Source organism: Callorhinus ursinus, unplaced genomic scaffold (genome assembly GCF_003265705.2).
Source record: "Callorhinus ursinus isolate GAN/ISIS: 27379988/994484 unplaced genomic scaffold, GSC_fseal_2.0 scaffold41, whole genome shotgun sequence".
NCBI classification, from domain to species: domain Eukaryota; kingdom Metazoa; phylum Chordata; class Mammalia; order Carnivora; family Otariidae; genus Callorhinus; species Callorhinus ursinus.
In genome coordinates this window covers 8,621,610-8,740,602 of record NW_027397103.1, presented here as the reverse complement: position 1 = coordinate 8,740,602, position 118,993 = coordinate 8,621,610, and the positions used below count along the sequence as shown (strand labels likewise).

Sequence of the window (118,993 nt, the reverse complement as noted above, 5' to 3'; positions counted from 1 at the left end):
TTTATTTGAGAGAGAGAATGAGAGATAGAGAGCACGAGAGGGAAGAGGGTCAGAGGGAGAAGCAGACTCCCTGCTGAGCAGGGAGCCCAATGTGGGACTCGATCCCGGGACTCCAGGATCATGACCTGAGCCGAAGGCAGTTGCTTAACCAACTGAGCCACCCAGGCGCCCCTCCATTTCTATTTTTTGAAACAGCTTCAGAAGAATAGGTATTAATTCTTCTTTAAATTTAAATTTAAATGTATGGTAGATTTCCCCTGGGAAGCCATCTGGCCCTGGGATCTTGTTTGTGGGGAGATTTTGATTACAGCTTCAATTTTTTTTAAAGATTTTCTTTCTTTATTTGACAGAGAGAGACACAGCAAGAGAAGGAACACAAGCAGGGGGAGTGGGAGAGGGAGAAGCAGGCTTCCCGCCGAGCAGGGAGCCCGATGCGGGGCTCGATCCCAGGACCCTGGGATCATGACCTGAGCCGAAGGCAGATGTTTAGTGACTGAGCCACCCAGGCACCGATTACTGCTTCAATTTTCTTGCTGGTTATCAGTCTGTTCAGGTGTTCTATTTCTTCCTGTTACACTTTTGTTTTATACATCTCTAGGAATGCATCCATTTCTTTGAGACTGCCTAATTTGTTGGCGTATAGTTGCTCATAATATGCTCTTATAATTGTATTTCTTTGGTGTTGGTTGTGATCTCTCCTCTTTCATTCATGATTTTATTTGGGTCCTTCCTCTTTTTTTTTTTTTTAAGATTTTATTTATTTATTTGACAGAGAAAGACACAGCAAGAGAAGGAACACAAGCAGGGGGAGTGGGAGAAGGAGAAGCAGGCTTCCCGCGGAGCAGGGAGCCCGATGCGGGGCTTGATCCCAGGACCCTGGGATCATGACCTGAGCCGAAGGCAGATGCTTAACGACTGAGCCACCCAGGTGCCCCTTTTCTCCTTCTTTCTGAAAAAAAAAAAAAAAAATTAAATTGAAAGACTAAAGAATCATGGGGAAAATCCATGAATTCTATGTGCTGCCGTTTTGCAGTTCTCATTGATCAGTAAACTTGGTCTTGACTGGATGTTCTTGCTGATCTCTTGGGGGAGGGGCCTGTTGAGTTGATTCTCAAGTGTCTTTGCCCTGGGCAGAATTGTGCTGCCCTTGTGGGGGGGGCGGGGGGGTGGGGGGGGCAGGCTAAGTAATCTCCGGTTTGCTCTATGTGGCCCATGTTCCCTGAAGGCTTTCCACACAGCTTTAGAGGATGAGAATGAAAATGGCAGCCACCCAATCTCTGGCCCTGGAGCCAAAAGCTCGGGACCCCACTCCTCAGTGTGCCCTCAGAGAAAAGCAATCACTCCTGTCTTCCTGGTCTCTGTCTGCACTTCGTGCTCACCCAGCCTGTGATCCAGCATTTCTATCTCTGGCACACGACCTCGTTTGGAGTCTCCAAACCGAGCTGACTCCTGTGGCGTGCTCCTGCACCGCTCCCCCCAGGGGAGGATGGGGGGAGGTCTCGCCGGTTCTGCCACTTGTTGAGCCCCTGCTCGGAGAGCAGTCACCTGACTGTGCCATGGTTCACAGTTTATGACAACCCCGAGCTGGGAGCCCACTCCTGTGCTCATTGTTTGCAGCCAGCTTCCCTGCTCCGATACCTGGGAACTCTGCCGCACTCGGCACCCCTGGTCTTCCTGTGACCCCAGGGTCCTGCCCCCGCTTAGCAGCCTGAGTGATGTCTCTCACCAGAGCAGACTTTTGAAAGTTCTTTATGCTCCGCTACTATATCACTTGCCAGTAGCTGGCTTACAGAGGCTCTTAAGGTATGTGGCTGGCTAGGCGGGGGTCCCCTTCCTCCCTCACCGCTCCATGGGCATCCCTCCCAATGCTGCGCGCTCAGTCAAAGAGGACGACCTTCCCCTATAGAGGAGGGCCATTCTTTGGTCAAGGGTATACGAGTAGCTGCACTCCCAAGCTAAAACCTCTAACGAGCTCTCAAGGTACTCTTTTTAAAAAAATTTTACCTAATCTCTACACCCAAAGTGGGGCTTGAATTCACAACCCCAAGATCAAGGGTTGCATGCTCTACCAACTGAGCCAGCCAGGCACCCCCAAGCAATTCCACTTCTAATATACCAAACATAATTGAAAGCAGGAACCTGAATAAATACCCGTGTATCAATGGTCACAGCAGCTTTATTCACGGTTGCCAAAAGGGTTAAACAACCCAAACCTGCATCCATGGGTGAATGAGTTAACAAAATGTAATATATCCAAGCAATGGAATATGATTCAGCCATAAAAAGGAGTGAAGTACTGACACGTGCTACAACATGGATGAACCTTGAAGACATCATGTAAAGTGAAATAAGCCAGATAGAAATACTGTATGTGAGGTACATAAAATAGTCCAATTCTAGAGACCAAGTAGAATAGAATACCAGAGGCTAGGGCAGAGGGGGAATAGGGAGTCAGCCATTAAAGGGTACAGGGTTTCAGTTCGGAATGACAAAAAAGTTCTGGAGATGGATGGTGGTAATGGTTGCACAAAAGGAACTGCACACTTAAAAAGGTTTAAAATAGTACATATTGTTATATTTTATCACAAAACAATTATACAGGAAAAGTATATACTTTAACTGCTTAGCACATACTCAGAATCGTAGCATTTCCTATCATTATATTGATTATCTGAAAGGTAAATGAAAAAGCAGCAAAACCAGGATTCAAATCCAAGTCTTTTCAATTCCCAAAGCTTTAACATTAACCTCTACACTGTTTGCAATTGACCTGCACTTGATGGATATCTTTTGAATGAATTATTCCACACCCTTTTCCCAGAGAAATTCCAATCTTATATTTGCATAATATATGGGGTAATTCAGAACACTGTTGCCTTTCCTCACATTTTTTTTTTTAATTGCCCACGGCAGAGTAGCACCGAGCTCTGTTCAACACTTATTAGAGCCTCTAAAGTTGGGAATCAGGCCCTAGACCCTGGTCACGACAGCCTGGGAGGTGCCACAGGCTGAATAATGGCCCCAAATCATGTCCATGCTCCAGTCCCTGGCTCGCCGTGTATGTTACTTCATACGGCAAAAGGAATTTGGCCTGTGTGATTAAGCTAAAGATCTTGAGATGGGAAATGGGATGTAGCACAAAAATATATTTGGGGGCTCCTGGGTGGCTCAGATGGTTAAGCGTCTGCCTTTGGCTCAGGTCATGATCCCAGGGTGCTGGGATCGAGTCCCACATTGGGCTCCCGGCTAGGCGGGGAGCCTGCTTCTCCCTCTGCCTGTCTCTCATGAATAAACATTAAAAAATATATATAATATATATATATTTTTAAAGATTTTATTTATTTATTTGAGAGAGAGAGACACAGCAAGAGAGGGAACACAAGCAGGGGGAGTGGGAGAGGGAGAAGCAGGCTTCCCGCGGAGCGGGGAGCCCGATGCGGGGCTCGATTCCAGGACCCTGGGACCATGACCCGAGCCAAAGGCAGACGCTTAACGACTGAGCCACCCAGGCGCCCCTATATATATTTGGTCTTTGTCCCTGCTTCCTGGCAGAGCTCCTAAAACCCATGGAATTTCCCCAGTGATAGGGGTATCTTTTGTTACTGTTAAGCTCCTTTAGATAACTGAGTTTATGCTAATGCAGTGACATAGTATAGGACCCCAGCCTCAAGATGGCGCTGGTCACCAGAAAGTCCAACTGATAGGGTTGGAACTTTCAGCCCTCCCTAGACTTAAGGCAAGGCAGGGCAGGGTGGTGGGCCTGGGATTGGGGTGGAGAAGCAGCTGGAGATTAACCTCTGCAAAAACTCTTGGGGGAAAACAACAAAGAACTTGAGCAACAACGTTTGTTGCGCTTCCAGGTTGGTGAAGAGGTGCTGGGAGAGAGCCTTGCCTGGGGAGGACATGCAAAATCCATGCTTCCCCCACTATCCTTACCTTTGTGCTATAGAGCTCTTCCATTAGGCTGTTGTGAATTGTATCCTTTTTAATAACAAATGCAATCAGGTGTTTCCGAGTTCTGTTCAAGTCATCATAAACATTGAACTTGATGACGGTTGTAAGGTAACCAAGTCAGACAGAAGTGGGGTAACCTGGGGTATCTACTCCCTAATTGGTGTCTGAAGGGCAGAGAGGAAGAGTAGGCTTAAGAAATGGGCCGGAGGGCCTTGTGGCCAAAATGACCTTGGAAGTGAAAAAGAACCACTAAGAGACCACAGCCAGAAGTGGCATGTTTGGATTTGTTTCAAAAATGTTCCAGAGCACATGTTATATACCTAGTGGTGAGACTAGAATTAAGACAATCATGGGGATGAGGATGTAACATACAGCATGGGGACTACTGTTAATACTGTATCATTTGAAAGTTGCTAGATTTTATAAGTTGTTAGATTTTCTAACTACACATGGTGATGGATGTTAACTAGACTTATGGTAGTGACCATTACGTTATACCCCTGACCTGTACACCAACTGACAGTATTCAATTTTATCTCAATTATGAAAAATCATAAATACCAAGTTCTGAGAAGTGGAATAACAAACTGTCACACGTTGCAGGTGGAATGCAAAATGGGGAAGTCTGCCAGTTTCTTACAAAGTTGAACATGCATTGACCATATAATCCAGCAATCCTGCGTTTTCACCCACCGGAAATGAAAACATACCCACACAAAAACCTGTATGTGAATGTTGATAGTGGCTTTATTCATTATCTCCAGGAATCCTGAACAACCCAAATGTCTTTCACTGGGTGAACTTTAGGATAGTGATATAAGGATCTACTGGAGCAACAACAGACAAGAACTACTGAGCCATGGATATGAACAAATCTCAGGAACATTATGCTAGGAAGCACATTGTGGGACATTCTGAAAAAGCGAAACTATAGGAACAGAAGTTTGATCAGGGACTGCCTCGAGTGGGTGCGGACGTCATGGGCATGAGGGAACTTTCGTGGTGGTGATGCTTACCCAACTGCACAGGTGTCACACAACTACACACTCAAAATTATCTCACCTAATGTAAATTGTCAACAAAAGCAACTTCAAAACCCCACCAGGGCCATCTTCCACTCATCTACTGACAAAACCCTGAGTCTGATGACCTGTTTTTCAAGGGAGCCCGTGGAGAAACGGGACACTCTTGTATAGGAGCACAAACCACTAAAATTAAAATGCATAAATCCTTACTCAGCCAAAAACAATTCTTACCTGATACTTACCTGTGTGCACACTTGAATTTACTACTTTGTATACAATTAAAAAATGATGTAAACCCAAATATCCATATAATGGTACACTACCCTGGGCATCAGTGAAAACGGACTTTATGGAATGCCCAAAACAGATTATCTGGTTAACAGTATGTATAGCACATGAGGTTTTTGGCTTAAAAAAAAAAGGGGGGGGGATAGTAAATCATTATACTCATTTGCTGTGTATGCTTTTAAAAAACTAGATACACAAGACTAACAGCAATGATTAGGAGTTGGGCCGACGAGGAGAAATGGATAGTTGTCAAAGGAAGGAAAAGTCTGTGGCCTCAAAAGCAGAGTTGTTTCTTGTCCTCATGGTCCAGTACTGACCTGTTCAGTGATGCCCGGGGAAATGGTGCTATTTCGTACGGGTGGGTGCTGGATGACAAGCCAGACACTAAGGAAGCTTAAAATGCTGATCCAAAACAGAAGAGGAGGTCCCATTGTACTGGTACCACCCTCCCAAATCCCACTCCTCTGAGGAGATTCAGATCCCACAAGCTGGCTGAGTCAAACCACACCTCTAGGCAGATAAAAATTTTAAAAAAGACACAAAGGAAATGGATCAGTTATTTAATTACGTTCTTTGTAAGAAATTTAGAACACCAATTTGTGAGGGTAAACTCCATTTGTGAGAGAAAACACAGAGCGGAGGTAGCCCTGAAGCTGAGGAACAGCTTTGATTTTTGGCAGAATTTGCGAGTCCACAGCTTTCTGATCAACCTTGCGCTGCTCTGTAATCTCGTATTTCTAGGGGGAGAAAAAGAAAAGAAAAAATCATTTAAAAACAGGGCACAAGTACTCAATCCCAGGGATATTTTGATAATCCTTTCCTTGGAGGACTGTGAAGTAGTATAATCTTGTTTTTAATATAGTAAAACAGTAGCTCTTTCCCTTTTGTCTACTTTAATAGGTATCAAAGATAAACAAGGGTGGGAGCGCCTGGGTGGCTCAGTCAGGAAAGTGTCTGAGCCTTATTTTGGCTCAGGTCATCATCTCAGCGTTGTGAGATCAAGCCCCATGTGGGGCTCTGAGCTAGGCATGGAGCCTGCTTAAGGTTCTTTCCCTCCCCTTCCCAAAAAAAGGACAAACAAAGATATTGGGGGGAAGGCCCAATAGAACAGTAGAGTTAGGGGCGCCTGGGTGTCTCAGTCGGTTAAGCACCTGCCTTTGGCTCAGGCCATGATCCCAGGTTTCTGCGATGGAGCCCCGCATCGGGCTCCCTGCTTGGCAGGGAGCCTGCTTCTGCTGCTCCTTCTGCTTGTGCTCTGTCAAATAAAATCTTTTTTTTTTTTTTTTTAAGATTTTATTTATCTGACAGAGAGAGACAGAGCAAGAGCAGAACACAAGCAGGGGGAGTGATGTGGGGCTCGAACCCAGGACCCTGGGATCATGACCTGAGCAGAAGGCAGACGCTTAAGGACTGAGCCACCCAGGCGCCCCATCACCGTCAAATAAAATCTTAAAAAAGATTCTGAGCGAGCTTTCAGCTACCATTAAGAATCACTGAATGTAGCACCATCTGGAACGATATTATTCCCCAGATATTCCTCATTATTGACAACTTTTGTCAATTCTTTGTGAAAACTCTGTTTTCACTCCCACCCAGGGAAGCTGGAGCTATCAGAGGCCAAGACAGAAAGAGAAGCTTACCTCTTTCTCGGTGTCGAAGATCTCACCCTCCTGGTGTCTGGGCTTACGCAGCTTCTTCTTCTTGAAGTAAGCATCAGTGAGATGTTTGGGGATTTTCACACTGCTGATATCAATTTTGGTAGAAGTAGCAATGACGAATTTCTGGTGTGTTCTACGCAGAGGAACTCGATTGAGGGACAGAGGTCCTAAAGGGGGAAAAATCAATATATTGAGGGAAAGAGAAAGCAAAGATTTAAGAACAGACTTTGGATTTAAAGAAACCTGGTGTGTTGAATTTTCTGTTCAGCTGAAGAAATCTCAAACTGCCCTTTTTACAGCCAGGATCCAGACTTTTTCAAGATGTCAGTTTGTCCAAGGCTCCCCCTTCCTCAAATCTTAAGTCACCCAAGCTGGGAGACGGCATAGTCACTCATACACGTTGGCCAAAGCCACAGGTCCCTGACAAATTTCAACCAAGGACTGCTTTCCAGAGTGAACAGTTCACTTTTTAACTTGTTTGGCAAATGTACTCTGGTTCCAAGTGGCAGACCAATTACAAGTCTTATGCAGGATCATTCCTTGGGGTTAACAGCCAACCATTCTGCACTTTAGGTGGCAGTTACTTGGTGCTATGTGGCCACACAAAATTTAAATACCGGCTCTCTTAGAACTCAGGTATATGCAAGACAATAAAATGGGGCACATAATCTCACAACACTGGAACTTCCAGTGGTGGAAGCAAAAGTACATTTAAAAATGCCAAGTTTCAGGGGCACCTGGGTGGCTCAGTCGTTAAGCATCTGCCTTCGGCTCAGGTCATGATCCCAGGGTCCTGGGATCATCGAGCCCCGCATCGGGATCCCTGCTCCGTGGGAAGCCTGCTTCTCCCTCTCCCACTCCCCCTGCTTGTGTTCCCTCTCTCGCTGTGTCTCTGTCAAATAAATAAAATCTAAATAAATAAGTAAGCAAGCCAAGTTTCAGAGAATATAAAATCCAAGGATTTTCTTACCAGTCACAAGTAGCAAGCCACTGCTCAGTTGCTTCAGGAAAACTACCCTCTGTAAATTAAACAGACATGTCAGACATCCCTGTGATTAAAAAAAGACTTCTAAATGAATCAAATCATAGGCTTCTAAATTTGGTAAAGGAAATTTCTCAGTATGTATCTGCTCAGCAACTCTGGAATCAAATATACCAAACTACCAACAGGGGCAACCCTTGGATATGAGCAATATTTTTGTGTGCTTGTTTATAATGAGCAGCTATTACTTCTAACAATAAAAAAAATTAACATTCTTTAACTCAGTAGTTCTACCCTGCAAAACTATTCTAAGTAACTAAAAAATATAAATACTTTTGGGTAACAAGGACATCTAAATCATCTGTAGTAAGTATTCCCACCAGCAGGAAATGATAATTTATTGTACACTATGGACTAAACACATTATGCTAGTGACTGGGCAACTGGTTGTTACACCCCCCACCCCACCAGCCCCCCTGTGAACTACAGTTACCATAGGCAAATAAAGAAACTCTACCCAGAGTGTGAACACGTTATCATCAAGCACGTTAGGCACCTGAGCCGACGGGTCGGGTCTGCTGTGCTCACCTTGCCTCTGTGGCGCCCAGTGAGGATGATCAAAATGGTCCCGGGGGTGATACTAGCTCGCAGCTTTCTCACGTGCTGACTGAAAGGTTTTTTGCCGTGGCTCAACAGCTTTCGAGGCACATCTTCAGTAGGGTAATACCTAGGCTGTAAGGAATCCATAGGTCCCACTTATTTAAACAAGCTAATCAGATTAGCAGAGCTGGTTGTGACAGTGGGACACTTGCAACACCTATTTTAAATGATTTACACGGTTACATTTCATTTTCACTTCTCCCAAGTCAATAGTAAATTTGGAAAAGGTCAATGCTGCTTATCCCTTCCAATGCAAAACACAAGAGGGAATCCATTTAACTAAAGGAGCTGTGTGTTCAGGCACAGCAGAAAGCATAAAGCAGGGCGCCTGGGTGGCTCAGCTGGTTAAGCGTCTGCCTTTGGCTCAGGTCATGATCCCGGAGTCCTGGGATCGAGTTCCACATCGGGCTCCTGGCTCAGCCAGGAGCCTGCTTCTCCCTCTGACCCCCTCCCCCTCATGCTGTTTCTCTCTAATAAATAAAATCTAAAAAAAAAAAAAAAAGCATCAAGCAAGTTACGTTTGTAGACTTAGGATTAAACCAAACTTTGGAATTAAGACGACATGCTCTCATACACTGTCCTACCATCACACACTGTGGTATAGCAATGATTCTCAAGCTTTCCTGGGCTCCCTGACCTTAACCTAAACTGTACTTCTCCAGAAACACGTCTGACACATATTTGGGAGATTATGTGTGATATATGAAGGAGGTATGGCTTGTTTTTCCATTGTGTTCACATCCCCCACATTAAACTACATCACTACATTATGCACAAAGGAAAACAAAACAACACAGCTCGATCAGGACCACCAGTTCATTTATTGGAAAAACAGGACCCCACACAAAAACTATTAAGTGTATGACAAATAACTCACAATAACCTCCTGCTTTGACCACAAACATTAGTACCTAATAGAAAAACCAGCCCGGAAGCGCCACTTACCCTCCGGGGCAGTAATTTTCAACTGTGATGACCATAACATAACTGGGAATATTTTCGTAACAGAAATTAGAGCAAACGTTGAGGAAGTGTTGGGTCCTGTGCATGGTAGAGAAGCCAAGCAACAGTGCTGTGGTACATAGCTGTTCTACAGGCCTGGCAGCACCTGAGAATTCGTGCCCCTCTTAACTCTCACAACACTGTGAGACAGACCTTTATTCCTGCTCTACAGGCGAAGAAACAAAAGCACAGAAAAGCAACTCTACTTAAGATCAAACAACAAATATTTGGGTGCCTGGGTGGCTCAGTTGGTTAAGCGACTGCCTTCGGCTCAGGTCATGATCCTGGAGTCCCGGGATCGAGTCCCGCATCGGGCTCCCTGCTCAGCAGGAGCCTGCTTCTCCCTCTGACCCTCCCCCTCTCATGTACTCTCTCTCTCTCTCTCATTCTCACTCTCTCAAAATAAATAATAAATAAATCTTTAAAAAAAAAAAAAACAACAAATATTTACGAGGCCTGGTTGTAAACCCAGAATCCTCCATTAGTAATTCTCTGGCCAATACAAACTTCTAAAACCTTAGAACACAAAAAACCCCTCACGGTATTCTGTAACCAAGCTTCCCGTTTACAGTTTCTTCCGAATCTTACCATTTTGCGAAGTTTAACCACTCGGGTACCACCGTTCTTGTCACCACCAACTGGTTTTGTGACAGTAGCAAGAACTTTCTCCTTCTTTTTCTTTTCAACCTATCAGGACACAAATGCATCACAGTCAGAGGCAGACAAAATTTCTAAGGTGAAGATCTAAGTCGGTCAGCGATCCTTCTCATCCCTTACCCTAGACTTAGCTGCCGAATACTTCCTCTTGTACATGGCCTTTCTGGAATACATAGCGGATCGGGAATATCTGCCAATTCCTCTGACAAGTACAGGGTTTCGGCTGCAGTGGGGCTTCCCCTTCTTTGGCGTTTTAGCCTTGGGGTTACCCTTCTTAGCCTTGCCACCGGCATCAGCCTTCTTAGCTTCAGGTTTCTTCTCCTTAGTATCCGGCTTCTCAGCTTTTTCGCCCGCCATCTATCAGTACACATATTTTTAAAAAAAGAAACGTATTTCACCAATTATCCCATGACAAAACAATGTCTGAACAGTACACTGATAGGCTTCCGAGTCGACGAACCCTCACCCTCTCCCCCCAAGTAGCTCTAACATCCTTTCATCCCTCCCCTTAAGATCCCAAACCACACACATCTGCAGTAACCCTCAGAGTGACTAATTTGTAAGAATTTGAAGAGATCTTACATCTGTTTGCTAAATATTTAGTGGTCTAAAGTCCCTATTCCATTCGTTCACTATTCCGGTTTTGTGGGAATCTTAACAAATTGCCACAGCTATGAAGCAGCGAGGAGGGACCCTGAAACCGTTTGCTTCCAGGGCTTTTGCGCTTTTCAGACTGCTGTCTCATTCAAGAAATTCAGCGTAGGAGTCGAGAACACACTAACATCCAGCCCAAACTCAGGCCAGACTGAAAAGCGCAAAGCCAAGAGGCGACTTCCGGTCGCGGACGTGGGAAGAAGGCAAAGTAGCGTTTGGCCTCAGCCCCAAAGCTCAACGTGGCTCAAACAAACTCAGCGGTGTCCTTTGGAACCCGAACCCGGGATTCCGGAGCGCGCGCCGTCATCCTGGTCCCTGCGGCCCCACCATTCCGCTACAGATTCCCAGAAGGACCCTGTATCCCCAGCCCAAGAGGGTGGCACGCAGCCGGGAGCTCCCAAGCCCCTTCGGCATTCCACTTCACCCTCTTCGTGCCCCTGCGCAAACCCAGGCGAGATAAATGAAGCGTTTGGGAGGCCTCTCAGTTGATCCCGAGCATGTCCGACCCCTGCAGGTGTCCACTTGACACCCTCCTGATTCGGATGGCGAGGGATTGGGGATCCCGAAATCGAGTCTTCCACGGAGAACCGGCCATTCTTACCTTGCAAGATGTGAAAGAGAACTAAGGTCTCCGCTTCCGGTCTATAAGGAATCACGGGAGGTGTTGAGTCTCACTTCCTTCCGGATCTGGGGCATTATGGGAAATGTAGTTTCCCCTCCTTTGACAGACCCGTATGGAGAGCTATTTCTTCTAGGAGGCAAAAGCGAAAAACATTTTGAAAATGTTTCACTTTATAGAACAATAAAATTCTCAAAATACTTTTGGAAGCCGACATAAATTACAGCTTTTTATTTTGCTTACTAAGGACATTAGAAAGGACTAGCATTTTCAATGTAAGAAGGGAGAGAGAGATGAAAGACCAAATCTCCAAATAAAGTGAAATCTTTCCTATGAAAAGCTAGTTGGGAACCTTCCATGGACGTTTTCTCTGCAGTTAACTTAATGCCTGTATCCCAGACTATAGCCAGTGCTCAATGGCGAAGAGTCAGAAAAGATAGAATTAAAATAAGTAAAATAGAGGGGCGCCTGGGTGGCTCGGTGGTTAAGCGTCTGCCTTCGGCTCGGGTCACGATCCCAGGGTCCTGGGATCGAGCCCCGCATCAGGCTCCCTGCTCAGCGGGAAGCCTGCCTCTCTCTCTCCCACTCCCCCTGCTTGTGGTCCCCCTGCTTGTGGTCCCCCTGCTTGTGGTCCTCTCTCGCTGTCCCTCTCTCGCTCTCTGTCAAATAAATAAAAAGAAAAAAAAGAGGATGGTTGTTCATCCATTCTACAAGCATTTCTGGCTACTTTGTACTTCATTTCTTTTCTCTTGGAAGTTTTGTTTTACTTTATTTATCAAAGTATAGTTGACACACAATGTTGCATTAGTTTCAGGTGTTGTACTCCTTTCTTCATTTCTATTTTATTTTTAAGATTTAATTTAATTTAGGGGCGCCTGGGTGGCTCAGGTGGTTAAGGGTTTGCCTTCGGCTCAGGTCATGATCCCGGGGTCCTGGGATCGAAACCCGCATCGGGCTCACTGCTCCGCAGGAAGCCTGCTTCTCCTTCTCCCACTCCCCCTGCTGTGTTCCCTCTCTCACTGTGTCTCCGTCTGTCAAATAAATAAATAAAATCTTTAAAAAAATAAAAAATAAAAAAAGATTTAATTTAATTTATCTATTTGAGGGAGAGAGCATGAGCTGGGGGAGGAGCAAAGGGAGAGGGAGAAGCAGACTCCCCACTGAGCAGGAAGCCCCACATGGGCTCGATCCCATGACGCTGAGATCATGACCTAAGCTGAAATCAAAAGTCAGACGCTTAACCAACTGAGCCACCCAGGCACCCCCAGTTTCTTCATTTCTAAAATGAGGATAACAATATTACCTGCCGGGGCGCCTGGGTGGCTCATTCGGTTAAGCATCTGCCTTCGACTCAGGTCATGATCTCAGGGTCCTGGGATGGAGCTTTGTGTGGGGCTTCCTGCTCAGCCTGGAGTCTTCTTCTTCCTCTCCCTCTGCCTCTACCCGTGCTTGTGGGCACACGTGCTCACTGGTGTTTTTTCTCTCTCTCAAATAAATAAATAAAATCTTAAAAAAGAAAAAAACAGGGCGCCAGCGTGGCTCAGTAGTTAAATGATCCCAGGGTCCTGGGATCAAGTCCCTCATCAGGGTCCCTGCTTGGCAGGGAGGCTGCTTCTCCCTCTCCCACTCCCCCTACTTGTATTCCCTTTCTCACTGTCTCTCTCTCTGTCAAATAAATAAATAAAATCTTTAAAAAAGAAAAAGAAAAAACAATATTACCTGCCCCACAATGTTGTTGGGAAGATTAAATAAGTAACTATAGACAAAATCACGAAGAACAGTATTTGATGCATGGTAAGTGCTAGATAAATGTTAGTTCTTCTTATCATCACCTGCCCCCCAGCATGACACCAACCATCATCAACATCAACATCATAGTTGTTGGTGAGATCCTACTAGGTGCCAAATATTCTGCTAATGTTTGTGTACTGGGGATAATAAAAACAATATTGTATGCTATGTGGTTAGAACAGTGCTTTGTGCCTTGCTTTATTTCATTCAATCCTCTCAACAACCTATGAAGGATACTGTTATGAGGGATCTGGGGCTCAAAGAGGTCAAGTAACTTATTCATAACATGGATCTGATTTCAGAGATTGCACTTTTAACCATCCATATAAAAAGATTAAAAAGATGACAAATGAAGATGAATAAGAGAGTTCTTTGCTCATATTAGAATTAAGAAGAAGAATACTTATTACCTTTGCAAAATAGACAAAACACTATATCTTACAGTTTTTTACTGCATTCAAGCCCTTAAGGCAACGTGTCCACATATGTGACACCTTTTGGCTTGAATTTTCCATTCTCTTTCATTTGCTTGTTCCCGGTGGTGAGATCTTTTCACCTTGATTTTCTTCAGATCCAAATCACCTGCTTTGTGGCTGTGTTCCCTGCGAATCATGTAGCCTTTCCCCATTCTGGATGACTGAAGATACAAATATAGTGATCTCGGAAGGCCTCAGAGATTTCCGTGGATCCTTTCAGACTACAGTGAATGCAGACTGGCTATGCCTGCTGAAACATGTGGGTTCTAAGCGAGTCTGTCTTCCTTCCATACAAATTAAGGATGAGTGTGATCCTAATAGGCTGCATTTTATGCCAGTGTATGATTATTCACTGTCCAGGCCTGTAATATTCCCAAGGAAAAGCTTGGGCACTGCTCTTTTTTTTAAGAATGGAAGTGTCAGCAGCTTTACTTGTTCAGCCTCCTGAGCAAAACACCTCCTAGAAACAGCTACTTCAGAAAATGTATTGGAAAAAAGAAAAAAAAGAAAATGTATTGGAATGAAGTGCAGAGTTGCTCACTTAAGCCCCTAAAAAAATTAAAAATTTCATAAACTTTCACGTAGTAAATACACCAATATATTTGTTAAATGACCAGCCATTGAAATAAAAACATAAATGAACCCCCTCTTGTGTTTCGTTGTGGTACTGCAAAATTTACCCTTCATTACTTGGACAAAATATTGTCAACATATTTGTTATAAAGTAAACATTATTATCAAGCACCTAGTTTTGTCATATATAAAATGTTCTTAAATTTGCTCAGTGCTTCATTAATTGCAAAGCAGGCATTTTTGCAGACACTAAATCATTTTAAGCCTCAGGGCAACCTCACTGTGAAGTAGGAATTTTTTTTAAAGATTTTATTTATTTATTATTTTAGAGCGGGGGAGGGGCAGAGAGGAGGGGAGAGGGACCAGCAGACTCCATGCTGAGTGCAAAGCCCCACGTGGGGCTCTAAGCGGGGCTCCATCCCACAACCCGAGATCATGATCTGAGCCAAAATCAAGAGCCAGATCCTCGACCAACTGAGCCATTCAGGCGCCCTTGAAGTAGGAATTTAAGATGAAAGAACTGAAACTCATTTATAATAAATGATTTATCCAATGTCACACAGATACATTGAATCCTACCTCTTGGTACCATGGAAAGACAGAAAATCAGCAGACAGTTGTGCTGCAGAGAAGGTACAGACCTTGTAACCTGGCGTTCACTTGATATATGATCTTATGATAAACTTCTGCACATAAGGTTTCTTGTTTATAAAATGGGGATGGGGGCACCTGGGTGGCTCAGTCAGTTAAGTGTCTGCCTTCTGCTCAGGTCATGATCTTGGGATCCTGGGATCAAGCCCCACGTTGGGCTCCCTGCTCAGCGTGGAGTCGGCTTCTCCCTTGCCCTCTCCCACTCCTCCTGCTCATGCTCTCTCTCTCTCCCTCAAATAAATAAATAAAATCTTTAAAAAATATATATAAATGGAATGATATTGACAACATTGATAATACCTCCCTAAGTTAAGATCAACATATGATTCACTCATTCACTCAATTTTCTCAATAAAAAGTTCATGGGAGTGCTCCTGGGTGGCTCAGTTGGTTAAGCATCCGACTCTTGGTTTTGGCTCAGGTCATGATCTCATGGGTCACGAGATTGAGCCCTGTGTCGGGCTCTGCACTCAGCTGGGAGTCTGCTTGAAGATTCTCTTCCTCTGCCCCTAACCCAATCACTCTCTCTCCCTTGCTCTCTCTCAAATGAATAAATCTAAAAAAAAAAAAAAAAGAAAGAAATAAAAAAGAAAGAAAGGAGTGCCTGGCTCAGTCGGTTAAGCGTCTACCTTCCACTCAGGTCATGATCCCAGGGTCTTGGGATTGAGCCCCATGTCGGGCTCCCTGCTCAGCAGGGAGTCTGCTCCTCCCTCTCCCTCTGCCCCTCCACCAAATCGTTCTTTCTCTCTCTCTCTCTCAAATAAATAAATAAAATCTTTTAAAAAAATAAAAAGAAAGAAAGTTCATGAAGGGGTGCCTGGCTGGCTCAGTTGATAGAGCATGGGACTCTTGATCTTGGGGTTGTGAGTTTGAGCCCCATGTTGGGTGTAGAGATTACTTAAAAATAAAATCTTTTTTTAAAGAGTATTTATTTATTTATTTGACAGAGAGAGACACAGTGAGAGAAGGGACACAAGTGGGGGGAGTGGGAGAGGGAGAAGCAGGCTTCCTGCTGAGCAGGGAGCCCAATGCAAGTTTCAATCCCAGGACCCCAGGATCATGACCTGAGCCGAAGGCAGACACTTAATCGACTAAGCCACCCAGGTGCCCCAAAAATAAAATCTTAAAAAAAATAAAGAAGGGTGCCTGGGTGGCTCAGTCATTAGGTGTCTGCCTTCAGCTTGGGTCATGATCTCAGGGTCCTGGGATCAAGCCCCACATCGGGCTCCCTGCTCAGCCAGAAGCCTGCTTCTCCCTCTCTCACTCTTCCTGCTTGTGTTCCTTCTCCTGCTGTGTCTCTCTCTGTCAAATAAATAAAATCTTTAAAAAAAAGAGAGAGAGAGTTCATGGAAACACTACTTTCAGTACAACTCCCCACCCCCAAATCCTAGAAATAATTTGAATGTCCATTAACATAGAAATAGACTAAAAGATGTATATCCATTCTACAGAATATTATGCAGCTATGGGAAAGAATGACTTACATCTAAGTGTGCTTTCCAGTACAGTAGCATTAGCCAAATGTGGTTATGGAGCATTGGAAATGTAGCTACATCACATTAAGATGTGCTGTAAGGGTAAAATACACACTGGACTTTGAAGGCTTAATAAGAAAAAAAAGAATGTAAGATATCTCATTAATTTTAATTCTCAATAATTTTGATTATGTGTTGAATGATAGTATCTTGATATATAGGGGTAAACATATTTGCACTGATTTCACCTCTTTTTACTTTTTTAAGTGTGAATACTATAATCTTTAATACTACATATATGGCTCACATTATATTTGTATGGGACAAAAATGCTGGTCTAGGGATATTCACTACATATTAAGAGAAAAAATAAAGTCACAAGTATATATAATCTTTGTGATTATATATGCATATATATACACACAATATAACTATTATATTATAATAATGGATTCATATGTATTATGAATCTATAAATATAGGCACATATTACAGACTCATTTAAAAAACAGGATAGAAAAAAAATCCCAGAGGAGTTCAGGATGGCGGAGGAGTAGGAGACCTTAGTTTTGTCTGGTCCCAGGAATTCAGCTAGATAGCTATCAAATCACTCTGAACACCTGCAAACTCAACCAGAGATCTAAGAATTGCTGCAACTCTACAAATAGAAAAGCGAACACTTCCTGCAAATATGACAAGACAGAAAGACTCACCTCAAAAAAGAGAACAAGAGGCAATACTGACTGCGAGGGACCTAATCAGTATGGACGTAAGTAAAGATGTCAGACTAGAGCTCAGAATAACGATTATAAGGATACTAGCTGGGCTTGCAAAAAGCACAGAAGAGACTAGAGAATCCCTTTCTGGAGAAATAAAAGATTAAAATCTAATTAAAGATTAAAACCTAATTAAAATTAAAAAAATTAAAATCTAATCAAGTAGAAATAAAAAGGCCATTAATGAGATGCAATAAAAAATGGAGGCTCTAACTGGTAGGATAAATGAAACAGAAGAGAGAATTAGTGATATAGAAGACCGAATGATGGAGAATAAAGAAGCTGAGAAAAAGATAGATAAACAACTGAGGGATCATGAGGGGAGAATTCGAGAGATAAATGATACCATTAAACAAAACAATATTAGAATACCTGGGATCCCAGCAGAAGAGGAAAGATAGAGGGAGAAAGAGGGGCAGAAGGTATATTGGAGCAAATTACAGTGGAGAATTTCCCTAATGTGGGGAAGGAAACAGGCATTCAAGTCCAGGAGGCACAGAGAAACCCCCTCAAAATCAATAAAAATAGATTAACACCCTGCCATATAATTGTGAAACTTGCAGGTCTCAGAGATAAAGAGAAAATCCTGAAAGCAGCTGGAGACAAGAGGTCTGTAACCTACAAGGGTAGAAACATTAGACTGGCAGCAGACCTATCCACAGAGATCTGGCAGGCCAGAAAGTACTGGCATGATATATTCAGAGTGCTAAATGAGAAAGTATGCAGCCAATAATACTTTATCCAGCTAAGATGTCAATCAAAATAGAAAGAGTGATAAAAAGCTTCCAGGACAAACAGAAATGAAAATAATTTGTGATCACCAAAAAACCAGCCCTACAAGAAATATTAAAAGGGATCCTTTAAGCTAAGAGAGAGCCCAAAAGTAACATAGACCAGAAACGAACAGAGACAATATACAGAAACAGTCACTTTACAGGTAATAAAAGGCACTAAATTCACATCTTTCAATAGATACTCTGAATGTAAATGGGCTAAATGCCCCAAAGGACATATGGTATCAGATTGGATAAAAAAGCAAGACCCATCGATATGCCTGTCTGCAAGAGACTCATTTTAGACCCAAAGACATCTTCAGTTTGAAAGTGAGGTGGTGGAAAGCCATTCATCATGCTAATGGACATCAAAAGAAAGCTGGGGTGGCAATCCTTCTATCAGACAAATTAGTTTTAAAACCAAAGACTGTAATAAGAGACGAGGAAGGACACTATATCATAATGAAAAGGTCTATCCAACAAGAAGTTCTAACAACTGTAAATATTTATGCCCCTAACATGGGAGCAGCCAATTATATAAGCCAATTAATAACAAAATTAAAGAAACACATCAATAATGGTACAATTATAGTAGGGGACTTTAACACTTTCCCCACCCCCTCACTGCAATGGACAGATCATCTAGGCAGGTCAACAAGGAAACAAGGTCTTTGTTTTTTTTTTTTTTTTTTTTTAAAGCATTTGGTAGAACTGAATATCCATTTTATTTTTTATTTTTTATTTTCTTATTTTGTTAAGATTTTATTTATTTATTTGACAGAGAGAGCACAAGTAGGCAGAGTGACAGGCAGATGGAGAGGGAGAAGCAGGCTCTCTGCTGAGCAGGGAGCCAGACGTGGGGCTTGATCCCAAGACCACAAGATCATGACCTGAGCCGAAGGCAGCCGCTTAACTGACTAAGCCACCCAGGCGCCCAGGAAACAAGGTCTTTGAATGACACACTGGACCAGATGGACTTCACAAATATATTGAGAACATTCCATCCTAAAGCAACAGAATATACATTCTTCTCAAGTGCACATGGAACATTCTCCAGAATAGATCACATACTGGGTCACAAATCAGGTCTCAAATGGTACCAAGAATTGGGATCATTTCCGGCATATTTTCAGACCACAATGCTTTGAAAGTGGAACTCAATTACAAGAGGAAATTTGGAAAGAATTCAAATACATGGAGACTAAAGAGCATCCTACTAAAGAATGAATGGGTCAACCAGGAAATTAAAGAAGAATTAAAAAATTCATGGAAACAAATGAAAATGAAAACATAACTGTTCAAAACCTTTGGAGTGCACCAAAGACAGTCCTAAGAGGGAAGTGCATAGCAATACAAGCCTTTCTCTAGAAACAAGAAAAATCTCAAATGCACAACCTAAACTTACACCTAAAGGAGCTGGAGAAAAAAGAGCAAATAAAGCCTAAACCCAGCAGGAGAAAAGAATTAATAAAGATTAGAGCAGAAATCAATGAAATAGAAACCAAAGGAAGAGTAAAACAGATCAATGAAACTAAGAGCTGGTTCTTTGAAAGATGAATAAGATTGATAAATGCCTTTTCAAAAAGAAAAGAGAAAGGACCCAAATAAACAAAATCATGAATGACAGAGGAGAGATCACAACCAACACCAAAGAAATACAGACAAGTATAAGAACATATCATGATCAACCATATGCCAACAAGTTAGGCAATCTGGAAGAAAGGGATGCATTTCTAGAGTTGTATAAACTACCAAAACTGAAACAGGAAGAAATAGAAAACCTGAACAGATCCATAACCAGCAAGGAAATTGAAGCAGTAATCAAAAATCTCTCCACAAACAAGAGCCCAGGGCTGGATAGCTTCACAGGGTAATTCTACCAAACATTTAAAGAGCTAATACCTGGGTGCCTGGGTGGCTCAGATGGTTAAGCGTCTGCCTTCGGCTCAGGTCATGATCCCAGGGTCCTGGGATCGAGTCCTGCATCGGGCTCCCTGCTCAGTAGGGATCCTGCTTCTCCCTCTGCCTCTCTCTCTCTGTCTCTTATGAATAAATAAATAAAATCTAAAAAAAAACCTAATACCTATTCTTCTGAAGCTGTTTCAAAAAATAGGAATGGAAGGAAAACTTCCAAATTCTTTCTATGAGGCCGGCATTACCTTGATTCCAAAACCAGACCAATACTCCACCAAAAAGGAGAATTATAAACAAATATCCCTGTTGAACATGGATATAAAAATTCTCACCAAAATACTAGCCAAGAGGATCCAACAGTCCATTAAAAGGATTATTCACCACGACCAAATGGGATTTATTCCTGGGCTGCAAGGGTGGGTCAACATGCACAAATCTACACCACATTAATAAGAGAAAGGAAAAGAACCATATGATCCTCTCAATAGATGCAGAAAAAGCATTTGACAAAGTACAGCATTCTTTCTTGGTTAAAACTCTTCACAGTGTAGGGATAGAGGGAGCATACCTCAATATCATAAAAGCCATATACAAAAGCCCACAGCGAATATCATCCTCAGTCGGGAAAATCTGAGAGCTTTTCCCTACCATCAGGAACACAGCAGGGATGTCCACTATCACCACTGTTGTTAACATAGTACTAGAAGGCCTCGCCTCAGCAATCATACAACAAAAAGAAATATAAGGCATCTGAATCAGCAAAGAAGAAGTCAAACTCTCACTCTTTGCAGATGACTCAATACTCTATGTGGAAAACCCCAAAGATTCCAACCCAAAATTGCTAGAACTCGTACAGGAATTCAGCAAAATGGCAGGATATAAAATCAATGCACAGAAATCAGTTGCATTTCTATACACTAACAATGAGACAGAAGAAAGAGAAATTAAGGAGTTGATCCCATTTACAATGGCACCCAAAACCATAAAGTACCTAGGATTAAACCTAACCAAAGAGGCAAAGGATCTGTACTCAGAAAACTATAGAACACTCATGAAAGAAATTGAGAAGACACAAAGAAATGGAAAAATGTTCTATGCTCATGAATTGGAAGAACAAATATTGCTAAAATGTCTATGCTACCTACAGCAATCTACACATTCAATGCAATCCCTATCAAAATACCATCAGTATTTTTCACAGAGCTGGAACAAACAATCCTAAAATTTATTTTTTTTAAGATTTTATTTATTTATTTGAGAGAGAGAGAATGAGAGATAGCATGAGAGGGAAGAGGGTCAGAGGGAGAAGCAGACTCCCTGCTGAGCAGGGAGCCCGATGTGGGACTCGATCCCGGGACTCCAGGATCATGACCTGAGCCGAAGGCAGTCCCTTAACCAACTGAGCCACCCAGGTGCCCCAATCCTAAAATTTGTATGGAATCAGAAAAGACCCCAAATAGCCAGAGGAATTTTGAAAAAGAAAACCAAAGCTGGTGGCATCACAATTCCAGACTTCAAGCTCTATTACAAAGCTGTAATCATCAAGACAGTATGGCACCGGCACAAAAACAGACACATAGATCAATGCAACAGAATAGAGAACCCAGAAATGGACCCTCAACTCTATGGTCAGCTAATCTTCGACTAAGCAGGAAAGAACAGCCAATGGAAAAAAGACAGTCTCTTCAACAAAAGGTGTTGGGAAAATTGGACAGCCACATGCCAAAGAATGGATCTGGACCATTTCCTTACACCACACACAAAAATAGACTCAAAATGAATGAAAGACTTCAATGTGAGACAGGAATCCATCAAAATCCTAGAGGGGAACAGAGACAGCAACCTCTGTGACCTTGGCCGCAGCAACTTCTTGCTAAACATGTCTCCAAAGGCAAGAGAAACAAAGGCAAACACGAACTATTGGGACTTCGTCAAGATAAAAAGCTTTTGCACAGCAAAGGAAACAGTCGACAAAACCAAAAGACAGCCGACAGGATGGGAGAAGATATTTGCAAATGACATATCAGAGAAAGGATTAGTACCCAAAATCTATGAAGAACTTATCAAACTCAACACCTAAAGAACAAATAATCCAATCAAGAAATGAGAAGACATGAACAGACATTTCTCCAAAGAAGACATCCAAATGGCCAACAGACACATGAAAAAAATGCTCAACATCACTCGGCATCAGAGAAATACAAATCAAAACCACAATGAGATACCACTTCACACTAGTCAGAATGGCTAAAATTAAGAAGTCAGGAAAGGACAGATGTTGGGGAGGGTGCAGAGAAAGGAGAACTCTCTTACACTGTTGGTGGGAATGCAAGCTGGTGCAGCTACTCTGGAAAACAGTATGGAGGTTCCTCAAAAAGTTGAAAATAGAGCTACCCTCCGACCCAGCAATTGCACTACTAGGTATTTACCACAAAGATACAAATGTAATGATCCGAAGGGGCACCTGAACCCCAATGTTTATAGCAGCAATGTCCACAATAGTCAAACTATGGAAAGAGCCCAGATGTCCATCAACAGATGAATGGATAAAGAAGATGTGGTATAAGGGTGCCTGGGTGGCTCAGATGGTTAAGCATCTGCCTTCGGCTCAAGTCATGATCCCAGGGTCCTGGGATCGAGTCCCGCATCAGGCTCCCTGCTAGGCGGGGAGCCTGCTTCTCCCTCTGCCTCTGCCTCTCTCTCTCTCTCTGACTTTCATGAATAAATAAACAAAATACTAAAAAAAAAAGGTGTGGTATATATATATGTGTATATATATATATGTACATATATATATACAATGGAATACTACTCAGCTATCAATAAAATGAAATCTTGCCATGTGCAAATACGTGGATGGAACTAGAGGGTATTATGCTAAGCGAAATAAGTCAATCAGAGAAAGACAATTATCATATGATCTCACTGATATGTGGAATTTAAGAAACAAAACAGAGGATCATAGGGCAAGAGAGGGAAAAATAAAACATGATGAAACCAGAGAGGGAGAGAAACCATAAGAGACTCTTAATCATAGGAAGCTAACTGAGGATTGCTAGAGGGGAGGTGGGTGGGTGATGGGGTAACTGGGTGATGGACATTAAGGCGGGCATGTAATGAGCAATACGTATTATATAAGACTGATGAATCACTGACCTCCACCTCTGAAACCAATAATACATTATATTAATTAATTGAATTTAAATAAACAAAGAAAAAATCTGTATATATGTTATTTATGTGAGTGTGCATGTGAGATATATGTGTGTATTTGTATAGGCATAGAGAAAAGTGGAAGAATACATACCAAATCATTAACACTGGTGGAGGTTTGAGTTGGGAATATGTGTCCATGAGGAGCAGGGAAAATTATTCTCTTTATTATGTTTGTTGCAAGGAATTTGTATTGCTTTTGTGGTTGAAAAAGAAATCAACTTGTGTTCTCTCTCACTATCTCTGTCTCTCTCAAATAAATAAATAAAATCTGAAAAAAATTTAAATGAATATTTCTTTTTTTCCCTAAATGAACATTTCATAAGCCTATTCTAAAGCAGGCACTGTACTAGACTCTGGGCATATATAAAGATGAAGAAGGCGGTGCTTGGCTGGCTCAATCAGCGGAACATGTGACTCTTGGTCTCAGGGTCGTGAGTTCAAGCCATAATACGTTGGGTGTGGAGCCTACTTAAAAAATTGGTATAAAATAAAGGTGAAGTAGCAAAGGAACTCATGATCTAGGGGAAGAGACAGAAGAATGAACCAACAATGATGTTAAACTGTGTTAGGGGCTTACAGAGGGATGAATAGGCAGCCCCCAAAACATAGGGGGGGCCTCTATTTTATTCTCAGGAAGTGTTTGAGGGGTGTGTGCAGAGACTTTTTCCTGGAGGAACTGATTTAGTTAGAGCTGAATCTTGCCTGATGCTTAGTTTCCCAGGTGGAGATAGGTTTGAAGGGTGTTCCAGACAGAAAGAACTAAATTTAGGAAGACAGGGACACAAGAAACAGCAAGTGGCCTTTGGAAACTGTGAGATCATGTAAGGGAAGTAAATGAAACTGAACAAGTAGGCATTGTTCATATTTAGAAGGGCCTGATGGGCTAATGCAAGGTTATCATTTAATGCTAAAAGTTTTTTTTTAAGATTTTATTTATTTAACAGAGAGAGAGACACAGCGAGAGAGCGAACACAAGCAGGGGGAGTGGCAGAGGGAGAAGCAGGTTCCCCGCGGAGCAGGGAACCCAATGCGGGGCTCGATCCCAGGACCCTGGGATCATGACCTGAGCTGAAGGTAGACACTTAATGGACTGAGTCACCCAGGCGCCCCCAAGAGCAAATCCTTCATGCTTTACCACCTACCCTATGTGGTGCTATGTTGATCCCTCCATTTTACAGACAAGGAAACTGAGATACAGAGAAGTCTTGGGACTTACCTCTGGACACCCAGGTAGGCAGGCTGAGCTTTGCAGAGCAAGAACTTAACTCCCATGTGGTACTGTGTCTTAGATCTATTGTGGACTGTGCTCAGTTCTAAGCTAGGATAGGTGTCTTGGGGACCATCTAACCTGGACTGGGAGAATCAGGTAAGTCTTCCTATCCCAGAGGAGGTGATTTCTAGTGTGAGATCTGAGGTATAGACCAGAGTTCATGAGGAAAGAGGCCAGATACTATACTTCATCTTAGCCAAAAGGCCGAGAAGCCTCCAGGGAGAAGGAGTAGATTGTGTAAAGACCCTGAGCTGCGAGAAAGCATGGTAGATTGAGGGGGAACTGAAGGTCATTCAGCATGGCTGGGTCATAGAGTCGTGGGCAGAGGGGCTGGCGAGGTAAGTGGGGACCAGACTGGGTTGTTAAAATTTTTTTGTGATTTCATCCTAAAAACAATGAGTAGCCATTGAAGTATTCAATGTAGGGAGTGAGTAGTTTTGCTTTTTAGATTACTGTGGCTATTATGTGAAGAATGGGTTGGAAAGGGCAAGCCTATAGGCCTAAGATCAGTTAGAGTGTTGTTTGACTCATCTAGATGGCTAGGACTTTTAGGGGGTCCGGAAAGAAACAGGGTGGGCAACTGCTTGTTGAAGGCCTATTACCTAAATTAAACTGACATATATTAAAGACAAATTTTGTAAGGATTTTTTTTTTTTTTGGTATCACCAAGGCTGAAGCAGTCAGCACACTATATCAGAGTTCTCTGTAATAGGAATGGGTGGGAAGCATTGGGAGGAAATAAAAATGAAGATTTTGGAGCTACATAGATGTGGGTTTGAATTCTGACTTTGCCACTTACTAGATCTGTGGCCTTTTTTTTTTTTTTTAAAGATTTTATTTATTTATTTGAGAGAGAGAATGAGAGATAGAGAGCACGAGAGGGAAGAGGGTCAGAGGGAGAAGCAGACTCCCTGCCGAGCAGGGAGCCCGATGCGGGACTCGACCCTGGGACTCCAGGATCATGACCTGAGCCGAAGGCAGTCGCTTAACCAACTGAGCCACCCAGGCGCCCCTAGATCTGTGACCTTTAATGAATCACAAGGACAGTCATCAGGTAAAGGCTCTACCTTCTCATTCTGGTCTGAGCCACCATCATCTCTAGCCTGGAATATTACAGTATTCTAGTATTCTGAACTAGTCTGTTTCCAGATTTGCCCCCTTGATCTGATTCTCCCAGAGTACCCTTACTTTTAATTTTTTTAAAAAAGATTTTATTTATTTATTTGACAGAGAGAGAGACAGCGAGAGAGGGAACACAAGCAGGGGGAGTGGCAGAGGGAGACGGAGAAGGATGCTTCCCGCAGAGCAGGGAGCTCAATGCGGGGCTCGATCCCAGGACCGTGGGATTGTGACCTGAGCTGAAGGCAGACGCTTAACCGACTGCGCCACTGAGGCGCCCTCCTTACTTTTCAATTTTAAAACACAGATTATATTCCTTCTTTGCTGAAAATTTTTCAATGGCTCTCCATTTTACTATTCATTTAAATAGCCTATAGGACCCTAGATCATCTCTATGCTTTTCTCACCTCATCTCCTGCTGGTCTCCCTTCACCCCTCCCACCGCCTTCTGCACTCCAGTCAGAGATCTCGTCACAGTTTCTGGAATACAGGAGGCAGCCTCCTGCCTCAGGGCTTTTGCACTTGCCTCTCCCTATTCACCAGAGTTATTTCCACTGATGCGAAATGCTATTTGCCAGAGTCATTCCCACTGACTACTCCAGGATCAGATCTGTACTCAGCTTGTCATCCTCAGTGAAGACTTACCTAACTACTCTATTTAAGATGAAATATAGGGGTGCCTGGATGGTGCAGTGGGTTAAGCTCCAACTCCTGGTTTAGGCTAGGGTTGGGAGATTGAGCCTCTGGTGGTGCCCATCACTCAGCATGGAGTCTGCTTGAGATTCTTTCTCCCTCGCCCTCTGCCCCTCCTGCTTGTGCTCTCTCTCTCAAATAAATAAATACATAAATAAATCTTTAGAAAAAATGATAAGGGATGCCTTGGTGACACAGTCAGTGGAGCATCCACTCTTGGTTGAGTGCCCAGCTCTTGGTTTCTGCTCAGGTCATCATCTCACGGTTGTGTGATAGAGCCCCTCCATGGGCTCAGTGAGGAGTCTACTTGGGATTCTAAAATAAATAAATAAAAAAAATCTTTTAAAAATGATAATATAAAGGGCTATAAAGAAAAGAAAGGAAGATGGAAATATAGTATTTTAGCAGGGATTTTTGTCTTCAGTTCACTACCCTATCCTCATAGTTGTTTTTTTTTTTTTTTTTGTATCCCCATAGTTTAAAACAGTGCCCACCAGATGTTTAATTATCATGATAATCCAGGTAAGAATTACAAAGCACATATTAAATAGGCCAGGCCTGGTTCTAAGCATTTTGCATATTTAATCCCCATAATAATCTTAGGAAGAGAATACAGTTACTATCTTCATTTTACAGAAATGAAATGGAGAACACTGAAGCTCAGAGACTCAACAACTGACACTCAGCAACTTTCCTAAGGTTACACAGCTAAAAAGTGGAGCGGCGATTTGTGGAATGAAATGAATGAAATTCGATTTGGCTGTCAGGGCAGGGATGGAAATTGACACGGTGGGAGAGAATGCGATCGATTCGTGGGAATGCGCACAGTAGTGAGGGCGCCGCGCGCGCGCCCTGCAGCCCAGGTCTAAAGGAGGGTGAGAGCGCTTTGCTAACTGCGTCGCGGCGGCTCCACGGAGTCACTGAACTGCTATTACCAGCCGCCGCCGCTCAGTCTCGGGAGGAGTGGGAGCAGGAAGTGGCGGTGGGCGTCGCGCGGGTGACGTCACGGCGGCGCCGGCGGGGATAGGCGGGGGAGGAGGAGGAGCGAACCGGGCTTGGGGGGCGGCTGCACAGTCTCCGGGATCCCCAGGCCTGGAGGGGGGTCTGCGCGCGGCCGGCTGGCTTTGCCCCCCTGTCCGGTCCCGAGCGGGCCTCCCTCGGGCCAGCCCGATGTGACCGGGCCCAGCAGAGCCTGAGCAAGGAGCGGGTCCGTCGCGGAGCCGGAGGGCGGGAGGAACATGACATCGCGGAGGTGAGGAGCCCCGAGGGCCCGGCCCGGGCCTCGGCCCGGCCCCCGCCGCGTTCGATCAGCCCCGCCCGGGAGGGGGCGCCCCGGCCGGGCTTCGGACTCTCGCCCGGGGTCGCGGGGGACAGGCTCCCTCCCAACTTCTCGTCCTCCCGGGGCCGGGGGCCCGGCGCCACCGCGCCCCCACCTCTCGGGTCCCCATTCATTTCCTGCCTCCCCGAGTTCCGGCTCCCGCAGTCCTGGGGATGCCCGTCAGGACGGGGGCAGGTAGAGCCGCCCGGGGAACCGCGGACGCCAGCGGCCCGGCTCTGCGCCGCATTCCTGACCCATTGCCTCATGAGAATTGCCTCATGGTGATTCCGAAATAACCCCGCTCACTTGGGGAGGCTTCTCGGGCCGGGACGCGGGAGGGGAGAGGAGGGAGTTGCGCGGGGTCGGGCCCCCGACGGTCGAGCCGCTCTGGGTCACTCTGCCTCTCTCGTGCGTTTGGGGGCTTCGTTCGGGAACTTGACCCCTTTATGTGGCTCTTTGCACCTCCTTCCCTCCCCTCACGTGCCAGAAATGGAAAAACTGACTGTATCTGCTGCTATTAGAAGTATTTCCTTCCTTCGCGGTCTTCGCTTTGGGAGATGGGAGGGAAGGGAGCTGTATCTCTAGTTAATCCTTAACCACAGCCTTCAAGGTCAGGTAACATTAATCGCCCCCGTTTTACGGATGTGGAAACTGAGGCTCGGAAGTTTCATGTTAGTAAATGACAGGATTTGCACCAAGAGTCAGAAGGAGGATTAGTGAATTAATGGGATCCCTTGGAAGTTCAGAGTAAAAATACTTATGATAGCTAATGTTTATTTAGCTCTTACTGTAAGCCAAACACGTTTAAACCTCACTATAACCCTATGAGAAGAGGAATTCTTCTTCTTCTTAGTATTATCCTGGTTCTAAAGATGAGTAAACTGATTTTCAGAAGTTAGGCAACTTGCCTGAAGTCACTCAACCAATAAGTGGTGGAGCCAGAATCCCCACTGTTTAATCACCATACTGCTATTATTATTTTATAACTATTAATCATTTGTAAGCCTTATTATGTTGTTGAACTGTAGTGTGACCTATTGTTTTCAGATAATGATTCTGTTATTTTGTATTGCCACTCTTTATAAAATACGATTCACACATAAGAGCCATTGTTTGGTCTTTTCCTTTATGATCTTGTTATGGTCACTGTTTTAGACATTTGAAAAACTGTTTCCAGCTGTTGGGGTTATTTGAGAGAATTTTCAAAATATTAAGAATGTCTTTTCAAAATACACCTGCCCATTATTTATTCGTGGAATGGAAAGAGGGCCAGAAAAGAAAACCAAAAACCCTTAGGAAGTGAGTGATTTGGACAGGTCTGTTGGCAAGTGCTTACAGATCTGGGTAATATATAACTGTATTTCAGCAGAACAGTGTATAGCCTCAAATGTTCTAATTCTTTAGGGAGCTTTTTAAATAAAACAGTTGTCTATTCTTTCATCTGTCAAATAGTCATTGAACCTTTTGTTCCTTGTGTCTGCTCTTCCAGACAAGTAAGGATCTGCTTCTTTAGGAGACAAAAAGACTGGGGGTTGGGAGTGGGGAAGGGGCTGGGTGGTAATAGACCCTACATTGTCCAGCTTGTTAGTGTAGAAGCAGAGAAGTGGGGGTATAGCCAAAGCTGCAAGTGGCAAAGATCATTCCTTTTCTCTGGCCCTCCTATGTTATCGAAAAGAAATGCGTGCCAGCTAAAAAGTCAGGTTGTGAACATAACACAGATAATTGGAAATTATTATATTTTCCAGATTGCAGGTCTTTTTTATTATTTTTAACCAGCTTTATTGAGGTATAAATGACACGCAATAGATTGCATATATTTAAGTGTACAGTTTGATGTTTTGACACATGCATATACTTGTGAAACCATCGTCATAGTCAAGAGAATGAACATATCCATTATCCCTTATGATGTTTCCTTGAGTATTTTTTAATCCTTTCCTTGTCAGGTGACCACTCTTCTGCTTTCTGTCACTACACCTTAGTTTGCAATTCTTAGAATTTTATATAAATGGAATTTTATGTCTGGTTTCTTATGCTCAGCATAATTATGTTGAGATTCATCATGTTGTATGTATCAAAAAGTTCATTTCTTTTTATTGTTTGGTAATATTCCATTGTATGGGTGTACTACCGTTTGTTTATCCATCCACCTGTTGATGGGAACATTTGGGATGTTCTGGAGTTTGTCTATCACAAACAAAACTGCTGTGAATGTTTGTGTACAAGAGGTATTTACCAAAATACCTCTTGGGGGAATGGCTGGGTCATACAGTCAATGTATATTTAACTTTTTCAGAAATTACCAAACTGTTTTCCAAAGTGGTAATACCATTTATATTCCCACTAGTAGTATGTAAGAGTTCTTGTTACTCCACATCTTTGCCAACATTTGGTATGGCCAATTTTTTAAAATTTTAGCCATTTTAGTGGGTGTGTCATGGTATCTCATTGTAGTTTGTTGTTGTTGTTTTTAAGATATTTGAGAGGGAGAGAGCGCAAGCACTTGTGTGTATGAGCGATGGGGGGAGGGGCAGAGGGAGAAGCAAACTCCCTGCTGAGCATGGAGCTAGACGCCAGGACCCTGAGATCATGACCTGAGCTGAAGGCAGACACTTAACTGACTGAGCCATACAGGCATCCTCATTGTAGTTTTTATTCTTTATTTTTTTAAAGATTTCATTTATTTATTTGACAGAGACAGAGATAGCGACAGAGAGCACAAGTGGGGAGGAGAGGGAGAAGCAGGCTCCCCCTGAGCAGGGAGCCCGACATGGGGCTCGATCCCAGGACCCTGGGATCATGACCTGAGCTGAAGGCAGATGCTTAACTGACTGAGTCACCCAGGCGCCCCCTCATTGTAGTTTTAATTCATGTTTTCCTTGGTGACTAATGATGTTGATCATTTTTTATGTGCTTATTTGCCATCTGTATATTTTCTTTGGTGACATGTCTATTTGATCAGATATTTCCCCCCCATTTTTATTTAGTTGTTTTTTTATTGAGATTCAAGAATTTTTTATTCCAGGGGTACCCAGGTGGCTCAGTTAAGTGTCTGCCTTCAGCTCAGGTCATGATCTCAGGGTCCTGGGATCTGAGCCCTTGGGTCAGGCTCTCTGCTCAGCAGGGAGCCTGCTTCTCCCTCTCCCTCTGTGCTCGCACTCTCTCTTGCTCTCTCTCAAATAAATAAAATCTTACAAGAAGACAATTCTTTATTCTGGAAACAAGTCCTTTATCAGAATTGCAAATATTTTCTCTTGGCCTGTGGCTTGTCTTTCATCTGTTTTTTTTAAGAGATTTTATTTATTTGAGAGAGAGAGAGAGAGCGCTTGCGCACAAACGGGGATGGGGTGGGGGGGGGAGAGGGAGAAGCAGACTCTTTCCTGAGCAGGGAACAGGACTCAGGGCTCCATCCCAGGACGCTGAAGTTACGACCTGAGGACCTGAGTCAGAGGCAGACAGACGGGTAACTGACTGAGCCACCCAGGTGCCCCTCCCTTTTTGAAATATTTATTTATTTATTTGAGAGTGTACACACACACACATATGCATGAGTGGGGGGAGGGGCAGAGGGAGAGGAAGAGAATCCTGAAGCAGATTCCCCAGATTCCCCTCTGAGTGCAGAGCCTGACACAGGGCTGGATCCCAGGATCCTGAGATCATGACCTGAGTTGAAACCATGAGTTGGATGCTTAACTGACTGAGCCCCATTATCTTTTCGTCTTTTTTAACAGTCTCTGTTGAAAGAAGAGAGGTTTTTAATTTTGATGAAGTCCAGTTTATTGATTTTTATTTTTATTAATTCATTAATTTTAAAAGATTTTATTTTTAAGTAATCTCTACACCCAACATGGGGCTTGAACTTACAATCCAGAGATCAAGGGTCGCATGCTATGTTGGCTGAGCCAGCCAGACGCCCCTCAATTTTTTTTTTTTTTTAATGAATCATGCTAAGGAATCTGCTTAACCCAAGGTCTCAAATGTTTTCTCAAAGGTTTTAGGTTTATGATCCACTTTGAGTTAATTTCTGTATATGGTGAGGTGTAGAGAGATATATATATATAAATGTATGTGCACATGTACACGTATATATTTTTGCATATAGATAACCAGTTTTAGCACGTTTGCTGAAAAGACTCTCTCTTTTGAATTTGTACCTTTGTAGAAAATCTATTGTCCATTTATATGTGGGTCTGTTTCTGGAATCCATTCTGTTTTATTGATCTGTTTATCTGTCCATATGCCAATACCACATGGTCTTGATTATTGTAGTTTTATTATAAGACTTGAGATCAGTGTTAGTCTTCCAGCTTTGTTTTTCTTTTTCAAATTATTTTTAACCTCAGTATTAATTCAATCAAATAGTTATTGAACCAGGCAGGATAGAGCAGTGAGATTGGCAAAGATGCCATTCTTTTGGTTGAGAGAGAGGGGAAAGAAAAATCTATGAATGAAGATTGCAATTTCAGGTAGTAATAACTGCTGGGAGAAAAAAAAAAATGGGGATAATGTTCGTTTGATGAGTTTAGGAATGATTTCTCTGAGGAGGTGAGCATAGGACTTGACTCCTGAGTGACCAATATTATTCTCAGTTTCGTTTTGCTTAATTTTCAACATAATTCTTTTTGGTGTGTTTAGGATTTAGATTTTGTATGCATTCAGTAATTAAAATGTCAGTATATTCAGTATACTGATATTTCTCAACGTCATAAGTAGGGAAATGAAGGCAGTGAACAATGAAATGACCCTCCCCTCCCACCCTCCCACAGGTGATTTAGCGGTGGTAGTACTGAATTTAGATTTTGAGGTTGCTTGTGTGCACCACTCAGCCTTGTTCAGCTGACAAAACTGCCTGTATCCTCCAAGCCCTCTTTTGGCATATGGCAGGTCCTTTACATTTGCCTTTTTTTTTTTTTTAAAGATTATTTATTTATTTGACAGAGAGAGAGAGTACAAGCAGGGGAAGCAGCAGAGGGAGAGAGAGAAGCAGGCTTCCCACTGAGCAGGGAGCTCGACATGGGGCTCGATCCCAGGACCCTGGGATCATGATCTGAGCCGAAGGCAGACGCTTAACTGAGCCACCCAGGCGCTCCTACATTTGTTTTTGTTCTTCTGAAAGATGATGTATGGTGACTTGAGCTGAGAGGAGCAGAAGATTTAGCTTGTTCGCAGACTCCAAGCTTTTGGTTTATCTTGCAGGTCAAGTACATTTTGTTCCAGGCCCTTCCTGGTGGCCATGTTGGTTTATCTCCTGTGGGAGTAAATAAACTTGCCTTGCTGAAAAATAACAGGCCTGTGCCTTTCCAGTTGGGACTGGGATGTCTTTATTAACGTTGTGTCCCAATGTAAGCTCAGAGTTTTGGCCAGAACTGCTCAAATGCAGGGGGCACTGCTAAGATGACTTACCCTTCTTATACATGGTCAGTGCAGAGACCGTTGGAGAGCACACAAGATCGTGAAGAAGCAGAGCCAACTCACGTTTGTGATTGTTACTGGTGGGCCTTGGTGTACTTTGTTAGGCAGCTATAGAACAATAGGATACTGTCCTTATTCATCTTTCCCTTTGGGAAACAGACAGCACTTGCCATCCGATGCTGATGTTTCTAAGGCAAGGCAGATACTGCCTTACCTTGAAGGCAAGGCAGATACTCACGCTCTGTGGGAGTTGTGGACTGCAGTCAAGGCTTTAAGACCCTGAACTGAATTCAAACTCCCTAAACTGGAGCTCAGTTCACTACTGAGTTTTGGAGGGTTGTGTGCATTTTGCAAACTTATATGTGCTGTGGTCCTTGACAACGTTGAAATGTGGAAGATACTAGTCATGGTTGCAAGGAGCAATGAATTCAGAGGGGGAGACAGACTTGTGTGCCAGCATCAAATGAGTTTGATAAAGCTAGTACCAAACTGAAATAGAAATTTATCAGGATAGGATATTCTGTTTAGAATACATATGTACATGTGTACTGATATATGCATATATACACTGTGTATGTCTGTCTATACACACATACATACATACAGACATACTGTATGTTTCTTGTAAAGATAATGGATTCTAGATCCAAGTCTTTATCCTCCCATGGAACCATTCTAATGAAACACTGATCCACTCACTCAAGAACTATTGTGGGATTACTGTGTTCCAGGCACTGTGCAGCCCTGGGTGTTCAGGTGTTGGGAAACAGCAAGTGTGGAAGTGCTGAGGTGGGGAAGCTCTTGGAGCACTTCAGGAGCCAAAGGGAGCACACTGGGGACACTGAGGAGGTGGGTGGGGACTGGACCACACAGGACCTTGTGAGGTCTTCGAGGGTCATGTGGACCACGGAGAGGAGTTTGGATTGTATTTGAAGAGCAGTGTAAAGCCATAGAAGGAAGGATGTGATCAGGGGAGTGGCATGAGCTGGTCAGTTTAAAAATATCCCTCTGGTTGCTGTGAAGGAAGGATTGTAGGAGACACGAGTGGACTTGGGGAGAGCAGACAAGTGAGAGAGAGGCTTTGAACTAAGGTAGAAGCCATTTGTGGAAAGAGTTTCGGAGGCAGTTTACTTTTATTGCCTTGTCATCAGAGTCATGATGCTGACCACTGAAACCCCACGGGAAGATACAAAGACAAAGCTATCCGCTACCATTAAAAAGCTGCCTTAACAACTTTTTTCTAGCTTCTGTTACTTAGACTGCTTGTCCCTATTGACTGCCCTTTCTTCATGACTTATCCTTTTCCTATAGGATATTAAAATTTAATTAGAAAAGAAGAATATTCTTATAATCTGCAGAAAGTACCAAACTATAAACTTTCTCCCCAAGGACAAAGATAATGATTTTTTTTGGAGCAGCTGGTAAGAAAGATATACCCAGTGTCACTTTATATTTAGTCAAGAAACCGAAATTAGACTTTGGATCCCTACTTTAAATTCTCTTCTTAGCATGGCAGCCTTGAATAAGAATAAGTTCCTGAAATTATTGGCCTGCTTGACTGTTTCCCCACACCACTGGGGGAAGAGGGTGCGTAGATAAAACAAAATATTCAGAATCATTGTATTTTCTTTTTGGTTTATCAGCATTTTTTTTTTTTTTTTTAAGACTCACTTGACATAAATAAGTTCCTAGCCTCAGAGAGCTAAGCCTTTGCAGAATCTGCATTCACTGACCGGGAGGGGTGGAGGTAGGGAGGTGTGGGTGGTTATTTAGATTTCTGGTGTGATTTCCCAGCAATTGTTTGGGTTTGTAAATTCCCCTGCAGGCAGGGATTCTGTCTTTTGTGTCTTCAAGCTCACTCAGGCTCATGTGTTTTAGGCATTTTGTTTTATACGTTGATTTGTGGCTCTTTCACAAGTGGCGGCGGCGGTGGTGGTGGGTGTGTGTGTGTGTGCATGTGTACACACACACACCTTCAACTCCTTTGAAGAGATGGGTGGCACATGCCACCCACCGAGACCCTTACTAAATAATGCCAGAAGATGGCCAGTTAGAAGGGGTTGTCAGGGGCCGGCAGGTTTGCCTATATTAAAATGAGCAAAAGGGGGACACTTTTCCATCCCTCTCCCTTCCTCATGTGGCTTTTTCTCCACTTCCCTCCTCCTGATGTCTTCTCCTACCTGTTTTTTTATCCTTCCCCTCCCCCCCAAATTCATTCAGTCAACAGCCATTCATCAAATGCCTGTTATGTACATGGGGGGACTGGAAATGTATCTGTTTCTTCTCATCTAATACCTTCTGGACCCACCGTATTAATCACTTTGTTGATAAACTCAAATGGAGTTCTGCTAATTTGCCTTTCCCCATCTTTTAAGATAACACAAATACATTTATGTTACTTTTTTGTTGTTGTTGTTAGACTAACCTCTGCTGTTTACATTCACACCAGGTGGGAGATGGGGTCAGCCTTCAAGATGTGTGGTCTCAGTACCTAATATTACAATTGTTCATAATCCTTGAGGCCAGCCCCATAATATTAATTGTATTAATTCTACTGTTTGTCTTTACCCTCACTAAGATCTAAGGGATGGAGTTCACTCCAACTTATTAGTGATAAGCATGCTGCACATCACAGAATTGTCAGTGATTGAACGCAAATATTAAATGTAAGTGGGAAAAAGTTTTTGTTGATTACCAGTGCTTTTTGAAAAAATAGCTAAGGAAGAAGAGTTTAAAATAAATCAAAGCTCAAGTAGATAGGTTATGGACTAGAACTTTTAATTTCTAATTATATGCTATTTGAAATAATGTAGGGATAGCCCCTGAACGCTGAAGTTAAGTTTATTAAAAGGCAGTGTGACATAAATGATACATATGTCAGAATGGCCTATGTGATACTGACATAATTATGCATGAGAAGAATCTTTCCTGCTCTTTTCCACTAGTAATAATAATGATAACAAAGGTGATAGCCAAAGTTTATTAAGCCCTTGCTCTGTCAGGTATTTGTGCTAAATGCTGGTTACTGTTTTCCTTGTAAACATCACCCTCCTCTGTTCATTCTTAATAACATGATAGGTATAATTGTAAGTTGTAAAGGAGATAATAGAGTTTATTTAATAAAGGGGTAAAGAGACAGCCATTGGCCTTATCTCCTGTTCCCAGTCTACCTGACTGGTAGGGTAGGGTTTACATATACCTTCAGCAGTGGAAGTCAATTTATAATGTCTTTTGCACCCTCAGCATTGGCAGGATACTCTATGTAAGCGTCATTTCTTTGAAACATGCAAAGGTGAGAACATGTGGTTACAATGTGTGGGTTTAGATCCTGCTTTAGAAACTTTTAGAAGTAAATAGCAGAATGTAATGGTTACATTGGCACATGGCATTCAGTAAATGTTGCAGTAATTTTAACCAGCCATAAAATATGATAGCCAATACTACGCTATTTTGTCCTTACTATCAGAACTGGTTCACAATTGCTGAAGAGAGACGTTTGTAATAAACATGGAGAGATCTCTTTATCTCATAATTTGTAAGTTCTTATTTAACTATATAATATTATTGGTAGTAAAACGATAAATCTGTCTTCTTTCTGTCCCCATACTCTCTCTCCATGTAAGTTTTCATCTCTGTCTTCTCCCTGTCATCCCTTTTTGGTATCTAGTACAGCCAGCTTCAGGGCTAAGGATGGGTAACTTACTGATGATGGGAATCAGAGCTGGTGAGTTGAACAAATGGATTTTTCAGAAAATTTTGAAATGATTTTTATCTTTTACTTGGGATTTGTTTCAAACTTTGAGAAAAGTTACAAGAATAAGAATAGTGCAAAGAATACACATATGAATGGAATACCATTTACCCAGACTCACTACTGTTAACTTTCCATCCCATTTGCTTTATATTCTGTGTGTGTGTGTGTGTATGTACACATATATAATATTTTATAATTTTTTTCTCCAAACATTTGAGGGTAAATTACATAGATCATAGCCCTTTGCTCCTAAATGCTTCAGTGTTTCTTTTATTTTTTTATAAAGATTTTTTTAAAAGATTTTATTTTTTATTTATTTGAGAGAGAGAGTGAGAGAGAGAGCACAAGAGGGGGTAGGGTCAGAGGGAGGAGCAGGGAGCCCGATGCGGGACTCAATCCTGGGACTCTGGGATCATGACCTGAGCCGAAGGCTGTCGCTTAACCAACTGAGCCACCCAGGCGCCCTCTTTTCTAAGAATAAAACTATCTTTTTTTTTTTTTTTTAGTGTTTTTATTTATTTATTTAACAGAGAGAGAGCGAGCGAGTGAGCAGCACACAAGTAGGGAGAGGGAGAAGCCACAGGGCTGGATCCCAACCTTGGGATCATGACCTGAGCTGAAGGCAGACGCTTAACCGACTGAGCCAACCCAGGCGCCCCTGTCTTTAAAAAATTTTAACTGGTAATTTTACCATCTGTAATAATCCTTTTGTCTAACCTGTTGTATTCCAGCTGTGCCAGTTGACCCAGTCATGTCTTTTATAGCTTTTTTTCCTCTTCTAGTATAGGATCCAGTTGTATTTAGTTGTTAGGTCTCTTTAATCTGGAATACTTCTACAACCTTTGTCTTTTATGCTAGTGATTTTTGGAAAAAATACATTTCCCCCTTCCCCTTTTAAAATGGAGTATTTCTCATTTTGAATTTGTCTAATGTTTCATCATTATTAGATTTCAGCCAGAGTACTATGTAGGTGATATTGTAACCTTCTTTGGGTATCATATCTGGAGGTACATGATGTCCACTGATGACGTTAATTATCATCAGTGACTACCTGGTGAAGGGTTTGTCCACTTTCACCTTTGTATAATATTCCCCCCCCTTTTTTTGTAAAGATTTCATTTATTTATTTGTCAGAGAGAGAGAGGGAGCGCATGCACAAGCAGGGGGAGCAGCAGGCAGAGGGAGAAGCAGCCTCCCCCCTGAGCAAGGAGCCCGATGCAGGACTCAATGCCAGGACCTTGGGATCACGACCTGAGCTGAAGGCCGACCAGTTGAGCCACCCAGGTGTCCCATATTTTCTCCCTTGTAACTAATCAGTGATTTTTTTTTTTTTAAGATTTTATTCATTTATTTGACAGAGACAGCGAGAGAGGGAACACAAGCAGGGGGAGGGGGTGGGAGAGGGAGAAGCAGGCTTTCCGCGGAGCAGGGAGCCGGATGTGGGGCTCGATTCCAGGACCCTGGGATCACAACCTGAGCCGCAGGCAGACGCAGGCAGACGCAGGCAGATGCTTAACGACTGAGCCACCCAGGCGCCCCGTAACTAATTAGTGATTGATGAAGACACAGTGTAAGACCACGCAGGTACCCTGCTCCTCCCACTCCACTTCTCCCCAGGTTTAGCACCCACTGATGATTCTTGCCATGTTCAGTCTTTACTGTGATGCTTGCTAATTGCATAGCACGCACATTTAAAGTTATACTTCAGCTTTATATAGCAGTAGCTTTTTATTTTTTATTTATTTTTTATTTTTATTTTTTAGAATTTATTTATTAGAGAGAGAGAGAGAGAGAATGAGAGATAGAGAGCACGAGAGGGAAGAGGGTCAGAGGGAGAAGCAGACTCCCCACCGAGCAGGGAGCCCGATGCGGGACTCGATCCTGGGACTCCAGGATCATGACCTGAGCCGAAGGCAGTTGCTTAACCAACTGAGCCACCCAGGCGCCCTAGCAGTAGCTTTTTAAAAACAGATTGGAAATATTTTTTTTTACACATTTTGAAATATTTCCAAATTAAATTGCAAGATGCAGGGGCGCCTGGGTGGCTCAGTTGGTTAAGCGGCTGCCTTCGGCTCGGGTCACGATCCCAGGGTCCTGGGATCGAGCCCTGCATCGGGCTCCCTGCTCCGTGGAGAGCTTGCTTCTCCCTCTCCCTCTGCCTGCCGCTCTGCCTACTTGTGCTATCTCTGTTAAATAAATAAATAAAAATCTTTAAAAACCTGCTTTAAAAAAAAAATTGCAAGATGCAAAAACATAAACCTGTGCCTTATCTTGACCTTTTTCAATCCAAATAATTAGGAAGGGAAAGAAAAATTTAGTATTTTACATTTTTTCATGCTGTGATATCTGGGCTTACTTAATGTTTAGAAAAATGCAACTCATGTTAGTAAATGAAAATACATATATTTCTTTTTCTTTTTTAAAGATTTTATTTATTTGACAGAGAGGGACACAGCAAGAGAGGGAACACAAGCAAGCATATATTTCTTTCAAATATGTATGCTTTCTGGCTTTACTGAGGGGAAAAACAAATCCAGAATATAGGTGTGATTTTTAAAAAAAATGCACCTAGGGGCGCGTGGGTGGCTCAGTCAGTTAAGCGGCTGCCTTCGACTCAGGTCATGATCCCGGAGTCCTGGGATCGAGCCCCACATCTGGCTCCCTGCTTGGCGTGGAGTCTGCTTCTCCCTCTCCCTCTGCCTGCCACTGTGCTTACTTGTGCTCTCTATCTCTCTGGCAAATAAATAAATAAAATCTTTAAAAAAATAAAAATAAAAAAATGCACCTAACAGAAAGAAAATTATATTTTATTCTGACTCATAAATTAAAGCCTAAAACTAAACAGTTTATATTCTATCTACCACAACCCTGGTAGAATGGTTGCCAAACTTTGTAGAGATGTTTATGACTTTGGTTCTTTTCCTCCAATGTCCCGATTAAATATAAAATTTCATTGCTTTAAATGGGGTCTGCTTATGGGGCTACACAATGTGGTCTACTTTATTTAGCTTGTCCTGTAGAAAGAACCCTGAGTAACTGTTTTACTTGTTTGTTTGTTTTTAGAGAGAGTGCAAGGTGGGGGAGGGGCAGAGAGAGAGGGAGAGAGAATCTTAAGCAGGTTCCACGCCCAGTGCAGAGCCCAGTGTGGGGCTTGATGTCACGACCCTAAGATCATGACCTGAGATGAAATCAGGAGTGAAATGCTTAACCGACCGAGCCACCCAGGCATCCCGTTTGTTTTTTAATATGTATTTGTTACCATGGTTATGAACACCTACACATTTACAGGTGAGGGGCACAGAACAAATTTGGGTGAAGTGCAAGAGTGGTAACAGACGAAGAGAAGTAGACCAAGAGTTCTTTCCCTAGTGGTATTAACTTAGTTAAAATATCAAATTTTAGTGTTTTCAAATCCATGAGGAGGCTTTGGGACAGGTTTTTGCCTTATGCACAAGGTGTCCTGGACCTGTGCATAAGGACTTTTTTTTTTTTTTAAGATTTTATTTATTTGAGATAGTGCACCTGCGTGCACAGGCAGGAGTTGGGGGAAGGGGCCGAGGGAGAGGGAGGAGCAGAGGGAGAGGGAGGAGCAGACTCCATGCTGAGCAGGGAGCCCAATATGGACTCAATCCCAAGACTCTGAGATCATGACCTGAGTTGAATGAAGGCAGACTATTCAACCGACTGAGCCACCCAGGTGTCCCCGCTTTGGAAATTCTTATTAAAATTGTAATAGCATACAGATAAGGGAATATAACCACCTTAGCTCTACAAATCAGATAAAAATTGACTGTGTACTAGAAATAATAATCTTTTTTTTTTCTTGAAAGAGCTGGTGGGGCAGGTCTGAGGAGAGCCTTTGCCAGCTGACACTTAGGTCTCTTCTGACAGCCTCTCGTGACACCACCTATGACCTATGTCAATGGGGAACTGTGGATGTGGAGGAGCAGTGACAGGCATCCCCACCCACCCCCAATGGCTCCTTTTGTCCTTCCCTTCTAGCCACAAATATTTAAGGAATCCTGTGTTAGCCCCTTTGTGTGGAGCTGGAGGTACACATTTGTATGGTAGCAGACAGGTTCTCTCCCTTGGGGGCTGCCAGTCCTGCGTGTGTCAGAGGAATGTGTGATTCAATTTCATGTTGATATCACCCAGGGGACGCTCAGGGTGCTGTGAAAAGGGGGGGTGGGGGTGTCTGCAGAACAGCATGTGCAAAGGCCACATGGGGCATATTTGAAGAAAACAGAGAAGTCACCCAAATAAGAGTCAGGGTGGGAGGCACTTGGGTGGCTCAGTCAGTTAAGCATCTGACTCTTGATTTTGGTTCAGATCATGATTTCGGGGTTGTGGCTATGTGCTCAGTAGGGAGTCTGCTGAAGATTCTCTCTCCCTCTCCCTCCGCCCCCCCTGCATGCTCTCTCTCTTTCATAAATCAATCTTAAAAATAAAAAAGAGAGAATCAGGTTGGGGCCACACCTTGCAGGGTCCTGTGAAAATCTGTCTTTATTGTAAGTTATTTTATTCTGACTAAAAACTAAATTCCTGGTTCCCAAGGTGAAACTCTAAGGGCTGGTTCTGTGCTAAGTATTTTATGTATTTTATATTTAATTTATTTCTGTCTCAACAGTGCTGTGAGTTAAGTTTTTCTAAGCATAGTGAGAAACCCAGAACTCATAAAGGAAAGATCTGATAAATTTAACCATGCCAAGATGAATTTCTGTGGAAAAAGAATACCGCAAACAGTGAAAAGTGCAAAAAGCTAAGATGAATATTTGCCACACATATAATAAAGGGTCATTTTCTGCGTATATCAAGAGCTGCTATAAATTAGTAAGAAGAAGAAAAAATGCAGGAGAAAGCGAACAGTGGCAAACTGACAACTCACAGAAAAGGAAGAAAAAGGGGCTTTGAAAACATAAAAAAGTACTTAGTGTCACACAGAAATGCAAACTAGAATGGTCCTTTTTTCCGTGAATCAGATTGACAAAGATGAAAAAATTTGGTAATATATGCAGTATTGGCAAAAGTGAGAGAAAACAGGGGCTTTCACATTCAATTTATGGGAGTTGAAACTGGTACCTTCTTTTGAGTGCAGCTGGGGAGATTTGTCAAAGTGAAAGGCAAACTCTTGCCAAAGCAATTTTCTGAAAATCTAATTTATGGATGTACTTGAAAAAGTGTATAATGATGATTGTAAACAATGTCTTGTGCTGTATTGTTTGTTTTTTTTTTTTTTGGATTTACAAATACAGTTTATTTTGCAGAAATTCAACATTATAAACAGCAGGCACCTTCCACCCCGCCCCACCCCCACCCCACCCGCCTGCCCCCACACCCCTCCCCGTCCCGCTGGGTGCACACCGTGCTATGCTGAGAATGAGCAGCGATGCAGCCCTGCTGCTTTGGAGGGAGATTCAGGAGTGATGGAACCTGCCTGCATCATGTCCTGTCCCTCGCCCCGGCCCCGGCCCGCTGCACAGGCCACATTGGACCAGTTACATGGATCCAGCCCAGTTCTCCAATTCTTTCATGTCACCCTCTTCCTCTTCCTTCTTCTTAGTGGGTTTTGGTGGTCAGTTATAGAGGGAACATTTGGTAGAGGGACTGTTTTGGGTCCCCTGATTTCCAGCAAATTCTCGTCTGGTTCCTCCTGTTCTAGTTCTTCTCATTCTAACATGAGCTCATCCTCATCAAACTCTTCTCCAAATCCTACAGGTTGTGAAATAGCTGTTGAAATCTCCTCTGCCTGTTCTTGCTGGTCAGCAAATGTCCTGCATTAACTCATCAACTTTATCGATGTCCATGTTGTTGTGGGCAGCCTTCATGGCCTTAGCAGCAGAGCCCGCGTTCTTTTTTTTTTTTTTTTTTTAAGATTTTTATTTATTTATTTAACAGAGAGAGAGAGCATAAGTAGGCAGAGCGGCAGACAGAGGGAGAGGGAGAAGCAGGCTCTCCGCCGAGCAGGGAGCCCGATGCGGGGCTCGAGCCCAGGACCCTGGGATCATGACCTGAGCCAAAGGCGGATGCTTAACCGCCTGAGCCACCCAGGCGCCCCAGAGCCCGCATTCTTGAGGGCTCAGTGTTGGTATTGGCGTTCTCCAGGGCCTCCTGCTGAAACTCGATGGTGGATAGTGTGCCATCGATCTACGCCAGCTGCTTTTTTTTTTCTTTAAAGATTTATTTATTTATTTGAGAGCGAGAATGAGAGAGAGAGAGAGAGAGAGAGAGAGAGAGAGAGTACATGAGAGGGGGGAGGATTAGAGGGAGAAGCAGGCTCCTCGCTGAGCAGGGAGCCTGATGCGGGACTCGATCCAGGGACTCCAGGATCATGACCTGAGCCGAAGGCAGTTGCTTAACCAACTGAGCCACCCAGGCGCCCCACACCAGCTGCTTTTCATACTTCTTCTGCGCTTCAGGGCCTGGAGGGCTGCAGGCTTGTTTCTGTGCCGGGCTTCTTGGTGTGGCGGTCAGCTCCTGCCTGATCTTCATCTCCAGGAATTCCTGCTGCTTGCTGAGCATCTCTTCCGTGTCCGGCAGCCGCTGGAGGGCATCCTGAGGGGTCAGGCTGCCCTTGCTGGCCTGACCCCTCCTGCTCCAAACAGCTTGCTGAACACTGACATGGTTTCGGCTCGCCAGACCGGCCTGCGCCGTCTGCTCCCCTTGTCTTTTTTTTTTTTTAAGATTTATTTATTTTAGAGAGAGAGCATGCACTGGGGGAGAGGGAGAGGGAGAGAGAGAATCTCAAGCAGACTCCCCACTGAGTGCAGAGCCCAATGTGGGGCTCAGTCTTACAACCCTGAGATCATGACCTGAGCTGAAACCAAGAGTTGGATGCTTAACCGACTGAGCCGACTGCACTCCTCTGCTACATTATTTGTAATAACAAAACCTAGGCATAATATGAATGTCCTGTAATGGGGATTAAGTTCCTGGGGGTATATTCATACGATGGAATATAGTGTAGCCATTAAGAAGAATGTACTGCTATAGAACGATCTTTAAGTTGTAGTAAGTGAAAAAACTTGGGGTGTAGATCAGGAGGATTCCGTGTGTGTGTGTGTGTGTGTGTGTGTGTGTGTGTGTGTGTGTGTGTGTCGAGGCAATCGTGTTTGCACACATGCATTTGTTACTATGTCCGTTTTCTAGGTGAGTTAACAGCGAAGTGAAGTCACTGCCCATGAGCATACAGAGCTGGGATGTGAATGAGGGCAGTCTAGCTGCAGCCCATGTGATTTTTCTCAAGGCCAATCAGAATGATGTTTAGATTCCCCCTAAAACACTAGTGAGATGGTATAGGAAAAATTAAAAATAAAATTAAATAAAAAATTTATAAAAAAATTAAAAATAAAAGGATAAAAATAAAAATTAAAAATTTCAGTTACTGTAAAGAGCAGGAATGTTGATAGACAATGCATTCTTGCCTTTTCTGATTATTTCTTGTCAGAACAACCTTACGTTTATTATTATGATTGTCAATAATAATATCTAACATTTAGTGCTTAGTGCGCACCAACACTTGGACAACTACCTTAACATTTCAAATTAACACATACCAAATCTAACCCTTGATTTTCCTCTCCTCACCCTTTCCATATTTCCAACCTTCTAGTTGATTAGACTCCAAACCTAGGAGTGTTCTTACTCTGTTCTTTCCCATTCCATGTATAATCCTTTATGAAATCCTGTTGCCTACCCTCAAGATATTCCTAGTTGGACTATTTATCACTCCTCTCACCACTGCCACCTTGGTCCTTGGTACCATCATTTCTTGTCTGGATTATTTATCACGGTGGCTTTCTTAGCTGACTTGTGTGTTATCCCTGTGCAGTAGTTTGAAAGGTGATTTAAAAATATAAGTCAGGGGCGCCTGGGTGGCTCAGGTGATTAAGCGACTGCCTTCGGCTCAGGTCATGATCCTGGAGTCCCGGGATCGAGTCCTGCATCGGGCTCCCTGCTCAGCAGGGAGTCTGCTTCTCCCTCTGACCCTCCCCCATCTCATTGGCTCTCTCTCTGTCATTCTCTCTCTCAATAAATAAATAAAAATCTTTAAAAAAAATATAAGTCAGATCATGTCGCTCCTCTGCCTAAACCTTCCAGTCCTTTCCCATTTTGCAAAAAATAAAGGTTGAAGTTTTTACAGTGTCTCTGAGGCCCTACATCTGGCTTTTCATTACCTGACTGGCCTCCCCCACCTGTCTGTCCCTGGCCCTGCCCCAGCCACACTGGCCTCTTGCCTAATGTCACATATGGCCCACCCCTTGCCTGGTATGCTCCTCTCCCGTATATGGGCATGTTACTGCCTTGCCTCTTCCAGGTCTTGTCAGATGCTACCTTATCACTGAAGCCCTCCCCATATATCCTGTATAAGTAGCACCCCTCTCGCTGCTTTATTCCTCTTTTTTTTAATGTTTTTTTTCTAAGATTTTATTTATTTATTTGAGAGATAGTATGAGAGAGAGTGCATGAGCAGGGGAGAGGGGCAGAGGGAGAGGGAGGAGAAGCAAGACTCCCCACCGAGCAGGGAACCTGATGTGGGGCTGGATCCCAGGACCCTGAGATCATGACCTGAGCTGAAACCAAGAGTCAGGAGTCGGATTCTCAACCGACTGAGCCACCAAGGTGCCCCACACTGCTTTATTCCTTTTGTAGCAGTTATCACCATCTGACATTTTATATATTTACTTTTATTTCCTTATTTATTTATTTATATATTTTTAAAAGATTTTATTTATTTATTTGAGAGAGAATGAGCATGCAAGCAAGAGAGACAGAGAGAGAGTACGAGAGCAGGCACACAAGCAGGGGCAGAGGGAGAGGGAGAAGCAGGCTCCCTGCTGAGCAAGGAGCCTGACATGGGACTCGATCCCAGGACCCTGAGATCATGACCCAAGCCGAAGGCAGACGCTTAACTGACTGAGCCACCCACATGCCCCTCCTTGTTGTTGTTGTTGTTTTTAATCTCCTCCATTGCAAAGAAACCCTCAGGGATGTTATTCTGTTAGCTGGCTGTCATCCTCAGTGCTGTGTTTGTGGAATCAGTGAATTTAGTAAGCCCTCATTTTTATTATTCCATTTCATTCTTTTTTATTTTCATTTTTTATGTATTTTATTTTTTGCCTACCCCCTATTTTTTTTAAACAGCTTTAATGAGATATAATTCACATACCATACATATTTAAAGGACACAGCTCAGTGGTTTTTAGTATATTTACATAGTACACTATAATCTTAGGACATTTTCATCACCTCAAAAAGAAACCCTGTACCTATTAAAGATTTTATTTATTTATTTGAGAGAGAGAGAGAATGAGAGATAGAGAGCACGAGAGGGAAGAGGGTCAGAGGGGGAAGCAGACTCCCCGCTGAGCAGGGAGCCTGATGCGGGACTCGATCCCGGGACTCCAGGATCATGACCTGAGCCGAAGGCAGTCGCTTAACCAACTGAGCCACCCAGGCGCCCCAACCCTGTACCTATTAGCTCTCCCCCTTCCCAAAGCAAGCACTAATCTACTTTCTATCTCTATGGATTTGCTTATTCTGGACATACCACATTAATGGAATCATACAACATGTGGCCTCTTGTGTTTGGTTTCTTTCCTTTAGCATAATATTTTTGAGGTTCCTCCGAATTGTAGCATTTTAAAAGTTAATTGATTAATTAATTTGAGAGAGAGGGAGAGAGAACATGAGTGGGGGGAGGGGCAGAAGGGGAGGGAGAGGGAGTGAGAGAATTTCTCAAGCAGACACTGTGCTGAGCGTGGAGCCCGACATGGGGCTCGATCCCACAACCCCAAGATCATGACCCAATCCAAAACCAAGAGTCCATCGCTCAACCGACTGAGCCATCCAGGAACCCCCAGTACTTTGTTACTTTTAAGGGCTGACTGACACTATACTGTATGGAATATCACTTTATTCTTAAAAGGAACATAAGAATTACCATGGCAAAAAAAACCCGGTCAGTCATTGCCTTTTTGAGGATGATGAATCTGAGGTGGGAAGAACTTTCCCAGGTCACTGGTGGTACCAGTAAGTGGTAGAGCTCAGATGTGCACCTGGGTCTCTGTGGTCGGAGCCCTGGCCACAAGGCTGCAGAGCTTTCCATGTCCTTAATGCATGACTGATGACAGCTTTTCATCCTTGTGTTCTCTCTTCTTCACTGTTGTGGTACACTTTAATTGGGCCAGTAGTTGTTGAGAAGTATCTTGGAAGTTCATTTGATTATCAGGACCAGGACTCTACATTTAATAATTGATGTATGTTCCCTGGAGTACTGAATTAGCCTATAAAGGTTCCGGATAATTTGACTTCAGAAATTACTCTTTTTACCACAGATCTTGGTGACTTTTGGAATCCATGAAGGAAATCTTGTTGGGAACTAGAGAGGAATCCTCTGAAGTGGATGGCAATCATGGTGGACTTCGTTATTTGTGTGTTTTTTAAAACTTTTAATTTTGAAATAATTTCAAAATTACACAGATGTTGTAAGAATAATACAGACAACTTCTGTTTACTTTTAATCCAGATTTAGCAGCTAACATTGTACGACATTTGCCTTCCCTCATATTTATACACACCGTATGTATAACTTCATCCTGAACCATTTGAGTGAGTTTCAGACATGATATCTTGTTACTCTAAAATACTCATTGTGTGTTTCCTAAAAACAGAGACACAGACATAATTACAGTACACATGTCAAAATCAGGAAATTTAGATTATAATGGTATTATCATCAAACTCCTACCTCCCCCCTGGTCAATGATACCGTGCAGAAAGAACCATGCAGTGTATAACTCCTGTTTCTGGCCTGTAACCTGGAAAGTACTTTGGATGTCCCCTCCCCCTTCACAGTTTTGACATTTTTGAAGAGTATGTGCTAACAGTTAATTTGTAGAATGTCATGCACTTGGGGTTTGTCTGATGTTCCTCATAATTAGATTAGGTAATGCATTCTTGGCAGGAATGTCACAGAAGTGGCACGTGTTCTCAGTGCATGATGTCAGGAGGCACATGATGCCATAACTGGTGATGTTAACTTTTATCAGTTGGTTAAGATATTATCTGTCAAGTTCTCCACTGTGAGGTTCATGAGTATTTTTTGTTAATTAACAAGTAATTAATAAGTATTTTGTGGGGAGGTACTTTGAGGGGCTGTAAATACCTTGTCCTTCCTGAAATGTTCACCCACCAGTTTTAGTGTCCTCTGATGATTTTTTTTTTTAAAGATTTTATTTATTTGACAGAGACACAGCAAGAGAGGGAACACAAGCAGGGGGAGAGGGAGAGGGAGAAGCAGGCTTCCCGCTAAGCAGGGAGCCCGATGCGGGGCTCGATCCCAGGACCCCGGGATCATGACCTGAGCCGAAGATAGACGCTTAACGACTGAGCCACCCAGACGCCCCTCCTCTGATGATTCTTGCCTGAACTATTAATGTGATGGTCACCAAATGGTGATTTTTCTAATTCTGTTCTTCCTCCTCTACTGATTATATATCATTCTTTGTGATTCTACTGCAAAGAGCTTTCCCTTTGTCCCCATGTATTTTTTTTTTAAGATCTTATTTGTTAATTTGAGAGAGAGAGTGGGAGCACGAACAGGGGGAGCAGCAGAGTGGGAGGGAGAAGCAGGCTCCCCGCTGAGGAGGGGACTGTGGCATATAGTAAGGTATTCCAAGCTCATCTTACTTTTAGTGCACCAGACCTGGAATCAGTTTTTTCTTCAAGGAACCCAGGTCCTTTTGTTGGAGAATGGTATTTAGAAACCATGATAACGGTGCTGGTTATGCTGATGGCTACTGGGGTGTTATTGCTTCCAGGCCCTTTTAGAAGAGAGAGCTAGGAAGATACGTATGTATATGCCTGCACAAATGCACCCAGACATACCCAGAACCATACATCTGTATTTCTATAGCTACCTCTATATGTTAAAAACTAGAGTTTACATTACCGCCAATTCTAATCTGGTTTATTCTGGTTTTCTTCAGTTCTGGTTGTATCCCCTCTCCAATAGTGAGAACCCTGGCTCTCATTATCCTTACTATGTTTATGTATTCACTAGTTTCTTTCTTTACTTGTTTAATTCTACTCCATGTGTTCAATCTTCTGACCATATCGACTATCTTTCTGGGCTTTGGGCTCAGCTTCATACCCATACCCCCAGCCCCAGTCCCGCTGACCATGCCCCCGGCCCCACCGGTGGTGCTGGCAGGATCGCAGGCTCCTACCAAGAGGAAGTCAAGGAGAGGGCAGTGACCCGGGAGAAGAGGGGGAAGGGGAAGAGAAGGTGCTATTTTGTATTTTTATTAGCTGCTCTACTTACAGGAGTTTTAGCTGTGATGGTGTGGAAAGTAGTACTGATGGAGAATGTTGGTTTTCATCACTCTCTCCATTTTTCTCTCACTCAAGATGGTTTCACCCAAACATCACTGGCGTGGAGGCAGAAAACCTGCTGTTGACGCGAGGAGTTGATGGCAGTTTTTTGGCGAGGCCCAGTAAAAGCAACCCTGGAGACTTCACCCTTTCCGTCAGGTAAGTTGGAAGAAAAAGAGAGCCCTGCAAGGGTTTTTCAGGTGGGAAATATTGAACCCCCCCGCCCCCCAGGACAGCTTGCCACCCTCATTGAGAGTTTGAAGGCCTGGCCCATGGGTCGGATGTGACTCAAGCCTGCTTGTAGGGCTCAGGCGTGGCCTCCTGAGAGTGGGCATGTGGGAATGTGGCAGAAGGGGCGTCATGATGGGCATTTCTTCTCCCCTGAGAGACCCCTGAGGGTGAGGTGGACAGAGTGTTGCAGGTCCTTAGGCCACGCACTGCCTGATCCTGGTTCCACTCATCCTGAACCTGGTTGCCTGCATTTTTCCTTTCGATTTCTTTCTTTTTTAGATTTTATTTATTTATTTATTTATTTGAGAGAGCGAGAATGAGAGAGAGAGCATGAGACGGGGGAGGGTCAGAGGGAGAAGCAGACTCCCTGCTGAGCGGGGAGCCCGATGCGGGACTCGATCCCGGGACTCCAGGATCATGACCTGAGCCGAAGGCAGTCGCTTAACCAACTGAGCCACCCAGGCGCCCTTCCTTTTGATTTCTTAATGGGGGAAATGCTTTTTAAGAGTTTCTTCAGATCACTTTTCTTTTTCAAGAAATGAACATCACTGAGGAAGCTGTGGTCCCGTTTGTCCCCCTGCCCAGTCCCATTCCCCCCTCCCTCTTTCCCCAGAGGAAACCATTATCCAGAGGTTGGCATATATCCTTCCTGAATGTGTTTTTATACTTGTACTGTCTTGGTACTATTGTGAACAATATAAAGTTGGGTTGTGTGTTTTTAGAATTCACATGCATGGTCTTATATCTATTATTCTGCAACTTCCTTTTTAAAGTTTTTGAATTCTCTGCTGGCACATATAGATCTAATTATTCCTTTTAATGGCCAACATAATTTACTTACTTCCTTATTTAAAAACAGTAATAATAAAAGCAAATGCATAAAGCAGTAGAGTTATAGCTCCTGGAATAATCTAGAGTAAAGGGAATAAGTACATAAGAGAAGGTTAGTTTCTAGAAAAATTGTCACACTTGCTCAAAGAGACATGTAACAGGATGTTGGTCATACTGTTCAAAAAAATTTAAAACAAACTAAAGCAACTCTGTGTCCCATAATAGAGGGTTGGATAAACTGTGGTAGGTTTATTTAGGATCCCTTTGGGACTTGGGAAATCTCTTTTTGGCTTAGATTAGTTTTTTGAGGAGCCCCTGTCCTTAGCTTTTACTTGTGGTTTTTGGTTTTGTTTTGTTTTTAGATTTTATTTATTTGAGAGAGAGAGAGTGCATGCATGAGAGAGCATGAGCAGGGGGAGGGGTAGTGGGAGAGGGAGAAGCAGACTCCCCACTGAGCAGGGAGCCTGACGCGGGGCTCGATCCCAGGACCCTGGGAACATGACCTGAGCCGAAAGCAGATGGTTAACTGACTGAGCCACCCAGGCGCCCTTTTGTGTTTTAATACAAGGGATGGGTCTTTCAGTCCTAAGGACTTATCTCAGCACAGGCTTCTAACTTAAAGTTGTGTGGTATTTGAGCTGTAAGAGTGGATGGAGAGTGTATAGTAATGATGCTGCCGCTCACAACGATAGCAAGCATGACTGAGGACGTGATGTATGTACCAGGCCATTGCACCGAGCACTCCACACATATCATTGTATTTAGTTTTCCCAACAACTTAGGATTAGGTTCCACAATTATCTTCATTTTCCAGGTGAGTAAGTTGAAGCACAGAGGTTAAGTTACTTAGCTGGCCTCACAGCTAGTCAGTGGCAGGACCAGGACTAGAGAATTGGTGGGATTTTTTTCCTGTTTTCCTCAACTTTTTATTTTTTACTTATATATTTATTTTTAAAGATTTATTTATTTGACAGAGAGAGACCCAGCAAGAGAGGGAACACAAGCAAGGGGAGTGGGAGAGGGAGAAGCAGGCTTCCCACGGAGCAGGGAGCCTGACGTGGGGCTCGATCCCAGCACCCTGGGACCACGACCTGAGCCGAAGGCAGACGCTCAACGACTGAGCCACCCAGGCGCCCCCCCCAACTTTTTATTTTGAAACATTTCTGACCTGTTGAAAAGTTGAAAGATGAATAGAGTGAATACCCACATTCTCTTCACCTACCAGCGTTTTGTCATGTTTGCCCTTTCTGAGTATGTTTGTGTATATACTTTTTTTGCCCCTGAACTTTTTGAAAATAAATTGCAGGTAATCAGGATATTTATTTTTACCTTTATTTTATTTAAACTTTTTTTTAGAGATTTTATTTTTAAGTAATCTCTACACCCAATGTGAAGCTTGAACTCATAACCCCGAGATCCAGAGTTGTATGCTCTACTGACTAAGCCAGCCAGGCGCCCCTATTTTTACCTTTAAATACATCAGTGTGTATGTCGGATAAACAAGGGCATTCTCCTGTATAACTACAGTATCATTATTATAGGTAAATTTTAACCTTGCTTTAATAATATTGTCTAATCTATAATATATCATCTGTATTCAGATTTCCCTTATTATTTCGGTAATGGTTTTTGAAGCAGTTGAGTCTCCCCCCCATCCCTGCCCCTTCCCCCAGACTAGATTCAGGAGGATCTCATCAAAGATCATTCATTGCATTTAATTTTTATGTCTCTAGTCTCTCTCTCTCTCCTGACCTTTTCTTTTCATCCCTTTTGGGCAGTCAGGCCAGTCACTTCTTAGGCTGTCCTCCAATCTCAATTCGCTGATTGTTTCCTCATTTTTACATTCAGATGAAACATTTTTGGCAAGCACACTCCAGAGGTGATGCTGGATGCACCCCATTGTTTCACTGGAGGAAGCACAGAGTGTCTATTTGCCCCATCTTTTGGTGGTATTCGGTTTAATTGCTTGAATCAGGTGTTTGCCAGATTTTTTCATTATAAAGGCACCTTTTTCTTTTTGTAATTAGTAAGTGGTCTGATGGTTTGTATCTTCCCCAGTATTTTCTCATTTCATGTTTTTAGCATATGTTGATGAAGTTCGTCTGAATAAATCATTATATTGGCACCTGAAAAATTATTTTTCTAATTCTGTTCTTTTTTTTTTTTAAGATTTTATTTATTTATTTGAAAGAGAGAGCACAAGCAGGGGAGTGGGTCAGGTGGTGAGAGACAGAGGGAGAAGCAGACTCCCTGCTGAGCAAGGAGCCAATGTGGGGCTGGATCCTAGGACCCCAAGATTACAAGACCATGACCTGAGCCAAAGACAAATACTTAACCGACTGAGCCACCCTACCGCCCCAGCCTCATTATTATTTTTGATGTTCAAGTTGCCCCACATTTGGCCTGTGTGGTTCCTGTATCCTTTTGACATTTCTCCAGTGATCTTTGATTACATCCTTGCCTTCTGGTTCTGTGAGATGTTTCAGGCCATTTATATATATATTTTTTTCCCCAAGCCTGGAATCATTCTTTTCTCTCAAGAGCCTTGATTCTTTCAGTGGGGAATGGTGTTCAGAAACCAAGATTTAGAAGCAAGGTGTGTTTATTGCTTCTCAGCCCTCAGAGTAGACGGAGCTGGGAAATAAATATTTAAATATTTCAAACCAAGTGTTCTTTTTTTTTATTTTTAAAGATTATTTATTTATTTATTTATTTATTGAGAAGCAGGCTTCCCGCCGGGCAGAGAGCTCGATGCGGGGCTTGATCCCAGGACTCTGGAATCATGACCTGAGCCGAATGCAGATGCTTAACGACTGAGCCACCCAGGCACCCCTCAAACCAAGTGTTCTTACTGATAGTTCAAGTTCAGTGCAACTTTCTCACCTTTTCCCTTTCCGTATTTGTACTTCCCTACTCCTGTGTGGAGAACCCTGCTTCCAGCAGCAGCAATATATGACCTCACTTGGCCAATTCTATAATACAAAAATAGTTCCAGAATTACTATACCATTGTCATTTCTAACTACGAACCTATTAAGTGAAGTTCATGATTATTTCAGAGTCTTTTTTGTTCTTAGAATATATCCCACTAAATTAAAAAAAAAAAAAAAAGTGTATCCCACTAAAGGCAAACAGTCAGTACTGCTCAAAAGGTACTGGAATTAGTTTTCTGTGTAGTTGTGAGCTAATTACAAAGAGAGATTGGTTTTTTTCTATTTGTTTCAATGTTTTTCAGGTATTCATCTTTTTCTGATCTTTGTTGATTTAATTGTAATTTTTGAATATGTGAAAATTTACAAGATTTAAAAACCAAACTGTATAAAAAGGTATTTTCTGAGAAATCCCATTCTTATATCTATGCCTTGCACCATTTCCATCCATCACTGTAGGTAATCATTTCCCTTAATTTCTAGTTTATCCTTCGGTTTCTTTTTACACTTACAAAGTAGAATACTAACTATCTTTCTTTATAGTTTACTCTTGTCACTTAGAGAAATCTTTTAATCTTTCTCATCTTTGTAGTCAACTGAATAGCATATAAATTTATATAATTTCCCTATAGATGGGAATTTAGTTTTTTTTTAATGTTTAACAGTGATAGATAAAGCTGCAGTAAATGTGATCACATTTTGCCTATGTTCTGTGCTTTTGAAAAGCTGTCTTCAGGGTGAATTTCTTGAGTGAGGTGATTGGGGCAGACAGTAAATGCAGAGATAGCATTGTTTTTTCAAATTCTTCTCCATAGTGATTGTGCCATTTTGCACTCCCTCCAGTCATATACGAGGGGCCCGTTTTTCCACAGCTTCACCATTTGAGTGTGGTCAAGCTTTTCCTGTTCATCAGCTTGATAGGTGAGAAATGGTATCTCTGTGAATTTTAATTTTTATTTCTCTCAAGATTGAAGTTGAACATCCTTTAATGTGTTTAAAGGCCATTTGTATATCTTTTTTGTGAACTTAGAACCACTGCTTTTGACAGCTGTCCAACACTGCCAAGTTTCACTTTTTCTGTTTCTTCGTATGTGATATAGCCGCTGTTAGAAATGTGCACGTGCCTCTGTGCGTGCGTGTGTGCATGTGTATATGATGTGTTTATCGTTCTGGTTCTGTGCAGACAATCTAACCTTTTTATTATGTGCTCATGCTTAAAATTCGATCATTATGTTACCTTATATTCAGCTCATCAAGGAACATCCCCCTCCCTCTCTTCCCCCACCTCCTCCCGCTCTCCCTTTTTAATTTTGAGGAAAAAAATACAGAAAAATACATAAAATCATGTACAATCACCCATGTTGTATTTACTGCCAGTCATTTTTTTCCTTTAAAATAGAATATAAAATAAAACAAAATTTCCCTTTCCTCACCACCCCTGATCCTGTTCTTCCTTTTGTCCCATTGGCAGCTACTCTCGTGAGTTTGTTGTACTTCTAATTCATTAAGTGATACGATAAGTAACATTACGTGGAAAAATATCTGTATGTGTATGTATGTCTATATCTTGAATAATATATAGTATTACTTGTGTGTGTGCTTAAATTTTCATGAATGGTACATGCTGAGCATATCATTCTACATTGTGTTTCTTTCATGCGCTATTATGTTTTTGAGATCCATCTGTGTGGCTGTATATTAATGTAGTTCATACCTGAAATATCTTTCTTTGTGTTATGGCATTAAGTAAAGGCTAGAAATGGGAAACTCAGGCGTTAAAGTAGAGTCAGATATAGTTGACTGAAGGTCAAGGTGACCTGAAGGACCCTTTTTACCCATTGGAAAATGTCACCAAAAATTAGAAGCAGGTATTGTCAGAAACATGGGACAGTTTTTCTTATTTTCTTTAGTTCCCATATTCTTTTTTCTTGGTAGAAATGTGTTTATATTTTCCAGAGGCTTCATCAGTAATGCTACAGGGGTGGACTAAAAGTTCATATAGGTCAATGGTTATCATTTTGGAAGTGCCTGGCCACTTGTGGGGGTGTTACCCCCGCCAAGGTTATAATGAGTATCCTTGTGATATATTCATTTGTTCAGAAAACTGAATGGAATCACAGGCTGCCTGGGCTAACTAAAATACCAAGTTATAGAAACTTTTGGTGAATGTTATGTTGACTCAGTGGGATAGCATTTTAGCCATCTTATGCTGGAAACTGTCAGTTGTCTGTGTTTTTAAAGTGATTATTTAAGGTGCGATTATATACAGTATCTTATGTGTACAGTGACATGAATTTTGGCAAATGTATGTATTTATGTAACCAACACCGTAGTCAAAATATTTTCATCACCCTAGAAGATTCTTTTGTGCCCCTTTCTAATCTCCTTCCTTCTAAGTAGCTACCACTATTCTCATTTCTACCCCTATAGACTAAATTTGCTTATTCTACAACTTCATTGACAAATGAAGTCATACAGTATATATTCATTTGTGTCTGTCTTCTTTCTCTCTCTCTCTCTTTTAAAGATTTTATTTTTAAGTAGTCTGTACACCCAACGTGGGCCTCGAACTCACAACCCCAAAACCAAGAATCACACTCTCTCCCGACTGAGCCAGCCAGGCACCCCTGGCCTCTTTCTCTTTAACATAATATTTTTGCGGTTCATCAATGTAGTTGTATGTATCAGTGTTTTGTTTTTTTTTTAATTGCTGTGTAGTGTTCTAGGGTATGGGTATGTAACTATTTATTTATCCATTTTGGTGATAAATGTTTGAGTTTCCAGTATTTTTCTATTCCAAATAAAACTGCAATGAATATTCTTATACAAGTCCTAGGGTAGCTATACAGTTTCATTGGGGGGGACAAAACACTTATGGATGGATTTACTGGATTAGAAGATAGAGTGATGTTTAACTTTAATATATGTGTCTCTATTAATTACTGATGAGAAGAATTATTGTCACTTAATATATGTAATTTGATAGGTCAGACTTCCAAAATAGAAGGTGTGGAAGGGAAAGGAGCCAAGAAACAAAGCCCTTTGTGTTGAAATGGTTGACCGTGTGGTTTTCACTCACTGCGTTTGTTACAGGAGAAGTGCAAACTGGCCTCTTGGGTGTGTTTCAAGGTTTAGGTGAAATCTGATATTGAATATGACATCCATTTTTACTAGTATAGCTCTTTATTAGTTTTTGTTTTCCCCCTAATGGACTCTTTTAGAAGAAATGGCGCTGTCACCCACATCAAGATTCAGAACACTGGTGATTACTATGACTTGTACGGAGGGGAGAAGTTTGCCACTTTGGCTGAGTTGGTCCAGTATTACATGGAACATCACGGGCAATTAAAAGAGAAGAATGGAGATGTTATTGAGCTTAAATATCCTCTGAACTGTGCAGATCCTACCTCTGAAAGGTCAGTGACTGTGGGGCATGTGTCCCATGCTGTAGGTCTTCTACGAATGGATTATGGGGCTTTGGCTTTACCTGTTTCCCAGGCTGTAATCTTTATACTAAACGTCAGTTTTACTGAAACCAGAATCATAGGATCAGATGATTTGAAGAGTGCCCCTTTCTTGTAAAAGCTTCGATTGGTGTTCCTTACACTTAATTTCGCAGAGGTCTCAGGCAATTTCTTTATATACTTGGTACATGCGGTAGTTTTAAGATTATTGAACTTGAGCTGATAATCTCTGAGAGTTAGGAGAAGAAAACAAATACTAATGGAGGCACCCATTCAGCAGCAGGTCCCGGAGTAGCTTCCCACCAGCTATTCAGCAAGGCCACCAACAGATGTCAGTTTAAGCTCAGAAGCTGAAAAGCAGAGAGTGCGGAGGGTCAGATTTTTCACCAGTTCTCTTATGTTGTATCCACAAATGTGGAGAATGACCTTGCTTAGAGGGAATTAAATTATTTCAGAGATCTTCTTCCCCTTGTGTTGGAACTGATGAAATCCAGGACTTGACTTATTTTTATTGATTTTATTGGTTTTCTACGTTCCCAGTCTCCTTTCTGACTCAGTACAAATTCCAGGTCTCTTAATTAGGTTTGTATATTTTATATCTTCAGATAGGTTTCTTCAACTTGCACCTTTATGTCAATGCTGTTACAGGTGGATCATTTGTTTCTCCAGTTACCACTGTAGCTTCAAGCAAAAGGCTGTTAGGCAACTCAGTTTATTTCTAAATTTTACTCTGTTCAGTTGAGGGTGGATGAAAAATAACTCAAAGTATGTTCCTCTAGCAATGAGCCTTTAGCGCTATCTGCCACAACAGTGCTTGCTTTCTTACCAAGATCCTGAGGGGAAAAGCCACATTAGTAATATAACTGTGTTAAGATTTTTTTAAAGGTTTATTTATTTATTTATTTAATTTCTTACCCCCGCTTCCCCCGCGTGGGGCTAGAACTCATGACCGTGAGCTTCTGACCAAGCCAGGCAGGTGCCCCATTAACAATGTTTTTTATAGTATCTTAGAGTAATGTTGTCTCAGAGTCTGTCCTCTTATGACCTGCATCAGGACTCTGGAGTGCTGGGTAAAAGTGCAGATTACTGGGCTCCTTTCAAACTTAGTGTATTGCTATCTCTGGTTGGGAGGCATGGGAATTCACATTTTTAGCAAAATCCCTCACCCTTCCTCTAGATGTTATATGCTTTAGAGCTTGAAATGATAACCCAGTATACAGTCCAAAGATATTGACAGCAAACTTGGAGGCTGTTGAAGTATTGGTTGGAAATATTAAGAAATTTGGAATGCTTAAATTAATTTATAGTTTCCTTTTTTATGTAGTATTCACATCCCAAAGCAAGGGAAACATTCATATGATTTTTTGTCTCTACCATGACTTTCTGTTTTAATTTCTCTTTTTTTTTTTTTTTAAGTTTTTTTTTATTTACTTGAGAGCATGAGTGGGGATGGGAGGGGTGGGGGAGTGGGGAGGGGCAGAAGCAGACTCCTCCCCACTGAGCAGGGAGCCCAGCGTGGGGCTTGATCCCAGGACACCCAGATCATGACCCAAGCTGAAGGCAGATGCTTCACCCACTGAGCCACCCAGGCACCACTATTTTAATTTCTTTAAACGGCTGTGATTAAGTAGTTGGTCCTTTTGGTGTAGGTCATGGAGAAAAGACAAAGTGCATTTTTAAAAGATGGGAGATACAAAAGAAAATAGGAAAGATTGAGGGCATTTGTTTACAAATGACTGTGGGCTCATTTAAAAAGTTTAATGCTTATTCTTAACATCTTTCTCATTTTTCCTGCCTGCTTGGGATGCAAATTGTCTCATGTGGAATTGGCCAGTTTCTTGGAGGAATGGGTCTGTTTCTTAATAGTGTTTGGGAGAGCTGGCTATGGTAGTTTTGTGGAAGAATACTGTGAACCCGTGGCAGAACTCAAATGATTTTCATTTAAACAAATTTAGGTGGTTTCATGGACACCTCTCTGGGAAAGAAGCAGAGAAATTACTAACTGAGAAAGGAAAACACGGTAGCTTTCTGGTACGAGAGAGCCAGAGCCACCCCGGAGATTTTGTTCTGTCTGTCCGAACTGGTGACGACAAAGGGGAGAGCAATGATGGCAAGTCTAAAGTGACCCACGTCATGATCCGCTGTCAGGTAAAGTCCCATTTGAACTACCGGTCCGGCAAAATGTCATCTTCGGGTGATTCTTCTGCTGGAGGAAGACGGACATCACTTCCAAAGTCAGATTTTTCTTTGCTCAGTCACAGGCTTTTATGTTTTTAGAATATTATTTATTACAATGGTTTCATCATTTCAGAACTTTATTAAATTATTTCTTTCCAGTCTATTGCTGGCAGATTAAGTCATGCCTCAGCACATCACCTTTTGCCCTGGAGCACCTGATCTGTTTTTGCTAGAGTCGGCCTCAGTCTCCCTGTTTCTGAAGTGATGGCCTCAGCTCCTCCTTAGGATTGTCACAGTCTGGCCTGTGCCTGCATTTGCCTTCATATTAGAGTTCCTGCGTCAAGGCTAGGAGAATTGAACTCACTCTTTCTTTCTTTCTGCCTTCCTTCCTTCCTTCCTTCCTTCCTTCCTTCCTTCCTTCCTTCCTTCCTTCCTTTATTTCTTGGATTTTATTTTTAAGTAATCTTTACACATAACATGGGGCTCAAACTTACAACCCTGAGGTGAAGAATCACGTGCTCCCTCAGCTGAACCAACCAGGTGCCCCTGAACTCACTATTTCTTGTTTTTATTTTTATTTTTATTTATTTATTTTTAAAGATTTTATTTATGTATTTGACAGAGAGAGACACAGTGATAGAGGGAACACAAGCAGGGGGAGTGGGAGAGGGAGAAGCAGGCCTCCTGACGAGCAGGGATCCTGATGTGGGGCTCGATCCCAGGACCCTGGGATCATGACCTGAGCCGAAGGCAGACGCTTAACGACTGAGCCACCCAGGCGCCCCTATTTCTTGTTTTTAATGTGGTGACAGGACTAAGGAGATTGATTCTTGGTCAACTATGTCAAACTTTCCTAAAAAGAAACTGTCTATTCACGTATTTCTTCAGTTTTTAAATTAAATATATATTAAAAGACCCCAGCTTTATTGAGGTACGATTCACAGACCATACAGTTCACCTTTTTAAAGTGGACAGGTTTTTGGTATATGCACATATTATGCAACTAACGACACTAATTCCAGAACATTTTCAGCACCCCAAAAAGAAACCCTCTGTCCATTACCAGTCGCTCCCCATTATTTCCCCTCCCTCCAGCTCTCGGCATCCACTAATCTACTTTTTGTTTTTATGGATTTGCCAGTTTTGGATGTTTCATATAGATAGAATCATATAATCTGTGGCTTTTGCGTCTAGTTTCTTTTACTTTGCATAATGTCTTCAAGGTTTATCCATATTGTGGTGTGTGTCAACAAACTATTGTCAAATATTCCATTGTATGGCTAGAGTACATTTTGTTATCCATTAAAAAATTTGTGGGCATTTTGGCTATTATGAATAATGCTGCTATGAACATTTGTGTACAGATTTTTGTGATACTTTCTGGTGAGATAGCATCCTCATATTTTCTTTTAATTTATAAAGTACAGTTTCCTTTAGTTCTTTGAACATATTTATACTAGCTGATTTCAAGTCTTTATCTGGGCTTTCTCAAGGACAGTTTCTTTTTTTTAAATTTATTTTTATTTTTTATTGTTATGTTAATCACCATACATTACATCATTAGTTTTTGATGTAGTGTTCCATGATTCATTGTTTGTGCATAACACCCGGTGCTCCACGCAGAACGTGCCCTCTTTAGTACCCATCACCAGGCTAACCCATCCCCCCACCCCCCTCCCCTCTAGAACCCTCAGTTTGTTTTTCAGAGTCCATCGTCTCTCATGGTTCGTCTCAAGGACAGTTTCTATTGAGTGCTTTTCCCCCCTATGTTTGGTCCATACTTTCCTGTTTCTGTGCATGTTTCCTAATTTTTTTGTTGGAGACTAGACATTTTAAATAATATGATGTGATTCTGGAAATCAGATGCCATCTTTTCTAGGGTTGTTGCTACTTTTTATTGTTGCTGTAGTTATTACATTGCTCTATGTTTGGTGACTTTCCTTTATTCTTTGCCATGTGTAGCCACAAGTCTTTGCTTGGTTAGCTTAGTGGTCAGTTAATGATTGGACAGGGATTTCCTTAAATGCCGTGAACCATTAAGTCTCCCAACTTTTGCCAAGGGGGCTGTGTGTGTGTGTGTGTGTGTGTGTGTGTGTGTGTGTGTGTTAGGGCACGGTTTCAGGGCTCTGGCAGATTACAACTTTGCCTTAGCCTTCACTTTCTGTTTGTGCAGAACTTCAAGGTCAGCTAGAGGTGAAGATTAGGTTTTTCTTGGGTCCTCCCCGGACTTTACACAGCCCTGCACATACACAAAGCCTTCTAGCTTCTCAAGAATATGTTAGTTTTTTTTTAACTTTTAATTTAAATAACCAGCTAGTTAACATATAGTGTAATATTAGTTTCACGTGTACAATATTGTGATTCGACTTGTCTATATAAAAACCAGTGCTCATCACAACAAGTGCACTCCTTTATCCATGTCACCTATTTTCCCCATCCTACCACCTGCCTCCTCTCTGATAACCGTTAGTTTGTTCTATAATTAAGAGTCTGTTTCTTGGTTTGTCGCTCTATGTTAGAGGTTTTCCAAGCCTTCTGTGGACATTGCCTAGATTTTCCTTTTTTCATTTTGGTCAGTCTCTTATTTGCCTTAACTGGTATTGCTGCTGCAGGCTGCTGTGATATTAAGCAGTTGCTGCTGATTGTTTTGGGCAGATCCCCTGAAGACAGGGCTGAGTGAGCTCTAAGTCAGGTCAAATAAACATAAGTTCTGAAAACAGGACTTTTCCAGGGAGCTGCTAAATAGGTCAAATATAGGTATATCTCAGAGATATTATGGGTTCAATTCCAGACCACTGCAGTAGAATGAATACTGCAGTAAAGCAAGTCAAATTAATTTTTTTTGTTTCCCAGTGCATATAAAAGTTATGTTTATGCTGTACTACACTGTAGTTTATTAAGTGTGCAAGCATTATGTCTGAAAAACAATAGATGATACACTTTTTTTTTTTTGGACAACATACCTTAAATAAAAAATACTTTATTGCTAAAAAGTACAAACCATCATCTGAGCTTTCAGTGAGTCATAATACTGATCACAGTATATATATTACATATATATATTATTAGTATATATGTATTATTATACAAATATAATAATAATAATTAAAAAGTTTGAAATACTGAAAGAATTACCAAAATGTGACACAGGGACACAAAGTGAACAAATACTGTTGGGAAAATGGCTGCCAATAGACTTGCTTGATGCAGGGTTGCCACAAACCTTTAATTTGTTAAAAATATTTATCTGCCAAGTTCAGGAAAGCAAAGTGCAATAAAACAAGGTTTGCCCACAGGGATTATTCTCTGGGGATAGGTCTCTCGAGAGCTCCCAAATTCATTCTGTGCCCTCTAGGTGTGCTAGGTTGCTGGCTTTCACAGCTACCGTGGTTATGAGGCTGTTTGTTTTCAAGGCTACAGAAGAGCTAGAGAGAGATACTTGGGAATATAGGGCAAGTTAAAATGCCACGGTTTGCTGCTTACCAAGATTCAGTCATTTTTCTTGACTGAATGTTCCTTGGACTGTTGCAAGTTCTTGGTTAATTTCCAGAGTTCTGAAAAATTTGATGACAATTTTTACTAGTGTTTTTTTTTTTTTAAGAATTTTTTTTGTTTATTTGTCAGAGAGAGGGAGAGTGCGCGCTCACAAGCAGGGGGAGCAGCAGAGGGAGAGGCAGAGAGAGAAGCAGACTCCCTGCTGAGTGGGACCCGTCTCACACAGGACTCGATCCCAGGACCCTGGGATCATGACTTGAGCCAAAGGCAGATACTTAACCAAGTGAGCCACCCAGGCATCCCTAAAGCTTGTTTTTCTTTCTCCCCAGTTTAAGTGGGAAGTTTTTTTTCCCCAAATTAACTGACCGAGCCAACCCAGGCATAGCGTCTCTACTAGTGTTTTTGTTGCTTCTGTGAAAGAATGGATTTTCAGAGGTCCTTACTTTGTCATTCTGAAAGTGCTTCTTCCCCACCCTTCCATCACTGTTTTATTTTATTTTATTTTAAGATTTTATTTATTTATTTGACAGAGAGAGACACAGCGAAAGAGGGAACACACAAGCAGGGGAGTGGGAGAGGGAGAAGCAGGCTTCCCGCCGAGCAGGGAGCCCGATGTGGGGCTTGATCCCAGGACCCTGGGATCATGACCTGAGCTGAAGGCAGATGCTTAACCAACTGAGCCACCCAGGCACCCCTCTGTTTTATTTTTAAATAAAAGATTGTACCCAAATATCTTCATATATAATTTCTAGGGTATTGTATTTTCTTAATAATAATAACATCTTTTCCTGTCGTTTCCCTGAAATAGCCTATTTTGAACTTTTTGTCAGAAGAAATTTCCTGGCCTCTGTTTATAATTTCCCTTTTAAATTTTCATTAGAAGAGGAAAGTAGAGACATGTATGTTGGCCTTCAGTGCTGCCTACCCAGCCTTGGAGCTTGTTGTATTTCAGAGAGAAATTGTTACTTACCTTCTCTTCAGCAGCATGCTGTGTAGTTCCTTAGCCTATATGTGTAAGTAAATAGTAAAGAATACTGTTTTTCATTTCTTTAACTACGTAGTTAACTTATGAAGGGGACAATTTTTTGTTCCCTGGTTGCTGAGAGATACTTCCTTAGAGCTTCTCACACCTCACAGTCAGCTCTTTCACATCGGGCCAGCCTTTCGGGTTCATCGTCCTCGCTTCCTCTCCTTTCTGCTCCTACAGCTCTTTGATCTTAGGGGGAGAATCGGTCTCTGTACTTCAGTTGGGAAAAACAGTAATTTAGCATAAAGGTAATAAGCAGGATTTTTGTTTTTGTTTTTGTTTTGTTTTGTCTTAAAAGGAGCTGAAATACGATGTTGGTGGAGGAGAACGGTTTGACTCTTTGACAGATCTTGTGGAGCATTACAAGAAGAATCCCATGGTGGAAACATTGGGCACAGTACTACAACTCAAGCAGGTGAGCATATTGGAAAGCTAAAGCTCCATCTCCTTATAAAGTTTTAAAAAATCCTAATATAGAATATTCCAAATATAGAGTAGTAGAATAGTCTCAAGAACCTTCAAACACCCATTACCCAGCTTCAGTTGTGATCCGCTTACCAAGTCTTGTTTCATTGTTACTGTGCTCACTGCCCTTCTCCTGTGGTATTTGGAAACAAATTCCAGATATTGCATCATTTCCATGATTATCTCCATGTGTATGTCTAAAAGGCCTCACAGAGTTTTTAAAGCAAGCTTTTACCAAGTTTGCAATCTAGATCTACCTTTGGTTATCTTTGGGCTATTACGCTCACTCACTTTGGAGTTATTGCTATTTCAAAGTTTACCTAGTAGCAGATATTATATCATCTCTCTAAATAATGTTGTGGTCTATTTATAAAGAGAAATAGGTTTGAATTTATATTACCAGAGTAAAGTGTGTTTGGAGATTGAAGAAAGATATATTTCCTCACAAAATAGAAAAGAAAGTGAAACTGTATTTGAAAACTTTTATTGTGAATTACTGTGTCCTTTGAATTTCCTGTCCTTGCCTTACGAATTATCAATGTGGAACTTTTTTTTTTTTTTGCATTAACCCTTTTTTTTTGTAATACTTTCTTCATTTCACACCAACTGCTGAATTTGATTAGCCCCTCAACACAACACGTATCAATGCTGCTGAAATAGAAAGCCGGGTTCGAGAACTAAGCAAATTAGCTGAGACCACAGATAAAGTCAAACAAGGCTTTTGGGAAGAATTTGAGGTAAGTTATTAAAAAAATTTTTTACACGAGTTATTAAATCCTATTTTTAATGAGGGAAAAGTTGGCCCTGTATTTGGAATTGGATCTGAAAGACTCGAATCTGTGTTCTTTCTTAATTCAGCCATTGATTGACATGGAACAAGTTGCTGAGGGGGCTTCTTTGAAATAGAAGGGCATTGTGTTCTGGGATAAGGGAGTTGGCAGTTAATATTAAATGGATGAGCCAATAGCTCCATTTGCCTCTTTTGGTTTGGACTGCTGGCAAAAACCCAGAAAAACAAAAGGATCTAATTCCTTTGGAAGATTTCCAGCATTGGCTGGCTTCTTTAGAAAGAATCTATAGCCTTATTGCAGTGAATAAGTAAAAGTGAAATACCTCATGGCGGTTTTAATTTGGGAGTTGACATTTATAACTTTGGGAAGTTAAGTGAACTGATTTCTTTCCTGAAACCAACTTGGGTGGGAGAATGTCTCCAGAGGGAATGTGCTGTGTTTCTGTTTCACTCTGGTATGTCACTTACCAATTCGTATTGTAATGTTGTTCTCTCTCTTCTCATCCATTGGACTGAAAACTTCTTCAAAAACAAGGATTGAATCATACTTACCTTCATAGTTGCCCCTAGCACGTGGCACATTGCCTAGTACACAGTAGAAACTCCATAAATATTTGTTGAATGGGTATTTACATTTAGCTAATGTTTGTGTCATTTTATTATTACTATTCTGTTTATGGGAACGATAGATTATTCCATACTTTCTATAGGACTTTAGAATTCATAAATATTTGTGGGACGAATGAATGAATGGCCACATGAAGTCCTTAAAACCACAGTAGGTCAGATCAACTTGTTGAGAAAGACATTATTTCCACTTTATAGAGGAGAAAGCTGAGGCTTGGGGAGGTTAAGTAAACTGTCCAGCCTCTATACCACAAATACTGATTACACTGCAGCATTGAGGTTGGGTGCAGAATAGAGCAGTCATAGTCCTCGCTCCACATTGCTGAACAGGAACTTGAGCTCAGGTTTATTCGTTCATACCAGGCTTGGGGTTAATCACCGAGGACACGGTGGCGAACAAGATAAACAGGGTTTCTGTCTTTAAGGAGCTTCTAGTCGAGAGAGGGAAGACAGTGATAAAGGGTATCACCAAGAAAGTGATGCTCAACATAATGAGTCGGGATTTTTAAACCTCAAGCTCAGTACTCTTTTCATTCTGTTCCACCAGTGGAGAAAATAAAGGGCAGCATTTCTATTCATTTTAATTATATTCACTTTATTTCATTCATTTCATGTAGTCTTCATAAAGCCTCATGAGGTAGGATGGATAAGTACAGAAATTTTACAAACCTTACATTAAAATTTGGAGAACGTATTTAAAAAAAATTTTTTTTTAAAGATTTTATTTATTTGAGAGAGAGAGAATGAGCAATGGGAAGGAGCAGAGGGAGAGGGAGAAGCAGGCTCCCTGCTGAGCAGGGATCCTGATGCAGGACTCGATCCCACCACCCCGGGATCATGACCTTAGCTGAAGGCAGACTCTTAGCAAACACTTAACCAACTGAGCCACCCAGGTGCCCCACAGTACAGCCATTTGAAGAGTTCTGCTCATTGGCTTCTGACACAGGTGTCCCATCTGTGTACCCACTACCCCAGCCCTCGGGCATCGCGTTGCTGTCATTCTGGAAGGTTCCTTCCCAGGTATGCCTTCCCTGTCTCCACCCCTGTCGGGTAACCGCCGATGGCTTTCCTCCACTCAGCGTTAGTTCTCCTTCCTTTCAAATCGTGGTAAAATACAGAAAACAAAATTTCACATCTTTTCACATCACATTTCTAAGCATTCGGTTCAGGGGATTGAGTACATTTTCGGTGTCCAGCAGCTGTCGCCACCCTTCCCCTCCAGAACATTTCCATCGTCCCACACCGGAACTCCGTCCCCAGCGGCTCCCGGGCCCAGCGGCTCTGTCTCTGCGCGTCGAATCGCTGCAGGATGTCCTGAGAGTGGATCCTACAGGACTTGTCCTTTTGTGACTGGCCTCTTGGCAGATCATAACGCCCTCGGGGGTCACCCATGTCCTGGCGCGCCTGGGCTTCATTCCCTGAAGGTTAAAGAACAGCGCGTCGTGCGTCCGTGCGTCCGTGCCTCCGCACAGCTGGGTGGCGTCCACGGTCTGGACGCTGTGGGTCATGCTGCTGCGAGCCTGTGCGCATGCATTTCTGGTCCAGGCTGCGCTCCTGGGGGTTTCCTGGGGGTGGGGGGGTTGCTGCTGCCTCGGGAAGCTCGTATACATGGAGCCGCGCGTGCCCTTCTGTTTGGCCGCCTCTGCTCTACCTGCCGTCCGAGATGTTTGTCCAGGTTGCCATGTGTGCCCATAGTTTGTTCTGTTGGTTGCTGCCTGATCTTCCTCTGTGGATTCAGCACAGGGGCGGACTGTTCTTTTGCTGATGGACAGACGCTCAGGGCTCTTACGGGAGTCAGGAGAACCTATTGTTCAAAACTTTTTATTATGCAGAATTTCAAGTATATACAAAAGCAGAGAGAAGAGCATAATCATAACAATGTGTCTGTCACCGAGCATTAACAATTGTTGATATATGGCCAGTCGAACTTATTTATTTTTAAAAAGATTTTATTTATTTATTTGTCAGAGAGAGAGAGAGAGAGCGCGCATAAGCAGGGGGAGCGCAGGCAGAGGGAGAAGCAGACTCCCTGCTGAGCAGGGAGCCCGATGTGGGACTCGATCCCAGGATCCTGGGATCATGACCTGAGCTGAAGGCAGATGCTTAACCGACTGAGCCACCCAGGCGTCCCTGGCCAGTCTTTTTTAATTACTCCCCACTAATTCTCCCAGCCTTGGCTTATCTTTTTTTTTTTATTATTAAAGATTTTATTTATTCATTTTTAGAGAGAGAGCAAGCGAGAGCGGGGGGAGGGGCAAAGAGAGAGGGAGAGAGAATCTCAAGCAGATTCCTCACTGAGCGTGGAGCCCTACATGGGGTGGGACCCCACAACCCTGAGATCATGACCTGAGCCAAAACCAGGAGTCGGATGCTCCACTGACTGAGCCACCCAGGTGTCCCCAGCCTTGGCTTATCTTGAAGCAAATTCCGGGTGTTTTTTTCATCTATAACTATTTTGTTTCAAAAGATTTTAACCAGGGGCACTTGGGTGGCTCAGTCGTTAAACATCTGCCTTTGGTTTGGGTCATGATCCCAAGGTCCTGGATCGAGCCCTGCATCGGGCTCCCTGCTCCGTGGGAAGCCTGCTTCTCCCTCTCCCACTCCCCTTGCTTGTGTTCCCTCTCTCGCTGTGTCTCTGTCAAATAAATAAAATCTTTAAAAAAAAACAAAACAAAAGATATTAACCAGAATATCATTCTTATACCTAAAGCTATTAACAATAATTCCTTAACATTAATGGATGTCATTCACTGTTCACATTTTCCTGATTGCCATGTGTGCACGAGCACACACACACGCAGTTTGTGTGCATCGAGAAGTGCTTTTTCCTACTTGATTAAGAAAAAATTTTGAATGTAGTATATAAATAGATTTGTATAAAGAACCCCCATGCATCATTATCAACTTTGTCATTATTATTGTTTTATTCATAAGTACTTCAGTGTTTATGGAATTCTTAAATGAATCAAAATACTGTTCCACATCTAGAAAAAATAAGATCATCAAAGATCACTATATTTTGCTAGTTGTTTTATAATTTTAAAAAAATTTGTTGGATTATGATTCAGATAAGCTTCACACATCTCTCTCTTTTAAAAGTCTTCTGTCTCCTAATATTCTAGCTTGCTTCCATCCTTTCTTACCCCCTCCTTCTTCTCCCTCTCCCTCGTCTTGGTGTGTTCAGGCTGCTGTATAGCAAAATACTACAGCCTGGGTAGTTTATAAACAGAAATGTATTTCTCATGGTTCTGGAGGTCTGAGATCAGGGTGCCAGCATGGTCAGGTGAAGGCCCTCTTCTGGGTTGTGGACTTCTTGTATGCTCACATGGCAGAAGGGTTGAGGGAGCACTGTGGGGTCTGTCTGTCTCTCTTTTTTTTTTAGAGAAAGAGAGTGCATGTGCGCATGGGAGCAGGGAACGGGGGCACAGGGGAAGGGGCAGAGGGGGAGGAGAGAGAGAATCCTAAGCTTAATCCTATGACCCTGACATCATGACCTGAGCTGAATCAAGAGTTGGACGCTCAACTGACTGAGCCACCCAGGCGCCCCTGTGGGGTCTCTTTTATAAGGATACCCCACCTCTTAATATCGTCACCTTTGGGGGCAAGAATTTCATTCAACATGAATTCTGGGGGGGACACAAACATTCAGACCATAGCACCCTCTTTTTTGTTGATGTCGTTGTTGGAGAAAGCAGGTCCTTTGTCCTGAAAGTTCCTTATGGTCTAGATTTTGCTGGGTTGTGATTACTAAAAAGAGTTTAATATTTTTTTCCATTAAAGAGCAACAGAAACAACATCTCTTAGGGTAGATCCTTCAGAGATGGGTGATCTCATTCCTAAGCTTTAAACTCATTTCTAATAGTCTTCTCTGTGTGGTTGTAAACTCACCGGATATATAATTAGGTTATGGGTTTCATATTAGGTTTGGATTTTAGAAATTTTATTTATAATTATATGAAATGTTGCTTTTGATCCTAAAAAGTATATTCCGAGAAATCTCCCTTCTGCCCGGTCCTGTTTCTCCCTATATGTGTAGCCATTTTTTAAAAAGTTGTAGTTTATCGTTGCATTTTAAAGTATAAGCAAATATGTATATATTTCCATATCCCCTCTCTTTCGTAGATAAACAGCGTAACTTTACACATTTTTTCCAGCCTTGCTGTTGTCACTGTCCTGGAGATCACTCCACAGTATTATCTAGAGATGGTCTTCATTCAGTTTTACTGCGTATGCTCCATTATGTGGATGTACCATCGTTCCTTCAGCCTGTTGATGGGCATTTGGATAGTTTCAGTGTATCACAGAGAGTACAGTGAGGAGCCTTGTGCATGCATCTTTTCCTATTTTTGCTGACTGTTGTTAATAGTAACATTTTTAAATATTTCACTTTAAAAAACACAACGGTTGTTACTCATCTTTAGTTTTTATTATGTTATTGTACACGATTTTGGTTAGTATATTTAAAGTCTGAAAAATACCATTTTTAATTAAAATTGAAAGATGTCAAACCTTCTTAGTAAAGATAAGAAATAGCTATTTTATAATCTAGATCCATGTTCATCTTCTACTTTGTTTTAAAATGGTAGCCGAGGCAATCATTCATACACACCACTTTTTCTTTAGTGACTGTGAACTTTCAAAAAAATGACAGCAGTGAGGTGGGTGTCTGTCGTAGGGGTGGGTTTTTGAACACTAAGTTCACTTAGGCAGTGCTTAGGGAAACCAAGTCAGACCTTCCCAGAGAGCTTATGGCAGTAAGGGTGTTCTTCACGATCCTGTTGGTAGGGTCAAGATGTGAACTTAGAACAACCCATAGCCTGACTTTTCTGGCCTTGGAAAAAGAAGGTTGATTCTAAATGCTAACTTGATGGTTTCACTCTGTGACATTTCAAATTCAGGTCATCTTTTATACATCATTAACAACAAAGGCGAGGGGGATTGAGTTGGCTTTTGGGGGAAATGGAAAAAACAAGATCATGTCTTTTCTCCGTAGAGGTCAGTCTGATGTGATAAGTTGTCATTCACTAAATCACAGTTACTAACGTTAAATCTGATAACCAAAGCTAGATCTAAATAGCTGATGGTCTGCTTTCAGGATCTCTTAGGTACCTGCTTATCAAATCCAGTTAATTAAAAAAAATTGCCCTTTAAGGTTGGGGCCAAGGGAATATGGCTAAGAACAGAACCAAACCGTTATAGAAAAAATTAGATATGTGAAAGCAGAGACTCAGTATAATCTAAATCCTCTGAAACTGAAGTTTGATCCCAGCAGCAAGGCATTATTATTTTAGCGATCATACTTTAGTTGTTTCCTGGGAGGTGATAAATTTGGATCAGTTCCTTCTTACCACGTGTTCTGATGGTCTTTAAAAGTGAATCAGAGATCTAAGTTGCAGTGCCTTTCCTAACTTAACTCTGACAGCTGTGTTTTGTTTGTCTCTATGCCCGACTCTTGGTTATCTGTAGACTCTGTGTGTCCTTTCAGGTATGTTACCCCAGAAGACACTTACAAATTACTTCTGCGTTTGTCACATCTTAAATACAAAGTCTCTTGTGAAGCTCTTTGAGTCTTTTCTCCTTTGCTTCTAAAATAAATTCATGTTGTTGATCTTCTTCTAGGGTATGTTGTAGGGTGAAGACGTTGTGACCCCAAGTCTGATTTTTTTCTAGAGACTGCCCATTTTTGATCTGTGTAAACATCTTGTATCTCCTGCATGTCCCTGCTTATAAACATGAAGAGGTGGATAATAGTTCTAGATTTGTTGTAATGAAGTTCTGCTAAAATGAGATACTCACTACATAAATGAAAAGGCAGGTTATGATCTTAGGATTTTGTGCCTGCGATGTGCCTTACTTGAAACCTGAACTCAGCCCTTGTGCATCCTGGTGAGGTGCATATTGCATGGCTGCATTTATAGGGCATTTGTACTCTCTTCCAAGTATTATAATATTTACAGTGTAAGGTCATTGGCTTTCACTTGGAGAAAGATAGGAAGTCTGTGCAGGGTTCTGAGCATAGGAGGGATGTAATCACTCTGGCTACCACATGACACCCTCTGTAAGGGGTAGATAGAAGCGGGGAGACCAGCAAAGAGGCAAATCATAGTAATCCGAGCAGAGAAATGGCAGTGGTTTTGTTCAGGGTGGCAGCAGTGGGGGCGGTTGGGTTCTTGAGATATTTTGAAGGTAGAGTTGATGGATTGTGTGGTACGACAGAGCTGAGGCAAGGATATGGTGAAAGGTTTTGGCTTGAGCAATTGGTAGGATGGAGTCACAGTTTACTGAGATAGGGAGACTGGGAGGAACAGGTTTGGGGGCAGGTGGTCAACTTTATTTTGGACATGTTAAAGTTTGAACTGCCTGTTAGACATCTGATGGGAATGTGATTGTTCATAGGCTGTTAATGGGTGGGCTTGTACTAGAATATTCCTTTCTCACTTCACCTTACTAACAACTTTCCTCAGTTCCCAGCCTCAGAGTTATTTTCTTAGGGAAACCTTCCTGGATCCCTGTCCACATGCCTGGATTGGTTCTTATTACAGGTGCACCTAGTAGCCGCCCTTTCCTCGATAATCCTTGCTGTCCTTGGAGTTCATGGGCACTCTGTGTGGCATGCTTGTCTCTTGTACCGTGAATTCGCAGAAGCAGATGACTTACTCGGTCTGATGGAATAACAAGAGGTTTTGCTGAAATGAAACTGAGGCTGAACAGATAAAGAGATACATTTTGATCCTGCTATTTTAGGTCTGCCATGTGAATATCATCCCGAGAACCCAAAGCAATCTGTGGGCCCCACAAGGACAGGTAGTCCTGTCTTGTTTCCTGTAGCCCCCAGGAGAAACTATAGGAGAGCCTGGCACATGGTAGACACAAAGGATGTGTTTGTGTTGAGTATTGAATAGAATTTGTTTTCAGGAGAGAGAGAGGTATGGATTCAGACTCTGTATATTCAATAGGCAACAGCTTTCTGATGCTTAGAAAGTATGAAGGGATGTTCCAGGCTTTGCTTTGAGATGTTCCTCCTTATTCCCGTGCAGTTTTCATGTGGAGGCCCTGCTTGAGGATTGTGAATGCACATTTTAGTCTTTGAGACTACACACTTTCGTCTACACACTTGCCCAAGGGGATCTAATTCAGGGTGGCAGTAATGAATTTCGGAAAAATTTCAGTTTTGAACTTCCTGTTTCTGACTTAAAAAACAAAAAACAAAAAACCAAACAAACCCACAACACACACCCATACAAACCCCACACAACATCATAATAACTGGGGTTATTTTTTCCCAGCGCGGTAAAGCTTGTTTTCCTTAGTAATTTGATTTTTGTTCTTAAAGCCCATCCTCCTCCTGTTACGCAAGCCTCTCTCTCTGTCGTGGTCTGAAGCTGTTTTCAGTTTGCACGGGCATTACAGTCATTTCCCTGACAGCTACACAGATGTCCTGGATCCTTCCAGCAGCTCTGCCAACCGACATGTCTCCAGGAGGAGCTAATGCCTGTCTTCAAACCCACAGTCTGGTTTGATTTCTTTAAAGTGATTACATCCTGCTCAGGGGAGCTATAAAATCTACTTGGAGACGGTTAGTAAAACCTAACCGTCTTGGAAACAAGACTTTAACTGCACCCCAAAGCTGTGTCTAGAATAATCATTCTTGCTGGTGATCGCTAGCAGAAATCTTCCTTCCCCGTGGTGCCTGAACCCCACTGCACTGAACAACAGCCCCCAACCAGGGCTCCAGCTTTGTGCTGAAAAAATGTTCCAGGGCGGCAGGCCTGAGCTGGAACCAGGATTTTCCACGTAGGCCTGAGCTCCCAGTTAAGCAACTGGGAAGAGCTGCTGCCTTCCTGTGAGCAGAGCATTGCCGTAGTTAAGAGGTTTTATTCCTCAAGCTAAATGCTCCAAATGCTCTTTTGTTTCCTTTGGACTGTTTCTCTTTCAGCGTCTCTCTCTGTTCTGTTCTTTGCCCCTCCAGCATCAGGTTTTTCTCTTTCGAGTTGTTTCAGTTTGCTGGAGCCGCTTCACATCTTCCCAGAGAATAAGAGCGAAGGCGCTTTCTGGGACTTTATCATCTCTGCCTCAAGCTTCCCTTTTGCGCTTAAACGACCTTGCTTCTTTCTGCGTCCGCCGTTGTCCTGTCTTCTTCATCGAGGGGGCCAGTGCTGCGGCCTCCATTTCTTCTGAGCTCCTACCTGTTTCACCTTTGGATGTGACTTCTTCCAACATACTGAGAGAACACTGGTGGAAGACCCCACTGGCTTTCTTATTGTGACACAAATAGTCTTCGCTTTAGCCTCTCTTTCCCGGGTGCCGCTTTGGAGACCACTGTCCGCGTCCTCATTCCCACAGTTTTCTTTTCTTGGCTTCTCTGACCTGTGGCAGCACATGCACATGGTTTATGCCTTCTTCCCCTCCTTGTGCCTCTTGCTGTTCGCTGTGTTTTCTTCTTCTGACCGGCCAACTCTGGTGGTTCTCGAAGACACGGTCTGGGCCGTCTGTTCATCTTGCTTGAAATTCGCTCTTCATTGGGGAGCACATCCATTCTCAACCTATTCTGGTTACCCCTAAGTGTATCGTGCTTCTGAGCTCAGGTTTTGCCTTTTAAATTATGCCTTCCACGTTTCTTGGCTGTCCTGTCTTTTCAAAATAGGAGCCTATTAGTTCTCCCTTCAAACCAGATAACTCCCTTTACTTCACTGTCTCTGGTGCTCATGCTATTTATCCTTTGGCTGCATGGGCTGGAATCCTCAGAGCCTCTCTGAACTCCTCTGTGTCCCCTTTCTGCCATCCCTTGCCATTCACCAGCTGCTGTTGATTCTTCTTTCCTAATGTCTTTCTGCTCTCAGAGGGTGGAAGGAAACTAGCCCTTGTTGTCTACTTGGTGCTGCGTATTGGGCTAGGGAAGTCACCTCACTGCATCCACGGGCACTCTGACGGCTCAACGCACTTGCTCAGGACCATCCAGGTGGGCAGTGGTGGAGGTAGGAGTCTCGCCTGACACCAGGGGCGCAGGCTCTCATCACCCCAGAAGACGTGAGCTGTTCTTCTTCCCTCCGGGTCTGACCCTCCATTCACCCTCCATGTGAATCTGCACTCAGCATTTCTGCTGTCCCCCTTCTGCTCAGAAACCATCAGTGGCTCCCTATTTCCTACCTGAGACATAGCCTTTGCATTTTGATGAAGAAACTGAAGCCCAGAGTGAAGTGAGAAGCTTGTGTCCAAGGTGCACATGGTTGGCTGTGGTGTGTACTGCCAGGTAGACTTGACGCCAAGTCCATGCTTCTTTTCACTCAGCTGTTGAAGATTCTTCTGCCTGGTTTTTAAGGCCCACCATTGTTTTTCTGACTCTCTGTACCCAACCCCATTTGCCACCACTTCTTAGCACACAGCTTCTAGACTCATCTGCTCATCTCAGTCTCCTTCACCCCTTAGTAGTTCTGGCCTCTTAGCCATGTTTGCTTGCCTTCCCTAACTTGTTGGGATATCTTCCTTTCTTCCTTGGACCCGTCTCAATACTTCACCTGCTTCAGGCCTCAGCTCTTTCCAGAAACCTGCTTCAGTTAGTTTTCAGGGACCTCACTCGCTAAATTCCACGCCACATAATTAATTACACACTTAATTATAGATTTGTCATGACTGTTTGCTGCAGTTTCATGTGTCTGAACCTGTTCTTCTACAGGGACCATGCCTTTTAATTCATTTTTCTTCTGATTCTCCACCTTCTTGGAGGGTGGGGGCTGTCTGGGCTTACAACAGGCAACTGGAAGGGCCCAGATCTTGGGTTGGTTTTGTCCGTCATCTTCATAAGTGCTTATCCATCATTTGGGGCCTTCTCTGGTGATGGGAGTCTGCAGCTGCCTCTTCGTTCCCGGGTGGTGCTGTGGACTCATTCAGGACAAGCTGCCCAAGTCTACTGCACAGAAACGGTGACGGGCCATGCAGCGTGGTGTCAGGAAGTGGGGGCTTTCACCCGCCCGTGGTGCCTGGCAACACTGCAGAGTTTGCAGTAAAGAGGACGGGATGAGAAATTGCAGCGTTCCTCTGCACAGAGGACAGATGCCAAGGGAAAACAGAAGTTCATTCAGACTGGGCAGAAGGCCTGGTTTTGGATCCTGCCCAGGTGGTTACCGCTGTCTTAATAATTATTCATGGCGTCAGAGCCAGGGAGACCATCTGCCTGACAGCCTTTCTCAGCTCCCTTTCTGTCCTTCAGGAGGCCATGGCCAAGAGCGGGGTGTGTGTGTGGCGGGGAGAGCTAGTAGGAGCTTTTACATTTTTATTTATTATTAATTTGTTTATAAAAAACCTTCCTTTGTTATTGAAGGTTTCAAACACCCAAAAGTAGAAAAAATAGTGTGATGGACTTCTTTTTCCCAACACCCAGCTTTGACACTTACCAACATTTTATTAATCTTCTTTCCTTCATCTCCACCCCTCCCCCACCTCATCCAATATATATACCCCCTTGTAGTTTTGTTTTTATTTTTATTTTTTTAAAGATATTATTTATTTATTTATTTGACAGAGAGATAGCACAAGTAGGCAGAGCGGCAGGCAGAGGGAAAGGGAGCAGCAGGCTCTCTGCTGAGCAGGGAGCCCAATGCGGGGCTCGATCCCAGGACCCCGGGATCATGACCCGAGCCGAAGGCAGCCACCTAACCTACGGAGCCACCCAGGCGCTCCTCTAGTTTTGTTTTTAAAAGCAAAGTAAGGGCACCTGGGTGGCTCAGTCGTTAAGCGTCTGCCTTAGGCTCAGATCATGATGCCGGGGTCCTGGGATCGAGTCCCACATCAGGCTCCCTCCTCAGCGGGAAGCCTGCTTTTCCCTCTGCCACTCCCCCTGCTTGTGTTCCCTCTCTCACTGTGTCTCTCTCTGTCAAATAAATAAAATCTTTAAAAAAAAAAAGCAAAGTAAATTGGGGCGCCTGGGTGGCTCAGTCACTTAAGTGTCTGCCTTCAGCTCAGGTCATGATCTCGGGGTTCTGGAATCGAGCCCCATGTCAGGCTCCCTGCTCAGCAGGGAGTCAGCTTCTCCCTTTCCCTCTGTCTCTGCCCTCTGCTCATGTTCGCTCTCTCTTTCTCTCTCAAAATAAATACATAAAATCTTTAAAAAAAAAAAAAGCAAAGTAATTGTACAGTTTGGTCTGACCTTAATGGTTAGTGGCGTTGTTTTTGTGATTTGTCCCCGTTGCTCAGAGCAGTGCAAGCAGAACGGTCATTGGGCTGTTGTCATGGCACCTGGGTATTCGTGGCTCTGCCATTTTGTTTTCTGTCTATCTGTCTCTCCTTGATCTTGCTCCTCCATTTGGATTCATGACATTCTGGTCAAGAGCCGGGTCCAGTGGTTTTCGATCAGGGCTTTGGAAGCCACGTGGGGGTCTTTTTGGGTCAGTACAGTGACTGGAGATGCTGCTGCTGGCATTTAGGCTGACAGGGGCCCTGGGGGGGTGGGAAGCAGGGGTGTTCCTTTAAACATCAGGGGATGGTTCTGCACAGTGAGCACTTGTCCCGTCCACCGTTGGTTGTGCTCCTGGGCACTTTTTTTTTTTTTTTATGTTTTATTTTTAAGTAATCTCTTTGTCCAGTGTGGGGCTGGAACTCACGACCCCAAGAACAAGAGTCCCACGTTCCACCAGCTGTGCCAGCCAGGCGCCCCCCAGCTCCTGGGCACTTCAGAATGTACAATGTGGATCAGGGATTGACTTTCTTTTTCTTTCTTTTTTTTAAATTTTATTTATTTATTTGACAGAGGGAGACACAGCGAGAGAGGGAACACAAGCAGGGGAAGTGGGAGAGGGAGAAGCAGGCTTCCCGCGGCGCAGGGAGCCCGATGTGGGGCTCGATCCCAGGGCCCTGGGATCATGACCTGAGCTGAAGGCAGACGCTTAACGACTGAGCCACCTAGGCGCCCCTGGGATTGACTTTCTCTTGATGCTTTTTAAGGCTTAAAATTTGATACAATCCCTTTGGCCTAGATCTCTTTTGACTCATGCAATCAGGAAACTGTAACTGGCCTCTGGCACGTTTTAAGCGTTCATCATTTGATCCAAATTCTTTGTTTATATTACTTGGGCAAACGGGGTATTTTGCAGCCTGTGTCCCAGCTTTACATTGTCCCTTTTTCTGCCTATCATTATCATTAGCATCCCTGCCACTGCCCATTGGAGAATGGGGATGGAGACACAGTGACATTTAGCCTGACAGGTCGTTTGCAGCTTTTTTGTGCCGCAGGGACTGCTGGTGAGAGAGAGGTTGTGGAAGATAAACCACAAAAGGGTTGTAGCCTGCAGGGGCGGGCTTGTACGATATTCTTGTGCTTCTTCCAGCCATCAGCCTGGTGCTAGGGGGGAAGCACCCCATAGCAGGTGGTAGCTGATTATCTTGGGTGCAGTTGGGGAGCCTCTGTGGGCAAAGCATGGCAAGTCACCCTTCTGAGTTCTTTTTATTTTCAGCCTCTCTCTAGATGGATGGCAGCCTTCCTCAGTGGGAAATGAAATGTGTTCAGACAACTTGGGCCGCAGGCACGGATGAGAATGGGCTAATGGTCACTGAGGAGGGAGCTGGGGGGGAGACACACAGTTAGTCATTAGTAATCTGTGACTGCTGCCGGCCGCTGCCAGTTAGCACCGACTGTGCCCAGGACGCAGGCACTCTGGGCTTGTCCTTTTTGGAAGACTCTGGGGCCCAAACGCTTGTCTCAGCCTTTGTGCTGTTCAGGCCCCAAATCTGCATGAAAGAGGCGATCAGTAACTTGATGCAGGACAAGGGGAGCCCCTGGTCGACCTGAGTAGATGGTCCAGCCCACATGCACGTTTCTGCACTTTCCACAGTAATCTCACTTAACTCTTACACCAACCCTGCGGGATAGGTAATTAGGACTATCCCCACATTACACTCCAGGAAGCTGAGGCACAGGATAGTATCTCAGCGAAGTAGAAGCTGAGCTTAGAGGCGGGTCTCCGTTAGCTCAGAGAAGAGTGTGAGTTATTCTGAAAAGCTTAGACTTGGTCTCAGGCAGGGGGAGCCATCGGAGGAGATTGAACAGGGAGGGCCTGGGTGAAATTTGCCTTTTATAGAGCGAGCTCGGGCCTGCGCCTCCACCAGCGAAGTGTCACACGAGGTTTGGCTCGTAAGTGAGCGCTTGAGCGCTTCACTGTCAGGTTGGTTTTGAATCAATCAGCTAATTATTTCCTAGGACTCCCCCCCCCACCCCCGCCGCCGGCCCTTTGTAGCTTTTGCTGATGTTGTTTCTCTTCACTGGTTTGACGTTTAAGTGGGAGTCAGTTTGCAGTGTTTGAGCTTCTTTTTCAACCTCACCTTAACTGTCTGAAAATCACGATAGAACCTTCTTCCTAACATGGCAATATTGCTCGGTAAGACTGGCTCACAGTTCAGAGGAAATGCCAGCACGCAGAAGGCAAGTGGCTTTAATTACTTAATCTGAGCTCATTTTAAAAATTGGAATGACCGTCTCATCATCAGAGTTCTGTGTACATTGTATTTTATTCCTGCCCAGGTTCCACCTAGCTAACTACTTTTGTTATGAGCTGTGTGTCAAGGCCAAATATTGCATTTTCAAACCAGGAGTCAAATAGCAATTTAAAATCCTCACTTTCGTACCTGCCTGTGAAATTCACATAAATGAAGTGGAAATACAGTGGGCCGCTTGTTATGAAACACCGACTCTTTCTCATGGTAGAGACCTTTATGAGCTAGCCATTTTGGAATTTATATATGCATATACAACACACATATTTTCTTCTTTTTAGTTTGCCTTCCACTTTCTTGATTTGCCCACTTGTGATTTCTGCTTACAAATTAGACTTTTTGGAAACTAGTGGTCCCTTCAAGAGGTACATTTGGGGGCGCCTGGGTGGCTCAGTCGGTTAAGTGTCTGCCTTTGGCTCAGGTCATGATCCCAGGGTCCTGGGTTTGAGTCCCGGGTCGGGCTCCCTGCTCAATGGGGAGTCTGCTTCTCCATCTCCCTCTGCCTCTCCCCTCCCTTGTGCTCTCTCTCTCTCAAATAAATAAGTCTTAAAAAAAGAGGTACTTTTCATAATTTTGAAAATAAAACCTACCCCTTGAACAGGCATCAACCTGGCTTGTCCACCTTCCTGTCTGTTTCTGCAGCTGGTCCTCTTCTGCTTCCCCACGTCTCCTCTTTCGCCAGGGCTAGCCCCACTGTGGCTGCCTCATTTAGTCTCTCTCTGATAGCGTTCCCCACCTCCTTACCCTGCAGAAATGTCCCTCCTGACCGCATGCTCCAGGAGCCTGACGTTCTCTTCCTCACTCCCTGGCTGGGGAAAAGCTAGGGAGCAGGTGTTTGTGTAGATACGGTAGATGCAACCTGGCTGCCTAGCGCACTAACGTGGGTTTCTGCCACAGGGGGATCAAAGCTTGCATGCCCACGATACAGTGGTACCCAGCACCACTTCTGTTGTATCCAGCTGGGAGAGCTGATATATGGCTTGCTCTGAATTAAACAATGGTAAAAGTAGGCAGCAGATCATAAAGTCAAGAGCATGATAACAACTGTTTTTTATATACTCTGCACGGATGCTCATTGGCTTTCATTGTTTTTTAAGTTTATTTTTTTATTTTTAGTAGTCTGTACTCCCAGTTTGGAGCTTGAACCCACAACCCTGAGATCAAGGGTCACATGCTCTTCTGACTGAACCAGCCAGGCGCCCTGACTTTCATTCTTTTTTTTTAAGATTTTATTTATTTACTTGAGAGAGAGATAGAGAGAGCATGAGCATGAGTGAGGGCCGGGGAGAGGGAGAAGCAGGCTCCTGACAGAGCAGGGATATGTGGGGTTCTATCCCAGGACCCCGGGACCATGACCTGAGCTGAAGGCAGATGCTTAACCGACTGAGCCACCCAGGCGCCCCCTCCAACTTTCATTCTTAATAATTGTTATTTTAAAAGTTTCTCTACTAATAAATATTAATTCATTGTAAAAAAATTTAGGCCAAAAAATGAAGAAAAGGCCTTCATAATCCCACTACCCTGAAAAAAAAAATCCCCATTACTTTTTTGGTGCATATTCTGCCATTTCTTTGATACATAGGCAAATGCAAACATATGGCTTATGTAATAATACTGTTTTGGAAGTCTGACCTTCTTTTCACTTAACACTTACTCTGATCATGTTTTCCAGGCATTAAAAATTCTCCTAGAATGTATTTCTAAATGACCGCAGAACATTTGTTAGTTTGAATTAATGGTAGTGTTACACAGGTAGCCCTTTCTTACTGGAAATTGTTTTTGGCACTGTTGATATAGTTTTAAGATGAGCATTCCTGTAGCTGTTGCAACCCTGAACCTTTCCTAGGATAAATTTCTTAAAGCAGAAATGATGAGCCAGGCTTTTTTTTTTTTAAAGCTTTTGACGTGGAATAATATTTACTTTTTTTCCTTTCCAGACACTACAACAACAGGAGTGCAAACTTCTCTACAGCCGAAAAGAGGGTCAGAGGCAAGAAAATAAGAACAAAAATAGATATAAAAACATCCTGCCCTGTAAGTATTAATATTCTGTTCAGTAATATTCACTCTTGGAGAGTTTGATTCCTCAGTGTCCCTGTAACTTTTCCTGGGTGCCACATGCCTCCTCAGAAGATCCGAGGTCTTAGCCTCTTTCAGTTGTGAGTGGTTTCCAAAATCATCAAACGTGGTGGGGATGGTTGATGTTCACTGAGTTCCTCTGGTGCCCGTACTGGGTAAAATTGCCACCAGGTAGTCTGAAGTGGGTTGTTTCCTTCTGTTAATTAATTTTGTCTGCCTAAGAGTGAGAATCTCAAGGCTTGCCATCTCCCTGGGTCAGGCCACATCAAGGCCCTCAGAGGTCCCAGGCTTGTGTCCTTGCACTTCAACACTCAGCCTGTGGGGCTTGGGAAATGCACACCTCCTTGCCGGGACTCTATTCCTTCTTCTGGGCAACAGGCAGCCAGCCTCCCCCCGAGGACTCTTCAACTGCTCTGCTCCCTGATCTCCAGAGCTCGAGTTACAGGAGATATAGGTAATACCTGCACTCTGCTCTGAAAAGGACCCTGAGGTATCCATAAGGCATTTAATCCCCAGATGCTCCTGGTAGAGCCCAAGCTGAGCCACAGGGAACAGAGGCCTGGAGGGATGGAGGTCTTAGGTGAGGACCCCAGAGATGGCACGAAGTAGTTGTCGTAGCCCCTCTCTCATGAGGGCTGACCCTGTGCCAGGCTCTGCATCTGTCTCACTTACTTCTTTCCACAGCACAGAAAGCAGGCGTTCTTATTTTCCCAGTTTTATAGACCGTTTTAGCAAGGTTGGAAGCAAGGGAGAACTGGCATAGGAGCCCCCAAAGTACCATGCTCTTTCTTGGAGGGATCTCCACAGTGGGCTGTGCAGGGCAGTCCACTGGGGGGAAGGGAAGGAACATTTAGAACTTCTCTTGATTTATATCCTTTCTCTAAAAAGAGAAAGAAAGAAAAATTTAAATCTGACATACAGATTGATGGCAGTGCATGCATAATATATTTACCAACTTAAAAATAGGGCTTGTTTATATATATGTGTGTATATATTTCAGTGTTCAAAAACTTCACAATTAAAGTTTATTGGGATGCATGAGTAAAACTGGTGAGCATTGCTCTAATGTCTCATCAGGTCCAAGGCATTTTGTCAGGTATCATAAACATGCGTGTGTGTGTGTGTGTGTGTGTGTGTGTGTGTGTGTGTAGCATGGTCTTTCTCTTTCTGTGTACATATGTACACATACATGGTACATATGTACATCACATCGATATGGTTATTTGAGATTTGTGTAGGTGAGGATAGGAGGAAGTGGGGGCATTAATAATAGTGAGAAAAGGCAAAAGGAATTTGCAGAGAATCAGTCTGAGTCACAGCATGGTCCTGATGACCTTGGGGAAGCCTCATCCTGTTTATGTGTAAGTTTTCCTTTCTGCTCAGGAGACCTACTGGAACTCATTAGTAAGATGCAGGGATATAGGAAAAGGTGACGGGAACAATGGTATGCAGTATCTGAATAGAGTATCATTGCCTTTTCCTCTCTTACTCCCAGTCAGATGCTTCCTCTTGATTAACATCTTATTTCTTTAGAGATGGGGAGTCCAAGGCATACAGCTATATTACTAATTCCCATTGTAAAATAATTTTTTAAGAGAGGGAGGGTGGGGAGGGGTGCAGGAGAGGGAGAGAGAGAATCTTAAGCAGGCTGCATGCCCAGTGCAGAGCCCGACTCGGGTCTCAATCTCACAACCCAGATCATGACCTAAGCTGAAATCAAGAGTTGGATGTTTAACCAACTGGCCACCCAGCTGCCCCTCTTACTGTAAAATAAGTTGCTTAGGTAGAGCACTGAGATTTCTGTACCAGTAATGTACTTTTGTACAGAATTTAGTCACTTGATACTATCAAAATCTTATCTTCTAGATACTATATTTCGTTCTGCTTCATTAAAAAAAAGCCACCATTTTTATTATGGAAAGTTTCAAATATATTCATAAGTAGACAGAATAGTATAAAGAAGCATACATACCCACTTCCCAGCTCCCAACGTTGTCAACTCATACCAGTCCTGTTTCATTTATACTCTGAGCCACTTTTCCTCTCTCCCCAAATTATGTTGAAGCAAATCTCAGACCTTATGTCATCTATCTGTACTTTACTCTTCTTTTTGTTTAAAAAAAAAAAACCCAATTTTTTGTTTTGAAATACTTTTAGACTCACAAGAAGTTATAAAAATAGGGCGCCTGGGTGGCTCAGATGGTTAAGTGTCTGCCTTCGGCTCAGGTCATGATCCCAGGGTTCTGGGATCGAGTCCCGCATCGGGCTCCCTGCTCCTTGGGAGCCTGCTTCTCCCTCTCCTTCTCTCTCTCTCTCTCTCCCTTTGTCTCTCATGAATAAATAAATAAAATCTTAAAAAAAAGAATAAAAATTAAAAAAAAAGAAGTTATAAAAATATACAGAGGGTTCCCATGTACCCATTATCCAGCTTCTCCCAGTGATAATATCCTGTATATCTGTAGTACATTATCAAGACCAGGGAATTGCTGTTGCTACTTTATTCTTCTTAAAGATAGCATTTTGAGGCATCGTGTGGTGATCAGATCGATGTTGTGCTCATTTAGGAGTTAATTTTTTATGTGGTTTTATCATTAAGTGAACAAAACTTGGACTGGGTTGAGGATTAACTGATTTGAAATGATTTGTCCTGGAGAGGTATGACTGTGGTCTCTCTTTCTTCCAGTTGATCATACCAGGGTTGTCCTACACGATGGTGATCCCAATGAGCCTGTTTCAGATTACATCAATGCAAATATTATCATGGTAATCTTTGCTTTCCACAGTATTTTCTGACCATATGTTGCTAGCCATTTTTTGTATTTTGTATTTCTTGTGACCTGAAAGCAACTTTCAAGTGTTTGAAGGATTTTCTTCCTAAATTTCTAGCCTGAGTTTGAAACCAAATGCAACAATTCAAAGCCTAAAAAGAGTTACATTGCCACACAAGGCTGCCTGCAAAACACGGTGAATGACTTTTGGCGGATGGTATTTCAAGAGAACTCCCGAGTGATTGTCATGACAACGAAAGAAGTGGAGAGAGGAAAGGTATACTCCATGCTCTTCTGATAAAATATTTTTAAAGTATCAGCCATGTCAGGTTACATGTTAAAAATTGAATAAACAAATTAAGCTTATTCTAACTGACTCTCTCGAGAAAAGGGAGTAGAAGAAATTTGATTGTGACATGCCTTGGTGTAGTTTTCTTTATGTTCCTTCTGCTTGGGGTTCATTGAGCTTCTTGAATCTGTGGATTTATAGTTTTCTCTAAATTTGGAAATGTTTATTATTTCTGCAAACACAGGACACCAATTACACGTATATTAGGCTGCTTGGCGTTGTCCTGTGGCTTACTGAGGCTTTGCTCCTTTTGTGCCGTTGTCTTTCTACCCCCTTGCTTAATTTTGGAAGGTTTCTTTTGATGTGTGTCTTTAAGTTAGTCTTTTCTTCTGCAGTGTGTCACCTGCTGTTAGTACTATTTAGTGTGTTTTTCATAGCAGACATTGTCTTTTTCATCTCTAGAAGTTTTATTCTTGTTGTTTTTAATGCCTTCTGTGTCTCTCTTTTTAACTTAAACCTTTTGGACATATGGAGTGTATTTATAATAACTGTTTTAATGTCCTTGTTACTAATTCTGTTATATATGTCTTTTCATTCTTCCTGTTTTTTACTTGTTTAAGGTGGGAAGGTAAATCCAGTCCCTGTTACTCTATTGTATACAGGAGCAGAGGTCCCCAAGGGAGTGTGAGAAGGCCCGTCCTGTACCTTCACGGATTAGAGTACTAACAAATAGTGATTTCATTGGTCATATAAATTATACTTATCATGACATGTAAGCATTTAAACATTAATTTGAATTATTCAAGCAGTATATTCATATAAATATCCAAACACAGTATGGTTACGGTTAAAATTGCCTTTGTCACTGTCCCTTGTCCACCCATTTAAAATCCCTGTTACCAGTGTGATGCGGTCTTCTTGGCGTTTACATACATACATAACGTGTATGAGAGGCATTACCGTAGGCGTTACATACCTGCATTTACGTGTATGTATGTACTTACATATGTATGTGTGCCTATGGAAGTATATAGTACTATTTTCTGAAAAATACTGTATGTAAAAGTGTTTTCATACACTAACTTTGTTGTGCATCTTGGGCCCCACCCAAATGAATGTTCTAACACCTACTGTTAGTACATAGTGGCCTATTTCCTTCTTTTTAGTAATTGCATGATGCTCTATAGTAAGGGTGTACCATAGTTTATTTCACCCTTAGGTATCGAGCATTTAAATGTTTCAGTTTTTGCTCTGAACAAACAGTGCTAAAGTGAATAATCTTATTCTTGCTTGTGTGTGTATGGCAAGTGTTTCTCTAGGTTAGATGTCAAAAAAAGGAATGCTAGATCATAGGGTATGCATGTTGTAAATTCGAAATGATTCGGCTAAACTGCTCCCAGAGTGGTTGTACCAGCATGCACCCTCCAACCCCCACCCAGCTGCTATGTCAAGTACTCATCTCCCCACACTCTTCATGACACTTCAGGTTTTTTAAAAATTGTAACATCCCACACCTACAGAGAAGCAGACAGATCTCATTGAGTGACATTTCTGTGTGTTATCCCAAAGTGAGCCTATCCATGTGGGTTTGTTGTTTTTTTTTTTAAGATTTCATTTATTTATTTGACAGAGAGAGACAGTGAGAGAGGGAACACAAGCAGGGGGAGAGGGAGAGGGAGAAGCGGGCTCCCCGCTGAGCAAAGAGCCCAGTGCAGAACTCGATCCCAGGACCCTGGGATCATGACCTGAGCCAAAGACAGACGCTCAACGACTGAGCCACCCAGGCGCCCCCATGTGGGTTTTTAATATGGAAAAGTTCTGCATTTTTGTCAAAGTTCTTTTGTAGTTATACTTTAATTAGTTTACATAAAATTTGCATGGAATATAGCAGCCATACCTTTAAGTTAAACCTTAAGATAGATGGATGATTTTGGTGTTTGGCGCTCCCAGTATAATTTTCCTATCAGTTTTGAAGGGCACATTGATTTTGTAGGGTTTTCATCATTGTGCTAACTAGTCGTTATGCTTCTGAAAACCTTAGAGGCCAGATCTGGTCACTGTGAAACAAACCTTCCTCCAGCAGCTACCTGCAGTAACATTAGGTGTTTAATGGACAGGTTAAAATGTCTTCTTAGTTTCTGCTTCAGATGAGTATCACCTGCCCTGAGTGTAGAAAGGAAAACTGAGCCCTCCGTCCTATTATCTGGTTTGTAGGAGGCTACCTCTCCTCACAGAACCTGGGGGCATGAAGAGAGATTTAATCTTTTGTTCTCTGCTGAGTCTCCTGAGCAACCAGCAGTCACAGAATTGATTGGCCAGCAATAACATTGAGTGCAATTAATATTAAAAGTGCTTATTTGGGGATAATAAAAATTGTACCAAATCTGTCAAAGAGGTATTTGGGTCTACCAAATACTGCAGGGAAAGCTGAATCAGAATAATAATAAATAAAAGACCATGTAAACCATTGCCAGGCAAAAAAGTTGCACTATTAATTCTTCTGTTCAGCTTTCCCTCTGCCATGTTTGTTTTTTTTTCTTTCAGTTAATCATTGACTGTGGGGATGCCTGCAGCTGCTCTTTAATTGTAGTTTTATGACTGAATTTCTCTGTCTTCCTAGTATAAAAGGTAAATTTCTCTTGCCAATACTGGTGTCTTGGTGGTTGTGGAAAGTCTGCTCCCAGAAAAAAACAAAACACGAAAACATTCTCTGCCCAGGACACCAAATATATACAGACTCATCTCTCATTGAGCTAATATCTTCCTCTTTGGTACCAAGAATGATTTACTTGGTGCCATGTTTTTCAATCTGTCTGCTCTGAGGCCAGCAGCTATTGCAGGCTCGGTGTTCCCAGGCGCCCAGGGAAGCGACGGTGACGTGTGTAGTAGGTAGCAAATGGATCTGGATATAGAAGAAGCAGCTGGTTCAAAACCCCACCGGCTGCCTTGCTGTGCTGGAATTGTTCACACTTGGGTTAGATAAGGCATGGAGTCCTCCTACACGGGTGCGGAAATAAGCCAGACAGTCTGGCTCTTTGGGCAACCCGTCCACCTCCAGAGTGCTTGTTAGCTTGCCTTTCCTGCAGAGTGACTGGCAGATCTCTGGAAGTCAGAATTCAGTGATGGCTAGACAGAACCCTCAAACCAGCTAGTCCCTCACTCTGCATCTTTGCTTCTTTAGAGATAAATGAGCAATCCTTGCCTGTCCTTTGACATGCGTCTTAGATCAGACAGCTCTGCAAGCTTTCCAGGCACCTGCTTTTCTTATTTGAACTTTTTTTTTTCCTTTTCTTTGAAAATCCACCAGATGCTAGACAGGCCATTTTCTGAATATTGTTCATTAAGCAAGACTCGAGTATTTTTCTTCCCCGAATATTTATTTTCCTCTGGTTTAGGCTTTAATTTCAGAGTTCAGAGAGATTAACTGTCTTTTCTCTGATCCCTTTCAGAGTAAATGTGTCAAATACTGGCCTGACGAGTATGCTCTAAAAGAATATGGGGTCATGCGTGTTAGGAACGTCAAAGAAAGTGCTGCTCATGACTATACATTAAGAGAACTTAAACTTTCAAAAGTTGGACAAGTAAGTATATTGTCGTATTTTAGAGACTTTGGTAACTGGTTTTGGCATGCAGTAGTCCAAGGTTGTGCAGTTACTCATGTTTGCATGCATTCATGCCATTTATCGGGTGCCTTCTATGTACCAGGTGCATACTGGTACATTGCAAACACGACAGGTGCAATCCCTGCTCCCAGAGAGCCTGGGGAGATAGAAGGTTAAAAAGTAAGCAACCAACTAAGCTTTCTGCTTGTGTTTAGTCTAGGAAGGCTGCAGGAAGTTATGTTAGAAGCGACTGGGTATTTGAGATGGAGTAATCAGGGAGAGCCTTTCTGAGGTTCTATCACTTGAGCCGAAGGTGGGGGAGCCAGGCATCGGAGAGTCTGGAGAACAGTGTTCCGAGCAGTGGGAATGGCGGCTGCAAAGCCCCTGAGGCCTGTTTCGTGATCAGATTCCATGGCATCAGCTCCTAATTGCATATAGTTTAAGTTTGTCACTGGGGTGACTGCCTTTACAAAGCAGGGTTAGATTTGGATTCATTTTAATTTTGTGGTTAGAGAGGGCTTACTCTTTCAGGGTCTTTTGGGGACCCAGAGATGAATGAAGTCTTTGAGGAGTTGAAATCATGTAGCAGTGAGAAGCCACATACACAGACAGCTGTACCCCAGACCCAAGCGCCGTGGAATGTTGCGAAGGCCAGGCTTCCTTCCGGCTGGGGCATCAGAGAGACCGTTTCAGAAGATGCTGGGCTTTTCTGGGTGAGCTTTCCACTGGAGAGAGAGGGCCTCCCAGGTGGAGGTGTCACTGTGAGCCCCCGCCGTGATGTGCAGACTGAAGGGAAATGGGATTTATGGGGAACGAAGGCAAGTAGCGAATTGAGGGAATCAGCTTGAGAGAGGTGGGGACCAAGTTGGGAAGAGTCTTAACTCTCGTGTTCAGAACTGTGAACTCTGTGCGTTAGGTAGCTGGGTGCCTGTGGCCAAGGCTGCCTCCAAGAGAACGCACACGCAGAGCTGCGTGCCAGGGAGGTGTCTGACAGCCCTGGGCGGGGAGGCCCGGGCCGGGTGACCCGAGTGGCCAGCAGGCCCGCTAGGAGGCTGCTGGTGGTGGGGTCTGGCAGTCTCCTCTCCAGGTCAGATCCCAGGGCCTCCGGCACTTGGTTTTTGTTTGTTTGTTTGTTTGTTTGTTTCCTTATTCCTGCCTTTGGAAATGAATATTATGCAAAATGCCAGAATAAATGGAAGAGGAGCGACCCCGTGCCAGATGCCTTGAGGCGGCACCTGCAGGACATGGGGATGGTTGGGCTGTTGGAGGAGGAGGGGGGAGAACCAAACGCAGTGTGAGTGGCCCTGTGGTGAGGGCAGAGGAGCGGGCAGAAGCTGTGCAGCCAGGCAGGGCTTGAATCGTCCAGGTGAAAGGTGGTGCGGTGGTGGCAGCGACGGTGGACAGAAGAGGACCTCCTGGAGGTAACGGGAGTAGGTGGGAAGGGTTTGGTGACGGTGTGGATGGGGGGCGAGGGGCAAGGGCAGCGTTAAGGATGACCGCCAGTTTTCTAGCTTGAGCGTTGGGTTGGTGGCACTGGATTTGAGAAGGGAGGGAAGGGTGAACACCTGGACAGGTAAAGTGTGAGATGCCCTTGAGACGTCAAGACGAAGAGGCCAGGGAGGCAGGAATGGAGAATGGCCGAGGAGGGGAGGCGGGCTCCAGTGCATCGTGGGTGGGTGGCAGCAGGACGCAAGAAGGAGGAGGTGACCACAGACGCAGATAGAGGAGCCGACATGCAATTGCTCGATGTTCTCCATGAGGCGAGGCCATCAACTGGCATTTGAAGGGAATCAGAGACGAATTATCCTTGGAAAGTGGGAAAAGTATCCAGTAGTAGTGGGTAGAGACGATGAGGAATCCAGTGAATTTTCAGGCAGTGCTGAATGCCCAGTTGAGCTGGTGAACATGAACGTTTAGCGACGCCAATCACCTGGTGTGATTTTTCTCCAAGGACACTGTTCCTTGGGTATAAAACAGAGAAGGTGGGTGGTTGGTTTTGTCCAGGCCTAGGGCTTTGCCCAGGGGTGCAGTGGATGGAGAGAGAGTGGAGGGTGATTGTCAGAATGGTACACGGTGGCGGGGGGGGCACCTGGGTGCCTCAGTTGGTTGAGCATCCCACTCTTGATCTCAGCTCAAGCCCCAGGTTGGGCTCCATGCTGGGAGTGGAGCCTACTTAAAAAGAAAAAAAGTAGTACGTAGAGTCCAAGCCCGACAAGGGGCAGTTGGGGCAGGAGGAGACGGGTGGAGAGTGGAAGAGTGCTCAGTGGTCTGCTGAGCTCCATGAGGTGGTCAGAGGACCAAAGCAAGCTAGAGGCCTGGGCGGTTGTGGCCCAGGGTGGGAGGCTGGAACTTCTGATGTTAACGGGGGTGCAGTTCTGTTGATGGCGGGGTAGGGGGAGGTTTACTCTGCTACAGAGAGTGAGAGAGAAGCTGGGAAAACATAGCTGTCAAGCAGAAATGGAAGAGATTTAGAGGACACTGGCCAGAGATTCCACATAGGTTTGTTCAGTTTTAGGCTAAACCACCCATCTTCTTGTTATCAGGTGTTTCTGAGTAGCAGGTGGATGTTTCTTCAGTTTTAGTGATAAACCATCCTTCTTCTTGCTAACAGTGATTTTTAAGCATCAGGTACAGGAAATGTTGGCATCTGGGTTTGTGTTTTATACCCATGGACTCAGGTGCCGTCACAGGACAGGTGATTTCTCCAGAATTCCTGGTCACATGCTAACCGCTTTTTATGGAACACATTACATTTTTTTCTAAAAGTGCTGTGACGTGATCTTGTTAAGTTTCCTAGTAGGGAGGAGTTGGGTCAGAGATCTCCTGGGACAGAGATTTACCAAGGAGGAGGAGCAGGGCTGTTGTGCTGGGCAGCTGGGTCTCCTTCCCTGACTGTCCTTCCTGTGTAGCCCCTGAGTTTTAGCTAACTGGTAACATCAAGAAAAATTTTTATCAGTAAAAATTGTAAAAGCAATTGACATCAGTAAATTAAATGCACATAATTCACGAAAAGATGTTATATGGTTCAGATTCATTGGATGTCCTGAAGGTCACTGGTAGTGGACACTGGCTTCGTTTATCTTTCTTTTTTAAATCTCCTTTAAAAACATCAGTAGCTTGGGTTTCCTTCAGCCTCTGAGGACGAAGATGGGGCAGTCAGCAGTGCTGGTACAGCGACCTCATCTGGGTGGACCTAGAACGTGGTGCTTTTGGTCCTCTGTAGTCTTGACCTTTGTGAATGATCCCTCTCCTCAGGAGAGCACGGGTGGCTGAGTCTCTTATTGCTGCCAAGGAGTGGCTGTGTGTTTAACTGGTCTTGTTTAATCCCTCTCAGTGGTATTGTGAGAGAGATCATTATTCCTCTTTGCAAATGAAGAAATTGAGGCTTAGAGATGTGTGGAGACCACAGTGATTATGAATGCTGGGGTTCGGGCCTCAACCCAGCCTTCTGATCACAAAGCTTGCCTTTCTACCTACTTTGCATTGAACAGAAGGTTAAAACACTACGAGGTAGTAATAGAAGTGGGTGTTTTGGGAGAGGGAAGGAGGGCTGGGTGTAAAAAGACAAAGAGGAACACGTGTCTTGAGAGGATAGCTGTTTTCTCATCTGCTGGGAAGAGAGCCCCAGGTCCCAGAGGCTTCAGTTGCCCCCTGAGTTGGATGACACACGGATGACGAGGAACGGGGACATTGCCTGCCACTGAGGATTCAGAAAGGTGACTCAGGTTGTAGCTTCCTGAGGAGCTAATTGCTGAACCGGACATTTTGGTTCTTAGGACAGAGGCAAAGAGTTGCCTTCAGGATTGCTCAGCCAGCTCCAAAAGGAGACATGATTGGGAAACTCGTCTGAGTTTTAAATGGAGCGTGAGGAGATTCAGTGCCGGCCTGCTCCGTTGGCTCACATCAGGTCTGGGCAAGATCAGAACTGGGTGATTCCTCAACCTCTTGATTTATTTAATTCTTTTCTGGTTTTTCTTGGCTCTACTCCAGGGGAATACAGAGAGAACCGTGTGGCAATACCACTTTCGGACCTGGCCGGACCATGGAGTGCCCAGTGACCCTGGGGGCGTGCTGGACTTCCTGGAGGAGGTCCACCATAAGCAAGAGAGCATTATGGATGCAGGGCCTGTGGTAGTTCACTGCAGGTGACCGGCCCCTGCCCCCTCTCTGGGCAGCAGCCTGGCCCAGCTCTTAATGCCACTAGGGCTTGCTTTTACCTACTCAGCCCAGCTCTTGAACTGTGAGAAAAATTTAATCTCTGTTTGAGGCATGCATAAACTGCATTAAGGCACACTTTGACCCCAGAGTATTTTTCTTGTGGGTCCTACAGGACTGCCAGGTATTGGCGGTGGCCGGGCAGAGGGTGGTGAACTTGATCCTTATTCTCAGGGAGCCCCTACGTAGTCTCGTAATGTCTGCTTGTGTTTTTTGCTTTTTTTAAAAATATGGTGATTTAGAATTCATCGCTTTGATTGTGATCCTATTCTCTTCTGCCACAGAAATAAGATACATTCCCCCCCCCCCATAAGACACTTGTTTGCTTCAAAAGATTTGGACCACTCCCCACCCAGGCCTCTGGAGCCCCGCCCGTGGCCTCTACCACGGTTTACAGCCTGCTGGCACCCAAGTCTGGGCTTTGTGGTTATACCGGGGAAAGTTTAGTTTCCCAAAACTCATCCATACGTTGGGCAAGTAGCTGCGTGTGAAACTTTATTCACTTTTTTAAAAGCTACTGTTTATTGAGCACTTGCTCCATTCCAGCCTCTGAGCTTAGTGTTTTCCATACATTACTAACATTTGAGCCACACAACAACCTTGTGAAGTATTTACCATTATCCCCATTTCACTGACGAGGAAACTGAGGACCAGAGAGGTATAGGACTTACCTCAGGCACATTGTACTGGAGAAGCTGGGCTCCAAGTATAGGTTGGACTAACTCCAAAGCCCCGTGCGCTTAGCTAATCTATTCAAATAGACAATCTTATAAATACTCCCAAGAGCAGACATTGTTTCTGGTAGTATTAGTAGCTTGGTTTTGAGTCCGAAACCCCCATGGACGACTCCACTGTCATTGCTCTTTGTCCTTTTGCCCCCAGTGCTGGAATCGGCCGTACAGGGACGTTCATTGTGATTGATATCCTCATTGACGTCATCAGAGAGAAAGGTAGGTCATCTGGAGGGCAAGAAGCGATAGTTCCTGTTTTTAGTTTATGTGCTAGTGAAAATAGCCCCGGGGGAGAGAATTTGAATGTTAAAACATTTTCACAAAATCTGGGCTGAAGACTTTGACTTTCAGTATGTTTACACGAGAGAACAAAACATTCTCTTTGAGCTTTTGACATAAAATGAAGCTTAGGAGCAGTGTGTGTGTCCCACTGCCAGGGACTTCTGTTGAATGTGCTGCGGTGGTCTGCCCACCCACCTCATCCTGGCTGGACGTTATGGGGTTGGAAAGTGAGGGGATCCCGACCTCCGACACTTTCTCAGGTAATTTTCTGGAATCATTTGTATCGGTCAGAAGGCCAGTGTAGCCATTGGAACACGTTCAGTTAGAACATTAAAGACTAAGTTTGCTCTATCTCTGAGTCTGCTAAAAGTTGTGCATTACACCACTTCATCCCCCGGCCCTGCGGTTTCTCCTAGTGCCTCATGTTGCTTCCTTTGCAGGCGTCGACTGTGACATCGATGTTCCCAAAACCATTCAGATGGTGCGGTCTCAGAGGTCAGGGATGGTCCAGACAGAAGCACAGTACCGATTCATCTATATGGCCGTCCAGCATTACATTGAAACACTACAGCGCAGGATTGAAGAAGAGCAGGTACCAATCCTGGAGGGGCTGGAGTGCAGATTTTCATTTTCTTTTCTGGGCAGCTCAGTCAGATACGCTCTCCTTTTGAGCAGGATGGGCCTCTGAGAGACAGCTGCCATTGTTTGGGAATGGGAAATTCGTTCCCAACCAGGAAGGGCCTCTCTTCCCAACTCTGATATTTCAGTAGCGGGTAGCTTAGGGAGGTAGCCGCTGTCGTCCTGGCCTGGCAGATTGGGGAACTGCCCCATGGAAAGGTTAGGATTTTTCCCAGACAGACTCCAGGACTTTCACACGGCAAGTTTGGAACTGAAAGCCTCGAAGTGTCCAGCCTGTTCCGGTTTAGATCCGGACTGTCTTTATCCGGATCCCACCTCTTAAACGAATGCTTCGCTCTTCGTAGCACACAGCAGTTTGAACCATCAACTTGGTTGAGTTGGAAACAGTGAAACTTCAATTTTAATAAGCCATGCATAATGAAGAAGAATGTGGAGTTGGATCCTTTCCATTTGAAGCTATTCATAACAGACACAAAGTTGAGTTAATTAGGAATATGCTGAGAGGAGGAAAGTGAGGAGACTGCTCCTTTGGGGATCTAGGCGTCCCCCCCCCAGCCCCCCCCCCGCCCTGCTGCTCTGCCGCAGACAAGGAAGTGTCTAAACAGCACGGAGACCTGCCTGCCTGCTTTACGCTGTGTATTGCCTTCCAGAGAACCCGGCTTCTCAGAATGGTACCTGCTGGCACATGGTGAGACTTCCAGCCTAGCAGAATGGCAGCCACATTATCAAAGCTTGGCTAGCCAAAGTAAGATACCTGTTAGTTAGCTTCGTAGGTTCTCAGTTCACATAAAAACCCTAGAGGGGCACCTGGGTGGCTCAGTCGGTTAAGCATCCGACCCTTGGTTTCGGCTCAGGTCATGATCTCAGGCTTGTGAGACTGAGTCTGGCATCGGGCTCTGCGCTCAGTGCAGAGTTTGCTTGTCTCTCTCCCTCTGCTCCTTTCCCCGCTCTCTCTCAAATAAATAAATAAAATCTTAAAAAAAAAAACCCGAACACTAGATTGTTTCATTGTACAAAAACATCTTCAGCAATAGTGCATGTATAGATATGTAAGGTCAAATAATCAACAAAGTACAGTTTTGACCTTTCGTGCTTTAAATCTGACTTGGTGTTATCGTAAGTGTTGTGAAATATTTAGATGGTTACTATAGGCTATTTTCTTTTTTCTTTCTTTTTTTTTTTAAGATTTTATTTATTTGAGAGAGAGAGCACAAGCAGGGGGAGCAAGAGAGGGAGAAGCAGATTCCCCGCTGAGCAGGGAGCCCGATGCGGGACTCGATCCCAGGACCCTGGGACCATGACCTGAGCCGAAGGCAGACACTTAACCAACTGAGCCACCCAGGTGCCCCACTATAGGCTTTTTTCTATTTGTCTTCTGGTTATACTGAATTTGGGCCAGGAATAGTTAAAGCATAAAGTTGCCCAAAGAGAAGGACCTCCTAATAAATACAAAGAGTATTTATAAACATAGTATAAACACAGTTGGTACAAATTCAGGAATATCTTGAGGCATATGATGTAATCTTGTTTAGAAACCTAGGGGAAAAGCTCTATTTCTTTTAGAAGCTTTGTCATTTATCCTTGTTTTGGCAACTTGAGGGCCTTCCCCTCCCATCCTTGATAGCACTTCGCATCTTCTCGTTACCATATATAGTCTCTCTGACCCTAAATCTCAAGTTGTAATTTGGATTTAGGAGCTCCTTTAAAAATACCTTTATAACTGCTGTTTTTGGGGGTCGGGAGGAGCTAGACAAAAACAGAACATGTTCCTTAAACAGTGAAGCCGCCTGAGTTTTAAATTAAGCAAAAGAATGAAACTCATGTAGGATCATTGGCTAAGCCTTTTAAATACCATCATTTCCACAATTCTAAAGAGTTAAGGACCTTCGGGATTGAAGGAATTTGCGAAAGAGGGTAAATGAAAAAAGAGAGTGCGTCAGGGGTGGTGAGCCCGGGGAAGGAAGCAGGAAGTGGCGCCAGGAGGAGGCGAAGCAGAGACAGGGGGGCGTCCAGGGGAAGGTGCAAGTGAGGCGAGTTTGAGAAAATTCTCAAGTTTTTATAAAGGATTCTTCCCACACTCTGCCATTTACTTGAAAGTAGATTTCTTTGTTAACTTCCACTTAACAGTATTGAATTTTTTTTTTAATTTGCAAAAACAGTGTATGGAATTCCCTTCACCCTGTTAACATATTAACACACTTTATCATTCATTTGTATTTTCTCTATATATATACAATATGTACTTATAAAAACGAAATGCTTGTAAGTTGCCAACATTTGTGCGCCCTTGCCTCTTAATGCTCTGATGTGTACGTCCTAGAAATGAAGACATTCTTTTACCTAACCATCGTGAAATGGTCAGAACCAGGGAGTTCGCATCGGTCCAGCAGTTTTCTAATCTGCAGACCATCTTCAAATTTTGCCAGTTTGTCCTCCTCCGGTCTTTCTGTGGTCCAGGGTCCCCTGGTGCATGTGGTTGTCAAGTATCTTTACTTTCATCTGGGACAGTCTCTCAGTCTTCATCTTCCTCGACCTTGCCATTTTTGAAGAGTTCAGGCCAGTTATTTCGTAGAATGAGCCTCAATGTGGATTTGTCTGATGTGCTTCCTCGATTACGTTCAGGTCTTGTGTTTTTGACAGGACTGGCACAGAAGTGATGTTGCATCCTGATACCTCCCGTCAGGAGCACCTCTGTTGATGTGTTTCATCGACTGGCAGTGTTCTCTTTCTCCACTGTACAGTGATGATGTCCCCCTTTTTAATTACTGTTTTATAGGAAGATGTTTGAGACTGTATAAATAACCTACTTTCCATCATACCTTTTGCCCACTGATTTTACATGTATTCACTATTCTTGCCTGGAAAAATTACTCCTGTGATTTCTGCCCAGTGGTGATTTCCTACTTCCATAATTCCCTTTACCCGTCTAAGTACTAACCAGGCCTGACCCTGCTTAGCTTCCAAGATCAGACGAGATTGGGTGCGTTCAGGGTGGTATGGCTGTAGATCCTAATTCCCTTTTCATTTATTAGGTGGGAGCCTTCTCTAAAGAAGAGCTTTCCCTTCTCATTCATTCATTCATTCATTCATCATTCATTCATTCATGTCAGAATGGGTGATAGTCCATTACTACTGTTTATTTTGTTGCTTAAATTGTCCCAAATTTGGCTAGTGGGCACCTCTTCAAATTGGTCCTTGTGTCCTTTTGATAGTTCCTATTTTTGAGTACTTCCTTTTTTTAAAATGACGTTTTTATTTAAATTCCAGTTAACATACAGTGTAAAATTGGTTTCAGGTGTAGAATTTACTGATTCAGCACTTACGTACAACCCTGGGTGCTCCTCACAAGCGCCCTCCTTGATCCCCTCACCTAGTTAACCCATCCCCCACCCCCCTGGTAACCATCAGTGGGTTCTCTGTAGTTGAGTCTGTTTCTTGGGGGGGGGGGAGGTCTGTTTCTTTGTTTGCGTCCCCCCGCCCCCGTTCATTTGTTTAGTTTCTTCCTTATATTTTTAAAGATTATTTATTTATTTGAGAGAGAAAGAGCGAGTGAGAACAAGAGCGGGGTGGAGGGTCAGAGGGAGGGAGAGAAGCAGGCTTCCTGCGGAGCAGGGAGCCCGATGCGGGGCTCGATCCCAGGACCCTGGGACCATGACCTGAACTGAAGGCAGACGCTTAACGACTGAGCCACCCAGGCGCCCCCATCTCACTTCCTTATACTTTTTGACACCAGAATATGAAGACTCATCGTGTACTTTCCCAGCTGTTTTTCATAGGAGCCCTGATTCTCTTTGTTGTAGAGTGGTATTTTGAAGCCAAGATCTGGGTACTGGCTGTGCTTATTTGTACTGGTATAGCATTATTTGTATGGCTAATTGCTAATTAATTAGTGCTCTAGTTGAACTCTTGCTATACAACCTCATATTTATATGAGGTTTATATATTATATGAGGTATATATACACACACACACACATACTCTCCTCCAGTAGTTTTTTTAAATTAACTTTTTATTTTGGAATAATATTTAAACTTCTAGAAAAGTTGCAAAGACAATACAGAGTTCCTATGTGTGCATCATTCATTTTCTGTAACGTTACCATCTTGTATAACCATGGTACTTTTATCAAAACTAAATAATTAACCCCGATGTATTGCTGGTAACTAAGCTCTGCAATTTATTTGGATTTCACCAGTTTTCCCACGAATGCTCTTTTTTTGTTCTAGGATCCTGTCCAGGATCCCACATTGAATTTACTGCCCCTCTGGGTCGGTACTAGTTTCTTAGTCTTTGTTTCTCACGACCGTGACGCTTCTGAAGAGTTCTAGCCAGGTATCTTGTAGAATTCCCCTCAGTGTGGGTTTGTCTGATGTTTTCTTGTGATTTGATTAGAGTAATGGATTTTTGGGCAGAGTACCAATAAGGTGAGTTGCGAGGTGCCCTTCTCATCACTCAAGGGGCACTTGATAACAACATGGCCTGGGGATATTAACCTTCAGCACTAGGCTTAGGTGGTGTCTGCCAGGTTTCTCTCACTGTAACAGTGACTCTTTTTCCTTGTCCTTACTCTGTTCTTTGGAAGTGAGTCATCTAGTGCAGACCATACCCAAAGGAAGGGGAGGAATTAAGCTCCAGCTTCTAGAAAGGGTTAGTTTCTACATAACTTATTTAGAATTCCTTTGTAGGGAAGATTTGTCTCTTCTCTCTATTTATTTATCCTGTTTTTTTCTCTTTTCTTTTTATTTTTTTGACAGAGTGCGTGTGCACACAAGCAGGGGAGGGGAGGAGCAGAGGGAGAGGGAGAGAGAATCTTTTTTTTGATGTAGTGTTCCATGATTCATTGTTTGCGTGTAACACCCAGTGCCCCATGTGATACGTGCCCTCCTTAATACCCATCACCGGGCTAACCCATCCCTCACCCCTCCCCCCCAAAACCCTCAGTTTGTTTCTCGGAGTCCATAGTAGGGAGAGAGAATCTTAAGCAGGTTTCTTGCTCCCCGCATGGAATGTCATGGGGCTTGATCTCAATGACCCTGAGATCATGACCTGAGCCAAAATCAAGAGTTGGACACTTAACTGACTGAGCCACCCAGATGCCCCTAGAGCATTTTCATTTGATCCTTTCTTCCTGCTCTTGGCTTTGGGGCTTTTCTTTCTTTCTTTTTTTTTTTTTAATTAATATATGCTTTATTTTGTAGTCTTAATTTTTTTTTTTAAGTAGTCTCTATGCCCGGGCGCCTGGGTGGCTCAGTCGTTAAGCGTCTGCCTTCGGCTCAGGTCGTGATCCCGGGGTCCTGGGATCGAGCCCCGCATCGGGCTCCCTGCTCCGCGGGAAGCCTGCTTCTCCCTCTCCCGCTCCCCCTGCTTGTGCTCCCTCTCTCGCTGTGTCTCTCTCTGTCAAATAAATAAATAAAATCTTTAAAAAAAAAAAAAAAGTAGTCTCTATGCCCAACATGGGGCTCGAATTCACGACCCCGAGATCAAGAGTCGCATGCTCTAAGTGAGCCAGCCGGGCACCACAGGGTTTTTTTGTAATTTACAGTTTAAGAATGGACTGCAGTTACTTCACATGGCAGGATATTTAATGCCAGATGATTTTCGAGACTTGTGGTTGGACCCTCCTCTCAACCTTGACTGTATGAACTGTCAAGCCCATAAGATTTAATAAAAATATTACAAAAGGTTTGGTAACTCTGCTATGTCCTTGAATTCAGGTGAAGGATAGATCAATTTCAGACCATTTCTTTAGGGCTCTGTAACAAATCTCCCTCCACCCCCCTAAAATCAAAATAACCCCTATCCCCTGAGATTTTTTTCTTGTACTGTACAGACAGCCTGGGCTGTCACAGTACTGAGAAATAAACTCATCTGATTTGTGAATCAGTTTTATTTCTTGTTCTTTCTTAATAAGCTAAGAAGCTCCAACATTTTTATGTTTTTCCTTGAGTGACTTAATTCATTGAAATAATTCCTGTCTCGTTTGTATTAGAAAATTCTTTTATAATCACTTTATGTAGAAATACTTTTTTTTTTTTTTTCAAGAAAGTAGTAGGGAGGGAGAAATGGGGTTGCTGTTCAGTGGGTAGAGTTTTAGTCATATAAGATGAAAAAGTTCTGGAGGCCTGCTGCACAACAATAGCATATACTTGACAGTATTGCATTGTACACTCCAAATTTTGTCAAGAGCCGATATCTCATGTTATCTGTTGTTTTTTTTAACCACAGCTTAAAAAAAAAGTGTTGAGTACAAAGCAAGCTTATGCTTCAACTTATTGATTGTATATTTCACATTTTTATTTAAAAAAAAAAAACGAGTTAGGGGCGCCTGGGTGGCTCAGTTGGTTAAGCGACTGCCTTTGGCTCGGGTCCCGATGGATCGAGTCCCGCATAGGGCTCCCTGCTCGGCGAGGAGCCTGCTTCTCCCTCTGACCCTACCCCCTCTCATGTAGTCTTTCTCTCTCTCTCATTCTTACTCTCTCAAAATAAATAAATAAATCTTTAAAAAAAAAACGAGTTAGGATTTTTCAACTCCAGATTAAGGTTTTTTGTTGTTTTTTTTTTAAGTGATTTTTTTTAAGATTTTTTTTTTTAATTTTTTATTTGACAGAGAGATAGAGAGCACAAGTAGGCAGAGTGGCAGGCAGAGGGAAAGGGAGAAACAGGCTCCCTGCTGAGCAGGGAGCCCGACGTGGGGCTCGATCCCTGGACCCCGGGATCATGACCTGAGCCGAAGGCAGACGCTTAACCAACTGAGCCACCCAGGGGCCCCTTTTTTAAGGTATTTTAATAAGGCTCCACACTAGTGTGGATCCCAATACAGGGCTTGAACTCACAACCCTGAGATCAAGACCTGAACTGAGACCAAGAGTCGGTGTCCAACTGTCCAGAATAAGTTTTAAAATAAGGATGTTCTCTGCCAGGTCTTCCACTTAATATTTCATTTTAAATTCTAGCTTTTAAAAAATTATTTCTTGTGGATGTCAGTATTTCAGTGCTAAAAATCTGTGGCTGCTTTTTAAGGCCTTTCGATTTTTAAAAACAGTTGTTCAAAACATAAAATACTGTGTAGAGTAAACAAAACAAATCTCCTTGGATTTCTTTTTTGCAACTTCTTCCCTAGACTATAAGTTCCCGTGATGGCTGCTTGGTCAGTTAACAAACTGGTTGGGCTGCTTTAACAGAGTCTAAATAATAGTGGCTTCAACAAGATAGAAGCTCATTTCTCTTCTAACGTAAAAATCCGAGCTGGCAGGCCATTTGAGAAGGAAATGGGCAGCTTGGCTCCACGGGGTCATCCAGGGGCCCGGACACCCAGTTGTCCTTTAGGACGTTTCCTTTTTCCACACGGTTGCAGACAGCACGATGAAGCGGACAGCAAGCAGCTAGCTGCCTGTTCATGTCAAGCTTTTTCTGTGGAGAGTCAGACAGTGAATCTCTTAGGCTGTCCAGCTTCCTTTTTATTTTGGTCCCATGTTTATATATGGTCACAGAGATGCTTTAGAGTTTATAGGTTGGAGTCGTAACAGCTCTTGTTGTATGTGAAATAAGATTTTCTACTGTTGTTTTGGGGTGAGTTTTGAGTAAGGAGAGGAAGAAGAACCTTCACCAGTGAATTTAAATTTGTTTTATGTTTCATTTTGAAAAAAATTTAAAGTAATAGTACTATACCTATAATTGGACATTTTGTTTTGTCACATTTCGTCCAAGTTTTTTCCCATTTATTTACTTATTTATTTATTACTAATCTCTACACCCCATGTAGGGCTCTAACTCACGACCCCAAGATCAAGAGTCACACGCTCTTCTGAGTGAGCCAGCCAGGTGCCCCACTTTTTCCTTTTATAACAGCAATCAAATGTGGCAGGTACAGCTGCCAGCCCAAGTGCCCCCCTCATTTCTATCCTTGGAACCCCAGGGCAATCACTAGGCTTGCAGTCTTTTTTTTTTTTTTTTTAAAGATTTTATTCATTTGAGACAGAGAGAGAGTGCGAGCAAGGGGGAGGGGCAGAGGGAGAGGGCCAAACAGACTCCCCACTGAGTGGGGAGCTAGATGCAGGGCTCGATCCCAGGACCTGAGATCATGCGCCAAAGTCAGACGCCCAACCACCTGAGCCACCCAGGTACCCCTGCTTGCAGTCTCTTTTTATATTTTAAAATACAAATACCAGTAATCTACACATAGTAGATAACATTGTTTTATATGTTTAGAATGTTCAGCCAGATGGTATCATACTGTTTTATTGTTCTGTAATTTGTGTTTTTCCACTTAACATTGATTATAACACCTGTTTTGATACACACACAGTCTCTCTTTTTGTTGCTTCTCTTCACTGTTGCAGATTATTTCACGATAGGAATACATCACATTGATTCATTCTCTTGGTGTAGCCATTATTAAGAGTAACGTGTCACTAGACATCCTTTCACAGGCCTTTTAGGCTTCTGTGTATGAGTTTCTCAAGAAGCGAATGTTCAAGGTTGTCGAATATAGTTTTGCTACTACTGGACACTAACTGGTTAGTATTGAGAGTTCGGACAAACGGCACACCAATTTACCCTCTCAGCGGCAAATGGAAGTCTCTGCTACACGTCAGTATTTGATGTGGGCACCCTTTCTAATATGCTGGTTTTCTTGAATAATCCTAGAATGAAGGCAACATTATATAATGATGATTGGTGGGTTCGATTTTCAGAATTGGTTGTTTTTAGGTGAACTTAAGAGTGAAGAGTGATAAATCATCTAACCGGGACTCCTACCAAATATAGTTCACTCTGCATCTGTAATGAGATTACATTCTGCTGGTTTTCCTTGCCAATTTTTTTTTTTTCAAGAGTATCATTAGAGCCAAAAATGAAGTTTTAAAGGTGCTAGGGTCCTTTCTGGGCTGGAGGTGGGAGGCGGGGAAGAGACAATAAAGCGCTACCATCTTCTGTACCTGTGGGCCGTTTTTACTTGGAGTGAATTTATTTCTGGAACTCTTTTCCCAACTGTTTATCTGAGAATCATTAAATGTGTTGCAAGTGAATTATGAAATGATTAGATGTTAATGTGGCAAAGAAAGTGAGAATTCTCTCTTAGCTCAGAAATAGATACATTTGATTTAACATACTAAGTTGTTAATGCATGACTCTGCTTTTGAATTGTATGGTTCAAAAGTACTTTTCACTTGTATGGTGTTATTTACATTGAGGTGAATTCCCTGACATTTGATCAACATATCATTATTTAGGGTCCAACCTTTCTGTCTGCCTGTCTGTCTGTCTGTCTTTGGTAAAATGCCTTCGTTGCTTCTTTTTCCCTTTAAAAAAGTCCAATTCCTCATATATGCAATCTTCACCTTTCAGAAAAGCAAGAGGAAAGGGCATGAATATACAAATATTAAGTATTCTCTAACGGACCAGACAAGTGGAGATCAGAGTCCCCTCCCGCCTTGTACGCCAACACCATCTTGTGCAGAGTAAGTAATAATGAAGGAAATTCTTTCTACCTGAACACAGTCCTATAGAAAAGCTTAAAAAACAGCAGGTCTTTGCAGCACACACCTGTCATTGTTGCCCAGCTGATTAGCGAGTGTGTCAGGGGCTTTCTAAACTAAATTTTAATTCACCTAAACCAAAGGCTGATTGGTACAGTAGCTGTGATTATGTGAGGTTATCAGTATATCAAGTGGTGGTTCTCTAAGAAGAATCTTAAATTTCCTTTTTGTGGGGTGTTGTTAATGATGGACAACAAAAGTGGGTAACACCCCTTTGGTTGTATTAAGACTCTTTGCTTAGTAAAAGTAAATAAGTTGACCATTAATGTCCCGACACCATCATGATCTGTTAATTTTCTGGTCAACAGAGAACAGACATCTACTTTGAGCCTTTAAACCAAGAGTCTGCAAACTACAGCCCCCAGGACAGATTCTGGCCATGCCCCGTTTTTGTACAGCTCATGAATGGTTTTTAAGGTGTTATATTTAAAAAATAAATAAATAAATAAAACGGCAGCACAAAGAATATTATATGCCAGAGACTGAGTATGGCCTGCAGAGACTAAATTATTTACCCTCTGATCCTTTTCACAAGAACTTTGTCAATCCCTTGTGTAAGCTAAAACGTGTTAGGAGAACATTTGTTAAATCGATTATGTGAACCGCAGTCGTAAATTATTATTTTTCTCCATATTCTAAGGTAGTCTGTGGTATAACATTTACTTTTTATTTTCCCCCAAGAGTCTTATCTCTGTTTGATTCTGATGTGGATTTTTAAAGCCCTGCTGACTTTAATACTCTATATGCACGTTTTAGATAGCAAATATGAGGCTTGTATTTACATTTGGCTTCTAGTTAACATTGAAATGAAATTATACAGCAAAAGTATTCTCTCCACCAACCTGCCTCTTCCTTCTGCCTGCTTTTTCCTTTCCCGGTGGACTGAGGGGGAATGTTGATATTTTAAATTGCTATCTGCAGTCATTTGCCGTGGCACCAGCTTGTCAGGGCTCTGCGTCCTGGCCAGAGAGAGCGTTCCCTGAATATCGGCAGAGCTCATGAACTCTGATGACTCCCTTATTTCCAGTGGCCTCCCCGTGCGGCAGGTTCTCTGCCTCTCCACTCCCATCATGTTCCTTACAGGATGTAACCCAGGATACCCCGGACCCCAAGCCCCTTCTTGTCCCTCTCAGATTGGCATTTATGGCTGCTCGGTCCCCTGTCCCTCCAAGACTGCGCTGATCTCCACTCCCTGCTCAGCAGAATGGAGTCTGGCTTCTGATGCACTGGCCCTCCATCCCAGAACCCTGCACCACCACTGAGCTTCACCCTCACTGTTCCCCTTCATGTAGCTGGATTCGGGGCTACATGGGTCTGTGGGTCTCACTGCTCCTGCACTTTCCTTCCTTGGACCTCTTGCCCATTAGGATCCCTCTGCTTGAAATGAATACCTGTCCTTTCTATGTGCTCACATCTCACCCTGCTTGAAGGTCTTACTCAAAGGCCTCATCATATAGGCCTCCTTTGCTCTGCCCACCAGAAAAAAGGCTCGCTTTCCTCCAACCCCAGAGAGCACGGGGACTCGAGGCTCTTACTCCACTTTGAGCTTGATATTGCTGTATGTTTATGTCTTACAGCCTGTCCTAGAACGCAGCTCCTGGGGCCTGTGTCTGCACCGTATCGGGTCCTCAAAGAATGGAGTATGTGCTTTATAAATACGGTGCGAGCTTGGACAGCATGGTCTGCGTTTTATTCATGTTTTCTTGCCTTTCTTTTTTTTTTTCTTTTCAGAATGAGAGAAGATAATGCTAGAGTCTATGAAAACGTTGGTCTGATGCAGCAGCAGAAAAGCTTCAGATGAGAACACCCACCAGGACTTCAGCACAGACCTAGGTATTTAAATGGTAGTGCTCACCGGTTGTTTATACCATTTGTGGCGTTTTTAAGCAGGCAGATCATTTGTGAGTGTTCTAGCGAGGGGCAGCATAACGAAGTTTTACAAACCACCCTCTTTTTTCTCTTCCTAAACTCCTTTTTTCTAAGCTGGATTTATTTTCAAGTTCATTAAGGATTGAAACCAAATACAGAATTAATTCTGGGAGGGGCCAAGCTGGTACTTCATTATGGAGAGATGGCTGGTACGGGTGAGGAAGAGCCGGTGTCATTGCCCCTTCCATTTGTATTAGAGTCGGTTAACCCGAGCTGTGCTGGGAGATGATCTGTGGGGACCCGGGAAGTGGGGGGACACAGCTCTGGAGGGTTGGCATCAGGATGCCCGAGTTCTCATCCCCCTTGGCCCCTGCTGGGATGTATGACCCAGGGCTCTGGCTTCCCCGGGCCTGCGCCCCTCTCACCTCCACATCCCTGGGAGCTCTGTCGCTGAGAACTCCTCTCGCCTCTTCCCTGTCAGTCACCTTTGTAGACAGTGACCCACTTTGTGATGCATGTTGGAAACTCACAGTTTCAGTATTGCATGGTGAAATTCCCATTTCAATGGGTAGTGTATTTAAAAGCTATAAATCTGCTTGAAAAATGGTTTAATGCCTTGAGAAACTTTTAGATGTGTGCTCCTTAAAAATTCTAACTTATTTCTTCCCCAGATGTGGACCTTTACCCTCTCCCTAAAAAAGATCAAGACCAGATGCAAGAAAGTGTATGTGAAGAATGAATTTGAATTTGGAAGGCTTGTGTTGTGGTTGACTACCTTTGGATAAGCAAAATTCGAAACCATTTAAAGACCACTGTATTCTAACTCAACAATACCTGATTACCAATTACTCATTTCCTCAGATAAGAAGAAATCATCTCTACAATGTAGACAGTGTTATATTTTATAGAATTTTATTTTAAATTGAGGAAGCAGTTAGTTGTGCTCTATATTTTACAGATGACGGTGATTCAAATTCTACTTATTGGCATTTTCTTTTCTTTTTATAACCTTAAAAATTCAATTATTTTTCTCTTTGTGAGGGATGACAGGACACTTATAAGAGGAAAAACGTTTTGGGAAAGGTGACAACATCCCGTGGGCGTGAGAAGAGTTTCATTTGTCATTGCTTATCCAGTAGTGGAAAATTCATTTGATGGCCTCTTTTTTTGGCTAAATGATCATTAAACCAGTGGCCCCAGACTGTCAGAAGTCGACTTTTACCTTTGCATTGCCATTAAAAAATCATGGGAAAAAAGAATCATGGAAACTTGGGAGAAAAGGTGTGTTTTCTTCTTAGCGGATGACCAGTTACCATTCAGCCTGTTGGCTGAGGAGGTGGTGGGAAAATGTTTGTCATATTTTCTTTTCATTTGACTCATCGTCTTGTATTTAGAAAAAAAAAAGCGCATCTGTGGATAACCAGCCAGTGTCGTGGTTCGATTGTTGGTGACAAACCACCCCAAAATGTAGTGGCTGAAACCATACTTCTTTAGTTTGCCTCTTCCCTGTTCTTCAATCTGGGCTGGGCTCAGCTGAGCTGTTCCTGTCCTCTCGCTGGTGTTGGTGTGTGTGTGTGGTCAGCTGGTTGCCCAAAGGCACTGGGATGGCTGGGCTTCTCTCTGCAGGTCCCCGGGCCTCTCCTCCATGCAGTGGCTCCAAGTGGCCCCGCCAGCAGGGTAGCTGGACAGCTTACATGGCAGCTCAGAGCTCCCAAGGGTATCAAGCAGCAATGGCCAGGCCTCCTTAGGACTTAAACCCAGAACTTCTACTGCCCTCTATTGATTAAAGCATCGCAGGCCCAGCCCAGATTCAGGAAGGGGGGGTGGCACGAGGGCATGAAGCGGAGGTGTGATTCACGGGGGGCCCCCCAGAGTAATAGGCTTGTCAGAACCAGTGTCACAGGAAAACAGCAATCGTTAGCAAAAGTAGAAGCTGCTGGTGACGTTGGGAAATGGGAGCTGCTTCTAATAGCTGGTGTAAGCTGGAAGTCAAACTGAGAAATAGAGGGCCTTCTAGAAGCTTCTTGAACCACTTCTGCTGGCTCTGAGCATATTTTCTGAGCCATTATTTGGGGAAACTGGTCTTGTAAGGGTGGATGTGTTGAGGGGGCAGAGCATCTGAAAGCAGAACTGTCCTGTCCCGGGACTGCCGCAGAGGGCAGTGCTTCCTCCCCACCCGTGGTTTCAGGCAGGCTGCAGCCCAGAGGGGGCGCTCCCCACGAGGCCGCGCCTCAGACTGAATTAGCAGTAGCTCATTTTGGTTCTAATCAAGCAGTAAGATTTGCTACCGTTCTACCTGAAGTGCCTTCTCCAAAGACATCCTCTTTGCCGCGTGTGTGGAATCAGCCTTCAGTGAGTATGTTTCAGTGAAAGTGTCATTGGTTGACTTTGTAAAGATAATAAAATGCCACGGTGACTTGGCCATAAGTTTCCGGTCTCCTCACGCAGATTCTTCTTGCTTTGGCTCCCGATCCAGCCCCGGTAGTACTTCCGTTCTGAGGTCTTTACCTCCCGTGAAACCTTGAGGTAGTTTGGGGACTGCCTCCGCTGCCATTTTCACAGACAAAATGCACATTGACCCACCCCCCCCCACACACACCCCCACACACCCCCGTTGAGCCTAGAATGGCTCTAGAACGCAGGTGTGGCCCAGAGGTAATTACCTTCTAAGGGGAATGTCAGTAACTACTGTCTTCTTGTCAAGCCTGTAAAGAAAGAGATTCCAGTTCAGTATTTGCAACAAGGATCTTGAATCCTGTTCTTTTTATTGCATTGTCACATTGAAATTTTCTAGTTTGCCTTGATTTTGTGGTATAGTTGAGACTCTGGACTTTGGGGGCCAAGTCTTTCACCAGCATACAAGGGTTTGATTATACAGATATATCTGCTGCATTAACGTCTCTGCCTGTAGCTTAAGATCAAGTTGTTTTGTGCTTGGAACAGAAACGCCTGATCTCGGCTATCTTTGTTTGTTACCGGACATTGATTTCATTTAGATTTCCCTCCACGAAGTCAGCAAACTATCATGTTATGTAAACTTCTGCCAAGGCAAGATTGTAGTAGTCCCGAGGTTGCTGAGGTTTGCCATGTGTCTGGTGAAAAGGGGATTGCAGGTTCTCAGATGAGATTGCTCTCCCCGAGTTGGAATCAGGAAGAGAGGCCGTGAAGATGTGGGGAGCTGGAGGTGCAGGTGTTAAAAAGTAGTGGAAATGAAAGTTCCAAAGAGGTGGTTTGTGAGGAGGTCAGAGGGTGAGGGGCCAGCGCAGTCAGAACTTGAGTAGGTTGAATCAGGTTACCTGGCAAGTAGGTGTGATAGATACAGGGATGCAGTCTGCTCCTGGGTTGCTGGTAGGCATTAAATTTGCACAACATCCCGTAGCTGGTTGAGTATTTTAAAATGATAAGCATAGGGTTTTATATTTGGGGTGAAGAAATTATCTGACACATGGTATTGGGGTTTTTTTAAAAAGCCAAATTTCAGAGTCTTAAGAGTTTTTGTTTTTTTTTTAAATAAATAAATAAGACACCTCACCTCCAGTGTGTGACCCTCCTGAAAATCATGGACCTCTCTCCCACTGAATCCGTGACTTTTCAGATGCGGCTAAATGGGGATGAGAAAATTGCCGTATGACTTTCTTGGTGTTTGTACTTTCTTTATGGAGCCTAGTTGCTTTGGAACAGCCAAGAAGATTATCGAGATTATTTTTAGGGGCTATTTTACTGGGGATCTGAAGAACTAATATGACATCCTGGGTTATTTCTAGTTCAGGGGGAATGTGGAAAGAGTATGCAATTGTGAAGTGTTTTGTTGTAGCTTATTAATCCATAAGGGGAACTTAGACTGTAGACATAAGGACACACCCAGTACAGTTTCTGTTTTCTGTATGTTGTTGGGGGAATAAAGTTTTATATAGCAAGCACATGGCCTCCCTGATTTCAAGATGCCTTTATTAGGATCTGTATTAGCCCTTAATGTTGTTGAAACCTTTCTCCCTCTTCCTCTTGAAAAATAAGTTCCAAAATACAGTTTATTGTATCTTCCATCATTGAAAAGTTTGTTCTTTTTTCACTATGGGCAGTTCACACAAGGCAAAAATATTAAACAGTTGGTTTTAGTGTGTTGTATAACTTTACTGTATATCAAACTAATTTCTACAAGTTTTCATCCTAAACCTCAAATCATGTAATTAATAATTTGCCTGTTTATTTATGACATAATTGTGATCTTTTATTAATAAAAGCTAACGGAAAAGGATCCTTTATTAAGCTGATGACTAGACCTACATTTAATTTTCCTGCAGTATATGAAGTATTGTACCAGAGTATTAAAAGATATGTAATATTTTATTGATAAATCTATCCTTTAAAAGGAATACATTTTAGGATGTCATCATTTTGATGTGAATCATGTAAATGTTGATAATATGCACTGTTTATTATACATTTAGTGTTTCAAGAGATTCACTTAATTGCCTTTTTGCCCACGTATTATGTAGTCTGTTTGCAATTGTTTTTAAAAAATGACATGGAAAGAATAGTTTATGTAGAGAAACATTAGTGGATGTTAATTGTCTCCCCACCTGTATTTATGGGTGTTAGTTCAACTGCGTTGCTAGTTGCAAAGCTGTATTATCAGAGTAAACGTGTATTTGTAAACTGTATGGGAACTAAAAATTAGGAATAAAACCATTTTCTTATATTGTGGTATTTAGTCATTTACTTCATTGGAAATGTCCAAGAAAAACTGGGATTATAGGTCACTCAACCTCTTATACTGGCCAAATGCTGACATTTAGCAGCTCTTATCTAGAGGATAACTTGGAATACAGAATACATGAGTCAGTTCCTCAAGCATTTATTGAGCACCCACTCAGTGAATAGCTTGGGGAGGCAGGGGATTCTATTTGCAAGAACTGAGGAGTAACCAATAGAAAGTATGTCTGTGAAACATACAGGAAATGATCAGGAAACATACAAAGTGAATGTAAATGGTGCCAGGTGGGGATATGGAGAGCAGATGACAGAGCTGGCTCGTAGGAGTAAATTGTATACCACAGGACACCAGCTTGTCCCTTGAGAATAGATTTAGGCTACAAGCAAACAAGGCCATTTGCTGCTTCCGACAGCACTGCAGGAACAGTGGCAGAAAGAAATCATTTTATAAGAAACAAAACAGGTAGTTCTCAGTTCTCTGCTGTAAATCCAAGGAGAGATTCATATTACTCATTTACACTGTGAAACACTATTGTCCTCTCCGTCTCAACTGAGTTACTTAACGCCTATCAGTCAGATTCAGCTGGTTTCGTTGGTGAGACCAGTCCTCTAGCCATTCACAAAATAGGGAGTCCCTGGGCAATGCCAGACACCTCCCCTGTGCTAGACTCGCGCCAAGCAGTGACTGAGACAGACATGGTGGCCACCCTCCCAGGGGTGGCATTCTAGTGGGAGCTGGGCCTCGCACGAGTCAGAAGGCAGAAATTCCAACGGATACAGGCGGTGCTTGAAGATGCAGGCTGCCCAGACAGCAGGAAAGACAGAGATGAGACAACTTCCAAACGATGAGGATTATGAGGAAGGGCTCTGTGCTTTAGCGTGGTGGTGACCCTCTGGGGTTCCAGAGGGGGTGCTGGGTGCGCCGGCGGCCTGGAGACGCCTCATTCCCCATAATCCTTCCTGAGATCCTGGGCTGCACAGGAATGAGAAGGCAGTGACAATATCTTGTCTTCCACACGTCATGAAAGAGCCTTCTGGTTCTACAGTTCCTACTCACAAGAAAAACCCCCAAGAAAATGTGCAGATTAGAGACAAAGCTGGAATTCCCATAACAAATCAACTGTGGACCGAGAACTGAGGGTTTATTTGACTCGGTCATCTTGTCAGTAAAAAGCTTCTGAAGAAAGTACCTACTCACTGTTAGATCCCATTACACGTATGCTTTGCATCCAGCCATTTGCTTGTGCTCTGTGAGAGGCTACACAAAGGGACTGGCAGGACCTCGAGCGAATGGTTTCACTGCAGGTGCCGTTTCCACCCCCCCACCCAGGACCCAGCTATGCTTCCAAATAACTGAATTTGCAAAATGATAATGAGTCCAAAATAGAGATTTGCTGTTTTATCAATGGCAGCAGTTACCAATGAGCTGATACTCATGTCATTTGAGGTCAGACGATTTAAATCCCCAAGTGACATCATGATAGAAAATACCGCTCCTAAAATAAAGGTTGTGAGAAAGTGATATTGCCCTGTAAAACCCGCCGGCAGCATATGGACAAAGAGATTGCACGTGCTCCTCAGACTTGAAGTCCTCTCTACCTGATCAGACTGTAGAGTTATACCGGACCGGCAGGGATTTGGTGTTCAGGTTCTCTTCCATTCAGCAAAGATGAAATTCACCCCCCAAGGTGCTAGGCACTGAGGAATGGATGAACAAAAACTTCCTGCTTTCGAGGCACTGGGTGCAGCCAGGGAAGCAGATAGTTCTTTTGTTTTTTAAGATTTTATTTATTTATTTGTCGGAGAGCAAGAGCACAAGCAGGGGGGAGTGGGAGCGGGAGAAGCAGGCTCCCCGAGGAGCAGGGAGCCCGATGCAGGGCTCTATCCCAGGACCCCGGGATCATGACCTGAGCTGAAGGCAGACGCTTAACCGACTGAGCCACCCAGGCGTCCCTGAGGCAGATAGTTCTAACTGGACCGGAGTAGACAGTATTCGGGGTGTTAATGTCAAGTGAAAGTTACATAGAGGAATGAATTAGAGGGGAGTTAGAATTCAGTTGTGGGGGTTGCCTGAGCTGCTTCCTGACCAGTGGGGAACCTCTGTGTGTGTGTGTGTGTGTGTCTTTCTAAAAATGAACGTGCAAGACAATAGCTGTTTCTCTGTTCAACTCTTGCATCTCTATTACTGAAAGAATAATTCTCTTTATTGTGATCCATATGGATGGCCTTTCTAGAACTTTTGGGACACATTTTTGCAACGAAATGAAGTACATTTTTACATATTTTAGTGTTTCCAGTCTCTGTGTATCTATCCACTGCATTTTTAACTGTTCAGTTCTTGTTGTCTAAATTGACTATTTTGGGTCATCTAGGCAATTTTGCTAGGACTTCCTCGTGTAATTTAGAGTGTACACTATGGTTTGGAATGAGCCATTTAATTCTAATGTAATCATCACCAAGATCACATTTTTTAAGGGAACAATCAAATTCATGTCGTAGATGCAAAGGATTTTTTTTTCCTGTGTCATGTTTTCATAGAAACTCACAAAGCAAAGTTAAATTGCAATTTAGTTGGGCTGCCTGGCTAGCTCAGTCTGAGAAACATATGACTCTTGATCTCGGGGTCCTGAGATCGAGCCCCATATTCGGTGTGGAGATTACTTAAATAAATAAAAAACTTAAAAAAATTGCAATTTAGTTTTACAATTAATAAAATTCCTTTATTAAGAATGATAACATTATGGGGCGCCTGGGGTGGTGTGGTCGGCTGAGCATTGGACTCTTGGTTTTGCCTTTGGTCATGTTCTGAGGATCGTGAGATCCAGCCCTGTGTCCAGCTCCGCGGTCAGTGCAGAGTCTGCTGGAGAGTCTCTTTCGCCCTCTGCCCCTCCTGCTTCTGCTCCCTCTCTCTCTCTAATAAATAAATAAATCTTTAAAAAAAGAACAATAACATATTCAAGCAGGACTATTCATAGAGAATTCGAGTGGTCTAAGCCCCTGAGTTTTAGCAGTGTGACCGAGTCTTCCAAATGATGGCATTTGAATGTGGCCTCATGATTCAGTCTTGTGTGCTTGTTTTGTTTTCAAACTATTTCTATTGTAGTAAAATACACAAAAAATAAAAGTCACCATTTTAACCATTTTAAGTGGACAGTGCAGTGGCCTCAAGTGCATTCACACTGTTGTATGACTGTGACCACCATCCATCTCCAGAACCATATCATCATCCCAACCGAAACTCTGCACCCATTCACCAACATGGCTTTGTTTTTAAAGTGTTCCCTTCCTGAGGCTTTAAGGCTCTTCCGAATTTTGGAATTTTGCGTATTTTTTGAATCGATAATACATTCACTTAGAACGCAACGTAGAAGTTTCAGTAGGGCACACAGGGAAAAATCTCTCCACGTCTTACCTCCCACGAAGAATTTCCCATCATACCCCGAGGACCGGGAGCAACTTCGAACACATGTCCCTCAGTAAAGGTGCTGGTTCCAGGGGTCTTACACTTCTTACTAGGATAGGTAATGCTGAATTGTCCCCCAGTGAGGCTGTACCTACTTTATCCCTGGCAGCCTGTTGCCTCACACCTTCATCCGCTTGGCATGTTGTCAAACCCGCACCTTGTCTGTCCGATGGGTAAAAATATCATGGCTCGATGTGACTCCGTTTGCATTTCTCACAAAAGTGAGGCTGAGCATTTTTATGCCTTTCTGTGAACTCTTCATGTCGCTTGACTTTTTTTTTCTCTTGAGTTCTGAATCTGTCTTGACTTTAGGAATAAAGCTATATTTTTCTAATTTATTTTATTTTTTCCCCACATCCCGGGGGGAATAAAGATGTTTAATTCTCTACAACTGACCGAGGTGACTGGAATTATTGAGTCACCAGGATCTGTTTCTGTAAACTCTTCGTAGGTGTGTGTGGGATACACCTGTCTGGGGTGGGAGTTGTGGTTTTGGCCTTGCTTGTGATTATAATTCTCAGGGGGGAATGAGGAGACCGCCCGGGAAACACGTTCTCAGCACCCCCGGTGATGCTGGATCTCTACGTCAGCTGCCATGTGCGACCGGTCTTAATTATCCCAGCCACTGGGTTGAGAATGACTTCAGATTTTCTTTCAGATTCAAAAGTGCCAAACAGTATGCATGTAAGCATGCATCCATTCAACCACTTATTAATGAGTGCAATGAGTCAGGCATCGGGCTGGGTGCTGGGGGGAATACAAAACCAGTGTCTGTCTTAATCCATGGCTTAAAGGACTTTATGGCCCATTTAGGGGAAGGAGACACACACAGGCTGAATACAGGATGGAAAATAGAATAGCTACGGGCGAGGCCTGGCTCAAGACTAAGGGGGTAGAAGGACATGCCCACACTACCCCTCATTCACCAAGGGACAGTTATGTGTTAGCCACTATTGGAAGGTTTGAACAGATTATTTTTGACCTGTAAGGTAGGTACCCTCCCCCATCCATGTTGCTCGCTGCCGTGTGTCTGGTGCTTGGCGCCTGCGCGCCTGTTGCTCAGTAGTTCAAGATCTGTGCAGAGAGTGGCGTTGCCACTGTCCAGTTGCTGTGGCCAGAAACATGGGACTCGCCCTCAACTCCTTGTGTCTCACATTCCACCCTTGGCTTGTCCAACCCACCAGCCGGTTTTGTCCTTCCAAAATCTATACTCTGTCGCTTCTCCCTATCTCTACTACCGCCACCCTCGTCTAGCCACAGGTACTTGTGAAGGTCAGGGGGATAGGGCACCAGTGTTCTTGGAACCTGGAAAGATCTTAAGTGGCCTCTCCATCTCCAATCACGCTCCACTATTGCCTTTCTCCCCACAGAGGGGTCTGTTAAACACACACATCGGATTCCAACAGTCCTCTGCTCTCCAGTGGCTTCCCGTCATGCTCAGAATCAAATCCCAATTCCTTACTGGGCTTCTGGAGTGGACAGAACTTCCCTGCATGGGACTCTCCTCTATATCTTATTATTTATTTATTTGAGAGAGACTGAGCAAGAGAGAGGGAGAAAGCTCACAAGCAGGGGGAGAGGGAGAAGCAGACTCCCTCTGGGGTGTTGAGCAGGGAGCCTGATGCAGGGCTCGATCCCAGGACCCTGGGATCATGACTTGAGCTGAAGGCAGACACTTAACTGACTGAGCCACCCAGGCGCCCCTCTCCTCCATATTTTAGAGTATTTTGCATCCCTGATCCCGACCTGGTAATGTCAGTGGTGCCCATAGTCACTGTGGCAACCACAGGCACCCCAAATTCCCCTGGAGGGGGTTAATACCTTCCCTGGCTGAGAAGCTCTGCGGGACATTTGCACATGCTGATCCCCTTTGCTGAAAGGCTCTCCCTCCAGATTGTCATATGGCTGACTTCTTGTCATTTATATTTCAGTTCAAATGTCATCTTCCCCAAAATACCCTTCTGAACCACCCTAAGCAAAGTGGAGACCTCCCCAGGCACTCTCTACTATGTCACCCTGTCTTGTGTTTGTCACAGCACACGTCGCCACCTCAAATTATCCTGCTCTGTTTATTTGTTGGTTGATTGTCTTCTCCACTAGAATGTTAGCTCCGAGAGGACAGGGACTTCGTCTTGTTCTTTGCTGGATCCCCTATTGCTGCATTAATAACTGAATACAAACATAGTGGCTTAAAACAACACAAACTTGGGGCGCCTGGCTGGTTCAGCTGGTAAAGCATGCAACACTTGACCTCAGGGTTGCGAGTTTGAGCCCCACGTTGGGTGCAGAGATTACTTAAAACTATAATCTTAAAAAAACACCACCACAAACTTATTATCTTATGGTTCTGGAGGTCAGAAATCTGAAATGGGTTTCACTGGAGTACAGTTGAGGTTTTAGGAGGGGTGCATTCCTCTGGAGACTGTAGAGGAGAATTCATTCCCTTGCCTTTTCTACCTTTTAGAGGCTTCCCACATTCTTTGCCTCCTGGCCCCTTCCTCTGTCTTCAAAGCCACGAACAGCTGGTCGCATCTCATGCTGACATTCCTGACTCCCTGTTTCACTTATAAGGACCCAGATGATTATACTGGGCCGACCCAGATGATGCAGGATAATCTCCCCATCTCAAGATCCTTAATTTAATCACACCTGCAAAGTACTCTTTGCTATCTTAAGTATATGGCACTCTGATCTCCTGCTGTTGCTTCCCATTGGCTCAATCCACTGACCCCACCTTCCATTGGCCTAACCCATCCGGAAGCCAGAGAGCCAGGAGTCCAGGTGCTACAGTCTATAGGGCAGAGAATGGATCTGGGGTGGGGCTAGGGGGTAAGCAGAGAATAACAAGCCCACTGGAGCTTCGCCACTCAAGGTGCAGTCTGCCAACCGGCACCATCAGCATCACCTGGGGCTATTGCAAATGCAGTCTCAGGTCTGACTTCAGCCCCACTGAATCAGAATCTGCATTTTTACAAGATCACCTGAGGGTGCATTTGTAGTTTGAAACATGATGCACTGGAGGATTTCTATGAGCAGAAAAAGGCCACCGGAAATGATACTCAGGCTTGGGTCAGTTCTTGTCTGCACACATGGATTTGAGAATCACCTGACGTCACAAGAGTAGCCATGTGGAGTAAGAAAAATCCAAAGGCTGGATTTCAAAGAACAAGACAAGCGTCATCCCACAACGACTTGGAAGCAGCTTCAGATATTCTTAGATATCACACCTACCAAGACCAAGTTTGTGAATTCCCAAGCATATGTGAAATCCATCTAACTATGGGAAGAGAAGGGGAAAAAATTTTAAAGGAAGCAAACTCTAAAATTAAAGTCTGTTCAGGAGGTGACAGATGTCTGGGTCCTGATAGATTTCTAGACTTGTAAAAGCAATTTTTTTCCATCTTCATTCATACGTGTTTGATTGTTGCTTTCCATATTACCATGTGTTTTTTTCCCCCACATTAAAATCAATTTCCTTCTTTCTAAAGGGTTGATTCCCCCAAGGGTTACTTTGTGTGCAGTCTTTAGAGAATGCCTAACAGAGGTTTAAGTTACGGACAGAAAAACCCCTGAGCTTCAGCCATACGAATGATCCTCTAGCCGCTCCCTATTGTGAACTGATTTATTGTGTTTGGTTCATTTTCCCCATTTGAAAATGGACTCAAATCCTTGCTTGGGACCATATAATTCTTATCTTTAGATTTTAGAATAAGCCACCAGGTTTCTGCTAAGGATAAGTTAGGATAAACATTTTGGTTTAAGATATTAAATACATTTGAATGTTAGGGTCCAGGTGGAGAGAGGACATTTCTGTCCTAGGTGTGTGGATTTCCTTGGAAAATCAGGGGCTTTGGGACAGCACAGGCTTGAATTTGTTTCCTGGTTTTGCCACTTACTAGCTCAGTGATGTTGGACAAGTCAGTTAAGGCTCTGATCCTGATTCCTGTTTAGGAAAATGCAAATCATGGTATCTTCTGTGAAGGACCATTGAGAAGTTTATGGCTGTAGATGCTCTCTTTAGCACATAGTTAGTACATGCTCAGTAAACATCTACGTTCTTCCTGTAGGGCTTGGGAAGATCTTGCAAGCCCTTGATATAGCCTGTTTCTGTGTTATAAAAATTTACCAGTTGATGGCACATAGCAGGGAAGATGTGAATAAAATTCATGGATTGCATTCGGGTTTACACAGCCCTTAGAAAAGGTCATTGTTGAGCAGAAATCTTTTGCTCTTTTAGTCAATTAGTATTGCAAATTCTCCATTAGCCTTTCTCCCTGGCACAGAATGCAAAACTTAATTCAAACATACCAACATGCTTTTGATTTTTTTGGAAGTGCCAACATGTTTTTGTTTTTTTGCTAATGGCTTTTAATCTTGGGAACAGAAATGGGTCGATCATGTCCTCTGCTTTGGAAAAGTGGGAAATTGCTTCAATTTGAGAAGGGGGTGAATTGAAAGAGCTGAGATTGGGGGAAGGCAGAGAACAAAGACCCAGTCTGGAGTCCCGCCTGTGTGACTTGGGCAAGTAACTTAAGATTTCAGAGCCTCGGGGCGCCTGGGTGGCTCAGTCATTAAGCGTCTGTCTTCGGCTCAGGTCACGGTCCCAGGGTCCTGGGATCGAGCCCCACATCAGGCTCCCTGCTCGGCAGGAAGTCTGCTTCTCCCTCTCCCACTCCCCCTGCTTGTGTTCCTGCTCTCGCTGTGTCTCTTTCTGTCAAATAAATAAATAAAATCTTAAAAAAAAAAAAAAAGACTTCAGAGCCTCACTGAGAAAGGGGCTGGCCGTCATAATGTGCTGCCTGTGCAGCTGTTCAGAATCCGTGAGTTAGCAGACATACACAAACAAGAACAGCCATTTGTTTGTAAGAGCAAAGCAATGGAAGATGCCCCAAATGGCCCCCTCTGCAGAAGAATGGACAGACTCAGTGGGGGAGTTTCCCATATGCCGAAGTTTGATATAGCAGAGGAGAGGAGTAGATCACATCAGGGTGGGCCAACCATACAAACCAAGGGGCAAGCAAGTCATGGAAGAACATGAACAGAATGAAACCATTCGTTTTGCATATTTGGCAACATGTGGAAACAATAATGCGATGTGTGGAGAAACTAAAACTAGAGAGGAAAGTATGGGGAAGATAACCCCCGCTCTCTGGATAGTTGTCGCTTTGGTCTGACGAAGGGAGGAGGATAATGGGACCAGAGAGGGGCCAAGTGGGGTGCCAGGGACTTCAAAAATGCCTATTTTCGCTAAATGTTTCCAAGTCATCAATTTTTATAGCCAATTATAGAAGATCATAGGTTTATAAGATTATATGTTCCGTGTATTCTGTTGAACATTTGAAATACTTCTGCATGAAACATTAAGCAGATTAACTGAGATAATAAATGTGACTATCAGCCTGTCAACAGAAATTGCATTGCTGCAATCAGCTGCATTAACAGCCAGTCATTACCGTTTATTGAGTGACTACTATATGCAGGTACTGTACAAAGTGTTTGACCTGCATTTTCTTTTTTTTTTAAAGATTTTATTTATTTATTTGAGAGGGAGAGAGAGAATGAGAGCTAGAAAGCACGAGAGGGGAGAGGGTCAGAGGGAGAAGCAGACTCCCTGCTGAGCAGGAAGCCCAATGCGGGACTCGATCCCGGGACTCCAGGATCATGACCTGAGCCGAAGGCAGTCGCTTAACCAACTGAGCCACCCAGGCGCCCCTGACCTGCATTTTCTTATTACATCCACACAACCATCATACCAGGGAGGTGCTCTTATTGCCTTCATTTTACAGATGAGCAAATTGAGGCAGATAGCCAACACACTTCGATGGAGCACTTGCTAAGTGCAAGGCACCAGCGGTACCCTTATCCTTGCATAATCTTATTTCATCTTCCAGCAAGCCTGGGCACTACACCGAAAACATGGCTTTCCACCAGGGGTTGGCAAACTTTTCCGGCAAAGGGCCAGATAGTAAATATCTTAGACCTCATGGACCATACAATGTCTGTTAATGACCATTCAGTTCTGCTGTTGGAGCAAGACAGCAGCCAGAGATCATGCATGAATGAGTAGTGCAGTGTGCCAATAGAACTTTATGGATGGACACTGAAGATTGAATTTCATTTAATTTTCACATGTCCCAGGATTACATTTTCCTTTTGATTTTTTCCAATCATTTAAAAATTTAACTTTTTTCTTTCTTTCTTTCTTT

At 43.2% G+C, this 118,993-nt stretch overlaps 2 protein-coding genes and 1 pseudogene across 5 annotated transcripts; 1 reads left to right on the top strand and 2 right to left on the bottom strand.

The window, feature by feature from the left end:
- Positions 1–5,819: 5,819 nt before the first annotated feature.
- On the bottom strand, positions 5,820–11,409 carry RPL6 (ribosomal protein L6). 3 transcript variants are annotated; one of them, XM_073881098.1, is made up of 7 exons: positions 11,387–11,409; positions 10,347–10,583; positions 10,158–10,256; positions 8,496–8,639; positions 7,896–7,944; positions 6,908–7,092; positions 5,820–6,004 (listed from the first exon to the last, which is right to left on the bottom strand). In XM_073881098.1, exons 2-7 carry the CDS (start codon positions 10,581–10,583, stop codon positions 5,852–5,854), a joined length of 867 nt encoding a protein of 288 aa, XP_073737199.1. In that variant the 5' UTR covers positions 11,387–11,409; the 3' UTR covers positions 5,820–5,851. The 3 variants fall into 3 exon arrangements, with proteins under 3 accessions (XP_073737199.1, XP_073737198.1, XP_073737200.1); XM_073881097.1 differs by lacking the exon at positions 11,387–11,409 and adding an exon at positions 11,305–11,328; XM_073881099.1 differs by lacking the exons at positions 8,496–8,639; positions 11,387–11,409 and adding an exon at positions 11,305–11,328.
- Positions 11,410–27,248: 15,839 nt separating this feature from the next.
- On the top strand, positions 27,249–109,310 carry PTPN11 (protein tyrosine phosphatase non-receptor type 11). 2 transcript variants are annotated; one of them, XM_073881100.1, is made up of 17 exons: positions 27,249–27,478; positions 47,045–47,140; positions 49,119–49,241; positions 56,295–56,489; positions 58,493–58,685; positions 63,536–63,652; positions 64,326–64,439; positions 80,539–80,635; positions 83,364–83,443; positions 83,567–83,725; positions 87,187–87,318; positions 91,330–91,484; positions 92,437–92,504; positions 93,008–93,159; positions 102,552–102,664; positions 104,474–104,575; positions 105,283–109,310. In XM_073881100.1, exons 2-16 carry the CDS (start codon positions 47,067–47,069, stop codon positions 104,541–104,543), a joined length of 1,842 nt encoding a protein of 613 aa, XP_073737201.1. In that variant the 5' UTR covers positions 27,249–27,478; positions 47,045–47,066; the 3' UTR covers positions 104,544–104,575; positions 105,283–109,310. The 2 variants fall into 2 exon arrangements, with proteins under 2 accessions (XP_073737201.1, XP_073737202.1); XM_073881101.1 differs by lacking the exon at positions 47,045–47,140 and having other exon boundaries at positions 87,187–87,319; positions 91,319–91,484.
- Positions 42,206–43,330, bottom strand: LOC112837407 (charged multivesicular body protein 4b-like; annotated as a pseudogene).
- Positions 109,311–118,993: the final 9,683 nt, after the last annotated feature.

Excerpts from the sequence above, each read along its gene's own strand:
- PTPN11 (XM_073881100.1), top strand. The coding sequence starts at position 47,067 with ATGAAGGAAATCTTGTTGGGAACTAGAGAGGAATCCTCTGAAGTGGAT. Across the intron at positions 83,444-83,566 it reads TCAATGCAAATATTATCATG|CCTGAGTTTGAAACCAAATG; the intron begins GTAATCTTTGCT and ends CTAAATTTCTAG. Across the intron at positions 93,160-102,551 it reads GCAGGATTGAAGAAGAGCAG|AAAAGCAAGAGGAAAGGGCA; the intron begins GTACCAATCCTG and ends TTCACCTTTCAG.
- RPL6 (XM_073881098.1), bottom strand. The coding sequence starts at position 10,583 with ATGGCGGGCGAAAAAGCTGAGAAGCCGGATACTAAGGAGAAGAAACCT. Across the intron at positions 7,093-7,895 it reads TGGCTTGCTACTTGTGACTG|GACCTCTGTCCCTCAATCGA; the intron begins GTAAGAAAATCC and ends TTCCCCCTTTAG. Across the intron at positions 6,005-6,907 it reads TCTTCGACACCGAGAAAGAG|AAATACGAGATTACAGAGCA; the intron begins GTAAGCTTCTCT and ends TTCTCCCCCTAG.